This window comes from Brienomyrus brachyistius, chromosome 11 (genome assembly GCF_023856365.1).
Source record: "Brienomyrus brachyistius isolate T26 chromosome 11, BBRACH_0.4, whole genome shotgun sequence".
In the NCBI taxonomy this organism is placed as follows: Eukaryota; Metazoa; Chordata; class Actinopteri; order Osteoglossiformes; family Mormyridae; genus Brienomyrus; species Brienomyrus brachyistius.
Genome location: NC_064543.1, coordinates 22,998,779 through 23,142,957, shown reverse-complemented (window position 1 = coordinate 23,142,957; position 144,179 = coordinate 22,998,779). Strand labels below are relative to the sequence as shown.

Below are 144,179 nucleotides of genomic sequence, written 5' to 3'. Positions count from 1 at the left end.
AGCATCCAGCCGACAGGGCACATTGTGGCACATGCAGGCATGTGTGCAGGCTGGCACTGAATCAGCTACGGTAACCTTCTTATGGAAATCGAGCTAATTTCTTTAAATAAGTCACAGGGAAATGGTCCCACCAGAAAGCATCAAGCTGCCTAGAATGGACACATCTTATAATGTATAATTAATATAATAATATACGTGAAATTGCCTGAAGTGCTGCTAAAGTAACATTATGGCAGCTTGCCATTGTTTGGGGGTAGAGGGGTGCTCCAGGGTACTGACTGCTGAGGCTAGAAAGCAGGTGGAACATCTGCTGAAACAGAAAGCAATGTGGGGGTTTGTCAGCATGTGGCTCTGAGCGTGCTGCTGGGGGGGGGAAGGGGGGGGGGGGGTGCTCCCAGAAGCACACAGCACCATCCGGCTGGCTCTAATGCAGAAAGGGGGCAAAGCACACAGCTAGGTTAAGCATTACTGGAAGATGGGTGAGCTTCTGCTACACTGCTACCATATTGGCTCAGCATGATTATAAAAAGCTCTTCCTTTGCATGCCCCCCTCCAGGTGTTAAAAGATTTATTCCGTTTCCTGACAACTGCATAGAAAGCAACTCAATATCCTCACAAAAGCTATCTGTTCATACAGCCAGAAAAAGGGTATAGCCCTGGTACAATTTTGTTCCCCAAGGTACAAACATCAATAGCTTATATACCTCCAATGGTACAAAAACGTTCCTTGGAGTCCATTTCTGTACCGTAAAAGGTACATTTACCTTCAGCTATGACACAACTGGCAGACCCTTGAGGGTGCAGTGATGAGTAACTGAACCCTCAAAGGTACAAACAGTGTACAGCCTCCCAACTGAAACGCAACAGACAGCCTTCAATTCTGTGATGCGACCACGACTCAGAAACATTATGTACCTGCTGGCTGTTCACAGCTCACTCTGCCTCATCCCCCTGCCCCCATGATGAATGGCAGTGCTGCCAGCCAAAATACTGTCAGGCAGCATGGAGGGTAGCTGTGCTGAGTTCCCCGCTCTGCAGGGGACCTTTAGCCTCAGACATAGCAGAAGCACCGATTCTCAATACCTAACCATACACATCAATCCTTGCTCCCTCCTGGTACTCGGATGGATGGACGGAAAGATGCAACTAAATGCAACTATATGGTCTGTCAGGAGCCCTGTACATATATTGCAATTTGGTTGGTCCGTCAACAAACAAGTGTGATCAATATTGCGGTTCATGATTCTAATCAAATATATTGTAGTATCACATTTTGGCCATATCGCTCACCCAAACTCAAAAGCAAAAAGGCCTATGACATGGACAGCTGCCCATTTGGCCAGCTCTGACCATTCACTTGCCAACCAACAGTTTTCTCACAATAAGAGTAAGTGTTGCTGGGCATTCAGTGTTTTCAAAGCAAAATTAAGTTCTGTGCAACAGTGTAATTAAATTAGCAATTAAACAAGTAAAGGCCAGAAGACACTACATAGAAGAGGGGAGTTACATCCTCCTCCACGTTTTTTTTTTTTTGGGGGGGGGGGAGGGGAGGGTTTAGTTGCTGCTCAACTAAATAATCAAATTGTCATTGAAGGCCAAAATATCAACTCAAATTCAAAAATAAAATCTATGAAATCAACCCGAGAACATTTTTTATTGTTTAATCTGTATTTACAGAAAAGACCTGCCTGTTGGTTTTACTCGATTTCCCCTTCAAGGCTGGCCCACAGCAAACAGTTTGGTCTGGAGAAGGTGTTTCTCACTTGCATGCAGCCTCTAATGGGCCTTGTAACTGTGGCAGGGATGTGCAGTTCCGTCAGTGTTGGGCCGCCGCACAGACAAACCCGATCTCCGCCTGGACAATTCTATAGTCTGTGAAATTTACTGAAAGGACAGAGTTGAGTGACATAAAAGATAAAATTCTCCTCACATCAAATGTAAACAATAAGAATATGAGAAACGTCAATAAACTGTCAATAAGGAACATTGCTTGATAGCATACACCAGCCAATCATGGCACAGAAATGAACCAACAAATCATATGGCTGTCTTTTAAGAACTGACAAAGTACACCCAATAAAGATGCAGCGAGCTTGGCTAAGTTAGCTAGCACGATATCACGGACAGGATAAGCCCTTCTTACGGATAGGGAAACTTCTCTGTCAGTAAAGAAAGCAACAGGCTCAGTAGCCACATCTTTTAAAAAGGAGATACTGTGGATAAACAAGACAGAAAGATGGTGATGTGGCTTTATTTTTTTGCCTTTTAATGCCCGACACACGACAGACTGCTGCTCTGCACTGTAAACTTGTGCCAACTAAAATTCGGCGAATTTAATTCATCACTTGAAGCATTGCCATCCAATAGAAGTTACAGAACACAAGTGCTTACAGACACACACACACACCAGCAATTAGGGTTTACACTTTCAATCTATATTAATATAGGAGAACTTGCATCCCATATTGGTTAAAAACACAGCATTTTAATATTCATTACAGGAGAGCTGACTCTACCAGCAATGACAACTCATCCCTGGAATGAGCAGTGAGACAGTCAGAGAAAAGAAAACACCCAGCAACAAACCATACTGTCAGCACTTTCTAGAGTTACACCATACAAAAAAAATATATTTTTGAGTTATTATTAAAAGTAGACTTAATCTATTCAGTTTGTTGCCTTTTTCATGTTCTGAATTCTATGTGAATTGGAGTGAAATTGCAGCTTTGACGTAAAATAATGCCTTGTATTATGTGAAGATTATTGATAAGGACATATGAAAAAAAAAATTACTGTGACAAATGTGCCATATCACCCAGCCCTATAAAGGGACCCCCTGCTTGGTGAAATCTACCCCCCACCCTCCCGGGGCTACAGACATGATAAGTGACGAATAGTCAGCATGTGTGGATGGAAAGGTTGAGAAAGCCTGGCCTGGAGATTGCAGCAAGCAGAACACATCTGCAACAGCTAAAAATATGACGAGGGCAATGACGAGGGCAAATAAAAAAAGAAACATACACACACCCACCTACGGCCACCTTTATTTATTTACAGCTGTGACGCAACTGCAAATCCCTCCCTTTATATTTAGCACCGTTTGCCCAGTAAATGGCTGGGTAGTGGGAGAGAGGCGGTGCAGCAGCCACATTAAAAGGCAAGCACCACGCTGCAGGCAGACTTTCCAGTGCCCACATGCATGTGCTGCAGTCACTAACCATGTGTGCCTCGCACGATTTCCCCCAGGGCTTTGGGTGCAGCACAGACCCAAGCCGGTTCCCATCTCTCCCACATCCATAAAGCTGTCTAATGAAAATACATCCTCTCTCACATGGACAGGGGCAACGGCGACACAGGGGAAGGGTCCACGTGCGAGATGGACAACAGGCTGACAGAGCATGTCTAACAAAGGTCCGCACTGAAGCTAGGGCTGACCCCAAGAAAGGGGTCACAGCATGGCAGCAATAAAAAGGCTGAAAAAGGTCTCAGTGACAAAACAGTGAAATAAATGACGCCAGTCCATAGTGAAGCCTTATCCACCTTCATTCAACAGCTCTGTGGCCAACTAGGAGATAAACAGAAGGATGTACATAAGCGACGGTGCAGAATTTTGAAAACTCACAATTCATTGATGAATAAAATAGAACTTCACAACAATCCAGCCAAAAATGGAAATCGCACACTTTGGCATGTGATACAGCTTAAAAGCATTCAGAGGCCAAATGGCAGTTTGGACACACAAGATGCAGAGGGGCCATGCAAACAGCTCAGCTCACAGGCACGCATCCCTCATGCTGCGGGGCTGCCCTCCCTGGGGCCAGTGCTGCTTTCTGTATTGGGCTGGCACATTTCAAAGGCACTGCCAGTAAATCCTGATAAAAGCCAGCATAAACAGGCTTTTGGGCAGCTGCAGGAGGGTAACAGGGCAGAAGAAAGCAGAGCCACCCTCCCATACAGCACTGCCCTACCAGCACATGCAGCAGCAAAAAGGAAGTCAGCAGAAAATTAGTAAGCGCATGGGCAAGATTATGCACTGCTTCAAATGGATACACCCGCCATGTTCACACAGTATGAAGGAACACCAGGATGGGCATGGAGTACAATAACCAATTATAGGTCATACCAGTAAAAGTCTGGTAAAAAGGCTTGCACTTGATACCTAATGCTCAGATATTTTAAGAGGCTCTATAAAAACAAGGAGAATTTGCCCAGGATGCCTTTTTGGACAATGTTCCACAGGAAAGTTTAGCAGCAGCAAACTTAAAATACAAAATGTCGCACTGGAGCTTTAAATTAATTTTTGTTGAAATATCAACCCACAATGTACATAAACCTTTAAAACACAGAACAGTGCTTTTCTTGGCAATGCAAGTACCAAGAAGACAAAATATACACAACGCTTAGCTCTGGCATCGCAAGCCAATCAAAGCACATGCTGAGATTTTAGATCCTACAGGCTGAAATCTGGCAAGGCAAAAAACGACATGTAGACAGCTATGAGTAGTACAGTTTACAGTGCTCTCCATAGACAGAGTATAGAGAGAGCAGCGCAGTGCCGAGGGAGACCACAAGCAGTGCAGACAGAGGAGGCAGACCTGATACACACAGGCCACAAAATACTGCCCTTCCTAGGAGGCAGGAACCCAAAGAGATGAGAACTTGTTGAAAAAAACCTTGAGACTAAATATACAACCCATGCAAGATATAAGCAGTGTCCTACATGACCTTTTCTGTGTGATCTTTTCTCAGCTGTTTTGTTTGAGGTACGTTTGATTTTTAAGGGCAAACAAACAAGGGAATTGAAGCAATGGCCAGGATGGTGGCCCTTGGCACGGCCATGGGGATCCTCTACCCCCTTTGTGGAGCCAGTGCTCGTGTGCAGCAGAAAGGCTCCCAAGAGCCCCATAGAAAGCCTGAAAATTCCAGGTGTTAATATTCTTGGGGGGGGTGGTTCACTGCACACTGCAAGATGTGCTGCAGCTCTTTAGCAGCAGAGTGTAGCTGGTTTGTTCCACTGTTTAAAAAAAAAAAGTGTGCAAAATTTATCTGGACCTTTGCAGAGAATATTCCACCCAAAATTATGTTCAGCTAATTTTAGTCTCTAACTGCAGAGTAAAATTTAACTTCTCTATAAATTGCATAATTATTTGATTATTTAATATGAAATTGTATATATATATATATATATATGTTGTACTTGAAAAGATGCAATTAGAAGTATTTCGCACTCTTTAGTATCTTATAAGACAATGCAATTATAGCATAATTAGCAGTTAAGATGAAAGTAAAAAAACTGATACCTACCATAAGTGAATATGCAGAACAAAAGGAACCAAATTTCTATAAAATTTCTATTTAAAGACTGAAAGCTCAAGAAGGTACAAGTTACCAATCACTTTTGGAAATATTCTAGTTTTGACTGAAGCAAACAAACCCACCCTCCACTAAAATGCTGGAAACGTGGAACCACACATCTCAGAGCTAACACAGTTTCCTTAACATCGCAGTAACATAAAAGAAGTACTGTGTTCGCTACTGAATAACAACCTCTCCCTGAGTTTCCATTATGTAAAACTGAAATAAAACACTGCATCAGAGCCCAAAAGAAAATGGCAACCGTATGTATTTCAAGTACATTGGAGCACAGACTCCAACTAGCCTGTCAATAGACTGAAAAGGAAACACTCCTTTCCGCTGTTTTGGCACATTCAAAAAACATCAAGGAATCTGTTCCTTCGGATTTTTTCCCTTGTTTTGTGAAAGAATTTTTCACTGACCAAGTTGACCTGACCAGTAGACGCCTGAGTTCCCGTTTGTCGAGATGGAAGGGCTTTCACACTCGCTGTCAGCAGTCCGGCTCTCAAATGTTTGCTCATTCACCAACAAGCTGAACAAATTATTGGGTTTGTATCACAAAGCCAGATTTCTTGCTTAGCCGGATAATTTGTTGGATTTAAGGTAAACCAGTTTAAAGGAACTTTGCGTACATTTGTTCAATTACATTTAGCCCAGATTACCTTAAATCAGACAAGTTATCCAGTTAAGCAAGAAATCCTGTTTAATGATACAGACCCCAGGGCTAATACAGACTATGTCCGTATTTTAACATTCTGGTCATATAGCTTGGTGGGTATTCCAGAAAATGGGGTTAGGATTTAATTTGAACTCTGACTTCAATGAGCCTGAAATGAAGGAAGCATGACAATCAGGTTCCAGAAACTATGATTACAACTTTGGGGACTGAGTTCAGTCAAGTCTGACTATGTTAATAATAAATGAAGCATGGTCTTGCAGAACAACAAAAAGCCATCATCAGCTGATCAATGGAAAATAGGATTTTGCCATGAAAAGTATACAGCTCTGTGCTTTACCTAGTTGGAAAAGGAAATAGTAAATTCCGTATATGCCGGGTATGAACTTATTGTAAAGTTAACACAGCAGCTGCAGCAAAGGAGAGATAGCCTGCACAGCAAAATTGCACATTCTAGTTGTAGTGTAATATTACACATGGAATATGCATTAGATTGTGCCTGACAGTGCTGAAACAATTGCATGAATTAAAGCACTTATTAAAGGAAGAGGTTGAGGAGCCATATCTGTCTATTCAATTAGGGAACATATAGGGAGGACTGCAGTGATGTAAGTTCATGTATGAGTATCTTGCATTTCAATAGGCCTATAAGCACATGCTTACTGTCTTCTAACGGTGTTTGGCTGACCCTTCCAATACGAAAACACCGCTGAGCTCATCATAAACTGTTTCCTAATGTCCAATGTGTAGGTCAAAGTATGAGATTTAGCAACTCAGGATTGAAAAGTGTTCAAATAAGGTCTGGAAGCATATTTATCTTTTTTTTTAAAAAAAAAAAAACTTATTTAGAAATTCAACTGCTTTAATACCAGTTAAAAATGGATTTTGTGCTTGTCAAAAGATAGATGATTCTTAACTGCTGTGAAATAACAGGGAAGTTGTTATTTTTATGTGCATACAATAATGGGCACGTGAATGAATCTGTAGTAAATTTGTCTTTGTTTAATTTTTCATGGTCATTATGAGCGATTACTATGAGCAATGCTTATTTGCACTGATGTCCCTGAGAACTATACCATCTCTTTCAGGTCTGCAAGGTGGAAGGTTTGCTCTTCCTCTGGCACAGTGTGTTGTACAAAAGGATCGGAATCACAATTTAAGCTACAAATAAAGAATTTATGCACCCTGTACAATTTTGTTGCACAATGTACATTCCCTATAATTAACTGAGTCCTGGACAGAGCCTGACCATTTCACTTGAACACTGCATATCATTTGTATGATCTTGACAGTGGACATTGGTAGGTCCGAATAAGTTCCAAGACATAGGGAAATAAAGCTTTGAATTGGAATAAACTAATCTGACACTACCTGTGTGTTAATGCTGTGCAAAGAGCTTTCGTATAAGAGGGTGAAATGGGTGTTCAAATACTGTAAATACTGCAAACTAAATGAAACTTCATTGTTCAAGGGAACATTAGGCTATTCAATGAATCACAAACTGAACCATGAAATAGTACCATTCGTGAAGATATTCGCCAGGAAATGATACAATGTCCAACCAAAGAATAAGTTCCACTTCTGTATCAATAACGTCAAATCAAACTGCTGAACTCTGGTGATGCCTCCACAGTCCTGCCCTTTGAATCCTGAGTCCCATTCAGCTAAACCACTATCAAGAAGGGTTAGTTCTGAGATTTCATTGATACGGTAACTGGCTGAAGCTCAGTCTAATCTCGGTTTCTAGAGCCCTTGAAAAAGAATGGCAAGAGTTGCTATGAACTGAAAATGCTGAACAAACATCTTGTTACAGCACAGAACAGTTTTTTTGTAGATATTAAGATTTAGCATGCATAGCAGAGGGGCTTAAAATGCAAAACATACTGTGTGCAGCTCAGTCTGTGGACATCAAAGGTCTGACTTGCTTGTTGAAAGGTATTACGGTACAGCCAAAAGACTGAATGTCAAATATACAGCCAACATTACCATAGTCATAGGAGAGACTGGAGAGTTTGGGATAAACCTTTTGTCATGTCAGGTAATGTAGCCACTTCTGATAGTGATCCGTGAACCTGAAACATAACCTGCTCCGGAGCAGGTTTGGCATATAGCATTAGTTATCATGGTGATGTATCCCGCTAAGAAGAGAACCAGCATCATGATTCTGGAAACCCAGCGTTACTGCTACATAGCCTCAACCTTATCCAGCTATAAAGCAAGGTATCCAATGGGATAGTCTTTGTTATTTTTGGTGGTAATAGTCCAAAAAATGAATTTTTGGAGATGTTTTCTAAGATGATGCCTAAGTACCTTATTCAAAAAATCCATCTTGGAAACTCTAACTCCAAGTGGAAATAAATGTTTCATCTTGTGTGTATTTCTTTCTATGTTTTTTTCTTCTCTTTTCCATTTCTGGCTCTCTTTTCTTTCGCTATAATGCACTGTGTGTGCGCGCATGCGGTGTTAATGTGCTCTTTATGCCTGTTCCTTTAAGGACATTCCTTGGCAGAGGTGACGCATGTTGCACATGGGTTTATTCATTGTTCTATAGGCAATCCGATTCTTCCACTGCTCTCGGTCATTGACTGTCCGAGGGGTCAATCAGAATCAATCAGTCACTCATGTTAGACAATCAGTAGGCAAAAAGACTTGCCATTCATCAAAAACCTGATTTGTCTGCATGAGGGCTTGTTTTGTTCCTACAGGCTTATCAAACAGAGAAGTCCTTGAATTTGTATATGTTGTTCAGCACGTTGAAATCAACTAGTAAACAGAAATGAATGCCATGGACACAAAGTAAAAAATGTAGTTCGCTCTACTTAGTTTTTTATAGTTTATTTGTGGATAAAGAACTGCTTATATAGGTAACGGCAGTGACATCAGACTGTTTTGAGAGGTGGGTGCTTTGCTATACAGGTACATGTAAACAGAACATATTTATATCGCCTAGCGGTCATTATGAAACATTATTCTTTGTTTGATATTTGGATCATCAATAATAAAAGTTGAATGGTGTGAGTGTGCCCTGCGATGGGCTGGCCCCCCATCCTGGGTTGTTCCCTGCCTCGTGCCCATTGCTTCCGGGATAGGCTCCGGGCCCCCGCGACCCAGTAGGATAAGCGGTTTGGACAATGGATGGATGGATAATAAAAGTTTTTTTATTCCTTAGATTTAGCGATGTTTAAGTACGGCGAATGTAAAAAGATCTAGGCTGGAACATCAACCAATACCGACGCCAGTGTAGTGCATCTCCAGTTCTCTGGTGATTTTCTGTCATTGAAAGTACCATGCTAAGACGAATTCCTTGTGGGAACTTACATGGCCAATAAACCTCATTCTGATTTGCAAAATTATCAGGCCATGTAAAACAAAGGAACAGAACAAGAGTTACACCAAACTAACTAAATGGACCCAATCTACAAACATGGAAATGAGACACCAGCAGACAAGAAGTACAAAAAGCCCAAAAGAAATTATATGGAATGAATGAATGAATTAATGAATGAATGAATGAATGAATGAATGAATTAATTAATTAAATAAGCCCCAAGCAAGGCTCTCCAGGCCTATATATAGACAATCTGGAACACACTTCCAGGGCAGATTATGGCCTATGGGACCACCTCTGAAAAACAGCAAAAGTGTAACTTTGTTTACTTCTTCATGGAAACTAGGAATATTGAAATAAACATAAAATGGTTAGCTTTCTATAAGCAGAATTATTTTCCCCCCTAGTTGTAAATGGTCAAATTTGGTGATTTCTGTGGTTAGAAATTGTTTAAATTTGAAGTGTAAGATAAATTTATCCTTTTCCAACTCGGCACTCATTTAGGAATCCTAAAGCCCTCGTTTCTAAGCTGTGGGAAAGATACTTTAAACCATCAAAGGTTTTTTTAAAAAAAAAACTACAATTTCCTTCAGTCTGTTAAGACGTAGAGGCTGTACTGAGGCCAAGTGTTTGATTAAATGAAAACAAGTCAGTCAAATGTTTAAAGTTCTTTCGTTCATCACGCGACTGGAAACTGTGGTGACTTTGAAGCTATCTAATATCTCAGGCTTTCATATCCACTCAAGCATAGGCTCTGGGCCGCAGGTCCCATTAAGGCATTATAACAAAAAAGCAGGAAGTGTGTAGATCTCTATTACTTCAAGATGAACTGATCTGGCTATGCTGCAAAAAACACCCCAAGCATTCTAGATTCATTGGATACTCATTAGATAAACATGGCACAACTATTTAATTTGCTGCCACTTTACCCTTTAACAAAACTCAAGAATTGCTCAGATGCTCAAGAGGCAACAGCCTTTATGAAAATGGCAGTGGGGGTAGGTTCTAAGGGGCAAACAGTGACCACAAGGCAACACTCACCACATCCAAAATCAGAGCAAGTTCTATGGATGGCAGGGGTTAAGTTAATATGAGTGAACGTCCTAGATCAGTTTCAGATTCAAAGGTGGGAGGTCTCATGGGGGGCTCTGGCCCAAAAAGCACCAGTATTAAATGCTGTCTGCTGGACCACCCCCAAACCTCATCCCACACCAAAGCAGAACTGGAGTTGCTAATAAACACCCTCTGATATTTTGGGCAGGAAGCAGAGTCTGTAAAAACATTATTTAAAGTGGGCTGGAATATTGATTGTTTCAGCTCCATTAAACAGGGGAAATTGATTCATTCATCTTGGTTAGCACAGAATGTCGCAGCTGGGATAAATACAGCAACAAGCGCAGTAAGCTACCTTCCAGTCATCCCAGTCAAGATTTTACCGTAACTCAAAAAAGATACATCTGCAGCATACCAAAGAAGAATCTGCAGTACATGGAAACAGAGGTCATGCAATGAGGGCCTGTTCTGCATGCTTTGGGTCTGAATTCCCAGAGGCAGGCTATAGCAGCTACATATTCAAATTATGTAACAAAATTGATTTAAGAAGCCCTGAAACCACAATGTTGCATACTAAATGCAGTAGTACATCTTGGCTTTGAGTAGGCCTTGGACACCATGAAATGTATGGGATCTTATCACATGGCTTTAGGGATGCAAAGCCCAAGAGAACTAGGGTATCATACCCTCCATAGCTTTACAAGCACCATGAGTTTATGTTTACACTCACGGAATAAATGCTAGAATTCTCTCAGACAACACAATGTGACTCTGAGCCCATGGATTTAGCAACAGTGAAAGGGAAAGAAAAAGCAAACACCAATATAGTAACTCAGAGGGACAGAGAGCAGTGGCTCATTCACAAAAGCGAATGGCAAGGCATAACTCAAAGCCAAAGGAAAAGGGAAATCATAACGGACACAGAGGACCAGCGGTATGTCTCCCCCTACTGGCCAACAGATAAAGCCACATAAAAATTCACACATGCTACAGAACAAACCATAAAACATAAAATGTGAAAGTTCACAGAGATATAACAGTACATAACATTGTCTTTGGGAGAAGGATTGTATCATTGAGAAAGAAATATGTTGTTAATAAAATACTCAGCTGATTTCAGCTAGTGTTGCCTACTCGGTAAAAAAAAAAAACTTTGGGGGGGGGGGGGGAAGACATCTTGCTTAGCCTATGTGTTAAGGCAAGTATCTGATATACACATGCCTATAGGGTACCAACACTTATACTCGTACAAAGGTGCAAAGTACCATGGTAGAATACAATTACATCCTCACACAACCACCTTGATGATAAACAACTGCATTTGAACAACTCACCAATTCAAACAACTGGTAAATCCATGCATAATTGCTTCTGATAGCTAGCCAAACAAAATACTTAAGACACAATTTACCAAATGCAGGAGAAGTCGTCTCTTTTTCTGTTTAGCATAGGCTACGTCCATGCAGCTATGTTTTCGTTTAAAAAACGCAGCCATGAGTCTCCATTTTTGCCTTTTCTCTACACTGCCTGGGAGTTTCCAGTCCCCAAAAATGAAGACTTCTGACAGTGATCTCAGAGCCAGATCCAGTCAGCTGGCACCGCAAGAGGAAATAAAAACACATCAGTTCAATTCATGGATAACTGTGAATTCGGATAAGCAGCAATTTTGTAAAATACAAAATGTCACTTTTTTTCTAATTTTGATCCTCACTGTAAAAACTTGTCTCTATAAATATATGCAAACTTTTGGTAACTAGGCTGTTCTTGTAGTGTTTTTCACTATGTTTATGATCATTTCATGTAACTTTCTGTTTTGCCAATTACGTGTCGTAAAATAGCTTAAAAATGAATTGTATTTGCTGAAAATAAGATATCTGACATAAGATATCTGATTTTAATTTTTGCACTAAAAACACTTCACGTAAATGATGTGCAACTTACAAGTGTTCCAGTCATTCAAAAAAGGAAGGAGAGAAGTTGCAATGCAAAGTTAAAAAACTTTAAAGCAGAGCGGGGGTACGTTTCCCAAAAGTTATGTTATCAATTTTCCCTGCCTTCAGGTCATAAATACGAGATGAGAGCACATGAACACAGTCATGTGTTCATGTGCTACTACACCACTACACAGTCCTATTTACCAGTGGGAAACTTAACATTTTCTTTAAGCCCTCTGAATTGTTTTGAATGCTGAAGAAATCATTATTAAATGGTGCACTGTCAACAAAAATGTGACAGCTTTTTGTTGTTTGAGCAAGGGATTACGAAACATAATGTAATAATTTCTTTTGTTTTGTTTATATCAATCTGTTAACTTAAGTTGTAAACTGGACTAGCTACTAACTAGTTGTTCCATAAAGCAAGGTTTCTCATCTCGCGAAATTCTTGTTTTGTGGAATACTCAAGTCTTTACACTCAAATCGCTTCATAAATGTATCACTCATTGCTTTTTGCCAGTTGAGGTAAGCAGTTTTTTCACGTGAAGGGGAAATAAAATGTGCAATTAGCCAAAGTAGGGGAGACTAGAAGCAGTGCAAACAGTTTGGTGAGTGCAGTATGTAAGCCCTTGCAGATAAGGCCATGGCAGCATAAGTAGGAGGGAGAGGCAAGTGGGAATGCAGGCATGAGTGGGATCCCTGACACATTAGCACTCCAATTCCACAAGGGAGTGTGAAGATAGAGTGACAGCACTGACATTTCAGTTCATCCAAAGTCAATGGCACCAATCCCCACCCAGCTCTACATCGAACTGGTGTTATCTGGCTAGCTAACAGGTCTAACTGGGAGTGAGCAGTTAGCTAGAGCTAGAACTAGAGTCCCTATAAACTAGATTAACCAAGTGTGTGTTTTAGTCTAGACGTGAATATTGAGAGTGAGCCTTAATCTCACACATTCGCTGGAAGACTATTCCACAGCTGAGGAGCTCTGTAACAGAAAGCTCCTGCCTTAGTTCTTTCTACTCTAGGTACTAACAGTTATCCAACTCCCTGAGATCAAAGCAAGTGAGGAGGCTTGTAAGAGACCAGTAGATGTCTAAGGTATTCTGGTGCAAGGCCATTCATTGCTTTATAAGTTAAAAGCAGTATTTTGTAGTCAATGTTAAATGGATGTCAGTGAAGGGAGCATAGAACAAAGCTAATATGATTATTTTTTTTGTGTTTGTAAGAACTGCTGCATTTTGTATTAGCTGAAGTTTATGTAAGGATTCAGATAGGCAATCAGAAATGAGGGCATTACAGTCTGGATGTTATAAAGGCATGTATTAATTTTTCTCCATTATGAAAGGAAAGTATTTTCCAAAGCTTGGCTATGTTCCGTAGATGGTAGAACGCAGTTCTAGTAATGCTTCTTATGTGAGCATCAAAACATAAATCTGAATCAACCAGGACACCAAGATCTCTGACCACTGTGTTAAGGAGAGTAGGAAGATCCCCAAGATTGAGGCAGTCAAACTTATTTTGAGCAGCCTTGGGTCCAACTAGCAGTATACTTCTGTTTTTTCTGCATTCAACATAAGGACAATTTTTGCCATCCATCACCAGATGTCTAGTAGTCATCTAACCCAGAGAGCCGTGATGCATCTTCTGGTTTAATAGATATATATAACTGTGTATCATCAGCATAACAATGAAACCCAACACCATGATTTCTAATAATGTTACTAAGTGGCAGCATATATAAAGTGAACAGTAGCGAGCCCAGAAGTGATCCCTGTGGGACACCATATTTGAGTATAGTGGGTTTGAAAGATTCATTGTTCAGGTGGACAAACTGATAACGATGAGTTAAATAAGGGTTAAACCATGAGAACCCTCTCCCCTTCCTGTAGACAATAAGGCTGTTAGTCTAGCACTATTGAGCTAATTCTCAATAAATTATGTCATTCAGCCTGCAATTAATTGCCATTAAGAAAATGAATCATCTGACAACCCTTTTATTAGCACTGAATTGAAATAATGTAGTCTAACTAGTATAAACAATGCATGTCAAGATCTGGCAATTATTAGATTGTAAGCTACCATTCATAGTCGACAAGTTGAATGCCAAAATATTGGCAGGCATAAAGATCTGAGTGACTTCAACAAATTCCAAATTGTTATGGCCAGACGACAGAGCATCTCCAAAATGGCATGGTTTGCATGGTGGTCACAGTAGCCCTTCTGTTGGTTCATACATGATGGGATAACCTTTGCTCACATCTCATATTGACAAGTCTTACCTGGCCAACACATAAAAAACTGGGCAGAGATGAATAGATGCAGTTTTTGATGATCTTCTCAAAGCACTTCATCACCACAGAAGACATTGCAATAGAACAGTCATTTAGGCAGACTGGGATGTTCATCTTAGGTACAGGCACAGTTTTGGATCGCTTGAGGCATGTTGGGATGACAGACTATGCCAGGGACTGATTGAAGACAGAGGCGAACACCAGGGTTAATAGGTTGGCGTAGGACCTTAGGACATGCTCTGAGATGCCATCAGGGCCTGCTGCCTTCCTCAAATTAATTCGTTTCAAAGCTTTTCTCACACCTTGCTCTGAGACTGTTAGTGGGCGGTCCATCTCAGATAGACAGACAGAGATGTGTGTACTAATGGTAACTCTAATTTAATTAGCGGTGATAACATTAACACTGTTAGCTTCAAAGCATGCGTAAAAGTTTTTCAGATCAGCAATTCTTAACTCATGGGTTCCGACCCAAATTTGGGTCACAGTAAATTCTGAAAGGGTCACGAGGCAGAGCTGGAAATGTAAGCACTTTAAAACCAACAAGCTCCTATGCTGATCCACAATCTGATTTCCCAGCCCCAATCCTATATAAAGGGGTCTTGGGTCTGCAAATTCTTAGCACTGAACTAGTGAACACTCCAAGAACTCAAACCATAGTCACTTAATTTAAAATTCACTGGTACATCCAATCAGATTTTTGCAATAGGCATTGATTGGCATAAACTGCAGAGTGCATTGCGTGCTTGATCATAGTGTTAATTTAAACCTGTACTTGACATAGGGTCATGACTGAGCTGGCATGGTAAAAATCATGTGGCAGTGCGAAAAAGGTTGACAACCACTGGTTTAGATCATTTACCAGGGAGAGATCTACCTCAGACAAAGTGTGGGTTTGTCGTCTATAGTCTGTAATCATCCCTGACATACGTGTCTGATAACATGTACAGTGACAGATGAGTTTATACTCTGTCCTTGTACCTCTTAGTGGTTTTCACCACTTGCCAGTGAATTTCTAACAGTACAAATTTCTTTTGTACTAAGTGTTGTCTCCGGTCTTGATCCCTTCATTATAGAAATTTGCATTCAGCACCTAACACACGCCAGTGCCTAGTTTTACCTACCAAGGCTTTCTGATTTTGGAAGATCTTGACAGTAACTGTAGGGATGATCATCTATTAGTTTGGCAATGAAGCACGCTACCACTTCCATAAACAAATTGATGTTGTAAGAACTCGACCATAGCATGTCCCAGTCAACATCGCTCAGCACGTCATGTGGCATGCCTCTCTTGTAGCCAGGAATTGGATTTGTTGGTATTCTGATATAAGGACATTTGTGAGCTGGATCCTGGCCAATGGTGGATGGTGTGCTTTCTCTCGTAACTTGTTCCGAGCATGTTCCCCTAAATGTTTTTCCTGTGTTTTCTTGGATATTTGCTGCTATTGTTTTGGTCTGCATCTTAGAGGATCTTCTTTGGCCAAGTGGAAAAGTTGAGCAAAATGTCAGGAAAAAGGCAGGAAGACTATGATCTGGTGTTTGAAAGCATGCTATGGTCATATGTGATTAGACATACGGATAAGGAACCAAAGGAAGTAATGTACACTAAATAAATTAAGAAAAAGTACAGTTTGAGCAGAGTAACCGCAACAGTGTTTGGTCTCAGCCATCTTGGTGTCTACTATAGCTTCAGGTTAACAGACACATGTGGTCTCTAGTTAAATTATCAACTCAAAATTCTTGATCATTTAAACCAGGAACAAAAACAAAAACACCCAGATAGTCAGTCCTGTGTGCCTCCAAGTCAACAACATCGTAGGGGACTATTTTTTTGGAATTTTCTGGACTTTGCATTAACACTCCGGAATTAGACAAAGCACTTTCAAGATATAATGTGCTTATATTTTGATCCGTAATTTACGCTACTGCACAAGATACAAAATACATCAAGACATCTCAGTAAAATCAAACTTGACTAAACAGGATTAAAAAATTGAGGGGGTGGGAGGGACAGAGAACGGTTTTAATATTAAATTGAATACACCAGCTCTGAATTGATAAAACCTCTTAATTAAAACATTTAATTTTCCACTTGCTCCCCATGCATGCCTAATATGATTAAATTCCATCTAAGGACTTGCAGGCATAATGTAATTTCACATGAATTGTCTTCTCCACAAATGGATTAAGAGTCAAGGGTCTCCTTGCTATGAGGAGATCCACCAGGGAAATCCACCCTGAACAAGCAAGTGCAGCTAGAATTCCGACAGTCCAATAGCAATGTACTAGAAGCTCCTTATTGTCTTCTGTCCAGAAGCCTAGCAACAAGTCAGTTAGTCAAACGATGCCCCCTATTGCCAAACACAAGCATAACAATTTCACTGAACAGAGCTATTAAATCACTACTTAATTACAATCATCCACGAACCATTGCACTAAATCATCTAGCCATTTAGTGTCAGACACTTCTCCCAACCAGCTCCATGCGATGGTCCATTCCAGTCAACTACATGCAATGAACCATTCCATTTTGTGTCTGACACTACTCCTTCCAGTCGGTTCCATGCGATGGACTGTTCCATTTTGTGCCAGACAGTACTACTCCCTGCCAGTATCATTTTATGAACCATTCCATTTTGTGTCAGACAATACTCCTCCTAGTCAGTTTGATGCATTTTCCCATATGGGAGGCATTAGAAGTCCACCATCCCAGAGTTGCTTTCATGCTTTCATTGTCCCCAGGGTCACCATTGTACCAAACACAGAAAAGCCTTCAGGTTCACAATGCTGTAATTGCTTTTTTTATCAAGCATGTTAGCGTCAGTGAGTCTACTTATTTACACTGTGAAGAGACCAACTGCATTAACAGTAACAAAGGGTTGAACTATGATTCATGTTAAACTTGTGTGAAGCTGAAATAGAAGAAAACAATTTATAAAATAATATGTAGAAAATCAATTAAAAGATGTCTGTTAAGCCTGTTCTACTCAACTCCTATAAGGGTTCTTCATAATTAGCTGCCACAAGGTGGCAGCAAGGACAAACTGAGGGTACAAAATGTATCACTGGCATTGTGTCATTCATATGAAGATGGATCCTCAAATCACAAATAAATCATTAAGAAACTGTAACAGGCAGCATAATCATAGAGTACTAGCAGGTAATCAAGGCTCCATACTAGGCCTTACCTGAACCTCAGAAGACACCTGTCCATCCTGTACACAGAAACAGAGTACAAGGGAGCCAACCTTCAGCCCATCGGACCATTTTTAACATCTTGAATCTTGATATATATAGTGTACACAAATTCAGTCTACCTCCTACAGGTTTTCAAACTTTTTTAGCTATAGGGCAAAAGAGAGAGAGGAGGGGGTGCAAACTAATGAAATGACCTAGATATACAACTACGGTAGCATGTTTTAGTCACTGTAGCAAGCTGTGCAAATGGAGTAGCCTTGGAAACCTCACAAAAGGGGGAGCAGGAGAGGAGCTACAAACCATTATGTGCCTTTGCAGAGTGTCCCTTATTAAGGACCTGGCACAGAATTGGACACACTTAACCTGATGAACACTGATGAACAGCAGCCACTCCCCGACTGGCGGGACCCATGATAACTGGTGACGCAAGCAAAGGGCACAAGGCAAGTCTGCTCTCCAGGCAGACTGGTAGCTGGCTGACAGGTGTTTAAAATCAGCTAACTGATAGCTACAATAAGGGGTGGGGGCAGAGGACAGGCAAGGCCATGACACTTGAGGGAAGGCAGACCAGAGGTCTACCCCCCAAGGGGTCTGCGAAATAAGGTCATTAGCCATTGGTGTATTGCTGTGCTGGGCAAGGTAAGGTAAGCCTGATAAGTGTAAGGTGAAAATGCAGTGACACTGACAGGCAGCTGATACATATGTTTATATGATGGAGCAATGTGTTTAGACATAACAAGGCTATTATTGAATTGAAAAATACTGCTTTTAAACAGAGCTTGAGAGACCAGATTTCTGGCCAGAGAGAGGTATGTGAGTGGTGGGGGGAGTCATTTCTCTGGGAGCTCTAGAGGTGAGTCACACTTCACAGGGGTTCCTTTTCCCTGCTGATACAGAAATGAAAACAGGCAATTATACTGCGGCATCAGCTGATTATAACTGCCTCTTTCACCTGCTTATACCCCCATTTTTATATACATCCCAGCGTGCTGTTCTCTTTACGGTTAATTCACACCGTCTTTGGTCCCTTGTCACATAAATGCCTCCAGAAAATCGGCAAATGCACACACAAGCACACAGGTCTTACTTATTGGCCAACACACCTGCTTGCTGGATATTCAGCTGACTCGACAAGTATGATGCACTTGCTTTGAACAGCACAGAGGCACCACTGGTCTTCTCCCCAAGAGCATCTCCCATTACAAATTTCTGATATCATGCTGGCAATTACAGCCCACCTTGAAATCCAAGGCACCTGGTTCCTTCCACCCTCCCCCACAGAGCATGAACCCAACACGGTGGAAACTCACTGCAAACCCGACAAGTGATCCCAGTATTCCTGCCCCTGACATTGATGACCTGTTAGCTGGTGGCCTATTTGTGCTTGGATAATAAACAGGTAGTGGTCTATTAACAGGCTCACTGTGCCACTGTAGGGCGGCTCTGGCCAGGCCTGACCTCCACCCCATAATGCATCCTATGTAACTCCACATCTTTGTGTAGCCCTGCTCGTCAAGGTCACATATTCCTTAATTCCATTGTGCTCGCCGCTTTGGGGGCATCTTCCTGCCAGTTGGTGTAACCTCTAATGTGTGTAACACACACAGGCCAGCTATAATGACTGGGTATGCATGCATCCATCCTCTCACCCCATCGCAGTTTCAGGACACCATACACACCCAACTTTGCATGCACTTCCACACTTCATAAAGGGGTTCCTGCTCTGTCTTCCCATTTCTGCAGGGGCTTCATCTATTATTAACAACAGAAAAATCCTGGAAGAGGAAGGGCAGCTCAGTGCACACAAAGGCTTCTTATGGAGGGACAAGAAAGGGAGGGTGCTGAACCATCCTGTACTTCTGTTGTTTTTAAACAACCAAAAACATAAAACATCACCCTATTCCCCTTTCAAGGAGGCTGGAGCCTGTATCTTCACCCATCTCCAAGCACCTTTTACATCTACTGTAACTGAAGACACTGGCAACACTAGAAACAGATATGGCTGTCCCTCATGACTATGCCCCAAAGATGACTACACACAACTCCTGCTGCAATGTACTTCTCAGCTGCATTCACACAGATTTAGTGCATATGGTATTTCGTAAGGAGAACCATTTGTCTATCACTCCAATTGATGGGCAGATGATGGGAGGTCAGGGGGCACCTTCTCTTTCTGCTGCCTAGAAGTGCGCTGATGAATGTAATAAAACCAAAAATGACTGCTTCTGCTTTCCATTGACCTTTACAATAAGGAAATCGCACAAAACGTGGTTTCTTAAGCTAACTGATTTTTTTAGCTGTTTCTGCTATTTATCTCACAGAAGGGCCACAGTGGCCACCACCTCATGTCCATCTTTTTCCTGAAACAATGCACCCTGATGACAAGTGGGCGGCATTAATGTATACGACTTATCTGCTCCTGACCCTTAATGACATACGCTCCTAATAAATGGCGTCATCCATCTTTACTCTGTGTGACACTTGAATAACATCCTTGACTGCGAGCTGGCTTGAACAAAGCAAGCAGGCAACCCCTTTATAATGGCCAGTCCAGTTCTTAGTCCCAGATCCTAGAATATCATCTCGTCTGGTCTGGTCTCGTCACGTCATTGCTAACCCTTGTAGAAACTCCATGTTGTACATCACCAAGTATAAGATTAATAAGCAGGACAAATTAGCTTTTTCCATGGGGGAGGAGGACATCTGTGGTACAAACAGTGTTCTTTGTTAAACAGAGAGCACAAGGTAGCACCTGACTTGTTTTCCGAATGGAGGAAATACATTTAAAAGGGCACATTCAAATGGACAGAGGCAGACTGCCTCACCATACAAGCAAAATAACTATAATCAACCAATCCCACATGAAGCCAATCTGACCCGCTGTCAGGGTCGATGCCCGTTTGGCCCTGTCCCGTGTGCCTTATCCCCATTTGATCAGCAGTTCTTGCTGCCCATCCTGTTTCGTGTTGCCCTAGTGTGGTTCTTTCAGCTCCCTGGGCGACTACCTGGCTTAGTGGGCTAAGCATGCAGCTTAGAGGCAGACATCCCTTACAACTCTCCCAGCAGTGCACAAGAAAGATCATTCACAGTCATCTGAGAATCAAAAGATTCCTTTGAGGAGAGGGGAAAAAAGAAAGGGAGAAGAAGTCACCAAAAAGTTCAAGTTCCTGGTCTGGAGAAACTTTTCTACTGTCTTAGAGGGTATGACAGCTGCTCAAACCAGAGTATATGGAAGGCAACGGGACAGAGGTGAATTAAGGTGTTGGAGGCAGTGGCTTTACAACATTGTTTCTGGAAGATATGGACTCCTTAGTAACTTGAATTAGCTTGTGTTTTTTCTCCAAGGCTGTCATAAGCACAGAGGCCAGGGAAACTTGTTTTTACTTCCGAATGCTTCCAGTGTTTCACGGGGAGAATTCAGTTCACCAAAAACACTGAGGATAACCTGGGAAGAACCTTCTTTCTCAAGACTGTCCATCCTCTGCTTGCTTTAGAGTGAAACTAGGGACACTGCGTGCAGAAACATCTACTCCCTGCTCATTTGGAGAGAAGAAACATTTATTAAGACAAAGTGTTCCTAAAAGTCACACTGCGCAAGCGGTCAGAATGAATGTCAGCGATTGTATCAGCTTTTTATGCCTCAACCACATACTGATCATTTTCAGTAGCATCCCTTTGCTCTCCCCCATTTGTGCTTAGAAATCGGGCAAACCAGTTAATTGATTTAGAAAATGCTTTAGGAAAGTAAGCGAGTTAAAGAGCAGCACTTTATCTTTAGCCATACATTGTGTAGAACAGAAAGATTGCACTATCAGCAAGAGGTTTATGGTTCATGTACATAATGGTGACATAAAACCTAGTGTAAGGTGGCATTTTCCAAAGCAGTGACTGTTTGAGACACAATTGAGAAACAGATAAAGGTGCAGCTGTGATCTCTAATATCCCGAACAGTACAATAATGTGTTATTTCAGTTTGTGACTACTCAAGTCCCCTCCTTTGTTTTACTCTCGGTCACTGACTGTAGTGTCTCCAGGGAGTGCCTGGACAATATTTCATTAGAGAAGCAGGGTCTTCAGCATAGCCTCGATCACTCTGGAAAGCTCTAAAACCACCAAACATTTCACTGGGACCCACCATGTCTCTCTAGAGTTGCAAGAGAGTGCCGAGGACAAGGGGACTAAGGAGGGTGCAGAATTCTCTCTTGGCAAATTGCTTTCGATGGGACAAATTGTGCACTGTTTCTAATGTTCAACACAAGCTTTGTTTCCCAAGGGGGCAACATGAGCCAGTCAGAGGATCAGAGGCAACCAACCCATCACCAAAGACACAGAGGAAGTACAGAGGGGGCAGCACCCACATGGAGATAAATCACCAGGGTGTAATAAATCTTGTCTTCTTGACAGCCCCCATATTACAAGCCCACCTTGACAGACTCATGCACACAGCCTCCATATCATTCCACCAACATGCAAGATGTGGCTCCAATGCTCTCAGGTTAGCAACTCTCTACGATTCTCATCACTGATTTGAAACAGCATATGAAGGCACCACATTTAAGGCAAGACCTTAAGCAGTGGTGCTGGTTGGTTTGGCTCAGACCAGGGTAAAACCTCTTATGACCAAATGTATATAATTGGCTTGACTCACTCTGGCCAGTCATGCACATGGCAGGGAGTTATAAGGAACTGCCTTAGGTATCAGCACCATACCTGTGAGAGGTGAAGGATCAGATCTCATTTGTGTTAATTGTGTTAATTAAAACATGATTTATTAATAAAGTGCATCAGGTGCTAATTAATATATCTTGGAAGCTTATGGGGTGTCAGTGGGAACAGGCAGACCCCCCATAAACAAGGTGGTGAAAGAATATTATAGGGCAAGTGATTAATTCTGCAGAGGTAGGCGGCCAGTGGCTCCATTTCCGGTGCAAAGCACTGAGGCTGTACTCGACATCTTTCCTCATAAACACGCTTCCTCTGCATATATGCCCTAGCATCTGCCCTAGAATGGGAGAAGAGAGAATTCGAATAGCTAGCCAGGAACCAAATCAATAAGGGCAAAACCAATTTCTAGTGTAAATATACAAATGAGCTTCTCTGGGCGAACCTCTAGTCGCCATAACGATGCATAAGGGAGAAACAAGGAGGGCAACACCAGTGCATTACGCTGCATGAACCTCAAGCCATATTTTCCATATTTCATGACTGGATCAACCAACTAAACTAACCTACAGATGTTAAAATGCCAGGCGACTCATGTGATATCAAGAAAGCATGTTACCAAAGACAAGAAGAGAGGTGAGAGAGGGACATGGAAACATACACACTATCTCACAAAAGTGAGTACACCCCTCACATTCTTGTAAACATTTTATTATATCTGTTCATGGGACAACACTGAAGATATGACACTTTGATACAATATAAAGTAGTCAGTGTACAGCTTGTATAACAGTGTAAATTTGCTGTCCCCTCAAAATAACTAAATACACAGGCATTAATGTGTAAACTGATGGCAACAAAAGTGAGGACACCTCTAAGTGAAAATATCCAAATTGTGCCCAAAGTGTTAATATTTTTTGTGGCCACCATTATTTTCCAGCACTGCCTTAATTGTCTTAGGCATGGACTTCACTGGAGCTTCACAGGTTGCCACTGGAATCCTCTTCCACTCCTCCATGATGACATCACGGACCTGATGGATGTTAGAGACCTCGCACTCCGTCACCATCCATTTGAGGAAGCCCCACACATGCTCAATAGGGTGTAGGTCTGGAGACATGCTTTACCAGTCCAGCACCTTTACCCTCAGGTTCTTTAGCAAGGCAGTGGTCATCCTGGAGGTGTGTTTGGGGTCGTTATCATGTTGGAATACTGCCCTGCGGCCCAATTTCCAAAGGGAGGGGATCATGCTCTGCTTCAGTATGTCACAGTACGTGTTGGCATTCATGGTTCCCTCAATGAACTGCAGCTCCCCAGTGCCGGCAGCACTCATGCAGCCCCAAACCATGACACTCCCACCACCATGCTTGACTCCTCACCTGGTTACCACCACACACGCTTGACACCATCTGAACCAAATACGTTTATCTTGGTCTCATCAGACCACAGCACATGGTTCCAGTAATCCATGTCCTTAGTCTGCTTGTCTTCAGCAAACTGTTTGCGGGCTTCTTGTGCATCATCTTTAGCAGAGGCTTCCTTCTGGGACGACAGCCATGCAGACCAATTTGATGCACTGTGCGGCGTGTGGTCTGAGCACTGGCAGGCTGACCCCTCACCCCTTTAACTTCTGCAGGCAATGCTGGCAGCACTCGTATGTCTATTTTCAAACGACACCCTCTGGATGTGACGCTGAGCACGTGCACCGGCTTCTTTGGTCGACCACGGCGAGGCCTGTTCTGAGTGGAACCTGTCCTGTTAAACCGCTGTATGGTCTTGGCCACCGAGCTGCAGCTCAGTTTCAGGGTGTTGGCAGTCTTCTTACAGTCTAGGCCATCTTTATTCTTTTTTTCATATCCTCAGACAGTCATTTGCCATAAGGTGCCATGCTGAACTTCCAGTGACCAGTATGAGAGTGTGAGAGCGATAACACCAAGTTTAACACACCGGCTCCCCATTCACACCGGAGACCTTGTAACACTAATGAGTCACATGACACCGGGGAGGGAAAATGGTGTACTCACTTTTGTTGCCAGTGGTGTACACATTAATGGCTGTGTATTTAGTTATTTTGAGGGGACAGCAAATTTACACTGTTATACAAGCTGTACACTGACTACTTTACATTGTGTCAAAGTGTCATATCTTCAGTGTTGTCCCATGAAAGGGTATAATAAAATATTTACAAGAATGTGAGGGGTGTACTCACTTTTGTGAGATACTGCATTCCAGAACACACACTGTTCATTTTTATACCTGTCATCCTTACATCCTCTTCTCTTTGTCCCAGTAGGGAAAAAAAACTGAAGCAGATTTAAACGTACAATCTGATCAGTGCCTTTTCAGAAAATGACAATGATACATCATACAGAAAAAGGTATGGAGACAGATTTATGTCTAAAGTAATTGTATTTAAATGTCACAATGATATTGTCATTTTATGAAACGCAAATCCATATTTAGAGTTGAAAAATGTGTGCCTGTGCCTACTGCCTAGGTTTCTTCAATCATTTTACATTTATGAATTCTAATTTATGAATGATGTTCAGGTTGCGATTACAAATCAGTTTGTATATTTATAACTTCAGCACTACATTTATGAATCACTAGTTCCGTGGGGAAAGTTATGTTGCCAGTGGCCAGTGGGTTTTGACAGAAAAATCTGAACTGAATGTGTGAATTTGTTGTTATAAATGTCACAGTAGAAGTTTACCTCTGTGCCTTCAGGTCAAGTTACAGATATACAAATATGATTTCGGATTTGCAATTAATTTTTTTATGTACAATTAGACATGAATCTATCTCCATAAAAGTTAATCCACAACAAAAAGCATGAACAATGAGGGGAACAAAGAAATATCACCAGTTAATACAGAAAATAGCATGTAACACTGTCAGGAGGATGAAGAACAGGACTGGTAAGATGCAATCTGTAGGCCACTGTCAGTCAGCCTCTATCTCATGAAAGCTGCCCATACCAAGAGACCTCAACAACTGAACGAGACATTCACTCAAAGATGTGTGGAGACCTCAATGCAAGTTCAGTTTCAATAATTCATAGCAGTGTTGCGCTCTGGTGCAAGGAACCGAGACTGCGCTTGCCAGATATATTGAGGGAAGGGGAAATTGAAGGGGCATCCTTTACACCGTGGTCCACTTCAGAGCTTAAGTATTATATCCAAGCTGTCCCCACCAAAATGGCCCAATTATAATAGTGTTCCTTCAGCCTCCCACAGACAGGGCAGATGGGAACTCGTTCCAACCTTTCTAAGTAGGTGCTCTGTAAAGGCAACACACCTTTGAAACAGTATTTATCTCCAGTAGGGTTTTATCAATATTAAGACACCTCACTGGGGGGGGTCATAATGAGACAGACAGATAGCCCGAGTTACACACTGCAACCACTGATGTCCTGGAGTGTGTGAGAGCTAATTCAGGTTAAGTAATTGGCTGGTACACCAGCTTCTCTAGCTAATCGTGACATCCATCACACGCTGGTGTTTTACAGCTATGGCTTGTATGACTGTTCTATAAACAATCCCAGTGCAATCCGCACAACAAATTTTCATTTGGGATGGGGCTAACTTGAATAACAATGACTTTCATACTTCATGCATCCTGAGGTTGGTTCACAGTAGGACTGGATGATATAAAAGATACATACACCTTAGGACTGCAATAGCTAATAGATAACATCGATAATAATCAATAAAAAAATAGCTGTTTAAATAAAAAAATAGTAAAGATGTTACTATGCTTGGGTTTAGTGTTGACAAATACTAAAATCACAAAGATTTTTAATTGACAAAAACATTACGAAAAAATTAAAATTAAATTTATGATGCCAAAAATTCTGACAAAATATACAAAAACAAAAAAAGACAAATGTTAGGAAGAGATAAATTTAAAACAGATCCAATCAGAAGTAGTATCTTTAGTTAGTGTTGAATGTAGATGGATAATGAACATACTTCAGATGTCTAAACCATGAAGTTGTCTCTAACGATGCATAACATCCATCCATCCATCCATTTTCCAAACCGCTTATCCTACTGGGTCGGGAGCCTATCTCGGAAGCAATGGGCACGAAGCAGGGAACAACCCAGGATGGGGGGCCAGCCCACCGCAGACGATGCATAACATGTACATGCAAAATTTTAAATACAGTATATATATAGTGGTACCTCAGAACTTGAACTGAATCCGTTTGGAACTCGGGTTCAAATCCTAAAAAGTTTGAGTTCTGATCGAAATTTCCCCATCAGAAATAATGGAAAACCAATTAATTGGTTCCTGGCCCCAAGAAATTACACCTAAATATGTTTTTTTTTAGCATTTAAACACAAAATGAACAGGATAAAACAAGAAGAGCGTATACAAAACACATCTAAGCACATTTATCAAAACTTTTGTAAAGTAAGAAAGTAAATGTATCCCAACAATGTGTAAAGTAAAAAAAAAATGTGTACAACTATTGCGTAACTTTTTGGTGAGCAATGGCTACCAAAATTATATAAAGTACAGTGTATTACCTGATATTTTCAATAAAAAAAAGCACTATCACCAACAAACAATGCTATCACAGCGAATGCGAGGCTAAGACTGAAGCGTTACCCTTTGTTTCCGCTGAGAGACGTGCCGCGTGACTCATTTCCCCGCGCGTACAAGTTATCTCAGGTCGGCGTTCATGGTTAGACTTCTGAGATTCAGATCGAGTTCCAAGTCATTTTTTTTAACTGGTTGGTTCGACTTTTAAGAAATTCAAGTTGTAATGAGTACTGTCATGCCTGGCTCGTCTGCTCCTCGTGTGTGCCACTCCCCCTGATTACCCACGTGTGCTTCCCTGATCGTCTCCAGCTTTGTACACTTACTTTGATTAGTCCCGTCCTATTTAAGTCCTGGTCTTACCTGTTTCCCTTGTCTGTCATTGATGTTTCCTGATGTTAGTTGGCGTCGAATGTTCCTTGTCCCGAATCTCCCCATTAAATCCCCGTTTGCCCTGTATCCTGCCTGTTTTGCCTGCTTTCGCTCGCTCTCCGACCCGTGCGACCACCCGATCGCCCAGCGACCCATTCCGTTCGTGACAAGTACTGAGGTACCACTGCATTTTTAAAAATTCTGATAAGGTGACTTTTTGTATTACAATGTTTATTCGGAGCACATGTACTGTATGATGCTTTAGTGAAACAAAACCAAATCAGACAGTCGGAGTCTATAGGAACAATGGTGGTTACTATGGCGACTCCTCCAGACATGTAATGGCTCAATTAAAAAGCCTGGGCGTTGTTTCCCTGACCTCTAAGGATATGTTATCAGCACAATATGAACAGAGGGATGAGGAGTGTTTTATCACCACGGTGGCCTTCATTAGCTGCTGCATTAAAGGTCCCGTTATCAAACCAACATGCATTGCACAATCCATTAGATCTATAGGCTGGCAGTGGAACAGCCACATGCTAACAGGAAAGGAGAAGCAGCATTTAATTATGTGGCAGGCAAGTAGTGCTCATAGCTGTGCACACTAAAGATGAAGCCCACATGCATTTGGCTTCTCGGGACACCCCCCACACACTCTTCTGTATCTGTGAACCACACATCAGAGTCACACTGACATCTACACAATACTTGCATCAAGAAAACACACCAAGGGGCTTGGCATGTCAAAAGTGACAGGCAATGCAACATTTTCCAGGACCGTAAACTGTATACTATTTAATTTCAAGGATGGCTATGGTCGTACTGCAACTGGTAATACACATGACTTAATATGGACATAATACATACAATAAATTTTGACCTTTGTTTAAGATAACTGTAGGGGTAGTGTTTGATTAATACACACCACTACCCAGAGCAAGCCAACACATTATATCATGAAAACCCCAGTGTTTAAAACCAATAATTTGAAAATACTGAACCTTGAGAAGAAGGATACCGAACCTCATGTTTGGTTTTACAAAACAATGCAATTTGCAACCCAATGATAAAGTCAAAACTACTGTGAATCCTGCCTTGATTTCTTATTCGGGAAATTAAATATATTTCTAGAGTGCCTGAGAGCACTCTACATTGTTAATGCATTCTGGGAGATACTGAACGCCAAGCCTTTTCTTTGCTGCCATTTGGGGAAGAGCAGAACACTCCCTCTTCGATGTCAAGTTGTGCGACAGCACATTCTGCGTCCCCTGACAAAGCATGCTCTGATAGGGACAGACTCGCGGGCATTTAATGAGAACATTAATTTATCGGTCCACACTGAACTTTAAAAATCTTTGCAGGATGCATTTCAGCATTAAACTGGCAGTAAATCAAATGCACTTGGAAAATAACCTCTGTAACAGGGACACAGCTTAATGGGCATTGACATGCATTTCACCACACACGTATAGTAAAGAAAGCACAAATGTTAATACAATGTTTTAACTTTGAGATTAAAACAGGCAAAAAATTTCAGCTCCTCTGCTGAGAAGTCAAGCTGTGTGCACTGTATCCACTGGTATGTTCACAGTACTACACACTTCATACATTACTTTGATATTTGCACTTGACTACAGTGTAAAGTGCCAGTCTGTCAGCCCAGTAATTCCTGGGAGATCAGGGCACTTTTTGCATAGTGCCTCTGTGGGTAAAATGATCAAAAATAAAAGGATAACAAAGAAGGGGAAAACAAAAAAAGACTTCAACCTAAGCTACAGAGAGGAGACACCATTATCTGGTGTAGAATCTCGCCATTTCCAGAAAGTTGGAAACTCCATACACAAAGATATTGGCTGCTCTGTCTCATCTAAGGAATAAGGCGCCATAGCAGGGAGGGGACCCCGGCTAATAACAGAGCACAAAACCTTCAAAGCACTACTCACAAATGCCTTAAGAAATGCTCTGCTTCCTCCAGGAATTCACCTTTGAAGTCTGGTGCATAGCAAACTTTGTCAAAAGCAAGAAAGGAGGAGGTCCCAATTCCCAATTAACACTCCTTGGCTTGAGTCTATGGGGAGGTAAAAACTTCTCTTCTGTATGATCACATGGGCAGCCACAAACTGAAGCTTTAGCCCAAAAATAATGAGAGTGAAAGGGACCTGTCACATTAGGCACTTTCTCACTGAAGTTCTGGAACCTGGGTACGGTTTTGAAGTCTCTGGGCTGTCTTGCCCTGGAACTTCTGTAGGTCCTGACCACTCACAACAGGAACTGGGATCTTTATGCTAAATAAGCACGGAAGAGGCAAAAAGGTCATAGGTTAAACTTCACACATAATTTCATACAAAACTACACCTCCTCACCAAAAAGATGGAGGATAAATGAATGGTTTTGTTGGTTATTTGTTAGTTACTGGGGGGATTGACATTGATCAAAAAGGACACAGCCTTTTATTTATGTTTTATTTATAGGACTTGCGACATGATTCTTATTAAATCTGACCAGCAGATCCATTTTTGGTTTTCCACAGAATAAAAAACAATGTAACGTTATTCCACTAATAAGTGCTGGCCAGTTTCACCACAGGCAGCAGCAATGTTAGACAAAATATATTGGTTAACTATCTAATTTTCCACTGAAAAAATACAGAGACACAAGCAAAAACAGTATTAAGTGATGCATTAAATGTAATTGGGGTACAAAAATTATTCAATCTGCACAATTTTTGCTCTATTACATCTCTTTTTCTGCACCATGTAACTTCCAAGTTAGCACCTGTGCTTGTGGTCAACTAATCAGCAAGCTATCGCTGTAAGCACTTCCCCAGTAGTTCATGTTCAAACAAAAAGTACCTAGTCAGGAGTAGGTACTAAAAAAGTGTTCTGGGACTGCCTACAAGGAACTACAGGCTGAACCCCTGTGGTGAGAACACGACAAAAGACCCAGGTTCCAGGAAAAAGTTCCGGCATTGTGGAATTCCCCTTGACAACATTTGGCAGCAGTCAACAGTACACAGAATCGTCACGATCACCTCTGATAACGCCATCGCATGGCAGCAGAGAGGAACAGAAGGAGATACCAGGCACATTTTTTCAAGGTATTCCTTTAGAGTGAAATACAGAACACAGAGAACACTTCAAGACAGCTTATTTCACTAAACAGTCAACTTGCGTCCCCATTGGGACAAATTCAGTTTGGGAGTATCTCGATAGTTATGGGGAAGAGGCAAGACATTATGTACAGTACTGTAAAATACACAGCAAATAATAATGAAAGTATAAAATACCACTTTGTGGAAATACAATAGCCTATGGAAGCCCATTTCCGCCATCAGGAGGAGAAAACAAACACACATTTATTACAGAATTCTGATTTATTAAACAGAAATTCGGACTTTTTATTTAAGAATTCTTATTTGTCTTATTTAAGAATTCTTAATTGTCGAAATTCTGACTTCTCAAATTCTATCTTAATACCTGAGAAGTCAGACTTTTTAATTCTAACTTATAGAGCCGAAATTCTAAGATTAGTCAGTATTTTGACTTCTGAGATATAAAATCAGAATTTGAATCCAAGCTACTTACCAGCAGATTACATTATGTGAATGATGTGTTTGAGATATAATCCTAAATAGCATCCTCCAGAGAAGGTAACCCTGCCTAAACTCCACACACCAATCGCATCACTGCGCAGAAGGTATCTCTGGGGTGCTGATACTCATATCTTCTGAGCATTATATAATCGGTATGTGGAGATCAGTAGAAGAAAATTGTTCCTAGATTAAACCGCTTACTACAAATGGATTATCTTGAGTAAAGGGGTTATGGTTCCTGCAGATATTACAGTTGAATTTTTCAAATGTATTTCTCTGGCAATTTAATCACCACAGAAAGAATGCCATTCACTCCCATTATATCTGAGAAGAGTCACATTTCTATGGCCAATATCTTGAAAACTAGGCGACTCTCAGCAGAACAACCTAGACGGACAGATAGCACTAATGCCCCTCTAAAATACGAGTATATCTTTTTTTCAGTTTTAGGGCAAATTGCCCCTTTAACAAAATCAGGCTGTGTGCTACTAGGCAAACATATTAGCAGTACCAAATGTGAACAACATCATTTCAGTTACCCATGTTTAAACTAATGTTTAGAAGTCATTTTTTTAACTCTCACACTGATATTAAAATTGCCATCTTGAAGAACTATAATTTGTAAGATCCCCCCCACCCTGGTAATTTGACATGCAGAGTATACAGTACTGTGTGCTTAGAAATTGGTAGTGAACAGACTTTGTATGTTATCATTCACGTTGGCAGACTGCTGTGGGTTTAGGTTAGAGGTGCCTGTTATTGGCCAATTTTCTCATTTAAGAGGATCTTCTTCTGCTAACCCACACAAACGTTGTACATTCCATTGAAGGCATGAAGGAAGAAAAAAGACAAATTGCAGACTGCAATGTATGTAAGGCTAGTGCTGATATTTCTCTGAACACAGTAAAATGTATACAAACTAGATGTCTTCAATTCAACTTGGATTGAACAAAATTTATTATACTTGATATGGCAACAGATTGTGCAATTTGCACATTAAGAAATATTTCTACTCATTTTTTCTTAAAGTTGTTACTGAATAAAACATTATTTTGACTTTGGATTTCTTCCTGTAGCGTACCAAAGTAGCTTTTGTTTGAGTAACATGACCATTTTATTTTCCTGTTCTTAGCACATTCCAACAATGCCAGTAGTACACTAAATGCAGATGCTTTACCATGTTAACTGAAATGTATTGATATAAATATCTAATTTAATGCTTAATAGTTGATAAAGGGGAAATTACCTTATTGGTATCGGAACCAGCACAAATTTTTAATATCCATATCGGCCTGGAAAACTGATATCATTGCATCTCTGTTTCACACAAAACCATTAGAGCATGTATGTGTTTCATATGCCAACTGAGCTTCTGTACTAGTCATGTGTCCCATCTTAACTAAACCAGAGCAGTAAACAATGGTTAACGTTTCAGCTTTTTTGGTTAAATATAACTTGGTCAAAGGACCAGCAATGTGCAGCATATTGGGATGAAATCATGCCTGCATCTGCCCAGAAAGGAGCAACCTCAAAGGGACCAATACCCTTTTACTATAATTAATCCACCTCCGAAAACTCACCAGGAAATAGTAACAGCAAGATATCACTTCAGCTTAGGTAAAGGTCAGACACCCGCCATCCACCTCACGCTGTAGCCTTCCCGCTTGGAAAGGCTCATATTCCCATCATCATGGAGTTGACCACACTGACACTTTTCTAAGGCTGAGTTGCAACGGATAATTTGAGTTTTTTAGGGCTGTCAGTGAAAAAATTTTGTAATTATGATTAATTGTATAAACTGCATGATTAATTGCATATTAAAACACATTATACTTTGTTTAAAATACACTGCAACTATGTTGAACTCAAATACAAATACATTACTACATTCTCAAACAAATCTGGCAGCACTGTTAAAATTATTCTTCAAGTTCAACACCATAAAAGAGGATAAAAGGATTTTTCCAGGTAGAAATAACAAAAAATGCCAATAGTTAACATAAAATTACTATAAGTAAGTTAGTAGTTGATTTCTACCTGATTAAGGGAAAACAAAAGAAAAAGGGTGAGCAAGTTACAGTCCAAAGTAAAAAAGTGAAATAACAAGGTGAAACAACAGGGAGGACATAAACTATAGATTCAGATTATATTACAGTAACAGCTACAGAACGTCCCTCCTGCATATCTTCATCACTAAGTAGGCTGGGGTACTGGCACAGATGCTCTGATTCGATTTGATTCTGATTCACAGGCTAACGCTTTGATTTAACCTGACTCAATTTGAGTCGATTTTGACAGGAATGAGATATGAAATACTATATGGTGGGTTTCCTTCTGGAAATATATTTAAAAAGCTTTAAATGGATCACACCTGACAAATGCAGAATCATTGGAAACAAATTGCGAAAACCACTAAAGAAAAGACCAAAAACTTGTATACTAAAATCTTTTTGTTTGCGGAACGTAGCGGTGTAGGTCCTTAAAAACAAAACCAATCTGTCTCTTTCAAAGCACAAAAAAACACACAAAAAAAAAAAATTGAACATAAAAATGGGCAAGTCTAAAACTCACATGCCATGTTTTTAAAAAACTTAAAAATATGTGCTAAAAGATAAATTAGATTTTTCTGCATTCAGAGGAGATCCACATGCATGCTCTGGCAGAAGGGTTAGCACCAACATATCCAGGTGATGTAGGTTTGTTGTGTTAAGTATATAACCTAAGACCTTAAATATATAAATACACATAAATACAAAATACTTGACAAGTTTACTTAAATAGGGCTGTCACTATTCATTATCTCAATAAACAAGTAATCTTCTGATTAATCTGATGATTCATCAAGTAATTGTTTAAATAATCTAATACAACATAACATAACATAACACTATATATATATCCATCCATCCATCCATCATCTACCGCTTATCTGGGTTCAGGTCATGGGGCCAGCAGTCTGAGCAGAGATGCCCAGACCGCCTTTTCACCAGCCACCTCCTCTAGCTCCACCAGGGGAATACCAAGGTGTTCCCAGGCCAGCTGAGAGATATAATCTCTCCAATGTGTCCCAGGTCTGCCCTAGGGTCTGCCCCAGGGTCTCCCCCCCCTTTGGACATATCCGAAACACCTCCCCAGGGAGGTCTCCTGGAGGTGTCCTACATAGATGTCCAAAAAACCTCAACTGGCTCTTTCGATGTAGTGGAGCAGTGGCTCTACTTTGACCTTCTCCCGAATGACTGAGCTGCTCACCCTCTCTAAAGCTGAGCCCAGACACCCTGCAAAGGAAACTCAATTCCTCAACCCAAAGCTCATGACCATAGGTGAGGGTAGGAACGTAGACTGACTTTGTCTTCCGGGTCAGTTCTCTCATTACCATGACAGAATGGTACAGTGTCCACAATACTGCCAATGCTACACCAATCTGCCTGTCTTTTTCTATCACTCGCCTTACTCAAGTTTTCTTTTCTAATTGAAAGAAATCAGAAGATTTTTTTACAAAAAAAGGAGAAAAGCAAAAATAGTGTTTAGCATGTGTTTATCAGCAAGACAATTATCGACATAGTCATGCACCTTATGGCAACGTTTTGGTCTCATAAGATTATAATGGAGCTGAAAAATTCATATCGCTTAGCAACATCGTATTCCCCACAACGTTACAGCGAAATGCAGTCCTCATATGTTTGTGATGACACTGGTGTCAACAAACCTACTGTGCTGCCAGTTGTACAAAACTATAGCACATACAATTATCTGCATTACATAGTACTTGATAATGGTAGTAAATAATTATATTACTGGTTTATGTATTTACTATAGTGTACTGTTTATCATTATTTAGGCTATACCATATAGCCTAGGTGTGTATTAGGGTATTCCATCTGGATCTGTGTAAGTACACTCTATGATCACTACTGCAAAATCGCCTAACGATGCATTTCTCAGATTGTATACCTGTCATTAATCAACGCATGACTATTGATTCTGTTAAGTGAAACTGAACTGATACATTTATATAGGCTGTATATTTATCAAATCATTTCTGCTTTTACTATATGTCAGTGTTATTTTAGGTTTTGTGTGTTATTTCATATGGTTTTTAGGTTACATTTTTGGGTTTTGAAAGCTGAACATTTTTTGCCACATAAAAGAATGGTAATTGCTTCTTCGCTTTCCACCATTTAGACGTACAAAGAGTTTCACAGGAATGCTCTACTTTCATACAGAGGGGGACGCCTGTATTCTCTGAGGTGGTAAGCGGTGTACCAGTTTTGTGAACCACTGCTTTAGATGATTTTAGTCTGCCTCCGACATGTTTTAAACAATTTTACACAGACAAAAAAATGAGAATCAGCATTGCTAATCAGCACCCTACAACAACTGGCAAGGTTTAACGCCGACTGTTTAGCAGATTACACGTATATTTTTTTTCATGCTATAAAAATTAAATGCCTCACTTAGTGCCACGTAAATGTGTGCTTGTGTGGGGGGATATTAGTATAAGATACTAACTGGTACCAGTATGAGTGATTATCTGAAAGTGAGCATCAGTTCTCCTACTCAGTTTGGAAAAAAAAACGGAATCGTTGCGGCCCTCGCTATCACTCTGGGAACGCATTTAAAGCAGATTCAAATTTGCGTTTCAGCCACAAGACAAAATAAAAATTTGCGGGATTATTGTATTCTTACAAAGTTTCAGTGTGGTAAAGTTGGTTTTATAGTCGATATTTGTTTGATATTCGGATTTGCCTCCACTATATCTTTGAAACGACGCCGCCAAATACCACTAAAGTAACACTTTCTGTTTCAGGAGAAAATACGGATGATCTTCTAACACAAAAATCTGTGAAGCTGCAATAATTCACATTGATATTAAACCAATTTGTTGCACTTCGAAAGTTGTAGTAGCTGCCAGAGGTGCTCCCTGACTTACTACAGGTGGAATTTCACAGAAATATCCAACCATGAGCTTACAGTAATTCAGTACTTTTTTGGGAAAATTACTGTAAACCACACAACCGAATTTCTCCCACTTCAAAGGTTGTAGTGGTTGCGAGAGGAGATCACTGACTTACTACATGTTCCCCTAAAGCAGTGGTTCTCAAAGTCGGTCCTCGGGCCCCACTGCCCTGCTTGTTTTCCTGCTATCCCTGCCCCACACACAAGTCTCAGCTGTCTTTCAGCTTCTGATTGACTGAACACACCTGATCCAGGTAATCAGCAGTGTGTAGGGCAGGGATAGCTGGAAAACAAGCAGGGCAGCGGGGACTGAGGACCGAGTTTGAGAACCACTGCCCTAAAGGGACCGAAGGGACCAAACAGGGGACTCGACAGAACTTTGAGAACAACAGAGTCTGGGGGAAACAAAAGCCAAAACACATTAACAAGCAAATAGAAACTGTACAGGCACCAAGAACAAGCAGGACACCAACAAGTAGGACACCAACTGAAAAAACGTAGACACAAACAGGGACACCAAGGACGGGAACAGGAGACCCAAAGAAAGCAAGGAAGGGGGCAACAAAGGAACAGCACCAGAGGGCACACTGACCAAAGGGGGACAAGAACCAGACAGGAACAGGGGAAAACCAAGTGGACGAGGAAGGAACATGGGGAAACCATGTAGGGGACGTATACCCCGAATGAGTCACTCCAGGGGAGACCACAGGTGACCACCGAGCAGGAGCCGGGGGACCGCAGCGACAGCCAAGCAGGAGATTGGGGATCCATCAGCGATTGCTGGGCAGAAGCAATGGGGACTGAAGGCACACCTGCCGGCAGTCTGGGTGGGACTTGACTCGCATAAGTGGCCTTTCTCTCTGCGAGAGACAGAGAGATGGGTTCCTGGCCAGGAACTTTCAAAACGGAGTGGCGGTCGGGGCGTCACTTGGAGGGGTTCACAGGTACTGGAGTCAGGGTGATTCCCGAGGGGTCCCACTCAAGTTCCTCCTCCACCTCTAATGAGGGGGAAGGAGTGGTAGTCAGGTGATTGGGGAACTCCTCGGGAACAGGAACCACAGAGACTGCAGCGGACATGGGGTCTGGAGTTAGGATGGGAACTGGAGCCAGGACACAGGGTCTGGAGTTCTGGAATTACTGTAAACTCATGGTTGGATACTTCCATGAAATTCCACCTGTAGTAAATCAGTGATCACCTCTGGCAAGTACTACAACCTTTGAAGTGGGAGAAATCCATTTGTGTGGTTTACAGTCATTTTCCAAAAAAACGTATTGAATTACTGTAAACTCATGGTTGGATATTTCTGAGAAATTCCACTTGTAGTAAGTCAGTGATCACCTCTGGCAACCACTACAACCTTTGAAGTGAGAGAAATTAGTTTCTCTGGTTTACAGTAATTTTAAAAAAAAACGTATTGAATTACTGTAAACTCATGGTTGGATAATTCTGAATATCAAGCCAATATTGAATATAAAACCAACTTTACCACGCTCAAAATTTCACAACTAAGCAGAACAGAAGATGCTCACTTCAGAACAGAAGTGCAAACGGATCTGAAACCACTGTCTTACTGACTGATATGACAACTGCCGATGCTGATTCAGATCCCGATACAAGTAGCCCATTTTACTTAAATAATTTAATATAATATAAATATTTAGATATTGTATATCATTAATTAATTGGTAAAAATGAATAAAAATGCATACCAAAAAATCTTTAATTAAGCTATTTGAAACACATAACCTACTGTTCCATCTCGCTTGTGTATCTTGCGTTTCTGAGGCATTTGCTGTTCAGTTTGAATATCTTAGTAGCTAGCGTACGCCGACGAATGCTTAAAATGTCCCATGGGCAACAGTGTCACGATAGCAGGCCCCTGCGATAGCAGCGCGTGCGCAAAGCAGGCCAAGCTAGCGACTCCCAAATCATCTATTGCTTTTTCATATTACTCGCGTTGTTTCACACAATTGTGTGCGCTTTGTTTAGAGGGATTTTCCACTAAATGCTACTTCTACCTCTCAAAACGTTGTTTTTACAAGGACTGCAAATTGCTGTTCTCCTAGGTCATGGTAAAAGCGTAAAATATTTCCACATCGTCACCCTCTTATCCAAAGTTCTTATGTTCTTTGTACTGCAAAGGTATGCGCGTGACGTCACAGCAAGCAGAACAGGATCTTTTCACAAGTATCGGACGTGAATCGGTCACATATGGCCGACACCCAATCCGTCTAATAGGTCTGACGCGATACCGATCCGAATATCAGATCAGTGTATCTCTCATTTCAGTATAGTTGCAGCTAATATTACATATCCAACTGGGCATATCCAACTGGAAACAATGATCTCAAACCATATTTATATATAGTTGCGTATAGGAACTCATATACATGCAAACTGGGAAGCCAAAGAGGAACCACATCATCTCCCTCCCTTTCACTCATCAGCACCATCAGTGCTGCCCTTCTGTCCAGAGATTATCCATTTACGCGCAAACTCTGGAAAACCATCAGCAGCTCTATCGGAGATCTGTGTCTTCGCCAGCAAGCCTTTGAATAACAAGTGGGTTGCACTCATCAAAACGCTGCACATGACGCTGTTTCAACTGCTGGGGGAGAAGAATTCTCTCAAGGGTACTTGCTTTCTGCATTCAAATTAATGTGTACTTTGCTCTCCTTAATATCTCCACACGCATTTCCAAAAGAATGCAAATAATAATTAGTGCCTTGTCTACTCCTTCCCCTGACAACGACAATGAATCATTTTTGAATGTTATGTTTAATAGCAAACGCTTTTGCAGCCACTAAAGATGCCGCTATGTAAACCCCCCCCCCCCCCCTTTGAAATTCAGCAGCAGCTAATCTGATGATCGCTGCCATATTTTCAACTTCTGATATGGCTTCAAGCCACATGCCCCCAAAGAGGCATAATTAGAGTCTAAATTACTGCTTACTAATAATTTTATCAGGAACCTTTGTGTTCTATGTGGAATAGCAATTACACGACTATGAAGCAAGAGACTTCATCAAGAACTAATTAATTTCTCATGCAGCAACATGACACTGACAGTGTACAAGTATAAAAATGCGAGACACTTGCATCTGGTGACGTTCACAGATATGGATTAATTTCAGTTATTGTCAGTGTGGGGAAGATAGATATCCAAGTGTTACAGCAGAGCGGGCTGTTGTATTAAATTCAGCGTTTTCTCCTTTTTCTCATTTTTCCTCTCTTGTTCCTCATACAAAATTAACTGCTAATTCAATTACGGTCCACAGAACAGGGGAAAAGGTGCTATGCAGAAGCGTGGTTCAATATACCCTTCATCCTCAAACTGAGCATATTGAATATTACCATCTTCACAGTAGAAAAGACGAAAGCATGCTAGAGACGCAGAGATGGGGCATACTCACAACTGCTTTTAGTGCTCCATTTCATTTTTTATTGTGCACTGCAAAACGATGGATGCATGTGATTTACAAGTACTTTACAGGGGTCTGTGCTATTTCCAATTTATTACACCAAATAGGAATCATAAAATGAAGCCATACTTCATTTACAGTGGGAAGTGCAAATACAGACCTGGCCTTCATATGAAGAAGAATTATCCTTTCCCATAATTCTCTGTGAAATCATCAGTCACCTCATATTCAAGCTGCATGACAAAATTGGTTGATCTTCCAATGCACCATAGGCTGCACAGGCATACCCTTGTTTGGAGGACAGTTCAGAGGAAGCTACGCATTCACATTCAACATTAAACCACGGCAGAGCCAGTGCACCTAATTAGAGAGGACTGTAATGGGCTTCCAAGCCAGACATTCTTGTAACATTTCTGTTCCAGTACCAGTTTAATTATTCTATTCTATTCTATTCTATTCTATTCTATTCTATTCTATTCTATTCTATTCTAAACATATTACTCACAACATTGTACCCAACTCATTTTACAAAAATGTTTGAGGCGCTAAACATAAGAGACAATGCAGGATTCAACCATATTTTCCGCTGATGTTATCCTATTTATTACTCTGTGTGCATGGCACCAATTTCCTCCCTAGAGTGGAAGGGTCAGTGAAATGCAGAAGGTCAGCGCAGTCTAAGGCTTCAGGATGACTGAATAGTAGAATCCATTGCTCTATCTAAACAGCCTTATATTATGACTCCACAGATGGCTGGTTTAATACAATCGTTGCTAAGGCTGGGAAAAAAAGAGCCCAATCTCTGTTCTCAATGCGGCATCTCCAGACTTGAATGGACTGGGAATCTATAAAGAATTGCTGCAATCCAACACCAACACAGGGAACATGACCCAGGGTCAGGATCAACACAGGTTTTGTATAGCCAACAGCGTATATGAAACCGAAGCAGCACACAACGCCACATCAGCAACAGAATGGGTGGGGCTTTACAAAATCTGAATACAGTGACATCAGAATTGTAACAGAGCAGATGTCTACACCAATGAATTTAATCATAGAGCTGTCATGATTACTCAAATAAACTCAATTACTAAATTATTAAATACTATAGCATCAATTAAAATATTCATTCTCGATTACTTGGCAATGTCGCGGAAGGAAGAATGTGCATACAGAGCAAAAGCATCATTTGTGTGAACGCAAGTCACATTAAAAGTGGATGAAAATGCAGTTGTCTGTCAGTATTGCAAAGCACACCTTTGTACAGTGGTGCAGTGGTTAGCACTGTTACTTCACACCTCTCAGACCTGGGTTCAAGTGTCTGCCAGGGCTCTATATGTTTGGAGTTTGCATGTTCTCTCTGTGCTACTGTGAGAAGTTCTCTGGTTTCCCCTCATGGTGGAGGGTCAAACCCTGGTCCCTGAGGTGGGAGACAACAGAGCTAATGGCCCCATCTAATGGTATATTATATGTAAACGATTGCCTGAAGAATCATCACATTAATCAGTAGATTACTCAATTATTGATTTAATCAATGGTGACAGCTTCATTTAAATTGTATATCCATGTACCTAGGATGAGCACAAAATTTTTCATGGTTTTACAGTTAACAGGTTTTATTATAGGTATGACACCCCAAACTCTTGAATGCAGGGAAAAGAAACAGCTACAAAACACAACCAAATTATCTTACAGCATTGGTTAGCACTGTAGCCTCACACCAGTCTCCACCTGGGTTACATGTGTGTGGAGTTTGCATGTTCTCCCCATGTCATCGTGGGGTTTCCTCCGGGTACTCCGGTTTCCCCCACAGTCCAAAGACATGCTGAGGCTAATTAGAGTTACTAAATTGCCCATAGATGTGCATCTGTGAGTGAATCATAAAATGTTCTAAATGAACTGTTATAAAATGAATTGTTCCCCACCTTGTGCACATAGTTTCCAGGATAGGCTGCAGACCCCCTACAACCCAGAAGCATAAGCAATCTGGAAAAAGGATGGATGGAATATAGGTATATAGTTTATTGTCATGCAAGACATTTTTTCCTATTTGAAGGCTCAGTTTTTTCAGGGAGCTCACTTGGATTTAGACGTGGCCTGTATCTCCACACCATGAACAGAGTGCAGCCAACCCTAAGTCAAGGTCTGGATGTTATTTTGTTTCTTTTGATACCAGCTTCTTTTATCACTCAAGCATTTCATACATTTTTTCCCATTGAATGATCTTTGTTTTGGCACCATTCAACTTCCAGGGCACTAAATAAGATTATAAAATCACCTTCACAGCATCACTTTGTCCTTGTCAGAATCCCCCCCCCCCCTCCATCATCTCCTACATATACCACAAGAACACCACCATCATACACGGGAATATTTGTTGGTAATATGTCTTCAAGAGCAGGTTGTGTCACCTGAAAATATCTAGTAATATTCTTAAACATGCCCTTCCTATAATTTAGTACTTCAAATCAGTGAAGACAGTTTAATAATGATAACATATTAATAGTATGATATCCTGTCACTGGCCCTGCTTATTAAAATTTTGATTTAGATAAATAAAAGAAACCAATTTAATTCTCTTACTACAAGTTATTTTTTGAGAAATGTTCATTTGAAAAATTTAAAACCACAATAAAACTCAACACTGTCCTCCACTTGTTTTGCAGACTCAACATTATCAACTGATCTGCATTTGTAGTCCACAGAAAACCAGCTGCATTTTAAGCCAGAAATTAGTGGTTAGATTGTCTTTACTATGCCTCCTCTCACTGGCAAATGGACAGAATTCAGTTGCATGAATGTTGCAGTCTGACTGAACAGCAGAACATGAGCCAGTAATGCTAACGTCAACACAAGGGTCATAGCCTTCAGGGCCAATGAAGAGGGACTGGCTGTACACTTCATACCGTACAAAACCACCAGGGATCATGTCTGCACAGCTGTGGTCAAGATAATATGATTCTATAATATGATTTTGTAAACAGTACATTGAAGCTTCATCCAGCTAAAATTGTATACGTAGTATGAGTGACGTTCAATTTTACGTTTCCTCAGAAGGGGTGGTTACAAGCTCAGAGCCCTATTCATTTTTGCAGGGTTGTTAGCATAATACAATGATAACTCTAGCTGGTCCAGGTGCTCACCTGTCATCATAATCACCAGCTATGGCCAGTTCTTACACACAGCCCAGACAACACAGAATTAGGTAAAACATTTTCAAATCACTTTGTTGCATATAACCCTCAATAAACAATCAATTTGTATCATAAGATGGATGTACCTTTTTCTCAATATTTCATTAGTTTTGTTTTGATCATCTCTTGCCCTGGATGGGATGAAATACTTTCGTTTATTACAGAAATAAATGGAAATATAACAAAACTGAAAAACTACCTCAGAGGCCAAATTGCCATTTGAGACAACGAAGTTGTATGATTTGAGTCTGTCTTCAAACAAAAACAATGTGTCATGGCTACAATTATAAGTTCTAACGTTAGGTGCAATTAATTACAGATTAATCACAGAATACAATTATTATGCATTCGTAAAAATATATTGTTATTGATGTTGTTTGTTTATGGATCCATCCATCCACTGTAACATTTGTTTGAAGCTAAAACATGCAACAAGGGTGTGCAGCACCAAGCCCATCTGAAGCTTCCCCCCCACTTCCCACCACCGCCGTGTTGAGCTTTACCACAACAGGGCACCATCCGCACACTGATTATATCACACAGGGAGGGGGGGCCAACCCGACGGGAAAGGCTACACCAGCTCAGCAATTAGAAGTCCCACCTCCCACAGGCCACAAAATACCCAATACAGAAAAAGGAAAAAAGCTCCCGCATGCTTAATTAAAAGGTCTCGTTAGAGGAGAGCAACAGAGAGCAGCAGGAATCTCCTGTGCTCCATTCCTTTGTGCGGTAATCCAACAGGACATTTCAAGCAGGTTTTCATGAATGGGAGCGGCTCCCATGCAAGACGCTGTCTCACCAGCAGGTCAAAGACAATGTGGCATGTTAGAGAAATAATCCGGTGGTGTCTGACATACAGGGCTGATCCTTTAATCCAGGCACCACCTGTGTCATCGGCATCTTCTTCTGCCAGCCCCTATGGGCAAGGCCCACACTGTAGGATAAGGATGAGGTTTGATTTGATCCATTTATGTATTCAGTCAGTAAAAAGGTGTTTTTAATCACCTTGGTTATCGGGATACATGTCTTCACCCAATGTAAACTGAAAACTTTACAATATGTGATCTTATATAAAATATAATAATATAAATGTATTCACTATTGGGGTACACACCCTAAGAAAACCACTAAACCTGCAATACTGATAGATTATAAATTAAATGCATTTAAATTGTAATTATTACTGTTCTCATTTAGCAGAGAAAAAAATTACACAGGACTATGAAAAACATGCAATTACACACACACACACACACACACACACACACACACACACACACACACACACACACAATAATCTCTCTGTATGACAGTTTGAGCTGACAGGTCATATAATTACACATGGACAAATCATTTGGTCAGGAATGGGTCCAGATAGACACTTGGCAAAAATAGCAGAGGAAGGTGGCCAGAATTCTGGTGTGCTGGAGAAAATACCTGGTCAAGTAATCATCCCATCTGCTGGGTCAGCCTGCAGATGTATATTTTTGCAGAATTTTACAGTTTTTCTCTGGAACTAGATCCTGCCTAGATTACAGAACTGTATCTATAGAATGCTAAAACCACAGCACAAATAGCAAATGCTATAGTACAGTACACAAACAATGAATGCAGCTCTGCCACCAACCAGTGCTAGACAACAACTGAGTTAGGATACTGGCCAGTGGATATCTGAACAGACGGCGTGCTGACACACACAGCGCTCAATTCACGATTAAGGCCAATTGATACTTCACTTTTCCACATTCGGTTGTGAAAAAGGGGAAGTGATGTAAATTTTGTCATCAGGGGTAGGTTGCAGACAGCTGTGGACTGTTGCAGTTGGTGCACGTGTAGCCAGAATGAAAACCATGCACATTTGTGTGCATTGACCACACACGTGCAAGATAATTGATTAGGTATTTCCAGTAGATGGCAGCGCTGACTTTCATAGATCAGCGGTCAAAGATGAAAGTACAGAAGGAATAGCCGTTGTTGTTGTTGCAGTTATGGTGAGCATCTGTATGAGGAGGGTCAGAGTTACCCACACATCCAAATTTTCATGCTGTCCAGACATTATAGCAAGGTATACAGCCATCCATCCATTTTACAAACCGCTTATCCTTCTGGGTCGCAGGGGGTCTGGAGCCTATCCCGGAAGCTATGGACAGGAGGCAGGGAACAATCCAGGATGGGGGGCCAGCCCATCGCTGGGCCCAAGGTATACAGCATTTTAAAAAACAGCTACATTCTGGAATTTTTAAATATTAGCGATAAAATTTGCTGTCTGTTTCTATGTTGGGGGGGTGGGAGATCAAGGAGCCACTCCTGTTACTCGTGTAACCCTCTTGTCTTGCTTCTCGTTAACTAGCCCTCATGTGTAGATCACTCCCAACTGCCTCTCATTAGCCCCTTGTTAGTCTTTGAACTTAAGTACCTGTTTGTCTCATTGTCTCATCATCCCTAGTCCAGTCATTGACATTGAACCTTCCTGTTGCCTGTGCCCTTCCTGGTTGCCAGTCTTCCCATTTGTGATTCCTCGCAGCCCTGTTTGTTTCCATTCTCAGTTCAATAAACCCCCCTTTGTTTCACCACCACGCCTGTCATCGAGTCCTTCGTTACTCAAGTCTTATGCAACGTAGGGCTACAAGAATGATTCCTGGTCTTAGAGAAATGTCTTATGAGGAGAGGTTAGCTGAGCTAAATCTGTTTAGCCTCGAGCAAAGGAGACTAAGGGGGGACATGATCCAGGTATATGTGACCCGTGCTGGCAAAATGAGTCAGAATGCACACAGACTAATTATGAGCTAGAGTCAAAAGTTAATTGTTGTCGAAATTGAGATTTTCCCAAAAATTAGTCCATTAAGTCATCATCTATCGATCCCAATAATCAAAATAGCAAATAAATACCTTGAACCATCATAATTTGAATGTTTTGTACGGGCTTTGTCTATCTTTATCTTTATCTTAAATTTTGTTAGAAAATCCGTGTTTTTCTCCACTCACTCGCGGCATGACTGGGAATCCCCCCACCGATTGTTTGGTATAACCATGAAGCAAGGCTCGCCTACTTTCTAAAAATTTGCATAGAATTTCCAATGACATCACTCTGAACCAATAGAACTCAATTTTATAAAGCCCTGTTGATGTAAACAACTTCTAAAGGATGTAACTCGGTCATTTTTTGTCCGATTCCAACAAACCATACATCATTTTGAAGGTTTTAAAAAGGAAAATCCAAAAATAACAACTCCATTTTGAAAAATTCCTCATTCCGACTCATTCTGCCAGCACGGGTCACATATAAGATTCTAACTGGTCGGGACGCTGTTCAGCCAAATGGAATTTCAAATTTAGTTTAAATACTAGAATTAGCGGGAGAACATTTTAAAATGAATTTGTGGAAGCACTTCTTTACACAGCGTGTAGTTACAGTATGGAATAGTCTTCCTGCTAGTGTAGCGCAAGCTAAAATCCTGGGTTCCTTTAAATCAGAGCTAGATATGATTTGAACAACTCTGAGCTATTAGTTAAGCTCTCCCCAAACAAGCTTGATGGGCTGAATGACCTCCTCTCGTTTGTAAATTTCTTATGTTCTTAACATAATTTTACATTTATTCGTTTTAGACATTTACCCAAAAAAAGCTGTTTTCAAACCTTTTTTTTTGTATTTTTTTCAGTATTCTGCACTCAAAACAAAATTGAGATCATGCCTGTAATCCCCTCTTGCATTAACATTAATAAATGATTACCCGATAAGGTGCATTGTCACACCCCTACATGCTGACAAGATCCATCCATCCATTTTCCAAACCACTTATCCTTACTGGGTCGCGGGGGGTCCAGAGCCTATCCCGGAAGCAATGGGCATGAAGCAGGGAACAACCCTGGATGGGTTGTCACATACCATTCACTCACACATGCACACCTACGGGCAATTTAGTAACTCCAATTAGCCTCAGCATGTTTTTGGGCTGTGGGGGGAAACCGGAGTACCCGGAGAAAACCCCACGACGACATGGGAAGAACATGCAAACTCCACACACGTGACCCAGGCAGAGACTCGAAACCGGGTCCCAGAGGTGTGAGGCAACAGTGCTAACCACTGCACCACCAAGCCGCCCCGCTGACGAGATCAAGCGTCTGAATTCTTAACTATCACTATGCAGCGCCGCTTCAATTTTGGTGTGCTTTTTTTCAGAATTTGCTTAGACAATGCTTCAACCTGGAAAGGTTGAAAAATATCTGTCAAAAAATCTGAAACTACCCTGTATTTTTTATATTACAGTGTGGTGCTGCTTCAGTTTTGGGGTGACCTGTCTCAAAATTTCATCACTTCCAGGTTGTCACTCCTACAATGCAAAGTTTGAAAAAAACTACAGTAAAATATTTTTAGAGTTACTGAGTTCAAAAGCCCAAGGGCCAGATTTACGAAGCAGAGCAAATTAACGTGAGAGCACAATAAAAAGAGCACAGATGGGAGTGGCCAGTTCTGCAGGTGATCTACCAAAAATGCACCCTTAGGATGACTCCGTAAAGTTTAAAAAAAGATCCATAAAACTATTTTTGAGTTATTGTCTTAACAGCAAAGTAAAGCTGCAGTAGACAAGGGTCAGAATAATATGTAATGAGAGGAGTCCATGGAATACATTGAATTTGAGGTTACTAGAGGTGACCAAATGACTATATGGAAGTATTCTGAGAAAAATATAATCCAAAAATTGGCAAAAGGCCAAACCTAAGGCACAGTCAAGTGTTCTTTTCATGCGCCAATGGCTAATTACACTTTTTGAGTTGGCAGCCAGCTCCTCTAGATGAGTGAATGACAGCCAGTATAGCAGTAGTTGCCAACCGGTCCATTGCAAAGACATTTCTAGTCAATCGTAACACAATTTCCGATCTCCCCGATCAGCAAAGTATACCAAAGAGACTTCCCCCTGCCTCTGGTCAGTGACATGTACGATAGTTTCCCACAATAGTTCTTTGTAAAAGTAGTTCTCACTGTAAAAAAATCCATTGCTACAGCAGACAGCTCAAATAAGCCACTGGGGCAAGACTCTCATTTGACACCAGCTGCAGTGGGATAACACACTTCAAACATGTATTTTGATACTGTCAAGAATATCCAGACTCAAATGAGCCTAAGGACTTATCTGTCACCACCATTAAAAACAGGATATTGCGTTAAAGACATTGTTTTCAAAATGGTAATTAAATCCTGAGTTAAACTTTATTTTAAATATCGAAGTCGGATGCCTCCTTTTAAGGTGGTTGAATAGATTTGTCCGGAAGTGCAAACCATGGCCCAACAAAGTTTACAGATACCTTTGCCTTATGAAATATCTGACTGTGCATGTCTGATTTGGACCTCACACCTCTCCATATGCGCAACTTTGCACTTTATGGCATATTTTGCGATGGTGTCTCATTTCATTTCATGGTATTTTCATGACCCAAACTGATCCTTTTCACTACATCAGGTTCATTTTGTAGACTGCTTGTGAGTGATCTCCATCAACTCAGAATGGGATATTGAGCCAAATATTCTGATTTTGGATTCCTTGTGTTCCTATCTGTTTAATAAACTTCTGCATATTACCTATACTTGCGTCTGAGTGTATATCTGTGGGTCTTGTTAGGTGTATTCCCCTTCAGTTCAGAATGAACCAAAGCTAGAAGTATACCGAAATACCATGACACTGTAGGGCAGTAATTACAACTAATGGAAATAAAAACTAATATTACAGATGTGGGATATTTAGGTAATCAAAAAACTAGAAATGGATGACCATACACATAAAATGGCAAGCAAAGAAAACTGTTTTTTTTCAGTCAGTAGAAACATTATTTTACTAAACATAAAGGAGACCACTGCAGTTTGTTGAAAATATAGACATTATGGTTTGCCCGTTGCACACTTGCGCGATAGTAAATTCGAGGTACAATTCCAGCTGGTACAGATCTGCTAGTGACAGTGTGTGTTTACACTAAAAATGATATTTGGTCCAATGCATCCCAGACCATCCCCATAGGTAGTTTCATTGATCAGATCACAATGCGTCTTACACCTTGGACCCGTGCTATGTTCACAAATCAACAGAATGATTTCTAGCTAAATGGTTGTGATGACTGGCCAAATTATATCATGTGTCTCTATCACAGGGTCTCCTTCATGTGTGACGTATTTGTAAACATGAGCACATGTTATTACTGGCCATCATAGTTTTATGTGAAGCATGGATGTATTTTGTAGGAGGACACAAAACATCATGATCTCTATGAGTTGCATGAAAAGTATATTGTGGACATCTTCGAGATCGATCACAATATCAAATCGTCAGATCACCTACCCCTACTTACAGACCTAATTAAACCAAAGTTGAGGTCTTAATGTTAGCGGAACGACGACCGTGTCTCCAGTTTTTAAATCATGGAACCCATATCTCTTACTCCTGAGTACTTACTACTCAGTAGTAAGATTTCTTTGCTGGAGCATTACATAAATAGGCCATAAGGGTGATTTTTTTTTAATGCCAAACAGAAAATTAGGAATCATATATATAGGAGATGCCTGTTAATCCGAAAAGGCATTGAGGCCAACAAGGAAAGGGAAGACAGAATTCAGGGTAATTGCCATAAAAACAGGAAAATTAGGATAGTTCAAAATTCAGAAGACTTGTGCAAAAACCATAAACAAGACCTGAAACATTGTGTGTATGCTTATGTGAGAAAATGAACCAGAAAAGCTGACCTGAAATGACCCTGGTGCCTCATCTGCAGTAATAAACACACTCTGCAGTCACTAACAAGAAGAAGACACTGCCAAAGGAATCACGATGCATTATTCACAAGACTTCCTCTTAATGGATGCATTTCATCTCAATGAAATTCACCAAAAAAGAGATACTAACACTTTATTCTTCCAGTTTTAGAGAACTCAGTTTATGCCATCAAGTGCTGTCTTCCTCCTTGATAATGACTGTAACAGTGATACAGCAGATTAATGTCTCCCTTCAGGATCACAACGGTGCCATCCAGAGAACAGCTGATCCAACGCCCTCTGAAGCACAGCCAAGAGTGCTTGTCCCATTGTGTACTGTAGGTTAATCTGTTTGATATTCAGTGCAGGGCCACAATAAGGTGCTCAACGGTTCAGCGGCAGCCGGGTGACTGAAACTCAGATGAAGATACTGCTCCAGTGCAGTGGAACAGCTGCATAGACCAGCTGCAATCAGACAGCAATTATCATCACTTTCAAGGGAAAAAAAACCTGACACAAAAGAGGATGCGACAAATTTCTCATACGTGTCATCTTCCTGTTCAAATATATCAGGCCCTTTCCCACCTCAGAAACTTGATTCGCGTTCCCACTGCAGGAATTCAGCTCAGTTGTAGTTTCTGGGAAGTAGTTCCTGAACCCTACTCCTTAGTTCCTACTCTGGGATCTGTATTTTTCCTTCAGCCACTACAGGGCCGGTAGTGATAAACTTTGTAGATCGGTTAACCGCAATCATGGACTCCAACTTGAAAGATACACAGAAGTGTAGGGAAAATAAATAGAGGTAATGGAGGAAAAAAACATATGTATTTCAATTACATTACTATACATGCATTAATGCATAAATATTTTTGCTAGCGTCTTCGTGTTTCTGTTTCTGAAAATTCCATCTCCACAATTCAACGTAAATGTTCTCTGCCTTTCCTGACGGTTTTTATAGTGGAACGCGGAAATGTACATTTGTAAATCCTGTATGTTATGGGATCATCCCGAATCATAAAATAAAATGCAACAAGGGACATGATTTGTCCCATTTTTTGGATCATGTGACTGAGCCCCCAATTCCCCCTCAAAAAATAACAAAATTACTTTTTCATCCTCCATTATTTTGGGTTGCTGGTGTAGTTTCTTTGCTTATGAGATTAGATGTACAGTTTAACTTACAAGCTATTTGCATCTCTCGTGCTTTTTAGCATAAAGGTTACAGTTCTTATTGTGTGGTAGGAAAGCAACACATAAAAGTGGCCAGGAACTACAAAAGCTCCTGATTGAGACAGCCCAGGAACGCGGAAAAATAAACCAGTAGCTTCATTTATCAAAGTTGCGTACGTACAAAAAAAATGCCCAAAATGTGCACACACAACTTTTATGCAAAACTGTGGATTTATGAAACAAAACTTGATGGGGAAAAAATGTGTAAACTTGAGAAATGACCAAACCCATGAGTGGGATTTAATGATTTTCCATTTATTTGTGTAAACCATAGACTATGTATTTGCCTTGGAACTTTTAACTTACTAGTTGAAATACTACATCTCGTCACCTTTTCCCATGAATTGAAAATATCTGTAATTGTCAGTAGTTGCACTATATGTGAATTAGGCGTTAGAGATTCGCATATGTGGATCCACATATCAAAAAAGCCTATCATCGCGAGAATGTGCTACAGCATAATGGTGTTTTATGCAATGGCTGACAATGCAAACCGAAAGAGTAGAAGGGAATGAGTTTTAATGGACTAGCAACATTATTTTACTTGTTTATTGTTTTGTACTAAATTATGTTTCCCTGGTATTGCTGAAAAATAGGTTGCAGTAGTATTGAGAGAAACCATTTAAGAAAGACAGTTATAGTTTGATCACTAAACCACTGTTTAAAGAAATAAAGAAACCGAACCGTGACTTCAAAACCGAGATACGTACCAAACCGTGATTTTTGTGTACCATTACACCCTTAATACACATGTTGAGTAACTCTGGTACTAGTATCTTTTATTGTTGTGCATCTCTACTATTGCCTCAAAATATAAACACACACACACACACACACACACACACACACACACACACACACACATACATACATACACATATATCAATGTCTTCAGAGAAAAACAAGCCTGCCATAAACACAACATGCACACACTCAGAAATGCCTTCCATAAACCCCAAGCAGCTGGTCAGTGAGCTGCATTTCTCACCTCTAATCTGCAGAGGGGTTGCAGCAAGAAGAACAGACTCCACAATTTGCATAACAAGAGGAGTGTTGGGGGCAGGGGGTGATAATAGGCCAGTCCTGCACGCTGAGATAAAGCTAGGCATGTAGCAGGGGGGCAAGGGGGTTGGGGATTGTGGGGAAACACCCAAGAGGGACAGGACCCCAAACTTCACACGCCAGATTGTTCAAATCACAGATCTCATTAGAATCAAGGCAAGATGTCGACGTTCACATCTACTGACATATAGGGCCTTCTGTAACCCGCTAAAGGCTTAGCCTTTTTATTTTTTTATTAATATTAATGCCCAAAAGGGTAAGATTCTAAATTAAAGATATGAAAAGGGTTATCAAGTTGGGTCTGTCATTCAAAATGGACTTTCTATTGGTGAGTTAAATTCCTGAGATATTTCCTATTGCATCTTCATTGAAAACAACAGTTTTCATGCCAAAAGGAAATATTACAAACCAGAAAAAAAGAAATGATAGATTGCCCAGAATTTCAATTATTAAACACTGGACTAATGCAATGACATAATTTGTACAGAAAAAAAACTGGTCTGCAAATAACCAGACACTACAGTAACAATAAGATACTTGTCAGAGACTTTCATTTAAAAACAAGCCAGAAATAAATGTGTTCACAGTTCTGACAATTCATTGAGTCTTTGCATGTAGAGAAGCCAGAGAATGCCACTGCAACAAATAAAGCATGTTTCTTCCATTCGCTGAAGTCTCCACGTTTCCCTTTTTGGACAGCAATATGTGCCCAAAGTAAGCCCACATTGTGCCCTTATGTGAGGCTCCACAAGCATTGTGCGGGCCAAGGCAGACAGTCCTACTATTAACCAGCAACCTCCACAAAGAACGCCATTATTCCCTGCTTCCCGGGTGTGTGTCCCTGGGGAGTACGCCTCCTTCCATCGCTACACTATGAAACCGAGTCTGTAAATGAAAAGAGAACCTTGATAGCAGAACAATGGAAACGTGTTTCTGGTGGACTACGAAAAAGCAACTTAATGGGATTCTTCAGCATGGAACACTAGCTTCAGTATTAACAAACACATTATATTTTCCATTTAATAATGGGGAGACTCAATGCCAAATGCTTTATTGCCAGGAAACTCACAAGGACCTTGGTCCTGGTTGGAATTACAATTCAGACACTGAACTGCACTGGGCAGAATTTCCCCATAATAATGCACAAACCAAAGAGCCGCAAGCAGTCTTTAAGGAGGACAGCTACAGAGGGTGTGCTGTTTGCTTACTAGGTAACTTCCTACCGTACCTATCGTTGCAATATATGTGTGCTTGTAGCCCACTCATCTGAAAAGATGCGTGTCAATACATCATCATAAAGGCCAAGACAGACTATTTGCTGTGTCTTTAATATTTGATGAGCTAGCTGCCACTTTCTGGCTTTGGACAATCGATACAGTTAAGAGGGAGACAGACATGAAAACCACACTGTTTAGGATCGTGTGACCATTATATTGACAGTGTTCAGGATGGACTGACCTTGAAGAACCAAAGCAACCACTGCAAAGGGTTGGTTGTAAAGACACTGAATATTTAACAAGGGATTAAATACTTTCTCCAAGTATGGTCCTTTAAATAAAATGAGAAATATTGCTTTCCTCCAGTGTTAGAGATCATAAATTTAGACATGCTGACATCTCACACAGCAGAGTTGGCAAAATGTTCTGCTGAGATCAACACAAGTGAGGTGCTTTATCTGAGAAGGACCAACATGAGGATAACTAGAGATTGTGTCCTGAATGAACTTTGTAGAAATTGCCAAAAGGAAAGAGTGACTGTAATACTTTCCTTACTGAACCTTTCCATCTCCTAGTGCCTCTTTGTGCCACCTATCATGCCAACCCCATCATATGCCTGATGCCACAAAAGAGTCACTGTCTGACAAATTCCCAGCTGTGCTCAGATGGAGACAATTACTTATTAATGCCCCTTCCATGTGATTGTTCACCCAGCAGCAGATCACCAGTAATAAATAACACACACTGATACTCATCCCCCCATTAAAGGGCTGGGTGGAGCCCAATGGGACAGATGAGTCCTACTCTGGCACATCTCCCATTGCCAGACCATTAGCTGCTGATGGCTGACAGGTAGTGGAGAAGCATGTGAGTGTGGGGAAACGATAAACCCTCATCCAGGCCAGCATCAACAACATTAAAACCTTCCCAGAAAGCTCTCCATTTGCATCTTCAAGCTTCAGGAAAAACACAAATCTCATAACAACAGCATAGGCGAAAAGAAAAGCTACACATTGAAACTAGATGGTTTATGAACATGGGGTGTATATTAGGGGCAGGGCAAAATCATTTCAGCTACAAATTGTTATTATTTGAGGTGGTGAGTGTCATATCACCACGAGAGTTAAAAATTGATTCTGAAGTATTAATATTAAAAAGTAGGTTACTGTAATTATGTTAGTCACGTGTGTTACTTCTAATATATTTGCCCAGTTGCAGAACATTTATGTTGTTTTGATACTTCTTGAAGTGCCAAAAGTATGGTACCTGGTGTGGTGGAAAAGTTCCTTTTAGTTGAGCAGTGAATCGGACAGCTTTACAGCACCGTACATTTAGTATGTTGTACTTTTTTTTTAACAAATGAGACCCCCACTATTTCTGGTGGCTATGGTGTCATTCGAAGGCAGACAACACCGCCCTATAGTGCGCCAACAATGCAACCTCTGCTCCAAGCCTTTTCTTTGTACTGGCTTCTTCTGTTACTTCTGGGTCAAAGCCCGGGGAGTGGGGGGGCATGCAGGAGTAAATCGACTCCCAATCGCATTATATAGTATGAATTCAGTGATACATACATGTTTACATGTACTTTAAAATTTAGTCTGATTTAGTCTGATTAACACAATAATTCGATTTTCTTGTGTGCATGACTGTGTGTACTGACTGTTCAGTATTAGGCCCATTTAAAAAGGGAATTTTCAGGAACAATGTTTACTATGAAGATCACATTTGTAAATGTTATTTACATATAGATTTCAACCAAAAAAAATGCAAAATATGGGTCATACTGTTATTAATTAAATAAGAAAGCCTTAGTCGACCTGCACATTTGTTGGTGGTCTTTAATACGGCTCTTTCAGTAACTGAATTTGAAACCCCTGCATTAGTGCATTAAATTATCATATAAAATAGTTCATTTGCAGGCATAGATATCAGTCACTGTAAAGTTGTTTACTCTTGAACACAGATTAAAAACTTTGGCTTGCAGTTCAAACAAACCTTATGGGAGACTTCACATGAAGTCATATTTACTGAAAAAATCGCAACTCCCATATGCCTCCAGAATATCACGTCACATCTATTGCTAACACCTAGCACATCATTTTGCTCTCTCAGAAACCGCATCCTAATGTCATTATCTGTGCTCCAAGAAAGTGTTAATTGCCCACTTTACACTTATGGCACTTTTCCAGTGCCAGTACTGAGCCAAACCTGAGCCATCCCGCAAACTGATGGTCTTCCATTGTAAATTATCCAAGCTGTACCCGCAATGACATGACACTGCTTATTGGCGGCGCTGAAAGCATGATCAAACCATTTGATTTGTACTGAAATATCAGTGATTTGGTTGTAAGATTAATCAACAAGCAATTGTTTATAAAAACGGAACTAATCAATGTCAAAATAAATTATTCAAATATATACTCTATAATTCTAAAAATTATAAAAAATTTTAGTTGGACAAAACCGTGCAAATGACACATTGTGCTTGAGCTACAACAAACAAATGAAACCTTTTAAAATGATATTCTAAAAAGTTTTGTTTAATTGTGCAAATGAAAAATGTCGGAAATATAAACATTAACAACCACTCTTACAGCTACGTCATTTTCCTTTGTCACGGAGCAGTATTTGTGCGGACATAGTCTAAGATGGTGATTCTCACAGACTTGCTAGCTGAAATTAGCACATAGTAAATCATGATGTACACCATGTGAAAAAGCATCTCTTTGGTTTTACACCAAGCCCCACAATGCCTTTGCCAAGTCAACCCTTCTGCAGTGCTGTAACTAGTCTCTTTTCGCAGTAGAGCTCAGGTAAGCCTCGGTTCCTATGCCAGTGGAAGATTAGCCATTATAGTAATTCCATGGCTAATGTTTTTTGTAAGATTTCTCCAAAAGGTTAAACTTTGAAGAGTACAAATCATAAACAAATTCAAAGCAGAAGCCCAGTTCTTAAGAAATGTACAATAATAATCGATACTTTATTGATCCCCGTAGGGAAATTGTCTTTACGCCTCCCACAACTTGCTCTTTTTTCATAGAGTAAGCTGTCTGCGAAGGGCTTCCACCCGTAACAGCGCCCAGGGAGCTGGGGGTTAAGGGCCTTGCTCAAGGACCCGCAGTCTGAGGCTGGCTTTGAACCTGTGACCTTCTGATTACAGGCACACAGGCTTCGCCCACAGAGCCACACGCTGCTCCCCGAGCAATATTACATACACATTTATTCCCACCTTCCCAATGTCTTATTCCCCAACCCCCAATACCACAGATAGCCTGCAGGGACTACCTTCAGTGATAGGGAAGGCAGGAGAAGGAACACCTACATGAAGCTAGGGCTAGCTAGCAAATACTACCGGGCACAGCTGGAGTCATTAACAGGCACAGCACTTATTTATTGATCTTGATCAATTTTGTGGATGCATGCACCTGGGGAATGTAAGAAAAAGGCGGAGTTATGGAGACTTATTAGTATCTAGGTGTTCACCTTAAGACAGACTGGACTGGTTTGTGAACATCATCATCATCATCATCATCATCACCTTGTACCTGTTCATTGCTTAAAGAAGACACTCAGTTTCTTTCATCACGCTTCATGGGTTCCAAAACAAAGTTTCCGTTCCTTGACAGGTGCTTAAGGGGAGGCCTGAATTATAACTAAAACAGAACATCTAGCTTTACTGTTAGGAGATGTAACGAAGAGCAAATGCAGCCCAACGGAACAAAATACTCACATTAGACCAGGGGTGGGAAATCTTACACACAAAGGGCCGCTGTGTTTGCGGGTTTTCGCTGCAGCTCCCTAATTAGATTACTAATTAGAGTACTGATTGACTGAAGAGTCCTCACACCTGGGTTCGAACAGCCGACCTAAAGGATATCCCAGAAACCTGCATACACAGCGACCCTTTGTGGATATGATTGCTCACCCCAGTGTTAGACAGATACATGCTGGCATTCAATAAGGTGCAATGCCAAACCAAACACCATAATACTGGGTTTCCAATATTTTCCTCAGCAAAGCTAAAAAACATCCTTCTTGTCCAAAGCAGGTATGAAGCAGCCGTATAATTATTGCAAAAAATGTAAAACTTGCACAATGTAGTTGCCCATTAGAGAAAGCTACATCAAGTCTCCATTTCTCTTACAGGCTAACACACCCACACACCTTCAGAGTGCTTAGAGTAATTAGGGATCATGAATGCTAAATTCAGGAGAGAAAAAAAGCAAGGGGTAGTGCTAGAACCATAGAGGGTACGGGCTTCTGTCCAAAGAACACAATGGATGACCTTCAGTTGCACCTGAATGTAACACAATTCCTTCTGATCTGGCTCTTAACACACGCAGAGTTATATAATTTTTTCCATCCAAACACTCACAGCCATTTGAGCCCAACTACCCAACCCCTTTATAAGCTACACAGATAAGAGTGGTCAGATTTTCCTGGAAGAACGCAGCAAACGGTAACACTTTACTTGATGAGGAACAAATACTTGGTAATAACTCGGTTACTACAGAAGTACAAATTATGAACAAATCATGAACAAATATAGTTGAGATGCATCACAATTCATTAATGATGAGAAAACATGATCAGTATTTCACTTGTGTTATTCGTTACTTGTTCCTTCAGCGGTTCCTTAGTAGTTCATTAGCCGTTCCTTCTGTAGCTCATAAAGGTTTACAGAATTAACAGATATGGCAACAAATATAGTAACTGCTTGCAAAAAAAAGATGATGAATAAACATGACATCAGTTTGTAACTAACACTTAGTTTCTGGTTAATTAATACATAAGTAATAGTATAATACTATATTATGTGTTCCCTCACAGGCAGCATGGTGGATCAGTGGTTAATACTGTTGCCTCTGGGACCCGGGTTCGAGTCTCTGCCTGGGTCACATGTGTGTGGAGTTTGCATGTTCTCCCCATGTTGTCATGCGGTTTCCTCCAGGTACTCCGGTTTCCCCCCACAGTCCAAAGACATGCTGAGGCTAATTAGAGTTACTAAATTGCCCGCGTGAGTGTGCCCTATGATGGGCTGGCCCCCCATCCTGGGTTGTTCCCTGCCTTGTGCTCATAGCTTCCGGGATAGGCTCCAGACCCCCCGCGACCCAGAAGGATAAACGGTTTGGAAAATGGATGGATGTTCTCTCTCAAGTAAAGTGTTACCCCAGAAATTTATCCATGGCAAGGCAATCTCCACTTTCCATTTTACAGATTTCATATGGATTTACACCATGCTTCAGCTCAAGGTGAGCAGGTAATTTAATTTCATAGAAAGACTTCAAGCCTGCTCCACCGCTCCAATGTATATCCTTTTGTGTTTGCGAATGCTTTTGGTATAACAACATTCACACTTCTGATAAGTATCTCTGAAACCCATCTTAAAGCAGGGGTTAAAAAATACTGACAGATTTAAGTCCATATGAGAAATGATGCAACAGATGGCTGTAAACACGTCTGGTTACTGAAAACACACCATGCTTTACTTACCTTTGGGTTGGGAGAGCTGATGCAATAATTCCTAGAAATGTGACAATTCCCAGCCAGCTAACCAAAAATTCATTTCTCATGGCCTCTCCCATTACAATCACCTAGCTAGTTAGTTTTTTCTTGCCTCGGCTATATACTCTATATGTATATTGTATAATTCTGCTAAATAACACTGTCTAACCACCCCCCCCCCCCCCACACCACCCGCACCAACACCAAATAAGATCTCATTTATATGAGGCCTTGATGCAAAGGCAGGTTTACAACTTGTGGCCTGAAAGTGGACAGGGAACTGCGAAAAATGCAAATACAATATGGACTGAATTCACTGTTTATAGTTCTTCTACTTCCCCTGCCAAAGATGCAGAAACCTTAATTTGGACAGAGTCTGGTTACAGTGTCTGTGTGGAAGTGAGTAGGCGTTAGGAGTTAGGCATACCCAGATCTGTGGGTGTTAACCCTTCATTCTTTGTAAAAGATTAACAAGGAATTCTCCCCGGTCCCATCCTCTGTAGTTCCTCTTTGGCGACCCTCCACCCATCACCATGATGTGAAGAGTGACAGCCACAGGCAGGGCTGGATGATATAAACAACACGTCGATTTACTGTCATATAATTTAAACGATAAAAACAAAATAAGAAACTTTGATAAGTTGTCGACAAGGAACATTGCTTAGTAGCATACATCACAGAAACAAACTCAATTCCAACTAATCATATATTAGTCTTTTAAGAACGGATAACGTATGCCCAACAAACATACAGCAAGACTGACTGGCGTAGCAGAGCATGCTGCATGCTATTGTTTAGGCAATGTTATGGAAGATTGGATTAGTTGCTGCATTATTGAGGTGTCTGTGTTATACAAATGTATAAGAAGCTTGATTTTCATTGCTGTCAACCCAGTATACATATTTTTCGTTGCTCGATCATCTCTTGAGAATTAGGCTGAAACATCATGAGCACAATCATAATAGAGTAGTAAAGGGTCTTACCCATACTGCTGATACAAAGCTGTTTGAAATATTTCAGTAAGGTGGTGAATTAAAAAATAAGGGGCCTAAACCAAATGATGAAAACCCCAACCATCATGCCCACTGAATCAAACTTTACATTTGGCGTTACAGAGTCAGGAAGTCAGGATCTCCTGGGGCCTGTATCACAAAGTAGAATGTCTTGCTCAGCCGGATAACTTGTCAGATTTAACGGGGCAGTTCACCCCAAAAATAGAAAAAGCCATGTTTTAGAGGGCTTTTATTGCCATCTATCCATCTAGGTTGTTCTGCTGGAAGTTGCCTAGTTTTTGAGATATCAGTTGTACAAATGTCCGGCCTCTCTCAAATATAATGGGAGTGAATGGTTAAACATAGTTAATTGCTCTCATTTTTCACATATATGCAGATACACACACACAAAGATGAGTAAAGCTTGGGGTTTGAGTGTCCAAGTCACTCTGGAGCACTTTCTGTGATAAATTTCACTAAATGAAAATACCACAGTCTAAAGAATATAATATTATTATAAGCTTCCCTCATTCTCCCTGCATCTCCAAAAAAGTTAAATGACACAATTGAATTCTCCCACAACATATTTTGCTGAGTGCCCCACGACAGATTTTGCTGATAGGGATAAAATTTGCCAAACGGGAAGGTTAGCGACTGAAATTCAATTTAACTTATTATACAACATTCAGAAAATCATCTTGGCACCCTACAGTTTTAGAATCACTGACCTACACAATATTTCTGGGAAGTTTGTGAAGATCCACAGAGTAAATTTAGATGGCAGCTGTGTTCATAAGATGGCGACTGCAGGATCCATTTTTCACTGTTGGCTGCACTTTGTCTTGCAGTTACAGTTTTGGACCTGATCACGTGTACATTTTTAGGTATAGATTTTCATACATATAATGACGTGATAATAAGATCCACCAAAGATCAAATACGGTAAATAGAGTAAATATTAACAAATAGATTGATCCTGCTTCCCAAGATAAGTCTCTAATCATCTCTTCCTTGTCTTTGCTGTCGCTAAGCACCATTGCTTCAATTTTTCTGTGATTTGTCTCAAAATATGAAAAGGTCCAGAGCTGCAACTATAGACTGTACTAGCAAAGTTAGGGGAAAACTGGCTAAATAATTTTATCATGCTGAAAATATCAATTGTTTGAGCTGTTCTTCTCTTTGTTATCACTCTCTAGTGCTAGGGTTGGGTACCAAACTTCTGATATTTGTTTGACACCAAACTAATATCGCACACAGGCTTCAAGAAGAGCAGTAATTAGCAGTTATGTTCAGGAATGGGTATGCGTGGGGTGAATATGGCACTAATGTAAAAATAATAATTAAAAAAAATCATTGGGTTTACAAATAAAAACAGCAAAATAAGAAATCTCTAGACTGATATGTTTGAGCAGAACAGGGAACTGAATAAGTGAAGATTAAGAGACTTGGGATTGGTGTCAACACTGACGCTCAGGTTACTGGAGCGAAAAAAAACACAAAAAACAGAACACACCAATATCTACAAATCATAGAAATTGAGGGGCAAGCCGTATAAATCATCCAGATAAACCCAGTCATCTGATTCTTTTGCCTAAGACAACCTCCAGCCATGTTCCCTCCCAACCTCTGACATAAAGTCAGAGTTAGTTTCTCAACTGACAGGTAAACAATGCGAAAACATGCCACCGAAGCTGATATATGCTCAAACCTGTCAAAAAAAGTCTAATAAAAAGCTACTCTGTGTCTAGCTAATTTGTCAGTTACAGCAGATAGCTTTCCATTCTCTCATATAATGTTATTTTTCAATATTAAAGCCAATGGTTTTGAAGCTGGGGAGAGCACAATCACCCAGCAAAAGCACAGGGCCCGACAGTGAAGATTCATGTTTCACCCTGTGGAGAAATGCCATTTCTATTACACGATACTGTGCAATATTCGTAGGCAATCAAAGAAAATGCTTAAAGGTATTAATCTGGGTGGTAAGTGGATATTTGCTCAAAAAACCCCACAATTTACAACATATGAAAATTAAAAGCAACAAAAGAAAAAACTAACAAGAATTTCTTCTTTGTTCATTGATATATTGTGGGCTGGCCATTCCTAAGAGGTACCCCAGCTATCCCTTGCATTCATTAAAGTTTCACCAGCCCAATTAATTAATTAATTAATTAATTAATTAATTAATTAACTAACTAACTAACTCACTGAGATACTGATTGCTCACTTTCTGGCATTTACCAATACCGATTCGGGCTGTGCAATGTCTGAAAACTAACGTTAATTTAAAAAAATTGGGTCAAACAATAACATTGACATTCGCAGCACAAAGTGGGGCATGTAATTTGTTAGCAAAAAAAAATATCAAAGCCTGAAAAATACAATATACAGACAATCCACACAATAGCTGGCTTTAAGACTTGGCACCTTGGGGGTGGGAGGAGAGGGCTGATCATAGCAGTGCAGATCATCCTTTTTTGGACTCTGTGAAAATCGATGGATCGGCACGTTAATTATGATTTTAAAACATGTCACTCTGAAATCTCTGAAGCAGTGCTTCACAAACATTTTATATAGCATACCTCAGACTATTACACTTGCAATGTGCCACCATTCCGACATTGTGCCTCATCAATACTGGGAAGAGCTTCTGTTTTCAATGTACAAGGTTTATTGATTGACATTTTCTCTTTCTGTGTTAGTGTTTGATGCACAAATTGCTGCTGGTGGCAATTTCATCGTATTCTTTCTTATTTTTAGATTTTAGATGTTTAAGAAGATTACTTGTGTTAGTAGAGTAGTTTGTAGTCCACTGTGCCTTGGATTTTATTGTTAACTTTGACATACAGTAACACCTTGGATTGTGAGTAACTTGGTTTGCGAGTGTTTTGCAAGACGAGCAAAATTTTTAAATAAATTTGAACTTGATAAACGAGCGAGGTCTTGCAATAAGAGTATTACGTACACACTTTGTCTTCCGAGAGTCACATGATCATAATTGAGCCAATGGTTCTACTCTCTCTCGCTGTGGGATTGTGGTTAATCCACTCCCATGTACAGTCTCAGTCGGTGTGCCTCACTCGTATAGTCAAAATTTAGTAGATAAGCACCACCCGAATAACGGCATAGCAGTGCGAGCGATGAATCTGTTTAATGACAATGCAATGTCCACATTTCCACAAAATCGAAAAGGAAGCAAAAGCAGCTGTCATTGGATAGGTTCCTTGTTAAAGTCACACGAAAAGAAAAAGATTCCAGTGAGCCAACAGATAGCACTGATTCCGTTAGTTATAGTGAAAGTCGTCCAACAAAATAACCCTCCTCTTCTCCTCTCTCCCGTCTCCCTCACATCATCCACAATTGTTTTCAAAGGTAAAGTGCAGGTTAATTTGTTTTATGTATGTTTACTTTTTATTTTGTATTAATCATTTTTAAATGAATATTTTTGGGTTGTGAAACGAATCATCTGAGTTTCCATTATTTCTAATGGAAAAATTCACTTTGATATACGAGTGGTTTGGATTACGAGCATGGTTCCGGAACGAATTATGCTCGCAATCTGAGGTTTTACTGTATTTCCACATGGCAGATATCTCATTTAATTTGGTCTTTAATGATATCACTGATACATCATTACGTGGAATTGGTTATAGGCATTAGCACATTGTCACAAGGATGAGTATGAGGAGATGAACATGTTAGTGGACTAGTATCGAGAACAGTACATCCCTAATCACGTGCTCTCTTGTTCACGTGCTGCAGGTAAACGAAGAACACAATGCAGGCATGCATATTTCCTAAACATAGGAAGGCCGGGGAAGATTCATTATTATTCATAACGGAAGTACCATAGTGATTATCTGTTGCACTACGATACTAGCCATCTTTTGCAGAGCGTAATGCTCTCTATAATGGTTAAGAAAATATCTGTGCTATGATGTTTATTGAAAAAACTTCTCATTTGTAGCATAAAAAAGTCTTTCTTTTTTGCTAGACTTGGTAGCAGTGGTTAAGACACTGAGTAAGTAAAAAAAAATGTTATCCTTAGAGATGCACATATAGGTTAACATATGGGTATAGCCCGTTATTTGTTAAAAATCAAAATATTGGCTTTGGTCCTATGTGTCTTGGCTACTATTTCCATTTTATCAATATTCAAATTTAGTAGCACCAGAACTAAAGACAAAATAATGGAGATTACTGCATTTGACAATTAGCCACGTTCCAGAGTGGAGGACATGACATTTCATCAGCTTATTCGCCACTTAAATGAGGTCTCAATTAGGGCTGTGTGATATGCGAATATATATATCAGACGATGGAATAAAAAATGTCTGCCTTTTCATATTATGCTCTACCATTTGTTTTGTGGTTTTTCAGTCCTGGGTATGACGTTACATCGCATCTGGCCCTGTAAGCGGTCCTCTAACTTGCAGGGAAAAAAAAATCTGGGGTTTATTGTCAGGATTGGCACTCCAGTCACTGTAAAACAACTCACAACAGCTTGCAGTACTTTCATTTTTGTTTAATAGTGTGTCTAATGGAAGCCTGTCACTTTAAGAACATGATATAGTCACTACGTTATGGGGTGTATAGGACGGGAGTTTGGGACATTGGCTTGGAATGAACAGTGGAAGCTCAAGGTTTTTCGGACTGTATTTAGGTAAAGGAAATTTAGTAATATAGTAAAATTATGGACATTTTAAACTATGTTCATGGTTTAATAAACATTTAAAAACTTAAAATGTATTTATTTATTTATTTTTTGAGTGGAACATAAGCCGAGTATGTGTCAGCTACAACTCTCCCTTTTGGATTTAGTCGATCAGGAAGCCCTCACAGCAAGGTTAAACGGACACAGTACAGTTATTATTATTATTATTATTATTATTATTATTATTATTATTATTATTATTACTATTATTCTTGCAAAACACTTGTGAAAGAACTCAAAACTATTTCAAAATATATTTTCCCACCCAGACCTCTTAGAACATAACAGCATAAGAAACTTACAAACTAGAGACCATTCGGCCCATCAAACTTGTTTGGGGAGAACTTAGTTAATAGCTCAGAGTTGTTGAAATCTTATCTAGTTCTGATTTAAAGGAACCCAGGGTTTTAGCTTGCACTACACTAACAGGAAGACTATTCCATACTCTAACTACACAATGTGTAAAGAAGTGTTTTCTGAAATCCAGTTTAAAATGTTCTTCCGCTAATTTCCACCTATGGCCACAAGTTCTTGTATTTGAACAAATTTTGAAGTAACTATTTGGTTGAACAGCATCCAGATCTGTTAGGATCTTATATACCTGGATCACGTCCCCCCTTAGTCTCCTTTGCTCAAGGCTGAATAGATTCAGCTCAGCTAACCTCTCCTCATAAGACATTCCTCTAAGACCAGCAATCATTCTTGCAGCCCTACATTGAACCCTTTCTAAGGCAGCAATGTCCTTTATAAGGTAAGGTGACCAAACCTGCACACAATACAGTATTCTAGGGTGGGGGGGATTTGTATAATCTTAGCATCACCTCCCTTGACTTAAACTTCATACACCTGGAGATGTAACCTAACATCCTATTGGCCTTTTCAAAAGATTCCCCACACTGGCCAGAGTGGGATATGGAAGCTTCAACATACACACCAAAGTCTGTCTCATAATCAGCCACCTTTATTTCAGTGGAACCCATAAAATATCTGTATTTTATATTTCTGCTCCCTGCATGGATTACCTTACATTTGTCAAAATTACATTTCATCTGCCAGTTTTCAGCTGTCACTAACTAAATCAAGATCCTGCTGTAGCCTCTGTGCCACTTGATCAGTATCTGAAACACCGCCCATCATAGTGTCATCAAATTTAACCAGTTTACTGTACATATTGGTGTCAATTTCATTAATGTAAATTAGGAATAACAATGGTCCTAAAATTTAGTGGTCCACTATGAACACAGGCCCACTGTAACATTGTTCCTCTAATACCTACCTGCTGTTCCCTATCTGTTAACCAGTTTTCAATCCAAGCAGCTATAGTTCCTAAAATCCCTGCTGCTTTGAGCTTATGTAGGAGCCATTTGTGAGGGACAACATCAAAGGCCTTCTGGAAATCTAAGTAGATCACATCGTAGGCCTTTTAGATCAATTTCTCTAGTAGCTTCCTCAAAGAACTCAAGTAGATTAGCTAAACAAGATTTACCTCTCCTAAATTCATGTTGGCTATCCATCAGAATGTTATTTGAATCCAGGTAATCTACAATTTTCGCTTCCAATATATCTTCCATTACTTTTCCATTTATGCAAGTTAAACTAATTGTCCTATAGTTTGATTGATTACTTCTATCCAATTTTTTGAATATAGGTGTTATATTAGAACGCTTCCAATCAGAAGGTACCACGCCAGCAGATAAGGATTCAAGTTTGGCTAATAATATCCCTCATCTCTTTTAAAATGATAAGTAAGATGCCAAGGAGCGATTTTTACACATGAAAATGGTTTTGCATATTTGTGGATCACTTCCCGTTAGGGCTGCATGATATTGGGAAAAAAATCACATTGCAATATTAATTCTTTTTTGCGATATATATTGCGATATTAGGATAAAAAAATCGAATTAGTTCAAGTCGTCTAATTAGTCAAAGTCATCATTAATAAAGTGGACAATCAGGCTTACGTAGGGCTCTATTGTCTGGCTGGACCACAAATTCATTGTAGCTGCATAATATTGTACCACTCAAAGTTCTTTCAATTTCTGCCTTGCATTTCTTGTACAGCTCCAGAATGGCAATTTCTGAAAAATAGGTCCTTGACGGTATTATACACCGCTTGTCAAGCAACCGGATCATGTTCTTAAAACCCTCTTTGATGACTGTGTTAACTGGTACCATGTCTTTTGCAAGAAGGTTATCATATCGATTATTTATTTCTGTCGCTTGGAATCTTTCCCTTATTGCGCAACACTGGCAAAGGCTTCTGAAATAGTTTTTTGCTTTGGACAGCAATCGGATTTTGCTTTGCATACAGGGCTTTGTAGTGCCGATTTAAATGGTTAAACAAATTAGCAGTGTTTCCCCGTTTTGTGGCAACAACTGCAAGGCACTGTCGACAAATGACCTGTTTTTGGTTACGTCATACTTTCTGTAGCCGAAATAATTCCGCACAGCTGACGCTGCATTTCTTTTTTCAACAAAATCTTGTTTTTTCGCAGTGTTTTTACCCTGTTCCTCACTCATTTTTATGCTGTAGTGAAATAAGGACTAGAGGGAGCAAGTTGATCAAGAATTTTTGTGATTGGTGGTACGTTCTGTGATCGACATGTTTGTTAGCTAGCTACAAGTGCAAAGCTGCATGACGGCTCCATATCCATAAATTGACCTGAGTTATATTAGACAGACTTTTGTGACATTTGTTAGTTTAGCAAAAACACCAAAAGCGCTGTCCGCGCCGCTTAATTTAATTTGCGTTACTTGACATCGCACGTCCTGCCACGTGACTATAGCACGTGCGTACATCACGACGACGATGCTGAAACGATATAACATGCAGCCCTACTTCCTGTCTATTTGTGAATCACGTTACCTATGTGACCCTGCTCTTTTTCATTTGCAGATTTTTATCCAATTTCTATCACAACTGATCTGTAGAAAAAAATCCATAAATACAAGGTGCAGCTGTGAAATATATCATTATCAGGATCTGAGAATACTTATATATAGGATATTACATTTCAGTCATATCACACAGCCCTAGTCTCAATGTACCAGCATAGAACATGTTTTTGATTCATTATTAAATCTGGCCTGCAGATCAATCTTTCATTTTCCACAGAATTAAAAATGATGTAACATCATTCCACTAATTTGTAGCAGCAAGCTCCACCACCAGCAACTCCCAGTCAGGTTGCATTTCATTTAATGTGTTTGTGTTTTTTCTGTACAGGTCAGTAGTTGGCCATTTGACAGTGTTACACTGGCTGGTTCATCCTGTTTGATAACAATAAAGATAATGTTCTGAGATTCTACTTTACCTGTATTCCATTAATACAGATAAAGGTGGGGGTGGTGAGTGACTCAGTGGGCTATGTCTCTGTGCCTGTGATCAGAAGATTGCCAGTTAAAGCCTTAGCAGAACAGTCACATGTCCATGGGTCCTTGAGCAAGGCCCTTAACCTCCCCTCCCCCAACTCCAGGGTGCTGCATATTATCTGACCCTGCACTTTGATCCACCAAGCTACGGAGAGCAAGATGGGATCAGCAAGGTGAAGCATTACAACGTTTGTACTTGTGCAAATGTCAAATAAATCATGTTTCTTTGTTAATAGTGTATAAAGTGCCCATGGCAATATGTGTGTATTTATTTTCAGTGAAGTAAAAAATAAATAATTTAGGTCATCAAAATAATTGATTAATTGATTAAGATTGCGATATAAATTCAAGATTTCCATCCAACCATCCATCCATCCATTTCGTTGCCCTATTCAGGGTCACAGGTGTTCTGGAGCCTATCCCAGAGGCTACAGGCACAAGGCATGTAACAACCCAGGATGGGGTGCAACCCATCGCAGTCAAGATTTCCAGTGCATCGAATTCAAATTGTTCCCTCAATAATCGCAATCGAATCAAATCACACTGGGGCCAATGATTTACACCCCAGTGGGCATTTTGTCATTAATATGATTTCTGGGACCTGTTAATGGAAGTATTTCAGCTGTCATGCTTGGGTTTCACAAAGCCAAAATGCGAAGGCAAAATGTACATGACACTTAAGTTCTGCTTCATTTTTGTTTTTGGTTTTTTCACTGTTCACTATGCTTTCTATGCAGTTAATTATCATTTATTGCCTTAAATGGTAAGCAAGCCATTGGTACCATTTTAAATTCTGAATCAATGTAGTGACCAGTGACCATTAGGCCCCCATGTAATTTCAGCAGGAGAACCACAGTCTCAGCAGCTGCAATCAATAGAACACAGGATACTGAGCTACTAACACCATGCTCTTTTTCTTCTCCATGGTAACAGTTTCACAATCATGGAGGGCTGACTTGGCCTTCCCAATCCCACCCTATGAGCAGATGATGTTTTAAGTCTGAGATCTCTTAAACCTGGCGCTACTACAAGTACATGGGCTACCACCATATCTGTGCACCAGTGGATTTGAATGCTTGCAGTGACAAAGTAACTGCAACACAGCCAGACAGCGCTTATTTGAGCACTGATTTCAAGCCATTGGTACAACAGCTCACATCTGTGCCTCTAGCCAGCCGTATCGCATTACAGAGCACTGTCAAAACCCTGCTTTCCTTGCCCTGCTACTCAACAAACTGGAGAGCTTTTAGGGGCTAAGATTACATGGCTGTCTTTCAATGTCAGTCAAAACAACCTTCCGGTTTTGTGCTTACACAAGCACTCTCCTAACAATGGGCAGGGTTTAAACAAAAGACCGTCTTCTAATGATGATGAACTGATGTTTTTTTTTTTTTATCAGCCCACAACAAAGAAATGCAGTGTAGTGTAGGGTTGGATGATATGATGATAGCATCAGTAATCAGTGATATTACATAAGTATCCTGGTGTTACAGTGACAAATTGGCGATTATCGCTTTGGTCAGGGAAGTAGGCTTAGAACGCATTTTTACTCAAGGCTCACAACATGTTTGTGCAGCTATGCAAGGAATTAATGCTTCGCATACGTGAGATGCAGTACCACCAAAAATCTTGGGGGCAGTATCGCCGACTTTTGTAACAGGACTGTGTGTTTATATATGGTACAGTTGATATTCCAGTGGTATCTGATTATTTTTAGAATGAGTGGCTAGAAGATATTCAAAATGGAATATTTTCAGAGGCAAGAGAAAAAATATTCCAAACATTATTGTGTGCCTCTGTGTGCAGCATCTTCAAAATTTAATGCAGTTTAAGATTCTCCTGCTTCTCAATTCAATTTGAACTAAGAATATAGTGTCATATATACAAAGTACAATAAAATTCTTACCCAAATGCCTTCTGCATAGATTACAGAGAATAAACAAGACAGTGCACTGTAACAATACAAAACATACTAAGTAAGGTTAGCCGATGTGCGATATTGTGAGACATGCAATTCTCACACCTCAAGGACCTTAACTGTGAGCTGGGTTGAGATCAGGCTTTTGCATACCTTCATAGTCTATGCCCATTATATCATGGTATAAGGTATTTTCAGCAAAAGGTTTATTTTTCAATACAGTTCTGGTATTTTGAAATCTTGGTGATGAAATTCACCGAGTGTAGTGGAGAGTTAAATTTCGCTAAAACATTTGATTATGTCATAGGAAACAAACCTTGTTTTTTTTTGTTTTTTTTTTTTAAAAAAAAAAACAATTTAAATGATTGTTTCTTTTCAATATTACTTATGTCAAAACAATACAATATCACCTTTTTTTCATGAGCTCTGCATAACAATGTGCTTAAGATCTGTTGTATATAGACCATCCTGTACTGAAAAATGAAATGCTGTGTCCCGTACTGATCCACGAAAATACATGATATATCCTATATTTTCATATATTTCTTACCCTTTATCTTATCATTTATCATGGGGAACTCCCCAGCCCCCGCTTGGCAGGCTTAGTTGTTAGGCAACAAGCACTATAAGTTCGAGTTCGGAGTTTGAATGACTTGATTTTATTATCATTTAGCAATATTTTTTAAATATTCCATACTTTAGATATCTCCCAGCTCTAATGTAATTTCATAAAAGTGCCATTTAACATTTCATTGGATGACCAATTGCTTGCAGTACAGAAATGTCCATCAAAATGGCAATCAACAGTCCAGATTGCCCTCCAAAGTGTTTTGTTTATGAATCATAGAGGTAGTAGGTTGTTAGAACCAGGGAACTTGGGATTATTATCCAAATATAAGATCAATAGGTTTCACATGAGAAGAACACAGCACAAACCATTGCGCTGAAGTAGTACTATAAATGAGTGGGGGAACTGGCTGTTGCTTAGATGTTAAGATGAACTCCAGTGTAGGAGGAAAAGCACAGGTGTGGGGAGATGCTGGGGAACATGCCTCAAAGCAACAGTGGAACAGTGGAACAGTGGCTGTGGACCCTGCTGGGATCAATGAGGAGTGAAAGGCTGTATTGATTATTTGTGCAATGGATATGAGGGAGCTGTTATAAGAGAGATGATGAAACCAGGCTAATGGAAATAATTAAAACCATGCACTGACAGGTCCACAGAAAGCACCTTACCCTGAGCTCCATCACTATTGCATAGGTGAACTGGAAAAGGACAAGCTAGAATCTGGAAGCGTGGAACGTTACGCACTCAGTTCATAAACTGAATGGAACCAAATCCAAGTCGTAATCTAACCTAAAATAAGAAGAGACATTTGTACTTCCAATAGTTCCATTTGGACTGCATTTCAGCCCTGTGCAAATGTATTCAACATGCAGGTTGTTCATTGTGACAGATGACCTGCTGAATCCAGTGCACATGTCTGTAGATACAATTTACAGATGGTGTGTGTTTATAGCAATATCCCATATTGCCTGCATGAAATTGTACTGAGAAGTTACTAATCTAGTTCCTTAAAACTTCTTAATTAAATTCAATACAAGTATTTTTACAAAACATCAGCTGCACAGTATTTATTTCCCTATCCTGCAGCATGCTTGTGATTTTCCAGCTGTTTAAAGCATTTCTGCCCATTTCACTCACTGAATGGGTACACATGTCCAAGTCAAAGTCAAAGTAAACTTTATTGTCATCTCTGCTATATACTGTACAGGTACATAGAGAGACGAGATGACGCGGCTCCAGTCATATCACGTCCTCTTCACAAATGGCAGCCTACCTGCTCATTTGGTGAAGGGGCCACCCATTCACCCTTTTCCCACATTCAAAAGGCTACACAACTTCAAAATCCACAACACATGGACGCATCTTTTATCTCAAGTAGCAAATATATTTGTTCATGATTGGTACTTCAGGGGTCACTGAGTAATCACTAAGTGTTTGGGCCCAGTCAAGTAAAGTGATACCAATTTATTTATTAAAATTAGATGTCAGTTTACAGTCCATCCAATTTGTCATCTTTTTCATGTTCCTAATCTGTTTAAAGGGAATCCTTAGGGAATTTAAAGCAAAACTGGAGCCCTGAAGTAAAGAAAACAAGTCAAGTTCCATGTTATTTCAACCCTACTGATCTCATTAAAATGGTTATGATAGCTTATAAAAAAGGGTGGGTGTCAGATATAATACAAAAAAAACTGCACAAAACAAACACTGCACAATTATCACAAACTAATATGGTAGTAGATCTTGCAACTTTATATTGGAAAGTAACACTACAAAGTGTTTCCATGCAGCCAGAAGGCTCCGGTTTCATAAATGAAGTATGAAAGGAACAAGAAGGCTAGCAGGAGTGGGACTCCTTGCCACAGAGAAAGGGCTATCACACCCTGGGACTATGCGATACCACCAAAATCTCATATCCTAATATAGGTCATTTCATGTCCAGATAACGATATATATATCATGATATAGCACATGTTCTGTAAATTCAATAAATAAATAGCTTATATAAAATGACTACATGAAAAGGCCTATATCTTATTACATTTTGAATTATATACTCACCAAATAAAAAGGTACTTACTCATATTTTATTATTTTCTCAATCGAGTATGGAATAAAATATAATATATTAATGCATAAATCACAAAAAGGTAAACAGAAAACATTTATGTTAGTATTGTTTGAGTCTTGTGGGGATCAACTTGCATGTATGGTTCATACCACCTGCCCAATTTGTGTCCCACATGTCTGAGAATGCACAGCATTACACTGTATGCCATATTTTACAATGGTGCCCAATTTGCAACACTTTATTTCACTATATTGTCACAACCTAACCAGATCCTTTACTATTTCTTTTCATGACATCAGGTTTGTTTCCGGACTGCTTGTGAGTGATCTCCACCAGCCCGGAATGGGATATTCAGCCAGATATTCTGATTTTAGATTCTTTGTGTTCTCTGTGGGGTGGCATGGTGGTGCAGTAGTTAGCACTGTTGCCTCACACCTCTGGGACCTGGGTTCGAGTCTCCGCCTGGGTCACATGTATGTGGAGTTTGCATGTTCTCCCCATGTCGTCGTGGGGTTGCCTCCGGGTATTCCGGTTTCCCCCCACAGTCCAAAGACATGCTGAGGCTAATTGGACTCCATAAATTGCCCGTAGGAGTGCATGTGTGAGTGTGCCCTGAGATGGGCTGCCCCCCCATCCTGGGTTGTTCCCTGCCTTGTGCCCTTTGCTTCAAGGATAGGCTCTGGACCCCCTGCGACCCAGTAGGATAAGCGGTTTGATGGATGGATGTGTTCTCTGTCTGTTTAATAAAATTTCAGCATAGCACCTGAACTGGTGTCTGAGTGTATGTTTATGGGTCTCATTAGGTACCCCAGTCACGATGGGGAGATCGACAGTATGTACCTGGCAGCTGCTACTATTACTCTGCATTAGATTATGCCAGCTGGACAGACAACTATGGAAATGTATGTATTTATTGTGTCAATTCTTTTGTGACCACACTGATATGAATTATATAAATATGGCTACAAAAAAATGCTAAATTTCATACTTCAGTTGAGTGAACCAAAGCTATAAATATATCAAATTTCCATGCCGCTGGATAGCAGCAATTTCAACTGATGGAAACATGAACTAATATTTCAGATAATGATTATTATTGATCCAACAACTAAAAATAGATGACCGTAGTAAACACTTAAAATGACAAGCAAAGAAAATTGATTTTTTTTTCAGTCAGCAGAATCATTAACACCAATTCTCACTAAATAATAAAATGACCACTGTAATTTGCCATAAATGAACAATATGGTTTGCCGTAAAATAGCAGGATGAACAGATTGGGTAGTGCCAGAAAATGTGGGGCTTGCATGCTTGAAAATGCTAGCATGCGCAGATGTGCGACATATAGCTCAGGCAGGAGGTACGGATTGGGTAGTTACACCTTGGGTCCATGCTGATTGGATTTGGGTTCACAAACATACAGAATGACTTGTACTAGATGGTGGTGCTAATTGGCCAAATTATAAAATACATCTATATCACAGGGTCTCTTATGTATTATTTTTGAAAAACAATTCAATTTGAGCCATCGGCATGGCAGGCATAATGGGTCAGGATGTATGGTACAGATCTGGTAGTGATACGTTACTACTGGCCATCGGAGATCATCAGATTGCCCACCTCTAACTGGAACTCATGCCATCTACATCAGTTATGGATGCTTTGCAATATTTGCATTCCACATTGTGCTTCTTTTTACTGGATGTCTTGCACAGAAACTCCTTATGGTATATGTACTCAAACCGTCTAATCCCTGACTTGGCAGACATGATGAGGGACATGAGTGTGTGCATGCAGAAAGTTCAAAAAACATTGAAACTAATGTAAGAAGTTAGAGGGGATAAAGCTGCATACACATTGTTGACGTACGCTATTTTTCAAGTCATGAGCGTTTGAGTCAAGTCAAAAATAAGTGAAAATGAACCCGAGTACATGACAAGACCAAGTCCATTCATATGTGAACTAATGCCCGCACTCTATTCCCAGACCACAACTGCACATTATATTACACTGCTTACAATCACATTCACGCATGAATTATATTCAGCCAGAAGTTCTGTAGAGTTCTGTAGTTAGGCAACTGTTGTCAATCGATATAGATAAATAAAGAGATACTACAGATTTCCTCCAACAAACAGTGACTCTGTTTAGAGTACCATAACAGGCATATGGGACGTTGAGGTGACTCTAGGGGATAGAAGAGGCCCATGTGTCCTCTTCAATGGCCTGCCTATGGCCTCCCAGCCTAGCATCTCCACCGCCTCTGAACCTTCCCTCCCACCTCAGGGAAAGGGGACTGACAGATGGTGCTGGGGCCAACTAGAATCCCAGCCTAGGTCCTGCTAACCTCCATGTCCAAAGCCAACCTGCCACGTTCTCAATACAGGTTGGTCTTTCAAAAACAGACACCTGCAGTGTGAGACATAAGCATTTTGCTGTTTCATTACAATGAGGGATGGGCATCTCGGGCCGAATTACTTATCAGATTTTGCCAGTTAATATTTGAATAATATTCGATTAACCCCACTCCCATCACACACAGAAAAGTGCATAAAGTGTGGGCAAAAAATTTCTTTCTTTCTGTACAAAATGAGATATTACAGCACAAATATAACATTATACCTTAAAAAGTAGCTTGAATAAACGAAACTGAAACAAATTAAACTGAAGAGATAGATCAAGTGCAGTAGCACACAATACCATTCAATAGCCTGTGCCTTGGGCCAAAGCCCTGGCACAGCATGAGGATTTCCAGTGTTTTGCCTCTTGGACAGTGCAGAGTCTCTGTGCTCTCCCAGCCAATCAGAGCCATTTCAGTCCTTGCTGTCAGACGTACAGACAGTGTAGTGCATTTGTGAGAAATTTAACAAAAATGAATGAGGAAGGGAAAAGAGAACAAGATGAGGTCACCAAAAGACATTCATCTCCCTCTTTAAGGAAATATTTTGGATCCCAGTGAGAGGACACTGGGCAAAAACAAGAGATTTGTCTGCACTGCTTAATGTCTGCTGGAGCAACTTGCAGTAACACCACCAACTTAAGTGACAGACTCTGATGGTACATAATGAAAACTTCTATATAGCTATATTTTATATTGGGTGAATTCTCAACTCGTAATAAACATACACATAGAAAGTCTCACATTGTTTTAAGGAGCCATAAGCACTCGTAGCATAGAACTCACCAGTCTAGGAGAGGGTTAGCAGCTGGGATTTTTGTTACATTAATTAACATCCATGCTATGAAACTCCCAGATGATCAACCTAGTGCACCTAATTATATCAATAATTAATGAAGACAGACCTCTTAACATAAAAAATTGCAGAACATTAAAATGATCTCATGTCTGATTCCAAGACAGGCCTCAAACTTCTTTGTGACTTATAAAAGCCTCAGACACATGAAACATGCTTACAGAGCCATTATCCGGTGAATATCATTGGCCCGCTTTGAGGTTTTGCATCACACTTACGAAAGTAGACAGGCATGGATCACTTAAGCTACCTGAATATGGTCATCATTTTTCCGTTTAATCGATATTTACCTAAAATAAAGAGGGAATAAAATGTCGTCGGGAGGCAAGGTATCAATCCAATGTATGCAACACAGGAATATAGCTTGAGAAAATGTGATCAGTTAAACATTAAGATTTAGTTTACGCACATAAAAGTGACATCTGGTCACCTTGTGCCTGAGGAGTCATTAAAATCCACTATACATATATTAGACAATAATTCAAAATCTCTGTGACGGCTGCAGCGCTCAACTTAGAGACAGCTCCATCAAAGCGTGACCGATTGACGCTGTCCCAGCTGCCAGCTGCCTGTCGCTGTGGTGCCTTCCACCATATCGGTGCACTCTCTGGTCATAAGCCAGAACAGATGGGTGATGGGTGCCCCACAACAGCCATTCATTTTCCCCGCAACCCTAACACCCCCAAATCCACACACATATACACACAGCCAGCCCCCTTCCCTGACCCAATGCATATTAATGTCATTGTTACCAACACAATGCCCGTTCTCTCTTAATGCATGCATGCCTTATCCCTGTTCAAGGTGACCGTTTAAAAAACACTTTAGCCAGAAAACAATCCTCTGGACAAGAAAAGTCACTTTCGTGTTAATTTGATTATCTTCAAATGTGGATTTTGCGCATACAAATTCTGACACCTAAGGTCAGTCACAAGTATTTGAATTTATTTATTAACAGAATTTTCTTAAATATTCCCTTAATGCACCAGACAAACTGCTCAACCAAATCCTAACTCGCATCAACAGACAAAGACTATGATAATTCACTCAGCACAACATGTATGCAGCTTCTGTACACGACTTAACAACCACAAATCTGAAAATCTTACAGTTTGTGGGGAAAAAACTTGAACAAGTTATGGAAATCTCAAATCACCATCTTCCTCATCTCAGTCAGTCTGGGGCTTCAAGCTTTTGTTCCAATGCCACAGCAATAATAATATTTCCTAAGAATCAATTTATCTGAGGAAAAAGAAGCAATATAAAACAGAGATAATGTACCACTTACCCTCTTCTGGTCCTCTAATCCATGTGTTATTTGTTTTCTCCTTTGGTGCTGATGTGAGGTTGTCTCTCCTCCTGATTCCATCTCCCTTAAAATCTGATTATTTCCCTCCATTGGCAGTCTTTATTCCACAGTATTTGACCGAGTACCCCCACCCCCCCACCCCCAAAAAAAAAAAGAAATCCCAAGTCTTTCACACTAGCAGCTCTTCCATTCAACTCCTTGCCATTGCAGCGAAAAAAATAATCAATGACTTTAAAGATCTATAAACTCGGCTGAATCAGTCATCCACCATGGCTTTTCACTTCAGTTTCCATCCAAAGATGCTGTCAAAAAAGACAGAAGAGTAGAACTGGCATCCCAGAAACCGGAGGCCTCTGTGCCTCCATTGCAGGGGAAGGCATCTAATCCAATAAGGTAATATTATCAACATTGCTTGGCCTAGAGGTCAACCTCTTCTGCTTGTGTGCCAGCTAATGACTCCAGTGGCGTTTGGCACAATCCCAGGAGAAATGTTCCAAACTCTGCAAATTCAAGTCTTGCAATTACCCACACAGATGTTTGGAGGAAGAAACAGACTAAAATACATAGAGAAAGCTGTGGAGTGAAATATTACTTTATAGGATTGCATTACCCAGTACTAAAACAAACAATATCTTTGTTAGAAAAACGTTTAACCATTTGATTGCGTGGTGAAATAACAGTTTTATTAACTGCGAGGTCTCCTATGATTGTAAATTAGCTTCAGTTTATTGTATCGACGCTAACATATTATTTCTGATACCCTGCAAATCCGCACACTTTCGATATCCATGACCGTTTCAATAGTCTTACACAGTACAATGATGTACGTATGTATATTCTTACAGTATTTGATTTTAAAAAGACCAAGGTATGACATGCTTGGATTAAAATAAACATTAGTGTTTTAAGTGTTGAATGCTCGTATGACTGAAACTTTTAAAACTAAAAACAGTATATTACATTACTTGAGTGATATTACACATAAACTCTCATCACTTTATGAAATAATTCCTTTCCAACAGATGGAGAGGAAATTCTCCAGACTGGGTTTGGAAACAATAAGGGACTTCCATAATCATATACACTACTGAAGAATATAGGACGCCGATAATTGAATAAGCATAATGCACATCATATTAAGTCCGTGGATAGCTTAAAACGTTGTCTACAATCTCATTAACAACGGCAATTTTCATCAACAAGCGAAAAACACGAGTTGCAACCTAAATATTACTAGTAGTCTATCGCATTAATATAACAGGTGCATAAATAAAGCAGGTGCAAACTGCGCATTTTATCTACCTTAACCATGCAAACAAACATTTCTTTTTGCATTCTGGAGCATATATATTCAGTCGTCATTGCACTAGATTTTGAAAATAATAAAACTAAAAAAACTCGTCGAATTCGGTAATATATGGTTCTCCTCTAGAGTCGAGTCCTGAATTTCACAACCTCAATACTAAAGTCCGGCACATTAAGTACACCGTAAAACAACAGAGCCAGCGCTTTCCATAGCCAGATTCAAGGCTCCACGGCAGAAAATATCATAACGTCGCATCTCTACAGCGACTTCTTTACATAAACTGCATCCTTTTACGAGAGTACGGAGTAACAATTTTCTTTCTGTATACGTCTGCACAAGCAATATCAAAGTTGATATTTTTTATCGGAAGGAAATGCGAAAACTACTCACCCCAAACACAACCAGGGCTTCCCTTTGAGACAAGGCTGTTTCCCCGGCACACACTCCCTCCACTCTCTGCCCCCCTCCATCCCCCCGGCGTGCAGTCAGTCCATAAATGCCCCGCACAAACCCCCTCTTCCAATTGATCACATTACGTCATGGCATCGCGCTCCAGTCTCTTCGCTAGATTTTGGTGCTGTCCGTTTCCATGGAAACTTTTCGGCGAAATGAGTTGGCTGCCATCTAGAGTCAACAAAAAAAACTACATGGTATAATCCCGTACTAAAACACACGTATTACGGCAAAACTTAAGGGGTGCCACGGATTGGTCGAACAGTTGCTTGACACGTACCCGTCCATATGATGGGGATTCATCGGAGGGTCCAGTTCTGACATTTACATGCCCATTGTAGGCGCTTTCGACGTGGGCACGGGTCAGCATAGCGGCTAAGTAGTCGGATATGTACTGAGCTCGATGGCCGCTTTGCTTTAGGGTCATAATGTTTGAACTCATTAATGTATACGTAATGATTGTAAATAAGTTGCTCTGACTAAAGTTCCTTACAAGTGTGTGTGTGTGTGTGTACAGTTATTTTGAACAACAATTTTGAACAACTGTACAGTACAGACTTAACAGCAGGCCCAGTATGACAACAAAATCAACATCCATCCATTTTCCAAACCGCTTATCCTACTGGGTCGCGGGGGGTCCGGAGCTTATCCCGGAGGCAATGGGCACGAGGCAGGGAACAACCCAGGATGGGGGGGGGGCAGCCCATCGCAGGGCACATTACAAAATCAATCTTAAATACAAGGTTCAACTCAGTGATTACTTCATTTAAATGTTAAATGTTAAAGTGTTACTTGTATTATTGAAGGTCTTCACGCAAAGTGACATAGGTACATTTTTGTAATTATACAAACAGATGCATAAAGCTCATGCGTCCGTCCGTCTAAATGCACGTCCAGGACTGAGTACTCGGGAGCTTGTCTCTGAAAAGCAGATAATATGGAATCTGGTGCTGTAATTCCAATAATGATATTAAAGTCTTTCTGAGCAAAATACTTCACATAAATATACAATGATCCGTCTATCTTAACCGCTTGTCCATGGATTTTAGGTACCCTGGACACTATCCATGAGTCAAAGATCCCAAAGCAAGACACACCCTGGGTAAATGCCAGTCTCCATCTAAAAAGTTTCAACAAATACCCACCAGGAAATATAAGTATAACTATAAAAGTACCTTGAACTAAATTAAATATTAATTATTTTTAATTTAATTTGTTAATAATTATTATATTACCGTAGTCGTCAGACTTTTATTAAGCATCTTATCCTACACAGAGATACAAGGATGAAAAATAATAAGATATATACTGCACAGGTATTACAGGGAAACCCCGTCCCCATTTACCTGGCCCTGACCTCTTTGAGGTTTATTTGACTCCGCCCCCATTCGTGTTCATCACGGAGTGTGATTGGCTGGAGGAAAGGCGAAGCCGGCGCGGGATGAATCGCGCAGTATGCTTTTTTTCTAAGAAACTACGTCAGGCGGGATAAATCGTCCCGAAATTGTTTCACTCTTTTAAACTAGGATGATTAACTCTTGGATTATAAATGGGGCTCTACCGCTAAATCTTTAATTATTTCTCGTACAAATGTCGAACTAGTTAATTCTATGTAGGCAAAACTAGTTAAAATACAATGGGGATTGTAGTGTTTGTAATTACTAGAAGTAAAATTAGCTGTTAGAGTTATTTTAACTTATTTCTTGTCCTAGTTTAAGTTAAAACTTTGCCCGATAGTATTTTTATGAGGTGCGATTGATTTCTTTTAAGGGTTTAACTCATTTTCCATGGACAGCAAATATCCAATCTGCCACAGAGACTGGAATAGATTCCCAATTTACTTATCTGTTTGAAATTGGTGCATGGTAAGTTTTTTTTTATATATATTTATTTTCATTTTTCGTCCTGGCTTGAGAATTGTCCACATTGTGATTGCATACATTCTGATGTTGGAGCTCACTTAATATTTTAGAGTTGCTATGCATTGGCAAATATAGAGTTAAACTCTGCCTACTGTAATTTCGTAAGGCAACACTGCGTAGCCACGTTATGAGTAGATACTTGCATTTCTAAGTAATCTTTGAATTGAGGCACCGTAGCAGCATTATTATTACAGAATGTGCGTTCTGGTTCAACACGAGTGAAGTACAGTGCAGTGAATGTATACAACTGGAGATACTTTAATGGCGGGCGTTGTGGTAAAAATGATATACTCGCTGGGTTGTCTTCTTTGCATGTGTTTGTTTTAGATAGCTATGGAGTTGTAACGTGTTTTATTTTCACCGAAAGGCAATAAAACCTAACTAAACTTATAGACATATTATAGTTTGGTTATTAAATAAAGTAACGTGGCTGTCTGTTACTGTCTAAATGAAAGTTGTAGAAAATTACCGAAATACATTACAAACGATTGAAATAAATGCATGCCATTGACGGAGACAATAGTTTAATTCCCCTTTCTTCTACATTGTATTAAAGTTCATACTATAAGTTGTTTTCTATGCGTTTCATATTTCCGGGTTATGTCATTGGACTAGTCTAGGAAATTCCGCGCCAAGATTTAAAAAAATATCTACCTGCGCGGGACAGTCCGACTTGCCCTGGAACTAACTCCCGCTTCATTTCTATTGGTCGACTATCAATGTAGGGCGTGTCCTTCGCTTTGTGCGGCTCTCTAATTCGACAACGTAAACGCCAGTCAAGTTTATGTAGTCGTGGGGTCGACATATATTCATAGATGCCTTCTGGCTATACATGATATTATTAGCAAGGTTGAGTTTTTAGATATTTGATCTACAAAAGTCTTTTCTTGGATCAAAGCGGTTTCAGATCGAATGTTTAGCACAGTATGCGGAATTATGTTCAACTGCAAGTAAGGTGTTATTTTATCAGCGTTCTTTTAATTTTTGTTAATTAGTTGTGAGTGATGAATGTGTTGCTGGATTTACAAAATTAAAAAAAATCCAAAATCAACTCTTCTTGCGGTCTGAGTTCCGTGGATGAAAAGGTTATATTGTCTGTACTTCGTTAGGACTCAAATACAAAATATAATGTAATTGGGAGTGTAATTGAAATTTTAAGTGTACAGTAACCATAACCATCCAACTTATTCCTAGATTGTACTTGCTTCCTAAAGAGATCGCAATAGGTACTATATCAGTTATGGATTTTTAATTTTTTTCTCAAACAGGATAATGCTTTCTTGGAACCAGCCATTTTAATGAAAATACCAGGGAACATATCAGTAGATTTTCAGGAGACCATGGGATCTCTGACAACACCTACAAAGGGAAAGAACAATCCTGTTACTGAACCCTGGACCCCGACATCCAACCTCAAAATGCTCATCAGTGCTGCCAGTCCAGAGATCAGGAACAGAGAGAAGGAGCTAAGTCTGGATAACAGTGTAATCACAGAGCACATTGATGCTTCTCAGGTAATTTAACGTGAATGTATCAGAAAATACTGTTTTTACTGTGATTCAGCCAATGCACTTCCTATAAGCTATAACTATTGTGCTTTTTCCCAGTTAAACTAAATTTAATTGCTTCTATATTTTTTGTTTCTGTGGTTTCAAGCAAGTCTGAATTGTTAGGACTTGCACACTTAGTCATTGCAATGAATGTTCCTAGACAAATTATTTTTTTTGAGTACTCACTATTGGAAATGTAATTATAATTATTTGTTTGTTTTTCTATTCTTTTGCTGATAGGAGCCCCCATTTGATGAATCAGACAAACTTCAAATAAGTCGGAAAGAAAAGAGCCTGGGTTTACTTTGCCATAAATTCCTTGCACGTTACCCAGACTACCCTAACCCTGCTTTGAACAATGACATCTGTCTTGATGATGTAGCGTTAGAACTCAGTGAGTTTATTTTTCCTTTAAAATGCTTGCTTGTTTGTGAACATCTAGACATTCTGACATCAGTCCTGAACTTTAGAAGCCCATATCACAAAGATATTCAATATCTGTAAATTTATTTTGTTAAACAAATGGCACAAAATCTATTTTTAAAGGTAGAATTTCAATTACATTAAATCTCAAATACCTGCAAGCTCTCAAATTCTGTACATATCAGGTAATTTTTATTTTTAAGTATTTTCCTCCTGTAATGAGTTGGACATGTTTCTCCTCACGGTGAATATTTGTGTTTGTTCTATAGATGTGGAAAGACGGCGCATCTATGATATCATGAACGTCCTGGAGAGCTTGCACATGGTCGGCAGGCTCGCTAAGAACCGCTATTTGTGGCATGGCAGAGTCAACCTTCCACAGACCCTGGCCACACTCAGGAAAGTAGGAGAAGAGTACAAATATGGCGAGCAGATGGAGCAGATTAAGCAGAGAAGCTATGAAAGAGAGTTTGACTTTGACGGTGACGAGAAAGAGAATGAGGACATGAGCAAACCTGGGGACGCAGAGAGTGAACTTGGGCAAAAGGAAATGTACTTTGTGGAGCTTCCAGGTGTGGAATTCCGAGCAGGTGAGCTCTCAAGGTTGTACTCTGAATTTTTAATACCTGATGGGTTAAATGTATATAGATATTGTGATGATACATGATTGAAACCCTTAATCATACAGAGCTACTGTGGTGTGTGTGTTTTTTTTTTTTTTTGTTTGTTTGTTTTGTCCCAGCTTCAGTTAATAGCCGGAAGGACAAGTCTTTGAGGGTGATGAGCCAGAAGTTTGTTATGCTGTTTCTTGTCTCCACACCACGGATAGTGAGCCTTGAGATTGCGGCAAAAATTCTCATTGGAGAAGACCAAGTCATTGACCTAGACAAGAGCAAATTTAAGAGTGAGTAACAAACAGAGAAGGATGTTTCCCACTGACATGTAACCTAAAACCTTTTTGAACATGCATGTTGATCACCGGCCTCCCTGATACTTAGTTGCATTATTTTACAGCAAAGATCCGTAGATTGTATGATATTGCAAACGTGCTGAGCAGCCTGGAGCTCATTAAGAAAGTTCATGTTACAGAGGATAGAGGAAGGAAACCGGCTTTCAAGTGGACAGGCCCAGAGGACTTTGCAAGCAGTACTGGTGGGTTCACATCTTAGTGACTCAGCAAAAGATCTTGAGTTTACCTCCTGCCATTATCTGTCTCTCTATTTGTTTGTTTGTTTAATTTCCTCAAAAGATGCTGATGCTTCATTGACTACACCATCCACTGCAACAGGGACTTTGGAGTCAAGGTGTTCTGCACAGAACTGTGCTAAAAATCTCTTCCCCTCCAACACAGTAAAGCACAGTTTTACTCGTCACCCTTCTTTGATTAAGTTGGCAAAAAGTATACAAGATGACCGCAGGAAGATCAACTCTGCACCTTCCAGCCCTGCTAAAATAACTGAATTTGTCCCAAGTAAAATGGCTCAACTGGCAGCCATCTGTAAAATACAACTGGATGAACAGTCAAAGTAAGTCTAGGATTGCTTTGCGCTGAAAACGGTACTTGTTCTGTAGCGTCAAAACCATTTGATTTATTTAAAAGAAGAAAAACAACTGGTTAATTTCATATTTGCTATTTTTCTTTCAGAAAAAGCAAAATAAACGCCAAAGTGACTCCCGCAGTAAATAATCTAGAGCAAGCAGAAATTGGTAGGAAAATCAATGAACCAGCATTAAATATTGAACAAAATACCAACCGTAATCCTGAAATACAGCTGCCCACTACAACAGCAGGAACAATTCCATTTCCCCCCTCGCAGCAGCCTGCTCTTATCCATGTCCTTCTACCCCAGCACCAAATAAGCAGGCCCTATACCCTATACGTTCATCCTTCAGTCAGGCCACACCCATCTAGCCTAGCTGTGCGTTCAATGACATTTGAGGACAAGACTGGAGGGAGTTCAGGAACAGCCAGAGAGGAAAGCACATCACCAGGGAAGTCTGCTACAAAAGACATAAGTCTCTCTCAGATGCAGGAACACAGTCTGCTGCAGCATAATTCTGCCTCCTCCCCCTCAAGTCCTGCCTCAATGAAAAGAGTCTCCTGTGAGCAGATCTGTGAGAAGAGCCCATCTAAAGTCATGAAGATGCCAAACAGTTCTAGGGTATATTCTTATTCATTATTATTTTGGAAGTATTACTATAGCAATATCAGGCCACCAACGTTAAAATAAGTGAATTAATGTAAAAACTTGTCCTTTTCACTTGAAAGTTCTGAGTGATGTATTCCCAACCATAGCACACTGATCATCCTTTATGTTCTGCCTTTCTAGTCGCCCTCACCCTATGGGCCAGAGCTGGGTGACATTATACAGGCACGCCTGAAGGCACGCAGGAGCCTGGTGTCAAACAGACCCTCTCCCCGGGCTCTTCACCTCGATCCAGAATTCATAAATACGCCTGAGAACACAGCAGCAGAGAAGCTGGACCAGAGTGTGGAGAGATTCCTGGAAAAGGAAGAGAAGCTCTCCCCCTCCATGAGTGAGGGAGGTCTCACCCCTCTCCGAGCTGTACCCTTGCAAGAAGTCCTTCTCTCCTCTGGACATTTACCTGCTGAGGTGAGGTACTTTTCATGGGCATGGTTTGCTACTTTTGCTGTGATGCAGGGCAGCTGATTATGCATCCCTTCTGTCCCACAGGCTCTTATCCCAACTGGGTATCTCATCCCCATCTCCCAGCAGTCACTCACTAACCTCCAAGACTCTCGGATGCCTGGTGCTGAGAGTGTAAATGCTGCAGCCTCCAATCACACTGTGTTCCACACACCTACAGCAGGTATGACCTGTGCTGGAGCCAGAATGGTTGCATAGACATTGTCTAAATATCAGTCACATGGTAAAATGAGTTTAAAATAAACATTTAAAAATGATTTAAAAAAAAAACCTTTGTTTAGCTGGTAAATTAGCCTGATTAGAATTAAGTGTAATTGCACATTGTCAGATCTAATTAAATGTACTGTACTTATTCATAATGCCTTTTGCCTCATATTCTCCATAGGGTCCTTGCCAGCTGGTGCCCAGGAGTTTACCCCCAACAACTTCTCCCTCAAACTGGCTTCATCTGCTGTGCCAGTCTCTCCCTTCCCAGTGCTCAGTCAGTCGGGCCCTTCTCCAGTGCCTAGCCAGAGACTTCACAGCCCCAGCCCTGCCATCCTTAATTTCACTCTGCAAAACATGGGCCTCATCCCCAGTGGCGTCCCAGGCACGGCTTCTGCCTCCATGCCGTCTGAGCAAGTGAATGCCAGCCCTTCTCAGCTTGGTTTCCAGCAGAGAGGCATGATCTTTGTGAAGCCCATGTCACCTGTGCCCCTCCAGCAGCAGACCGGACAGCCCCTCACCCTGTTCAATTTACAGCAGGTGACACACAGAGAGTGCAATTTCAATTAAAACAGTGCAATTAACACTTTAGCCAAACATTCCTAGAGATGATGCTCCAGAACACATTATAAATAATGTGTTTTGGAGAAATATTCTAATATTTTCATGGACAGTATTTGAAGACCGTGAAAGTAAAACACATCTATATAAAAGGTGGTATTGTAGAAGGGACTTAGGACTGTGATTATATAGGAACCAAACTGTACTGAGAAAAGTGTCTAGTTGCAGTGTGGTCCCAGCTCGCTTCAGTTTATCACTAGAAGGATCAGCTTGGTAAAGGTGTTGACAGGTTTGGAGAGTGACAGTGATGTAACAACGAAGGGAAACTTATGAACTTCATAATTTATTATGTGTTAATTCCTGCTAGCAAGTCAGTGAGAATCACAGTGTATTACTATCAAACGCTAGTGAAATTACTATTAGCTTAATTTGCATTTCGAATCAATTCCATTGAGCTGCTCTGTAGTATTTTTTTTTTTAAGTAGTGGTTGAAAGTTATTGGGAATGCAGCAATATATGCCGATGTGCAATATATATATATATATATATATATATATATATTATATAGAATACGGCCTTTTTTACTTCAGATAATCCATGCATATTGAAAGAGAACGCTTGTGTCTCCGTGCATTTTGACAAATCAGATAGTGGTGATGCAAACAGCTTGGTTTGATCACACCTTCATCCCTGCTACTAAGTAGGGCCATGTTAGCACAGGTACAGCTCGAATAATTTGCATTTGAAAACCAACACTTTGCTCAACTATGGCTCAATTCTTGGTGGCCATAAGAGGTTCTCAGCCTGCATGATAGAATTGTTTTGTTGCCTAGAAAACCAAATGACCTAGCGCCCTCTAATGGACATCTGGTTATCACTACATTTTGGTAGTAATACAACAATGAATTTCTTATCACGGATGTATACCTGTGCATTCAGGGGAATCAATCACCCATGCAGCGTATTCATGCATGGGTGTGTTGTGGTATATTTTATAAATGTGTCTAACAGTTTTTGTGAAGGTTATGGAAAGTTTTATGGGGTGTGGTTGTGTATGATAGTTGCAGCTTATTTAATAACATATGGGTAATGTCTTTGTGCCGTGTGTGTGTGCATTCTCTCTTTGGTGACAGGTCCTTTTTTCTTTTTCCTTTATAGCCTCTGATAGCAACTCCCAAGGGACCCCAGCCCATCCACCACAGCTTTTTCCATACCCCAGTATCTACCCTCTCCCCTCTTGCCACAGTGGTGACCTCCTCGAGCAACACAAGCTCCAGGAATGTTTACATCCCACAGCGGAAACTTGACATAGCCACTGAGGACAACTGTAGAAGTGGCCCAGAGAACCTTATGCTGCTAAATGACTTTTGCTGATGAGTCACTGTGCGTTAAGAGCTGTGTCCCTGTACAGTTTGACCAGTATATTGTCTGTGCTGTAATTTTTCCATTGAAAGGTCCCAGACATCTACCATTTGGACATCAACACATTGCAGGACAGCTTAAACGAGATTAGAGTTTCATATAATGACCCTTGGTTCCAAATATATATCAATCAGTTATGAGTAAGGTGCCAAAAATAAAAGGCTTTGTGAAATGACAGCTGGGATCCTCATGCAATTTACTGAGGTGCTGTGTGTATCTAAGAGCACCACTAAATCCATGAACAGACTAGTTTGTAAGTTGGTACATGATAAACTAAGGAACACAAATAACACTTGAAATCTTTTAAAGTGTAATTGGGTTTGGTGGGTAAACTGTAATTTGTAGACAAAGTGAAAATGTTTTATTTTTGAAAATGACAAGAGTTAAGTGTTCTAGATAAGAGGAAAGCTAAATTCCTCTATTTAATGTTTAAGTGCCATAAAAAGGTGTCTGGAGTGCAGGACCTGTATGTTGTATGTGTGAATGAGCTGATGGATGAATCATTTTGGAATCTGCATGTTTTACAGAAGAACTGAATTGAAAGAAAGCTGAATTGTATAATAAAAATGGATGTATGTTTTGAGTTCCTGTTTTAAACCATGCAGTTTTAGAGTAAATTATAGTAATACGTAACAGATAAATTATTAAATACTAAATTAGTGTCTGCCAGAACTGAAATGGAATCAAAGTCCAGTTTATGGTGGGGTGTCTGGATTACATACCAGCTTGGGTCTTTATCACAAGTTATTTTGGGAAAGTGGTCTAATTTGGACATCGCTGCTGCTTTGGTACCCTTAGCTGTGAATGAAAGATGGCCAGTATTTAAGGTCTCGGTTTGAAATCATTCGAAGCAGAGAGAGCAGACCAGCAAATACTTCTACTAGCTTGCTGGTAGGTATATCCCTTATCTTGATTAAAACATGATTTGGTTATATGATAAACATAATATTTCTCAGAAGTATGAATGTAATCCCAAGTAAATATGTACCCTAGTTGTTTTGTTAAAGAGAAAGGGGTGGGGAGGTTGTGACTTTGAAAATCAGAAAATTGTGATTTACTGAGTTTGAAAGTAAATGTCTTATTGTATCATAAGGGTAACCTGTGGTGAAATTCTTGTTATAGTGAATTTTGTTAGGTGTTTTGAAAAATATGTGTTCAGATGACCTAATTAGTCTGTGCTTTCAGATTTATGTTTCTTTCTTTGAGGTTCTTCTCATCTTTCTCATTCTTTAGAAAGTGCATGCTCAGTGGTCTTGTCCAGGCAGTTTGAGAGTTCAGCTGGTGTGCATTCACCAGCAGATTTGGTAAAGGCACTATTCCTGGACTCTTATCTTCACATTCCAGGGCTGTGAGATTGCTTAATGGGAGAAGACTGAAATGTCACCTGATAGATTATCTGTCCTTCAGGGTCCTATTTTGCTCACATCACACGTTCTGTGAAGGGTTTTCACAACAGTGTAATTAATTCTAATTTGTTCAGTAGCACAGCAAAAAAACTGAAATTCACATAGACCACAGTGTACAAATGAAAGATAACAATTATGTATTAGAATCTGAATTTTGGTACATTAAATAGAAGAATTTTATAATGTGAAAGCAAATTACTAGTAAAACAACCAGCAATTCAAAGCAAATTAAGCAGCCATAGAAATGATCAATCCATGTTTTTCCCAAATTTATAAAAGATTGTTATACTATTCATGCAAACCTACAGCTCTTTAATCTCCTTGGGGCAGTCTCTCAATTGTTGGTGACGATGCCAAACTGGGGTGGAGGGGCCAAATGTGCAGCGTGTGAGAAAACCGTGTACCATGCTGAGGAGATTCAGTGCAATGCCAGAAGCTTCCATAAGACCTGCTTCATCTGCAGTGAGTGAGCAACACGCTGCTATGAGTGTGACAACGAGTATCTCATGGAGGGAACTTATACTTCTCAAATTATATTTACCCATTTATACATACATATTGTCTGAAGGTCACAAATTAAGCCATTACCAAAAACCATGTACTTTTATACCCATAACCTCATCAGTAATTGGCATTGTTACGGTGCAGCTTGATGGCACCGTTTTCAAGACAATTGACATGATATAAGCAGTATTTTTTCAAGGTGACGTAATACCAACAATTCAAAGGCTTACGCACACCATGTTATAAAAATGTGATGTGTCTAAAAATTCCTACTGAAGAGATATCCTGTTTTAAATAGTATCTCATTCTAAGGAAGCTGGAGAGGAATTCAGCAGTGTTGATGGGTAGATGATGCCATCGGGAGCCTAACACTTGCTATGGCATGACTCAGATGCTCCATTTTCCCTCCTACCACAAGTGTACAGGGTTATGCACCTTTTGGCATTTGGAGATGTGTTAGCTGATGTATTGAGTGGTATGGAAAGTGTAATAATTCTGCTCTAAGCCCAGACTCCCAGGGACACCTGATTGACATTGGATTAGACTTTCTCTTTTTGTAGGATTGCTGAGCACTAGTGACCACTTATAACTTACCTATGTCAGACTTTTTAAAAAGTTGAGGGTGGTTTCTGCTGTTTCTTAGACAAACCAGCAGATTTCATAATACTAAAATATAGTAAGTTTTAGCAAAAAAAAAACTTAACATGAAGTCAAACCTAATCTAAGAGACAAATAATCTAATCCTGGAATTTTGGATTTAGCAAAACCTTAAAACAGCCAATACTACCAGTGAAATTTTCCCTTCTTATTATGCATTTCAGTGGCTTGCAGGAAAGGTCTTGACAGCACAACAGTGGCTGCCCATGAGTCAGAAATCTACTGCAAAACATGTTATGGAAAGAAGTACGGACCCAAAGGCTATGGATATGGCCAGGGAGCTGGGGCATTAAGCTCTGATCCACCTTCAGAGAGCCTGGGGATCCAGCCACAACAGTATGTGTCATCTATTTTTTATCATTCAGTATTCAATCACAAATACCACTGCTAACCTGACCAAATTGTCAGCCATTCATCAGGGTAATAGTTATGTAAAAAGATGTATGTAAGCGTTATAGTTTTCATTGATTATATTGTCTGTTTATTTGAAATATAACACATTAATAGTGCATACTATAATTAGGGTCCCATGGTGCCTACACACGCTATTAAAGCCGGAGGGGGTCCTGTCAACAAAATTTGCAGAGTAGGGAGATCTATCATGTGATCGGATATACCGGACGGGTAGCAACTCTCTTCAGAAAAGACCTTTTCCCCGTTCAATTTCATGAGCTCAGTGAAGTTTTAAACAAGTCAGGGTGAAAAACAAAGGAAGAGAAATAATTTGTGGCACGTCCGAGTATGCCTGCTTTTTTTAGCCAAACCTGATACATAAGAAGCTGATGATGTAATGATAACAACCCATCAACAACATAACAACTGCCATTTACATTATACTTGTGTACCTTGCATGAGCTTCTATGAAGAACTAACCACAGGAGACCTACATGATGACCACACGAATTCTGGTTCTAACTAGAGATGCATCGACCCACCGGCTACGGACCGGAATCGGTCTATTATCAGCGTGCTCGACCTGAACCGAAAACTGGCTAGTAGACTCATGTATTTCCGATACAAAACCGATCTGTTTAACGCATGCACCACACGTCATACGTACAGCAGCGCAGGCAATAGCCTCACAGCTGTATGTACACTCAGAGCCACATGCCTACACGTCGTTGTCATGGAAGTTCATTATGGAAGGCCATTAGCATCAAAAAAACTTTCCGCCTAGTGGCTGCATTATTTCACGACTACAGATGTTACATTTTTACCTCTATACACTTTCAAAATAAAAGGACATCTAACTTCTAACCACAAACACCGTAACAAAATCGAATTCTCCTCCGTTTGCTTATTATTCTGTGTGGCTTTTCTTATGTGCTATGAAATAGACCAGGGTGACAAAATAAGTATTATATGATCGTTGATAGGAAGCATCTACGCTACATTATTGTCGTGAAAATTAATCAATACTTATGTTTAATCAATTAGCCTATGATTACAGTTCAAAAGGAAACTGCTATCCGTTTCAATGTCATCATGAACACCTCCGTTAAGTATGGGTGTGTGTTGGTCACGAACAAGTTGGTTCTATAAGTCAGCTCCTTTTTTGTAGACGATGGAAGCCAGTGTTCTCCTTAGAACCGATTTCTTTCCCCTTTTCTTTCTTTTTGCTTATTAATACAAGGCTGAATAATAGGATATTTTCATCACATTACTCGATCACAATCATTTCATGCACTGATGCCGTTATTTCGCACATTGTATTTTTCTTTTTTTTTGGTGGCACACCGTGTTCCGTTTTGAGTGTGATTTGTTTGGAATGGTTTGTTTGTGGATAGTATATTTATAAGGACCAGGTGAAATGTTTATAGCGAACGCCAATTTACAGCGCTCAATACACGTTTAGTAGTGTTTGCAGGGTTACGAACTCTTACACATCTGGGGTGACACTCACGCTCCCAGACTGAAACGCTCACGCAAGAGATCTTACGGAAAATATCCAGTCCTAAACAAGACCGGGGAAACATAAGAAGAATTCGCATTTCGTGCTGGTGGTTCATAACCAGGTTGTAAGCAGAGCTTCAAAATCATGTTCATCAGCTGATCAAAAGTTTAAGACCATAGCCAAAAGAAAAAAAAACAGAACTAAAAGAGTAAAAAAAAAAAGGACTCAGTAATAAGTAGCTCCACCGTTCTTGTTGATCACTTCAAAAATTAGTTTATTGTGCGAATGCCTGTAATTTTTCCCACGGTCTTAAGATTTTGTTTAGGATTGTATATTATTCCATTGTAAACTTAAAATTAGCTACATCAAAAGTTTAGGGTAGTTTGCAAACCTTACATACATATGGAATACATATGGTTTTGGGACCTGTATTTTCTTTTTCAGATTCAAGCCTTATCAACCTCCAGCAAGTTCAAATCAAAACAAGTTTGCACAGAAGTTTGGTGGATCAGACCACTGCCCCCGATGTTCAAAGGCTGTCTATGCAGCAGAGAAGATCATGAGTGCTGGAAAGGTAAATAGAGTGGCCATTTTTCTTAGTAACCTTTGCCTTGAATTTCGTCTAGACCTTTGATAACTTTTCCATCAAGAAAATATCCCCTGTATCAATAAATAGGGTCATTTGGAGCTTATCCCTGATAGCAGAAGGTAAGGGTCACACCCTGATTTTGATGCCAGTTGATCACAGGGCACATGCACACACTAGGGGTGATTTAATTACATCAGTTAGCCTAAGTTCATGCCTGTGAATTGTGGGAGGCAACCCCCATAAGATGGGGACAACATGCAAACTTGCAGAAACAAGATTCAAACCTGTATCCCTCAAAAAGCACTGCCTACTCATGCCACCCTCTCAAGGAAATACCATGTGATTCCATTCATTATGCACGTTAAATATGGGCTTCACTGCTATACAACAATAAGGCAGGAATTTTGGAAAAAAAAAATCTACATTTATGGTTTGGTGTTCGAAATTTGTTACTAGTCCATGTGGTGTGTATTTGCAGCCCTGGCACAAAACCTGCTTCCGCTGTGCAATCTGTGGGAAGAGTCTAGAGTCCACAAACGTAACAGACAAGGATGGCGAGCTCTACTGCAAAGGTACAGAAAAGACATACACACAGTCAAATCAATGCACATTTGGATAAGAAGTACTTAACTATGGGTTGTAATTAGACTTAGATGGTGTCTAATTATATTCACCAAACATGGAATACAGTTTTGGGACCAGTCTGCCACGTCAGACACTTTCTCATTAGCAAGATAATTCAACAAATATTTGATGGAGCTTTTTCTAACTTTACAGTCACAAACTGTAAGTGTTCAAAATTTGAGAAAAATTGCACCAAAATTGAAGCAGTGCTGCACAGTAAGAGCAAATGAAGTTAGACACTTCATACTATTACTGCAACAACTCAAAAAGTATTTGGCACATATTTATCAACCTTTGTAGAAACCTAGAAAGGGTGAAGAGCTGGACCAGCTCAAATTTTGAGACAGATTGCACCAAAATTGAAGCAATGCCACACAGTGATAAAGAAAATGGCAGTTTTGACAACTCAAAAATTATTTGAAGTAGAACTGGGCATTATCGTGATAAAATTGTCATATTAGTCAATATCGATAATTATCACAATATATGTCACATCATTATTTCTTTCCAATTTATAGGCTGATTTTTGTTCGTGAGTGAAAGTTGAAGGAACCAGATGATTCATTGTGGTTTTAAACTATTCATCATCATCAGAATGTCACAAACACTTAGCAAACAGCATTTCATATTTGACAAATCTGAAGTAGAAGTTGAAACAGTTATTTTAGTCAGTGCCAAGGAAACGCTGCCGCTTGAATTCTCTGTGGATTATTAGTGTTGATTTCTTTTTCCATTTTGGATTTTGCTGAATTACCCTTGTTGGACAAGTCGCTGTGTACTTACTTGCTCTCCTAAAGAGTTGCCCTGTTGTTTTGACTGTTTTTCATCTGCCTGCCTACAATATTGCATTCTTATTTCATAAATAAATCCCCCATTTGTGTGTCTGTACTTTGTGCGCTCCATTGCCAGTCCTGACAGTCAGAGAACATGACGTGTTTTTCTTGTGATGCAAAGTGTGTTGCCAGCAACACGCTGGGTATTACATTATATCGAACTTTCATTGAGTATGTTATATTGATAATATAAGGGGAATTATATTATGTTAATTAACGTTGTCATTTTATTGCCCAGCCCTAATTTGAAGAATCTTTTCCAAAGATGAAGATCTACACCTTCACACAAACTGCCCCAAAAATAAAGCATCAGTGCTGTGTGATCGCAAAGTAAGAAAAGTGAGGCTGTAGAAGACACTTGGTCTTGTGAACACAGCAACTATAAAAGCATTTGACAGACCTTTTTTTAAACTTTACAGACACATTGAAAGGATGAAGATCTGGACCAGATCTATTTTTGAGACAAACTGCACCAAAATTGAAGCAGTGCCATAAAGTGATAGCAAAGAGAAGGGCAGCCTCAGATATTAAATCTTGTCAGCATCATAACTCAGAAATTATTTTCTTGGATCTTTTCTAAACAGACACATTTTATAGGTTATGATCGGAACCTATTCAAACTTTGATACAAACTGCACCAAAACTGAAACAAATGCAGCTTTGTTCCTTTTCTTTTACAGTTTGTTACGCCAAAAACTTTGGCCCAAAGGGAATGGGATTGGGGAATCTTGGAATGGTGGAGGATCAAGAATGAAGGCTCTGAAGTGTTCTGGACTCCAAGATAATTTTCACATGGCACAGTACACAGTTCAGTATTACACAGTGGAGGTAGTCGTACAGCCTATTAAGACTGGCTGAGTTACAGAAAATAAGTGTCCCACACATACATGATATGTATGCCTACATACATCCTGTAAGGTCAGCCATAGTGACAGATGCTTAGCAAAATATTTTTAATATGTATGGAAATGTTTATACTAATATTCACCATATATACAAAATGGGTAGAATTAGTTCTTAACAAGACAACTTCATATTTTGAAAAGATGTTATTGTCTGAATGCATTAACCCTTATTACCTGAAATTATTACTATTCATAATTAATCAGACAATACCACAGTAAATAAGCCTGTATAGTTAAAATAAGCATGGCAGTACAAAACACATTTGTACTCAGTCATGTAATTCAATGGAAAGGATGTTTACACAGAGCGGTGCAACTTATAACTAGTTTGAATTCATTTCAAGACAACTTTTGTGTAACACTAAGAAATAACTTAAAGAAATGTATGGTACAGGCAGTAAAATGAATGCCTTTAGTTGAAATCTCTTCTGTTATTACTGTTTGCCCTGTTAGCTTTGATAACTGATACTGAACACTGATCATAATGTTTAGTTTGATAGAATCTTAGATGGTCACACTTAAATCACAGAGCCATGTGCAGAGCTTCACTTCAAATCATGGCAACGAGTATTTCAAACCAACAAATATTACTATAGCTGTACACATGCTTTTGTGCCTAACTGTAATGAACGGATCCATTATTAACGACTAGAGAAACATTATGTAATGAGTAAATATAAACAAGTTTACAATGGCTACCAGCTGATTACAGGAAATAGACGTAACTGCAATATAATTTTGATTACTAAAATCTGCCTTTTGTGAATATCATGTTCTTCGTCGGAACCAAATTCTTGTGTGATATTGTACAATAAATTATCTGGAAACTTTTGGCTTTCTGAATTATATGTACACACGGCCCATACGCATTATACAATAGTGTAATTTTAAAAAAACATCCTGTAAACATTTTCCAAAACATTTTGCACTGCTTTGTTTCATAGCAGATTACACAGTGAAGGTGCAAAGCAATGCAAGTGTATGGCATTTTGGTGTATATCACAAAGGAAATTATTATCCTACATGCAGTAAGTTGCAATTACAATGAAACAATATAGCTTTAGAGCAGGAAAATGCAAGCAATACCAAGCAGAGTATGTCTGCAAAATCAATAATGCACGCTCATAAGTGGTATAACAAGTGAAATTAACAATAAATCAATCCAGTAACAAAAATGTATATTAAAAGTGTTTTTCCAGCTGATCACTTATTTCATATACAATACATTCAGTATAAAAAGAGTGAGCTATTCATAAAAATATTTAAGGTATTGTTTCACAAATGTTGGGGGGGGGAAAATACGGATCAAAATAATCTCTATATAAAATGTTCATGAAATTTCAAGCATAATTTACTTATAAAGTACACAGGATAGTCCATAACATCAGATTTATAAAGTCTTATTTGTAGATTAATATATTACAATATAAGGCAGTTGTTACAAAAGTAAATCACTCAGTTTCTTTAAATCACTTCTTTCTTATGGTTTGAACACACATACAGAAACAAAACCAACCTAAATCCTAAAACTGAGAGCCAAAAAACGGCTAGCTCTTCTTGTTTGTTACTGTGTTGTACAGCAGCCAACAAGGTCAGACTGTATTAAAGCCACTGAGCGTAGGGCAGTCTGAGCCTAAGGAGAATTGTTGGGTCCAGTCCACCACAACAGGCTTGCAGAGTCCACAGCAGCGCAGCTGGAAGAAGTTTACTAGGTTTCGGACAAAACCCAAACTGAAACAAGTAGAGGAGAATTTTTTATGCAAGACTGCATTGGACCTCAGTCTTACTATGCACTTCACAAACCTATTCCGTTTTCAAATAAATCTGCATCATGTAGGCCTGGAGTGCTGTTATCCAGCAGGTTTACTATCTTACCTGGTCTCTGATGAACCACACAATGAATCCATAAACAAATTAATTTCAATGAATTAAAAAAAGAGCTTACTTGTATGGATTTTGTCTCAATGAAACAGATTGTGAGGGCTTTCTCCTTCGTTGCATGAGGTAAATTCTCTCTGAGGTAGTAAGACCATAGACGGCAATCTGTCCACAGAACGGTAAGAGTAAATGAATTACAGTACTCTGTACTACACATTATCATATTCAGCACCTGAAAGCTAGAATCCACTATGTGTGTGGGTTATATATATTATATCTTTGTGGGGACCAAAACCTGTTATTTTGACGTTGTGGAGACCATTTTTTTCCATCCCCAGGAGGAGAAACCCAGTTCTATGGAAATCTGTGACTAATCAAAAAAAAAAAAAAGTAAAAATGCCAAAAGTGTTGTATTTTGTTTGTTTACTTATGCTTAAGGTTAGGGCACAGTAGGGGTTAAACTTGTCATTGTTGGAATTAGTGATTTTTCAATAGAAATCAATGGATTGTCCCTACAAAGATATGAATACAAACCCGTGTCTGTATTAATGTATATTATACAATATTATATATTACTATAACATATTATAAGAAATCATGTTCCAGTCAGTGATGCAGAAATTCCAATTTACCTTTACATATTTAGCTTATGTGCAAAGTGGCATACAGGTCAGCTTGAAATCAAAGAGCAGGATCATCTAGTAACCTGGAGCACTTAGGTTTAACAACCAAGTTATACTACAAACTGACAGTTTTCCATTGTAAATCATGCAAGCTGTACCAGATTTCTACCTGCGCTGACATGGTCCTGCTTATTAGCAAGGCCTAAAGTGTTAAGAAACCAAGCTGGTTCCATCACCATCATCTAATTGGCCAAAATGTACAGAGATACCAGTGATTTATGTTGATATGCATGGAATATCTAAAGGAAAAAAGGACATATTCTATATATTCATTATTAGAAGCATCACACATCACGATGTATTGATACTTTCCTGATAACTTGCATCTTGAAAATTTCCAGCCTCCTACTGAACAGTAAATTAGCGTCTCTGGTTTTACGTTACTATTGTTCTCCAAACCCAGCAACGCTTTTACTCAGCTGACCCTTCTGCAGTGGTAAACTGAAGGCGAGCTCGAACTGCGCTCTAACTACTTTCTCGTTGCGATACACCTCGGTTCTTGTACGCCAGTGGAAAAGTACCATATGATAACTCTGTGGCACGGCAACTTTCACCCTCATCAACTGCAGTAGCCTCCACCTGTGACCCAGCTAGCTACAAACAGCCTATTTTCTCAGTAAAGGAAACTATCCACTTTTGTTACTTGAGTAACATTTTCATGTGGTATCTGTACTTTTATACAAGCATGAGAACTGGGAACTTTTTCCACCAGTGAAAACTGGCATCATTAGACTTGTGAGAGGATTAAGACCAGACAGTCCCAGAAGCACAAACTACCAGCTGTTAGCACCTGAGAGATGTACCACCCCTTCCTAGCTAGTGCTCTTTGTCCTGATTGGTGGGCTGCTGAATCAGTTCAACCAAAAGTATATTTTATACTGCATGCAAACATAGGGGGGAAAAAAGTCAAAAAGGACACAAGGCACAATATGCCCAGACAGACAGACCTTTCTGGCATGTGTCTTTCTTATATATTACATTCCCATATATTAAAACAATGCTGGGTGAATTGGAACCAATAAACTGATAAGATTACAACCCGCAGGAGAACTTTTTCTACATTAGCATACCTGATAGAGTTGCATCATAAGAATGGCGGAGGACCAGGAGGTATGGAAGAAAGTGAGGGCAAACATGTAGAGCACCCAAGGAGAGCAGCTAGCCAACTCTGTCAGCACTCCCCATGCCCCTTCTTCAATATAATTCAGCTGGCAACTCTTGGACCAGTCTGAAGCAGAGAAGAACAAGGATTATCCTAGGATAACTTTAGTCAAACAATGATGGATATTTACCGTTTATTACCGTTACACAGCTATAAGAAAAATATGGTTTTGGAAATTAAGAGATAGATGGAAAGTTTTGATTTTATACTTACAGGTGAGGCTCCCATACAATATCCAGTAGAAGAAGAGACAAAGGAAAAAGAGGAACAGAACAAAATAGGAATGATTCCTGGCCCCTGCACAAAGAACATTGTTATTAACAACACTGTCAGCAAAGGAACTGTCTGCTCAAAGCCCACTTATGGTTTTACTCACAATACAGCTTCTTCTCAATTATTATATTCCTCCTCAAAACATCAGCTTAATGTTTATCTGACCGATACTGGCTAGCAGGCAGAATTACAATACTTACCTATGCAGCCATTGATCCACACAGAGTGGTGGTCCTGCTTGGCAATGCAGGAATCACAAGAGAAGCAGTGATTGGCTCGAATCGGCTTCTGCATCTGTACCACAGAGTAAACAATCATTCTGGGTCTTCTAGAAAAAGTTACATTTTTTAAAAGAACTTTACTGAAAAGAAAGAGGCCCTGTTTAACATTTTCCTTCAATTACTCACCATACAGGAGGTGCAGAAAACTCTAGGATCCAGACAGCCTGCCTCTGCCAGCATGATCACATTCTAGGGAAGGAGATAACCGTCAACTTCACTGCCAAACAGCTAGTACACAGTCCACCAAGCATTCCTGTGCAAATTCAGTCTATTCTTACATATTAAGAGTTTTCCTTTTTTTATGAAAATATACTAATCCTGTGCTAAAAGATAAAAAACACAATAACTTACAGACCAGATTAATACACAGATTTCACCCACAAACATTTCAGCATTTTATAGGTATTTTTCACTTGTGTAGTTCCAAATACCTGAAATACCTCCTGTATTTCATACCTAAGCACCATCAGAAATAACTGGTGCATGACATCCCTTAAACCACTTCATAGCTGGTTAGCAACAAGTCTGACCCAATCCAAAAAAGGGTATCTTTAAATTCTGTATCAAAGACATTTAAGTATACTGTTCAGTGCCCTTCTACTACTAAAATAAACTATTCAGTATTATTTTTATGACACTGCGAGGCAAAAATGGATGAGGCAGCCTCTCTTTTCTGTGGCAGTACCTTCTTTCTCTCCTCCTCAGGGGTTTTGATATACCCAGGGTCTGTCCTCCAGCTTCTGTAGTAATAGTAGAGCAAGCCAGTAGCATTCAGGCTGAAAAGTATCTTCACTGTGGCAGTTGGCTGCCATGGTATCTGGAGTTAAGGACCTATCACAGGAATACCATTAAACATCATCAGCCTTTGCAGAAGAACAATGAGGAGGATTCTTTCTCTCTTTGCAGTACTGTATCTTACTTTTGGTTTGGATACGGAGTTGTGGGTCAACCTATTCTCAAATGTTGAATTTCTGTGTGAGTTTTGCACAGGTTTTAACTGGCCACTTGCAAGATGTACGTCCTTCGCTCACAAATGCATGTGAAATATTATTAATTGGTGACCGTAAATTTTATTGCGCGCGCAACTTCAAACATAAATGCGATGCCGTAGCACTGCTTCAATTTTGAGTGCAGCTTGCAAACTCAATGTATACCTGAACACTTCCTGTTTGTTTGACCTTTTTGGTGAGATGATTATTAGACATAGGAAAAAAACATGTAAATAATAAACAAACAAACAAACAAACAAACAAACAAACAATCTAGATTTGTGAACTCCAGAATCAACAAACAAAATAAAAAATGTGTTAGACTGAACATAAAAGTGCCACACTGAGGGCTGACAGAGCCATAAAACATCATGAAGGATATCAGGCATGAGCCAGAAGCACCATGTGAAGAGCATCAAGAAGACAGAGGCCATCAGGAAGGTGGCTGGAAGAAGCCTATTGACATCTGGGCCCACTATAAATCTGCATGTGAACACATACAAACACAAGGCAAAGAGAAGCAGAATAAGCAACACTAGATAGATTTAAATATTCCTCCTTTCACAGTCACGAGAGCCACTTGATGGGATTCACAACATTGCATTTTAATGTGGGATTAGTTTAATTTCTTTTAAAAACATGTTTTATTTTCGGGACATAAAAGGTTTCATAAAACATTAGGCTGATAAACAACCACTGTAAGGACATTTGATTTTGATCTTTGAAGTAACATATCCAGTTAATAATAAGAGGTACTATCTTTGTACCCCTTGTACCAAAGTCGAATGGCATGTGTCACAATTCAGCCAGAAGCTCAAATCTCAAATCATTTGGTTATTGAGCAATCAATTCAAAGTAAATGACAGACAAATTATTCTATGCATTTTTTTTTTTTAAATATGCAACCCCCCTTTTCAGAGGACAATTTTATTTTTAATTATCTGAACAACAGAGTAATACATTAAGTGAAGCTACTCCAAATCAGCCGATCCCTGCCCATTCTATGCAAAATATTAATGCATTATGTGTATATTTCACAGCTGTGTAATGTGATGAGGCCGTTTGGGAGAGAAGAACTAAAGAAAATTACCGTAAGTAAAATGCAAGTTATTTTCATTTAACCAATCATTCACTTCCATTGCTTTGCATTGAGAGACCAGAAGGCAGCTGATCTCCTTGACTTTTAGGGTTTTACAACATCACTCAATGGACCTTCCTTCACCATGTCCAAAAGAACAGGATGAAAAGACTGGGCATACACTGAATTCAAATATACCCACCAAAGTAAGAACCGCCTAAGTATTTTCAGTATATGGTGTGTGTTTTAAGAGTTTTCCTGTTCCATATGACATTCATTCATTCATTGCCCAAATGTACCACCGTAAGTCCGGAGAACATCTCACGAAGCAGCAGATATTACGCTGGGTACAATGTAGATGTTACAAACGACTCGAACAAAAACTGCTTTTTGACATACATATAATTGCATTACACTTATCACTGCAGCCAGGCAGGTGCAGACAACCCAGCTTTACAAACAGAAATCAGCTGCAAGCTTGCAAGCTTAGGAAAAAGTACACCTTCTTACCGGGTGATGAGGTTGACCATTCCCAGCACGCTGGCCAGCAGAACCCCCTTCAGCAGCCACGACTCAGAGTTTAGATCAGTGATAGCACCCACAGCCCACAGCACCGCTGTACAGAACACCAACAGCAGGTGGAACTGGGAAATAAGGCAGCAAGTACTATGAGAATACTGTGTATGGCAGGCAGCCTAAGCAAACAACAGCAGTGACATGGGTAAATCGACATTCACACACAAAGGTATAATTCACAGCAACAAACTGTATGAGGAACAGCATAACACAGGTCTGGTGTTACAATTAGTTAAAGCACAGATGTTTTGGCTGAAAAGAAGACTTACCCTGTATCTGTTGACTATCTGGAAGAAGATGGAATTGGCCTTCATCCTCTCCTGCTTGACCTGATTCAACATGTGCACCAACAGGGGGCTGTGCACCTGATTTGCAAGATCGATGGGAGTCTGTCCCTAAAACAAGAAAAGACCAGCATGCATGAGAGAAGCTAACTCAAGTAAGCCACAAAGGAGTGCCTGAAGATCTCATGCTCCCTATGTGGGCATCCTCTGGATACTGTTCAAAAACATGCAATTACGATAACCACCAGCGATGTAACGATAAACACAATATCGCGATAAAAATACCTCGAAACCGTTGTCGGACTGTTCCGATATCAACCTAGATATCATGTGGTTATTTCGGTCCTATAAGCGCCGTCTCAAAGAATACATACTACATTAACGAATGCTTTGTGCTCTATTGGTTGTGTGCAACCCATATTAAATCCATTACAAAACAACTATTACAATAATTTATAAATTGGTCAAATAGAAACAAAAACACATTTACAGTATATTAACAAAACGATAATTTATCTCTTTAAAAAAAAAAAGAGGATTGTATGCAGATTGTGAGGTGATGTCAGGAAGTAACGCGGAGAGTGCAGGTTGTTTTTTTGCAGAAACGGTTGAGGCTGCTGGCTGCAGTGAGTGCTGCCAAAGGATTTAGGTAAAAATACGGTAAAAAGAAAAGCTGTAAAACCAAGTTTGGCAAGTTATGTGGTGTAAAAAGATTTTTTTTAAATTAGCTAAACTAAAAGAAAGATGGAAGAAATGACTCTTCCATGGTTGGAAGATGGAAGCTACAAAACTTGAATACATGACCCAACTATTAAGATGATCAGTATGCTGTTCTATTCGTTAAACAATCACAGCTACTAAAATATGAACCATCAGTACTAACATGGCACATATGGTTACTGAGAAGAGAATTCACGGTCACCTTGGCGTTCAGCAGATCCACGCTGGCTCCAGCCTCCAGCAGGATGTGGACTGCATCTACATTCCCAGCCAAGATAGCACAGTGCAGTGGAGAGTTTCTGTTCACCTTGTCCACCGCACTTACTGATGCATTACATTTCATGAGAAAGTTTGTGGGCTCTGGCCTACATGCAAATCACAAAACAGATTTCAGAGAGTAAGAGTTCATGCCCAGGTAAAAAAAAAAAAACATTACAAGTACACTCTGATTTAACTGAATTTGATATAGTGCCTTTCATAACACAGTTAACCTGAGGCACTTAACGAGAGTGTGTAACATATTACTTCCTGGATACTAAATTGTTCATGATAGAAGAAAAAAAGCAAAAACAAAAAAAGATAAGGAAAGGATTTAATTTGGGTTTAGATTTAGATTTAATTTAATACCACAATACTTACCCAATAATTTTCTGGGCCGCTAACATCAATGGAGTTTGACCATTAAGATCTGGACAATCAACTTCCTACAATTGTAAATGATTTAACACTTCAGTCTACAGACATCATTCCAAAAATGTTTTCACACTAGAACCAGGCACATGCACCATATTTTACATGGGTTCTGTGATCTTTGAGGTTTTTATATTTTCATGGCACATCAAATCAAGCTAAAATAAAGTGACAGTATTACATTGCTGAAAATAAACAAGCAACTAGTGGTAGAATTCTCACTCTAATCCACATCCTTAAACATTCTCACTGTTTATACAAGGTCAAATGAACAAGTCCTACAGAATTCACTATGGCTAGAACACCAGCAAAACAATTAATTTAATCTAAACTGCTAATTCATTCATATTTTAATAAGAGGGAGAATGAAATAACAAAATGCAGGACATACTGGTATTATAACCTGTGAGTAAAGAACAAACTATCTGCCACTGCACACACACCTGTCCCTTGGCCATCAGGTAGGCAGCAATAGGCATGTGCTGGAAAAGTACAGCTAGATGGAGGCTACAAAAGCCCTCTCCATCAGACAGTGAAGGGTCAGCCCCATGCCGTAGTAAGAGGATCACCATGGGGAGGTGGCCCTGCCTGCAAGTGGGTCCGTGCATCCCAGTCGCATGCAGAAATACATAAGGCAAAAGACATGGAAGAGGCAAAAGTCAAAATCTCCATTTAAACACACCTTCCCTCACCCACAATTCTATGTGCTTTGATACAATTCTGTTATCAACAATCAAATAAAACAGACAATTTCTCAAAGTACACTTGGGCAATAAAACACAGTTACCTTATGGCCCAATGCAGGGGTGTTGAATTAAGATCACCTCCTAACTGGTCAACAATGGCACCTTTAGAAATGTAATACCTTGAGAAAAAGCACAAAGTGAATAACAATAAAAATAACCTTAAAAGTCCTTACAATGCACCAAGCCATCTCTCTGTCTTCTAACTGATTATTTTGATCTGGGGCACAGGGACCTGAAATCTGTAGGCCTTAATACATTCTACATGTCAATGTCCATTAAGGTGTCTCATGTTGTATCACTGAAAGATCAACACAGCATTTCACTGAAAGCATCACATCTCAGGTAGGGCTGTTCCAAAAAATAATTGAAAGTGAAGAAAATATTTAGGTGGGTAAAAAAGCTCGAATGAAATGAAAAACAAAACAAAAGCATGCATTTAGAAAACTTTGTAGCATAACTGAGCCTTACTTGACAATCTCAGCCCTGTTGTTGATGGCAGCCCAATGCAACAGAGTGACATTCTCCTTGTCTGGCTGCCGTACATCGTACCCTGCATCAACTAGTTCCTTACATCGGTCCAGGATGCCAAACCTACAGATACAGATGACCGATTAGTTACTGCAGATGAGGTACAGGGAGGCTTGTTTTTACATTACTACAGCTGAATTACTGACTACCATCAAGGGCCTCTGAAACATAACACAATCAAAAAAAGTTCAGTATGCAAGAAAGGGATTAAACACAAAGTAAATTTAAAACAAACACGGACTTAATACTTTTAAAAGCAAATAAATCACTACAAAAATCAATGAAGAGATTTATTTTTATTTGAACAGGTACTCACACCAAGTAATGTGATGCTACCTTTTTTACTCTAGTGAAAACTATGCATATCTAGTCCTTAGTCAATTTTTCATTGCAATGAAAGGAAAATTAAAAATTAATTAATTAGGTCTGTATAGTAAAATATACCAAAACTATACAAAAATGAATGGATCTTACTGAGTGGCCTTTACAATGTCCCAGCTACTGCTGTCATCCATATGCGGTCGCCTTTTTGGTTGTTTTGTGGGGTCCATTGTGATGTCAGGGCCTGGCCCAAACTGTGTGCTCATTCCAGACATGAAGCCATGTACCATTGCACCGTGTCCATGCCAATGTCCATGCCCATGCCCGTGCGCCCCATGCCCATGCGCACCATGCCCTTGACAGTGGGCACCATGTTCTTGGAAATCACTGCCCAATTGACTCTGAGTGGAACACTGCAAAATTCAAAGCATATGTAAATATACATGTTTATTAAATTATTTATTCATATAAATAACAACATTATGCAGATGCCTATGATATACAACGTTACAACGTCTTTCTTCTTAAACAATATTATCCATTTTAGGGCAAAATAAAATCTTACTCGTCTATATGGTTCATTGCGCTGTGAATACGTGATACATATCAGGCTTTTCACTTTGTCTACACTACAATAATCACAATAAAATACAATTTATTGGATTAAACATAAGAATAACTTTTAGAGACTGACGCCATGGAAAGCTCCCCGTTGACAAAAATACGTTGAAAACCCTGGTGTGGGTGCTACTCATTTAGCCACATGATTTCTGATATCTGATTTCTTGGTTTATACCAAACATTAATGGAAAAAATAGTCCACGAAGTAACAGAAGTAACCTTATCCCCGTGTAGGAACGAGTAATTTAACAACAAGAAACGGTAAAGATATCTTTAAAAATCGGATAATTAACCACTTTACTAAAACACACTGACACGTACATGCAACTTACGTACTAAACTTACTGCCAGTTACTCTGCTGCTAGCCTGCAGCTAGCTAAACAGACAAAGAGCTGGTCAGGCAGCTTCAAAAGCAGAAGAAAATAACACAGAACGAGCTACATTTTTTATAAGATTAAGCTGATGGAAAAATATGTGCTCCAGCTTACTTCATTTTGCCCATTCCAGTCCATAATGTTGTATATACAGAAGAAAAACTAAAGCCTTTCACCACCGAAGCGTCTGCTTCCGTACTTCTCAACTTCCTAGAGACGAGCCACACAAGATGGGAGCCAATTGGTCAGTTATGTCTTATCCCCGCCCAGGACACGTCACAGATCTTCGGCAGCTTTCGCTTCGCATCCAAACAGCGGCAGTCTGGAAGTTTTGCTGAAAGTTTCGTAATACTGAGTACTTAATCTCGTTCGTAAATTAACGAATTATCCGACCCACTCGGTATTTATTCTGTTAAACACGCCTAGTTCATCCGAAATAGATCACAAAAAAACATACTGATGCTCTTTTTTGAACAACGTAACACCAACAACAACAACAACAATAATAATAATAATAATAATAATAAGAAGAAGAAGAAGAATACATACCATGCAGTTTCATAACAGGGTTGTGCACCAATCAGAAATACACTGAGAATGGCCCTAAATTAGTTCATGAATCAGTTCCTCACAGGCAGATGACAGGTGGTGAGAGTAGGTGGCTGTGTCTCCAACACCATCACACTTAACACAGGGGCTCCTCAAGGATGCGTGCTCAGCCCTCTCCTCTACACACGCTACACTAAAGACTGTGTGGCCACACACAGCTCCAACTCCATCATCAGTTCGCTGATGACACAGTAGTGCCGGGTCTCATCTCCCACGACGATGAGGCAGCCGACAAGGAGGAGGTGGATACCCTGACATTGTGGTGCCAGGAGAACTGCCTCCAACTTAACGTCAGCAAGACCAAGGAGCTGCTGGTGGACTTCTGGAGGAGTAAGGAGCGCTCCTACTCCCCCCTCTATATCAACGGGTCTGCAGTGGAGAGAATGAGCAGCTTCAAATATCCAGGCGTACGCATCACTGAGGACCTGACAACATGGACAAAACACATCCAAACCCAGTCCAGCAAGGCGAGGCAGCGTCTTTACCACCCAAGACAGCTGAAGAAGTTTTGAGTTTCTTCAGCGATTCTTAGGACTTTTTACTCCAGCGCTGTGGAAAATGCCCTGAGCCAGAACATCACATCCTGGTACAGAAACAGCTGTATACAGGACATTAAGGGACTACTGAGAGTGATTCAGGCAGCAGAGCACTGCACCAGATCTTCTCTAACGTCTCTGTGGGACATTTATACCAGGAGATGCCGGCGCAGACTCTTGTATCTTGAATTTGAAATGTTGTAACAATACAGTTTAAAATTTAAATATTCATACTCATAGACTCTTGAATCCCATCTATACCTGTAAAAATGGGTTCTTGGGACTAGGCCTGAATGTCCAATACATAATCAAGGACTTTTACAGACAATGTGGCAGTATTGCCTACACTGTAAAAAAAAAAGCCTGTTGCTTTTACAGTAAAAAACTGGCAGCTGTGGTTGCCAGAACTTTTTCTACTATTATGGTAAGAGGATATTAGTGCTGTTGATATTACAGTAAATTTGGAGTTTGATTCCAGATTTTACTGTATACATATTAGCCTTTTTACCATACAAAGAAATGCATTGTGCCATATAATTAACATAAATATTACATGAATTCCAAATAAATAGTTTTTGCCATGAAATAATGCGGCGTTTTACTGTGTAGTTAAGTTGGCAATATAAAATAGAAAATGGGTTGTAACATAAAATACTAATTTATTCCAGATAAGTTCCCTTAAAATGACATATAAAGGTTGTGCCATGAAATGAGTACTTTACTGTACAATTTCAGTAAGTATGTAATATAAAACATTTATTCTAAAATTCCTTTGAAATGTTGTCTAAATAAAAGTTTAGCCATGATATTACTATATTATTGTGAAATTAACAGTCTAATGTAATGATTTCACTTCTAATTCGTATGAAAAAAGGATTTGCCATTAAGCAAAGTGGCTCATTTTGAACTGGGTTATACTACCAATAAAATCTGCAATCTAAAATCTTAATACATTAAACAAATAGCACAACAATTAGTCAATGCCATTTAACAGAGAAATTCTATCAGCTATGCTTGTCATACACAGTATGTTACTCAAAACATACTTTAGTACTAGGTTTGTTAAGACCTCAGTGACTTTTGGATATATAAAACTACCTTACTAAAAAAATATCTACAGAAAAAACACATATATTGATAGTTAAAATGATGGGAAAATAGGCCACAGGTTTAAAAATTCCTGAAATAAGTAGGAGGAAACTGAACAGAATCGATAGTTCAGCTACATACAAAGGTGGCAGTGTGGGTTAAATAATGTGCTTGAAGAAAATGATCAGGGTTGATCTGCTTCCTCCCACGGTCCATAAGCAGACTGGAGTCCAAAGTTCTGAATAATCCATAGACATAAAAGTGGCCTTAAGTAAGTGAGCAAGCAGTCATGTTTCTAATGTGTTGTCTTCCTGTAGCTGTTGAGGCAACGGCAGAAGTATGTGAACATCGAGGGTTCTGCCAAGTCGGGTGGAATGACTTACTGCAATGGATCCCTGGACCTAATCATTTCATTTACACTAAAATCAAGGAGGAACAGGGCCAATGAGCTACGACGACCGGCATATCTATGACTATGAAAAGCTCTGAATTACTTTTCACAAACACCATTACAAATAAAAATTTGGAGCAACTTTTAGTATTTTAAGTTTCACTTAAATTTTTACAATGGAAAGCTCTGTAGGGTGGATTGCAAAGTTACTGGTTCATTGATGTAAGCATTGCTAAATAACTGTTGCCCAACCAACTGTTCCGTGCACAGAAGAACAAACACAAATCCTGTGAGTGAGTGAATGACCTGAACTTGCCGCTTTCTGCCTCTGGCCACATGGTGCACATGGTGAAAAATTATCTTCCAATTGATATATGATTATATGATGTGTTGATTTAGACTCTTCTAGTAGTTGGAGTATTGTTGTATCGCCTACGGTAACATTCCAAAAAAAATATTAGTTATAGTTGTGAATATTAAAACTGATTAGCCCAATTCTATTTAATTTTAATACTCAGCTGTGGTACAAACAGTATTACTAAATCTCTACTGGCAGATACTGATTACTAACTTTTGGGTGTCATAAAATGCCTCATTAATATTTTAGGCGCACCACTAATCTGCCTACCAAATTGTGTGCATAAATAAACTTCGGTACCGAAAATTTGGTGTTCGGCCAAATGTTTCACCTGCCATCTGAAGCTCTCCTGATTATTGCACATGTGCAATATAATATCGATATGATGGCGCCCAGCCCTACAACAGAAGGAACTAAACTTCTGTCAGACTAAAATAGTGTAGCGCAGAGGTACCGGCAGGCAGCATGGCATGTTGGACTGATGCCAGTTGTAAATAGTTTGCAGTAATTGCTTGTGTTGTTGTAAATGTGTTGTGTGTTATGTCATGTATATTGGTTATTGTTTATTGTTGTACGTAGTGTGTGTGTATGTGTGCATGCGCTCACCGTGTACATGAGTAGTAAACGGAATGATGAGCACGGTGGGCAGTGCGAGTGTGTGTTAGCAGTGGTATAGGTGTAATAAACGCCATCTGGTGATTAAACCCTGAACTCTCTCTGCTGTGGAAATATTGAGAGCATGACTCAGTGACCCACTATTACAATGGTGTCAGAAGTGGGATTGGAGATATGATGATCTCCAATACATCAAGCAAGGTTTCCAGCAGCCATGGTGAGAAACACCCAAAAACCACAAGGCGTCGCTGGGAGGCGAGCAGCCTGCCTTCCCAAGAAGACCGGATGGTGCCAGCGCTGTTTGCCCGCTTCACCTGCCGGCAGAGCAAGCAGAAGCAAGCGCACAGGCACAAAAGAGAGCAAGGCCGGTGGTAAAACTCCTGCACTATAGAGGGAAGATGCCCTTGGATACTTTGTTGCTCCAAGTGCTCCTAGTTGTCCAGCACAACGGCTGGAGCGAGGAAGAGACGGCGGTGCACCTGACCTTGGTGCAAGAGGAGGATGCGCTCCAGGCTCTCCTTAGCTTGGCCCCCAGAGAGCAGCAAAATCTTTATTCAGGCACTAACACTGGGGCAGCTGCACCAGCACATCCAATTGCGAGCACCGGCTGAGGCTCTAGCAGAGGCAGAGAGGGCCGCGGAAATCCTGTCCCCATCAGTAACATCAACCCTAACCCTAACCCTAACCCTAACCCCGCCATACGGAAGCTGCATCTGTGCGCCCCTGGGCCGATAGAGTGAGGAGGAACAGCACGTGCGTGCGACTGGCTCAGAGTCAAGGCGGAGGCGCCGCCCACCAGCAGCTGCCTCCTGCTACCGCTGCGGAGAGCTTGGGCACTTTGCTCATGACTGCCCCGCTCCAGCACCATGCTCCTGTCCCGAAGAGCAACAGGGAAACGCCGGGTGGGTGGCGCTGTAAAGGGGGCACCACCCACAATGCACACCAATCAAACCTCAACAACTGCACTTAGAGTGGGCCGGCTTGGCGAGGCTGCGGGGCTGTACATCGACTGCCTGGTAGCAGAAACACCCTGCCAAGCCCTGGTGGACACGGGATCCACCATCACCCTGATACGCTCAGGCGTGCTACCAGGCACCAGCGAGGCTGTGCCAATCGCCTGGTGAACAACTGATGTACAGTTAACATCAGTTATTGGCGTGCTCACAGCCATGAGGGGGAAGAGGCGGTTGTGCATCCAAGTGGCCAGACGCACCGTAGTGCAGGAAGTCTGGCTTGCCGACATCGCCGACCCCTGCATCATTGGGCTGGACCTGCTGACTCGACTAGGGGACTCCACCGATGTTCTAGGTGCAGCCCTCCACCTCGGCGCAGATGTGGTGCCCCTTCAGCACGACAGTGGCTGCCAGCAGCGGAGAGTGAGGAAGACCGCTCACCGTGGGGAGGGGGCAGCCCGCAGCACCTGGAAAAGTACTGCAATACTGACACTGCCCCAAGCGCTGTCCCGATCACGGAACACAGCAACATCGCTGCAGGGACATCTCCCAGGACAGTGCAAGCTGTACAAGAAGTGAGGCAGCGTAGTTGCCGGGATCTGACACGCTACCTGGGCCACGTCGTCAATGCGGAAGGCATGGCCACTGATCCCGAAAAGACGGTAGTGGCCGGGAACCATTACGTACTCATGGCTACGGACTACTTTGTGAAGTGGACCAAGGCATATGCGGTTCCCGACCAGAGCACCACCCCACCGCCACTAAACTCCTTAAGGAGTTCTTTTGCAGGTTCGGGGTCTCCGAGAAGTTGCACTGTGACCAGGGGAGGAACTTTGAGGCGCAGGTGTTCTGTGATGTTTGCTGGCGGCTGGGGATTGTGAAAACTCACAGCACCCCCTATCACCCACAGAGCGATGGGCTGCTGGAGCAGTTTCACCATACCCTAACCGCACAGCTAGCGATCCTCATAGGCGAGCACCAGTGTGACTGGGACACCCACCTTCCCCTGGTTCGGTGGGCATATCGCGCAGCAGTGCAGGAGAGCACTGGCTGCACCCCCGTCGCCCTCATGTTTGGCCGTGAGCTGCGGATCCCGGTGGAGCTGGTGTTCGGCTCACCCACTGAGCCGGAGCTGCTGGCGACAACGGGATTGGACTACCTGTGGCAGCTTCAGGATCATGTTCGCGTTTAATTCAGTTCATAAAATGATACTGCTATTAACTTATATGGTGAATGTTTTGATTTTAAAATGAGGGTTTCGCTAACATTGCCAAGACTGGCTGCTGTGACGTTTCATGTTTCATGTTTCATGTGGCTATTACTGAAAGCCAACAGGGACTTTAATAAACCAAATGCTTAAAATAATGTCTAGGAATTAGAGGATGCTTTTCACTCCAGATATTTTTGTCATATTTTATTTCATTTATTTTACGTTTGCCTGGAATACCATTTCTTTTATTCTATTCATCTATTGGTTCTGTGCTGCCTGACTTGAACAGCGTTATGGGGGAGGAACAAAAACAAATATGTACAAATTCGTTAGGCCTACTTAGCATTGGACAAATGTTAGGTGAAGAAGAAACCTTCTGCAAGCAGGAGAGAAAATTTTAGGAATCACACATAAGAATGGTAATCCTTCCCTCTACTATAAGTAGCTTTAGATGAAAGCATCAGATAAGTGAATAAAATTTAAATATTGAATTATTTTCGGCATCGTTACTACTACGCATTCGAAGGAAGCATCCGCTCACAATTTCAGTATGAACAGAACTGGACGCGCCACTCTTGTCTGCTGTAGCGTCAGCAGCTGTGCGCGTCCCTTCAGTTTCGAAGGATCGGCTCCGATCCGCCGCCTTCACCGCTACAACCACGCCCCATTTACCTTTCTTACGCCCTAAATGCAACTTATGTTTATGATTCATCTTTTCTGTATAAACAGGTATAACCACTGAACCCATTGCGATGAACTGTGTCCGTGAGCATTTGCAGAGTGTACAGTAGTACCATTATCTCCCAGTTTTTCCCCGAATCTCCTTCAGAGTTGATCCGTGTGCGAGCGATTCCCGATCACCTGCCCGGTAAGCGTGAATCCCACTCCCGCTGTAAGTGTGATTCTCCGCTTTTCAGTGTCTGCACGTATGCCTGCCTTCGACCCCCCTAGTAGAGACCAATCGGCTTTTTTCGACTCAGTCTCATTACTGGGTTCAACGTGGATTTATTGCCACAAGTAACAAATTACTCTTGTGTTCTGAGTCAACAGGATTATAAAATATTAACAAGGGCTTGTAAACTTCGAAGCCTCTATATCAGCTTGCTGGTTCTCACTAAAAGGACTTGACAATTTCCCCTGTGGTTATTTGAGAAAAAAAACCAATTTCAGAGCCATTATTTTAAAACCTTCAGGATCTGAATTTCAACAAAACGTGGTAAGTATTTTTTATTAAATGCATGCTCTTCTAAACAGGTAATATTACACAGTATCAATACGTTTACCGTAAGACAAACTAATATAATATAATACTAGAATAATTCATAATCACGATATTTAGCGGTTTATCACTGGGTTATAATTAATATTTAACAAGTAGTATCGTAATATAATGTAATGCCAAATCTGTTATGAAAGTTACTGGTATCTTGTTGGATGGCTAGAAGAACACTGTTTCACTTCTCAAACCTGCCTTCAGGGGCACCGCAGCCATTCCATGTATTCATTAAATTTCACTACCAATTCACTTAACTAGTTAAATACTTGATTAGGTATTGATTAACTAAACGTGGTATGCTACTGTCCGAGTCAACAAATACGTGAGCATTGTTACTGCAAATACTGGGGTGTCTTTAGGAGAGGTTTTGAAATGGCTAAGCTGAGACAGTTTAACATACATATCACAGTTTTACACCAGCATGGAGCTCATTTGAACCTATTTTTCCTTGACTGTCTAAAATGTTTGCATTGTACTCTGCTTACTTTGTTCATATACAGAGGAGACAATGGCTACTGTGAAAGAGAAACTCTTGCTGGAGATAAACCCGGGCCGGGAGCCAGGAATAACCAGCAAGGTGACCGTAGTGGGGGTGGGTAAGGTGGGCATGGCATGTGCTTTCAGCATCCTCCAGGCGGTGAGTAGAGAGAACTTTTTATGAATCTACAAAGCATCTTTATTGCATGTTTCTGCTATTACTTTGTTTAGCCATAGGTCATGTAATGCTTTAAGTAATGCATGAAAACATGCCTTTTTTAAATGCATTTACTACTATGGATGACATATTATTAGTGAATGATTCCAGTTACCAGCATACAATTGCTATAGATATACTATGATATTCTTTTATGTCAGTGTATGCGATATAGCGATAACGCTATGCTTATTTAGAACATTGCTGATTGTGTCACCCTGATTGACATGATGGGGGACAAAGTACAAGGGGAGGTGATGGATCTGCAGCATGGCAGCCTCTTCCTGAAAACTCCAAAGATCACAGCAGCAAAGGGTAAGAGAGATAGGTGACATTCACATTCGTAATCACAGGCTGACACTTCACCCACTACCCTTGGTCCCATGTGCTTTGTCCATAGGAACTCAGGGGTGAAATCCTGTAGAAACAAGGGTTTTGTGAAAGCATTTCATATATGAGAAAACTAAGTTTTTTTTAACAAGTTAGTTCTTATTTTTAAATATCATTTTAGCTGTCTCCTTCATATGTCTAAATGTTAAAACAGATCAAATTATGATACAAAACTGGACAAGCCAAGCAATGGGATATTATACTCAAATGCCAGTCGTTTTTTCAGGTGTTATTCATCTTGGCAGATATTTTATGTCAGTGATACATATTTGTGTGTGAGACTAATATCGTATTACAATATGTTACTCAATGGAACACGTAAAAGCAAGTCAGTGTCACATGCAAACATGTGTCCTTGAGAAATGTTATATTTGTAAGTAGCAGGGAGAGAGATATGCTCAGATTTTCTACTAGAACTAAAGACTTTTCATATGGACTTGTCCTCCCTGACTTCGCAAGATCTGAAATTGTCTGCTTCGTGTGTTGCTCCCTTTCACAGACTACTCGGAGACTGCCAACTCCAAGCTCTGTGTCATCACAGCAGGGGTGCGTCAGAGGGTAGGAGAGAGTCGCCTGGACCTAGTTCACAGGAATGTGGAGGTATTCAAACAGATCATCCCTCAGCTGGTTCAGCACAGTCCTGAGGCCATCCTCCTCGTCGTTTCCAATCCAGGTGACCTCCTATGACTGTTTTTCAAATGTGTGTTTGTATATACTATATGGCAAAATATGTGGACACTCCTATTAATTAGAAGAATTGTCAAACCCATTACTGACGTGTGTTTAATTAAGCACACAGTCATGCAATCTTCTATAACAAACATTAGCAGCAGGGTGGTTATACAGAACAGGTTAGTGACTTTCCATCTGGCACCATCATGAGAGGCCATCCTTCCAAAAATTCAGTCCGTCACATTTCTGCCCTGCTAGAGTTGCCCATATCAACCAAAAGTGAAGTGATCATGAAGGTCACAACATCTAGGAGCGCGTTCAGTTGTGATGTGGCAGCCGCCCAAGCTCTCAGAAAAATACTTGCTCACCCAACATTAGTACCCAACCTGAAATGTAGCACATCTCATCAGCAACGTTCCAACAACAGAGCTCTCAAAATTTCTAAATCCCTTGTAGCCCTTTGGACAGGCATTCCTCAGATTTTGGTAGTCTGCAATTCATTTTGACAAGAACAAATAAAAAAAATGTAAATGTATTTGACAAACCAATAAAAACATTTAAGAAGCACAAATTAAGATCATGCATAAATCAACCAATCAAGTCATAATCAAGCATAAATTTTTGTTCTGTCAATGCACTGAAACTTCAATATAATATATAGGTTTGTCCACTATTTGTGCAAAGCAGTTTTGATCTCAGTTTTTCTGTTGCACTACTGTGTGTGGTGTGCTGTTGTGGCAGAGAACTCGACTCGTACCTTTTCTGATTAAAGTTATGGTTTGCAATATTTTGGGCAATTGCCCTGAGCCAACATCTCCGTGCACTGTCAGTTATGGTGATAGAGACCTCTGAGCACATTACTGCAACAAGTTAAATCATATAGGGACTAGCAGTCATATTCAATATACAACATATGGTTATGTGACAATGTTATACTGAAACAAAATAAAGAACGATTAAAGCAAATTAAATGAGAAAATGGATATTACTAGATGTAACATATGTACACTGAAAAGCAAAATGGTTGTGAGTCTCCCGCTGTCAATTATGAGGATATCATCTGGTTTTTAAAAAAGTGACTAAAAATATGGAGGTATACTTTTTTCTGGTTGGGTACAAATCCCCGATGAATTTAAAATGATGAAATATTTTGGTTTATTCAAGTATAAATTTCATGCTTATTACTAATCATTTATTAAATTTTGGTTATCATATTATTTCCACTGCGATGGGCTGGCCCCCCATCCTGGGTTGTTCCCTGCCTCATGCCCATTGCTTCCGGGATAGGCTCCGGACCCCCCGCGACCCAATAGGATAAGCGGTTTGGAAACTGGATGGATGGATGGATGGATGGATATTATTTCCATCATATAATTGCAATGTTAAGTAATAACTTGTGCTTGTTATAATTATTACAATAAATCTGTCCTGGTCGCACATATGTCAAGTCAAGGGTGGTGATGCTAAGATTATACAATTCCTTGGACACTATTGTGTGCAGGTTTGGTCACCATACCTTAAGAAGGACATTGCTGCCTTGGAAAAGGTGCAACGTAAGGCTACGAGAATGAATCCTGGTCTTAGAGAAATGTCTTATGAGGAGAGGTTAGCTGAGATGAATCTGTTTAACCTCCAGCAAAGGAGACTAAGGGGGGACATGATCCAGGTATATAAGATTGAAACAGGTCTGGATGCAAATATTAGTTTAAATACTAGAACTTTTGGCCATAGGTGGAAATTAGTGGGAGAACATTTTAAAATGAATTTGAGGAAGCACTTCTTTACACAGCGTGTAGTTAGAGTATAGAATAGTCTTCCTACTAGTGTAACATAAGCTAAAACCCTGGGTTCCTTTAAATCAGAGCTGGATAAGATTTGAACAACTCTGAGCTATTAGTTAAGTTCTCACCAAACAAGCTTTATGGGCCGAATGGCCTCCTCTCGTTTGTAAATGTGAATATGTTTTAAAGGTAACTTATTGATTGATTTATTTTATCCTTGGATGTGCAGCTTTCATTTGGCTGCAGGGGCTGTCTGATGAGTTATTTCTTATTGCTTTCCTCTCTTAATGTTGCTGATGCTGACAGACTCCTGTGTCCTGTATTTACTATTAGTGCCTGGTCAATGTTACCTGTTATATATAGTAGCTGGCTTGCCTAACGGGAACAGATAAGAATGGCCTTTAGGATGTTGTGATCTCGTATTTTTAACAACAAACAATAATTTTATGTAATCAGCTTACAAAATTACTTGTATTTGCATTAGGTTACATCAGTCGCCACAACCATAATCCGAATGGAGATTACGAAATAGAGCAGTGTTAGCATGCTAACAAAAACTAAATCAATGTTCACCAACTAATGAAGATCAGTACTGTTATCCACAGAACCAAACACATAGAAACACTAGTAATTTAATTGTTATTCTCACCAGTTACAAAGTGATCTCTGCAAACTCTGCTGCTGTTCAGGTTCTTCTACGTATGATCTGCTTTTGAGATGCTGTGTAACTATATTGTTGGCGACACTAACTGTATCTCTTCTCTTTGGATTGCTGTTTTTTCGAGAATCCAAAAGGATCCTTTACTTTTACCTCAAACAGTGTTGTAGTTGCAGCTCACAATAGCACACCTGGCCAGGACCAAACTGGCAAACGAGCACAGACACTACACATTACTATGGCACCAGACGGGAAACTACGCATCGATATGGCGCGTGACAGCCTTTGCTTCGTGTGGATGGTACAGTGTGATGTGTAGCTGTTTCTGGGGAGATGCACGTCAGGCCACGGTGTATCGTACAGCGTAAGCTATGCAGATACGCATTGATTCTACGTACAAGTATAAATCGTGTTATCAGTGTACACTTCCTGTCAGACAAACCATCACCATGATCAATAACTCATTTGTTCTCTGGTCAAAATTTTTCCTCCAAGTACCAAGTCAAAAAAGCAGAAAAGACGAATAAAGGAGGGAATTTTATTTCACTTAGGGGATCATTTCTGTGCATGTTCTCCCCATGTCGTCGTGGGGTTTCCTCCAGGTACTCCGGTTTCCCCCCACAGTCCAAAAACATGCTGAGGCTAATTGGAGTTACTAAATTGCCCCTAGGTGTGCATGTGTGAGTGAATGGTGTGTGAGTGTGCCCTGTGATGGGCTGGCCCCCCATCCTGGGTCGTTCCCTGCCTCGTGCCCATAGCTTCCGGGATAGGCTCCGGACCCCCCGCGACCCAGTAGGATAAGTGGTTTGGAAAATGGATGGATGGAACATTTCTGATCGCCTGTCTGGCAGGGTGTTGTTACATTTTGGTAGCCCAGTGCACAAACTTCATTGTTATAACAGATACCTTCATAACATATTAGGTTTTCAACAAACAAACAAAATGTATATCTTCTCATGGTAAAATAAACCTACCATTGAAATTTTTGACTTTTAATTTTTTATAAGTGGGTAAACTTAGGAAATTCGACAGGGGGTCAAATAATTATTTCTCTCACTGTACATTGTACACCAGTTTGGTTACTCTGCTGATCTGCAAGGCAAGGGAGACCTGGCAGTCGTTTAGCTAGACCTCAGTAACGCCTATGAATCCATTTCACATAAACCTGTGGCAGCAGCATTGTCAGTAAACTATGTTCCAGAAAGGATCAAAGACTTCATAATGGATTATTAGAATAGTTTCAGTTTGAGGATCACCTCTGGGACAACAACTGCATGACATCACCTATAGAATGGTATGATCACTGGATGTACCATATCAGTGTCCTTGTTTTTGGGACCGTAAAATTTGGGCCCATCTAGGCAGAAGTCCAGGACCAATTTTTAATCCCAGTCCAGCCCTGGACTGATTACATTGGCAAGAATGAGTTTCAAACCAATCAATACCAGGTCCTTGGTCCTGAAGAAGGGAAGAGTGCCCTGTGTTTGTGGTACTGATTTCTGGCTTATTGTATGTATGCCTCCATTTGGCAAAATAAACCAGGTAACATTAGTATGTATATGTGTACACACACACACACACACACACACACACACACACACACACACACACACACACACACACACACACACACACATACATAAGGATAGGTATACCCTACATGTGCGTGTGTGTATGTGTATATGTGTGTGTGTTTGAGTGTGCATGCATGTGTATGTGTGTGTGTATATGTGGATTAGATTTATATTACATTGTGGGGAACAAATGTTCCACAATGTAATAATAAGCAGTTTTTCAGGTACCATTTTTCAGGTCCCCACAAAGATCTGTGAATGCGATCAAAAAAGTAAAAATGCCAAAAGTCTAATATTTTGTTTGGTTACATAGGGTTAAGGTTAGGTGCTGGATAGTGGTTAAGGTTTTCACATTGTGATTAGAGTTTTCCACATAGAAATTAATGGAGAATGGAGAATGCCCACAATATTATATTATTACAGACATATGTACGAGTGTGTTTGTGTTTGTTTGTGTGTGCATGCACACTGAAACACACACACACACACACACACACACACACACACACACAAAGTACTCTGCAAAAGTCTTAGGCAGTCAATGGAAATATTTAGAGATATTTGTGTGGGTCTCTGGAAGTGTATATGTGCTCAGAAAAGAAACATAATGAAAATGAAGAGTGACACAAGAAGAACTAACAGGGATTTCTTCTTTTTTCCAAAAAGTGACTGATATCTTGATGCATAGCTAGATCAACAGCGATCCATTTCCCAAACATCATCTCAAGGGCACTTTACCCATTCCATTTCACATCCAAATGAATTTAATTAATTAAAATATATTAATTAAAAAAGTAACTGATGTATTAATTAGTAATATAAGATGTACCAGTGGCTCAGTCAAACATACCTGGGTGTATTGGACAAATCCTGGGGTGTCTTTAGGTGAGATTTTGAAATGGTTAACCTGATATACTTTGACAGACTGTCAAGACTGGTCTTGCCATTTTCAGTGAGTCATATCCCTGTTTGGCCAGCAGATGTCACTGGCCATCCTACCTCCTGTTGTTTCCCAGGTCTGTTCTGTCCCTAGGGTGCTTCCCTGCCACCGCATGGCTGAATGGGCTAAGCAGCTGGCTGAGATCCTAGTTCCCCTACTGTCATGGGTTTGTTAGGATGTTTACAATTTTTGGTTTTTCCCCTTGTTAGTTTTTGTTTTCATGCTATTTTGTAGTGGACTATTTTTTTGTATGTTTCTGGTTATCCTTGTGTGTACATACTTTTGTAATTATTTCACCTGTGTCTCCAGTGTAGTGCTAGTCCCTAGTATTTGGTTACGCTTACCTGTTCCCTAATTTCTTGATTTGTGGTTGATTAGTAATAGCCCTTGTTATCACGTGTATTTTAGTGTCCGGTCTAACCCTGTTCCCCAATGGGTCATTGTGTTTGCTCCCTGTTTTGCTGTGTTTCTTTTATTCTGTGTTTCAGCAGTTGTTTATTCACGTTTCTTGCATGTGGTACCCATAGCTGTTTGATTTTTAGTATTTCTCCATGATTAGTTTAGCCTGCTTAGTTGTTACCTTCCAACCTGTGCAATAAAGGCAGTACCTTTAGTTTCTTGTATTTTTAGTTCAGTTGTGTTGTTTTTGTAAGCTGCAATGTGGATTGTCACTTCTCTTATGCCCCGCCATAACACAGACAGAATATCATAGATGCTGGTATAAAACAACTGTATATTATGTCTGTCGAAGTGTGTTGGCTTAGCCATTTCAAAACCTCTCCTAAAGTCATCCCAGTTTTTGCAGCTTTTTTGCTTTTTCCACCTCATATGGTAAATCAAAACGTCACTGAGTTTTCCAAACCCCAATTAATTAATGAATCGACTGATCAATTAATTAAATTAATTGACTGATTGAGCTATCTCTGAAATGTAAGAAATTCATGGAATGGCTGAGTGATATATGATGCCACCCTGAGGAGAGGTTTGGGAACTGAAGCTGTGTTTAGCCATCCAGCAAGACATTAGTATTTTTTTGGAGAAAGGAGGAAGTTCTTGCCAGTTCTTGTTGTGTTACTTCTAATTTTCATATGTTCTAATAATTTATTTATTTTTTTTGCAAACTCTAACCTGGTTCTTCTCTGTTTTTCATTAATGAAGAGCTTCATCCTTGCTTTATGGGTTTTTAGTCCTGCTTGTAGGAGCCTGATACGATCTGTCCTAGCGGTGCACTTAATGTTTCCCATTCCTTCTGAAGGTCACTTGTCATCCTCTGATTCATGAGAAACTGTCAGATAAGTTGATGGTCATCTCTGGCATTAGATGGTCTTTGGTCATTGTCAGTGTCAGTGCCTCCTGCTTCACCTTTTTCTTGTGAATTTTGAACCTACTAGTATATAAAAGCAGATTTTTTTGGCAGTTTGCTGGTCTGGAGCTGTCAGATGTGTGTTAACATAATGCCAAGGAGGAAAGACATGAGCAATGATCTTAGAGAAGCAATTGTTGCTGTTCATTAATCTGGGAAGGGTTATAAGGTCATTTACAAACATTCTGAACTCTGTCATTCAACAGTGAGAAAGATTATTCACAAGTTTATTATATTCAAGACAGTAGCCAGTCTTCCTAGGAGTGGACATCCCAGCAAGGTCAGACTGGGTATTGCTCAGAGAAATTGCAAACCCCCCAAGAGTTACATCTCAGTCTTTACAGGCCTCAATTAGCATGTTAAATGTTCTTGACAGTTCAATTAGAAAAAGACCAAACAGGTATGGCTTGTTTGAAAGGTTTGCCAGGAGAAAGCCTCTTCTCTCTAAAAAAAAAAAAAACATAGTAGCACAGCTTGGGTTTGTAAAGTTGCATCTAAACAAACCACAAGAATTCTGGAACCATGTCCTTTGGACAGACAAAATCAAAGTGGAGATGCTTGGCCAAGATGTACAGCGCCACATTTGGTGGAATGCTGTGTTTGGTTAACGACACAAACATCGCATGCCAACTGTTGTGCATGGTGGGGGAGGGGTGATGATTTGGGCTTGTTTTGCAGCCACAATACTTGGGCGTCTTGCAGTCATTGAGTCGACCATTGGACTCCTTTGTATACTAAAGTATTGTAGAGTCAACTGTGAGGCCATTTGTCCAACAGCTAAAACTTAGCTGAAACTGGGTAATGCAACAGTACAATGATCTCAAGCACACCAGCAAATCTGCAACAGAATGGCTGAAAAAGAATAGAATCAAGGTGTTTGGCTCAGACAAAGTCCAGAGCTCAACCCGATTGAAATGCTGTGCATAAATGAGTACCTACAAACCTCAAAGAACTGAAAGCAATGTTGTAAGGAAGAGTGGGCCAAAATTCCTCCACAACGATGTGAGAGACTAATAGTCATACAGAAAATGATTACTTCAAGTTGTTGCTGCTACACTTGTGGTTTTACAAGCTATTGAGTCTTGGGGTGTACTTAGTTTTTCACACATGACTTCAGCATTTTGGCATCGTTGATGAATATTGACATGGTACAATCTGTTGTGTTATTTTACACCTGAGGTTGGATTTAAATAATTTTAGAACCTAGTAAAGACCAGATGATTTTTTTATGACCTAACACGGAAAACCATAGAATAGAGAGAGGGTGTACTTTCTTTTTCACATAACTGTATATAATTACCTGTGGCATGGCTATTCAGTCATACAATTTGTAAAAAGCTTGTGTTTTTTATGAACTCAGAAAACCAAGGGTTATATCCTTTGCCTTTTTGTTAAAATAGCATTGAAAGAACATGGGTCACTTTTTAAATCATGGAATAACCTTCTTGCATGTTTGACTCTCTGACATTGGTCTAGTGGACATCCTGACGTACGTGGCCTGGAAGCTGAGCGGCTTCCCCCAACACCGAGTCATTGGAAGTGGCACCAACCTGGACTCTGCCCGATTCCGCTTCCTAATGGCTGAGAAACTGCAGATGAGCCCCAGCAGTGTGCACGGTTACATCATTGGGGAGCATGGCGACTCCAGTGGTTAGTCTCACCTGTGCGCAAAGGGGAGGCAAAGGTGTTCTTCCTATTTTGTTTTGGTATTTTGTATGTTATCCTCTTTGCTATACTTCTAGTTTTCAGATGAAGTGGTTGATCGCTTTAGGTGTCACTTATAGCTAGACAGTTTTAAGGTTTTATCATCTTTACTTACCATTATGAAGAGGTTTGGGTTAGAACCCACAGGAAATGCCTTTTCTTTCCTAGATAAACAACCCTTCCACTTTTTCTCTATAAAGAATATAAACCATCACAGGCAATTTATTACTGCAGCTTATTTGTTTTTAAATAGCTGAACGTTTTAATGGATTTATTCAGATTGTGTAAATCTCTTTTTGAGTACTGTGATATAACATCTCAGGGGGTCTACTACTGGTTACTGCTAGGTTATAAATCAGTTTTCTTGAGTACTACCCTAGAGCCCCACCTACTAGTACATACAACATACAGTAGTACCTGGCTCTCTAAGTTATGTCACTTTGGATAATTTTGTCTTGTACATTTCTACAACTCTGTATTGGATTAGTGGCATGTAAATGGATTATTCATAAATATTCAATATACAGTCACATATTCAAATATTCATTGCTTCCAAACAGTGGCAGTGTGGAGTGGGGCCAATGTGGCAGGGATTGGGCTACAGTCATTAAATCCTGATCTTAAAAGAGGCCAAGACTCTGAGGGCTGGGTAGAAATACACCAAAAAGTTGTCGAGAGGTATAGTACATTTATGTTTCTTATTGATGCAATTAGGTTTGCAACAAAATATACAGCTTTGGAAAATCACTATGTGACCTTTATGCACATTTTTATGCGTCATAAATAGTGTATAAACTAAGTCATTTTTGCCACTGGGCAACTGGAATGACTTGTTTTACTCGAATTGTCATGTGCAGTATGACTATGACTGACTATAGAATTATATATATACTTATTATTCTTACATAATATGTCTCAGACTTTCTTAAAAGATGCACAAATTAAGATCCAAGGCAACCAACGCCCTGTCTATAGATTTTTTGTTGTTTTATTTATTTTATTTTATTTTTTATTATGCTTATATGCAGTGCCTATGAGGTCATCAGACTGAAGGGCTATACCTCCTGGGCAATTGGGTTGAGCGTGTCTCATCTTGCACAGTCCATTCTGAAGAACCTTAAGAATGTACAGCCTATCTCCACATTGGTAAAGGTAGGCTTTCCAGCAAAGTTATGTTTTCAGTCGGTGATTGATTTAGCCATTTTTAAAAAAAACATTGCAATGACTTGCTCAGCAATACAATGAAAACAGAAGACATGATTGGAATGGAAAACTGTGTAAACATTTAGAAAACATAAGCCTATAAGATGTCAGTTCTTGTTCACCGTTATAGTTGTATAAATGATTGTATTTTTCCGGTTTTCTGTAGCTATTGATCCTGCCCTTCACTAAGTAAAACGTGTTTCATATGTCCCTTAGACAACATTAAAATGTACTTAAAAAAGTTTACGCTAAGTTCAGTTACACATTGTCAGTCAATCATCAGTTTCATATAATGAAAACTCAAGATTCATTTAGTTGCAAACCTGTTATATGTCTGCCACTGGTCAAAAACAATGCCAAACAAAAAAATTCAGAATCAAACACTTAAATCTAACTGTAAACAGAAAGCGAAAAAATATGGATCGCATGGGATTAGACAGGATGAGTTCTTGATTGTAAATTTTCCCAGGGCCTGCATGGAATCAAGGAGGAGGTGTTCCTTAGTCTGCCCTGTGTGTTGGGCTCAGCTGGAGTGTGTGGGGTGATCAACCAGCCATTGAAGGAACTGGAGGTCCAGCAGCTGAAACACAGTGCCCAGACCTTGTGGGACCTTCAGAAGAATCTTATCCTTTGACTTGTGACTCATGGAAACCATAATTTGATGAGCAAGAGCATGCAAATCACACAATGACAATCATGCAGGTTTACTTATTCACTTTCAATACCTACTGCTGTGTCAGATGTGTGAATATGACATTATAAAATAGTGATCCTAATTCGTTTTTTCTTTAGGTGTTAAGGTATTCTTTTATTCATAGGTAAGATGGGTTACAATCATTTAATACACAAAATGATGAATCATTTAATTACAAGAGGGACCGTTTAACATAATCTGCATTTAGAATGAACTGTTAACTAATGTGTTTTATAATCACTGGCAGATATAGCTGCGTTGGAGCAATGATTACAATGTGTTTAGTACAATGATTCATACATTCTACTGTTTTTCCATGACTGAAAAATTGCATTGTTATTTTAGGCTGCATTTTAGGTAGTAGAATCAGCACAGCTAACAAAATGTTGCTGTGTGCACTTGTTTTCTGATCTATCAGAATTGTTCCTAATACTGGCCAACAAATTTGGCCAAGTGGCAGGTACCTTAGAAAGGAGCCTTGGCAAGCATCACTACTGATGAGTTTCAGTGAAACCCAAAGGGCAAAAACTATGTGCAAGTAACCAGGTTATGGCATTTGTAAGGAATCAGACACCTGAAATAGCACAAGAAGGGATGCACACAGCTGTACACAAGTATGCATTCACTGCATAAAGTGATACGCATGGCATTTCTTGTCATAATAGCTCATAAGCATACTTATTTTATGTGCAGTTGCTGTGCTATGACAGAAATTACTGTGCGTTTTAACCATTATACCGTAAATGAGGTAAGAATTAGCTGTATAAAGGTTAAAACGTACTGTAATTTACTACATATTCACATGCATATGCATACGATATGTTCAGATACATAAAATATATTTAATTTAAAATATTTCCTTATGGAAAAAAAATGTTTTGTTTTTTTTTAGAATGTTTTTTAATAATGGTTACTAACTCACTAATAATGGTTACTTCACCTTAGTATCAAAGTGGCTCATTGGCAGACCATGGATAACTAAATGACCACAGGTTAAATGCTGAATGGGTTACTGTAGAACAGGTTTACTGTGTTACATGTTCCTCCACATGTCCTCACTGAAAAGAACAGAATTTCCACATCTTTCATGAATTCCTGCCAAAATTGTTGTTTTCTCCTCCTACACAATAAATAAAAACAATGACCCATAGACATAATGTCTATTTTGCTTCACTACCTATGCCTTTGTTTAAAGTAGTATATTACTATATTATATAATTACTTATATATGATATAATCAGATATCACCTCCTTCCTAAATACCACAGATTTACCCCAACTTAAAAATATGGTGGCACTGAAGAGGAAAACACAAAAAAACGAAAACGCTCGCTCTTGAGGTGCAAAACACAAACGCAAAAATGAAAACACGAAAAAACGAAAACGCGCGCTCCTGAGGTGCAAATCAAGCCAGTAAATTGCGGAAATACATCATCGGCTACTTTATGTCTTTGGTATCTCTGTAGTTTCCGGAAGACGTGACAAATGACAGGTGTCATGTGAAATCTCATCTCTGAATATGTTTCATTAGATAAACTGTAGCGATATGTTTTATCCATTATACCCATATATTTAACTCATAGTTTCATTGATTATTATCGTACATAAAATACCTTTTAAAAAGGTGTGCGTTCTATTGATTATTTTAAAAAAGTAGTTCACATTTAGCTGGATATTAAAACTGACGTTTTATTCTGGATATGTTTAATTGCATTATTAATGTATATTTAGCTCAATAGCGATATATTTTGTCGATTATAATTATATATTTTCCTCAATAAGTTGTTTAATGATTATGATCACATATTTAGCGCCATGGCGACATGTTTTATTGACTATTAATCTGCCTACATTAAATATGTTTACGAAGGTTTTAAAAAGGTGTGTTTTATTAATTATATGTTGAAAAGAAATTCATATTTAGTATAACTGGCGTGTTCTGTTATGGTTTAACCAACATTTAAGCAGTTAATGTATATTTTACTTGATAGCGATATGTTTTGTCGATTATAACCGTATATTTAGCTCCATATATAGCAACAAATGCTTGCTTAACCGGCCTGATTTTATTAATTGTTATCTTGAGAAATAGATATTAGAGATTTTGTTTTACTGGTGTACATTTAATTGCAGACTTGTATTACACGTAATCCAGATTTTCATAAACAAACTGAAGCAGTATCTATAAATGTTATATTGCTAAAAGTTTTTATAAAGTCGTGTTTATGGTTATACATCTGTATTGTATTGTCACTCAAGTGTAGGACATCATGATATCACAATAATAAATATTCTTAAATCAGTGTTCAATGCTGTTTATTAATGTGAAGGTTGTTGATTTCAAAACATTTGTAAACCTGTTTTATATATGCTATCCAGCTATATTATGATCAACAAAACATGCCGCTATAGGGCCAAATATACATTATTAATCTAATAAAACATGTCCATGAGACAATTCTTAGCGAGCGAAATATACGGTTATAATCAATAACAAATATAGCTGTCAAGCTAAAAATGCACTAATAATGTATGTCGGATAAACCATAACCATTTTTAATAAATAAAACACACACTCTTTTAAAACTGACGTCGAGCAACGTACGGACCGGAGAAAGAGGAGCAGAAGTCAAGGAGTCGGGGAAACACGGGCTTTAATTCGGAGTAACGACCAGCAGAAGCACGGAACATGCAGAAAAGACGTTTTGACGTTTTTGTTACATCATGTTTTTTGTGTGTGTTTGTGTTTTGCACCTCAGGACCGCTATTTTGTTTTTTCGCATGTCTATATTTCAGAGATGAAGTTTTTGTGTTTTTGTTTGTGTTTTGCATGTTGGTGCCACCGTATAATAACCAAATAGATGGATTAGACAAACCACGAACAGCTAAGGAACTCCATATTGCACTCAATAAAATGCCAAACAATAAAGCTCCAGGACTTGATGGCTTTCCTGTCGAGTTCTACAAACACTACAGGAATACAATCTCACCACTGTTTCTCATGCTGCAGAATGGTACTTGACATCAAACACAATTCCAAAATTATTCAGCACATGAATACAGCCGTCATCACAGTACAAATAAAACCCAACAAAGACCCTTTGCTCCAGTTACTGCCCTGTATCACTGATCAACACAGATATCAAAATTATTAGTAAAGCACTGGCCGCCTGACTTGAAACGGTAAACCCATCATTAATACATCCAGAATAAATCGGATTCATCAAAGGTAGACATTCATAAAATAACATGGAAAGATTTTTTAATGCATGTTTCAAAATAGAACAAATTTGAAACAATAACTGTCTCCCTAGATGCGGAAAAACCTTTTGGTAGAGTAAATTGGACATTCCTGCACGAGACACTTCTTAAATGTGTTTTTGGAGAGTCATTTATTCATTGGATAAGAATATTATACAGTTCACCAATTGCCACTACTAATGTACTAACATCACAGGTTCACACTGCACAGGAGAATTAGGCAAGGATGTCCACTCTCCATATCGCTTTCTGCCCTGTCCATCAAACTCCTTGCACCTGCAAAATGCCAAAATGAAACTATCACAGGAATCCAACTGCTCAACACCAGATCAACCTCTACACAGATGATATACTTCTCCATCTGCAAGAACCATCAAACTCTCTTCAAGAACTCATCAAGCTTATTAACTCATTCACCGAAGTCACAGACTACTCAATGAATTGGACAAAATCAGCAATACTGTGCACAATAAAATTAAATTGTTTTAATAGTAGAGTAATTTCAAAAACCTTAACAGCGTAGTGGAAAAATCAACAAAACCTTCAAATTTACAATAAAACCTTGTAAATACACCCCAATTTGGCACAACCCTGACCTTTCTGCTAAACAAAACACTTTTTTCAGTACACGGAAACAAAAGGATATCACACACCTCCACTACCTTTTCAAGAATAACACATTTATTAATTTCCAACAATTAGTCCACAGGTATGACATCGTGAAAGAACAATACCTTCAGTACCCCTAATTGAAGTCTGTTCTTAAATCTAAAATCAATATATTGAACAACAATCGCTACCATCTCCACTTATAGAAGAAATAAAAAAATTAACTGACACAAAGAAAGTTCTCTCAAAATTATACAAACTAACATCCACTGTAGATACAAAAATTTCCATCCCAATCAACACCAGGGAAAAAGGACTTATCTACAACAAACACTGAATTCTGAACCCAAATATGCAAGAACACCTTCACTATGACTAAAAACACTAAGCTGCAACTTCTATTCAGTATAAGATAATTCACAGAATACACATCAACCAGCACAAGATGCATAAAATGGTCTTTCTAGAAATGGACACATATTCACAGTGTGCATTACACACCCAAGATAGTAATTTCCACTCCCTTTTGCTCTACCCACCAATTTAAAGTTTCTGGAATTAAATCAGTAACAGAATCTCCACCATACTAAGCTGCAGCATTGCACAAACTTCTTCCATTTGTCTACTTGGAGATCTCACAGACATAACCCCACCAATCGAAGATGCAGAACCCATACTGGTGGCCTTAGCTATCTCCAAGAAAGTTGTTATGTTACACTGGAAAACCAGTTAATATCACACGATGGTCAAACCTACTCAAAGAATATATATCAATGGAATTTATTACCCTACAGCATCAAACCACGTCATTTACCATCGCGCTGGACTTGCCTGTACACTAAATCCACTGAGTGACACACATAAATACACTCTCACACACAGAGACATACACACTGACACTACAGCTCCTCAATGTAATCATATACCAAACGCTGCATCTCATAATTCTGACTTCACAGAAAGTCTTAGTCTTGTCTATGTCAATTTGCACAGTCTTACAATATAATGTCTTGTCTGTCATACCTGCCATGTGTAATTTGTTTATTTGTGTACCGTTGTATCATAATGGGGGGTGGGCAGAGGTGGGCTGATTTGGAGTAGCTTCACTTAATGTATTTATCTATTGTTTAGCTAATTAAAAATAAAGGTGGTAGTTGGATATTAGAAAAGCAACATATTACTCTTACTAGGGTAAAGGGCATGTCCTTAAACAGCTGGGTTAAATATTACTTTCTTCATGAGCTGTTTCTGAATTTTTACGCTGAATGTTTTATTCAATAAAATTATTTGTAGACTTCATAGTGTAAATTGCTGTTTTCACCAGCAAATCCGGGTCAATATGGATCAAGGACTAATTAGCATTGCTGTACAGACACTGAACTGGGCATAGCTGTCTTCTTCTGTGATGACATGCTGCAGAGTCTGTGACATAGGTTGATTCCAGCATTTCTAGTTACAAGTATTTAGCTATTTTTGTGGTGATGTTAAAGGAAATGAAGAAAAAGTGGAAGAACGATGCATTGACATCTCTCACTTTTATACAGTTGTAATGGCTTTTAATAACCTAAAGATGTCAGTATGGCTAAACGTAAGTTTATTTTTGTAAGTTAATAGCATGGCAGAAAGGGGGCAGTGTTGCATGGTTATCCTCAGGCTAAGTTAATAGAAGATTGCAATAGAAAAATAGAAATTAAATAGAAATACAGAATATGAATATTACAAATTGTATTATGGAAAAATCTGCCAGAACAATGGTCCTCAACCTTTTGTTACCCAAGGACTCCGTGTCCAGGTAAACGCGTTTGGGCTCCCCTACACAGCTTTCTTTTCTATGCAACCTGCAGTGATGACAAAAATTGCCAGTGCTTATTAAAATAAGCATTTTATTTTGGTTACACTGCAAAGCAATGCAGTGTATGGGATATGACGCAAATAAGGTTTCACTGCACTATGTCCAGCAACACTTGGTTCATGACGTTGCTCTCAAAACAGAAGATGAATGTTTATGAACAAAAATAACTATGCAAATCTAAAACCTCTCTGACAAATGGCTTTAAAATCATAAACCTGATAATGATTAAAAGTGAGGTTGATGGCCGATAAAACCTTTAACAAAATTAAAGAAATATTGCAATTTTTGATATTTTTAGAAATATTTTAAAATTAAATGAACTGAGTAACAATTACCTTCCATCAGCTTCCCCATGAAATGGCTGCTAACCGAGTGGCTTGATTTTAGCTGTGAATTCAAGGATTCTCTATGACATCATGACCGAAGCTCTCACACTGTTCACCACCAGGAAGGAATACTGTTGGTTTCTATTAAAAATCTTTAATAAAATCCTCATTTTAACACATAACAAAAGTATATAAATTATAATTTATATAAAAGATATAAATGATTTTGTGTCATTCTGTATCTTATTTTGAAAATATATCAATATACATTAAAAATTCGATACAGGCTGTCACCTTTCCCTAGGTTTAACAGTGATGTATTTTTTTTTCTGTGCTTTAATACATTGTATGTTCACCCCCTAGTGCACCACAGCCCCCCAGGTGAAAAGCACTGTGCTACAAAGACACTCCAGTAAAGACTATTATGTAACCATTTAAAACCTGTGGATGAAGGGTTCTGCGCCTGACATCTGGATATATTGAGATGAATGGGAGTTTTAGAGTTACCCTGTGATCCTGAGACTAGAATTGCATACAGCATCACTGTGGCATTGACAGACTGACTAATTGTGGCCCCTCATCTGCCTGCTTTCCACACAGCACACCTTGATGGGTGTGGACTTTACAGTGTGTCCTCTGAGTTGCATATACTCTTGGCCCCATTAGCTCAGCTTTTAATAAAATGAGATTGGCACCTGGCCCAGCTCTGTTCCAGCCCCATCTGGCTACTGCACAACTATCTGAGATGGATTTACTGCATGAAACCAAGTTTAATGTAAAATTACATCTGCTTGCCATTAGGTGGTGGGCAACTTGTGGCTAGGTGAATCCGCCTCTCCATTCACAAAAACCCGCATGGAAACTTATGTAAGGTGCTTTCTTTATGCACACATAGGCCTACCAATGTGAAATGACTGGTGTGAAATGGACAGGGTGCACATTTATATGAATCCCCTGAACTTGTTTTATGATATTAAAAATGTTTATAACCTGAGGTTCAAACAGCTTTCATAATTTTGGTGAAACATCTATCCATCCATTGTCTGTAACCACCTATCCTATTCAGGGTTGCTGGGTGGGTAAAACATAATTTTTACTGAAAATATAGAAACTTATGCCTGAAATTATTAGCATTCTGAAAATTATAGACAAGTATGACAAATTGTTTAACATGGTTTTTCAGGCACTTTAGTAACATCTGCACAAGTCTGTATCAGGTGTTATATTTTTTATTACATAAATGTACATTTTAACAAAGATCACTTGAAATGATTTCTTTCTTTCTTTCTTTCTTTCTTTCTTTCTTTCTTTCTTTCTTTCTTTTTCTCTTTAATGCCTACTGACCCCCACTTCCAATTATTCACTCCCAAATTCCTTCCGTTTCATTCTTTCGCCAATGTGCTGTTTCTCTCTTTCACCATGTCTTCCTCTCGCCGCCCCTCCCCTCTCTCACCCTCCCTCGTCACCATCGGTTGGCAGGAGGCCTGCGCTATGTGTGTGTTTAACGGAGCCAGTGAACCACGTCCGGCAGGGTGGCAGGGTCATGGGCCTCTCTTGTTGACAGCCAGGACTTGATGCCAGGGTCTAGCGTGAGAGAACTGAAATGCAAACAAAACAGCATGAATGAGAATCCCCCTTTTTATGGTCTTTGTCTCTTATGATGGGAGGTTGTTTTGTATTGTAGAAGGGTGGTAGTCACACCTCTCTAGGGATACTCCTGTCATTCACTGCCCAATGGCCTACTCTGCCCTGTTCCACACTGAGCCTAACGCTGTGCACCTTCGGTCCCCACTTCTGAATGTTTCAGTTTTAGTCAAATAGACATGATTTTAGGTTATTAAAATAGGTTGCTTTTAAATATTAAAGCAAAGGGTTTAGGCCAGTCTGCCTCAACACTGGTCCGTCCAACTGCTAGTGGGTTGCAAAACTGTGGCAGTTTGGTCTGTAATGGTCTGCCACACAGACACGAACCCCGTCATTATCCTAGAAAAATTTTCATAGAAGAAATTTACCTAGGGCTGGCTGATAGAAATGAAACAGTTACTTATCATCATATAAAGTGTAAAACTGAGAAAATTTAAGAAACTGTTTATAAGGATCATTGTTTGACAGCACACATTATCACATCATGCAAACAAACTCAATTCCAACCAACCATGTGGCAATCTTTTAAGAACTGACCACCTATGTCCAGGAAATGCACAGCAAGGTTGAATCATGGAATATCATGGAAGAAATAAGTGTCTCTCAGAGGAAGTTTCAAGAGTCGATGAAGAAATTGACAGGTCAGCAAACAACATTTCTTTAAAAAGTAGATATTGTGGATCAGCAAAGTACAAAGACGCTGATGGTGTGGCAGAACGTTTTGCAGTTTGAATGTGACACGCATCAGACTGGTGGTGTACTCTGTATACTGGAAACTCTGTGGAAAACTAAAACTGGCGATACTATGGATTTATTTCAAAATTTGAAGCATTATCATCCAATAGAATATGCAGAATCCAAATGTTTACTGTCACAGACACCGAACAATTATGGTTTCCATTTTCAACTGGTGGCCTTATTGGTTATAAATTGGACACGGCATTTTATTTTTCATTACAGGACGGGTAATAACTCTACCAGCAATGTCAACCTCGTTCCCTGGAACAAACAGCGAGAATCACAAGTTCAAGGTTAGACTATGAATTCAAAAACCATAAACTAAGGACTAGACAAATACCTGAAAAACTTACATTTATTTGAAATAATTTTAATAATAAAGAAATAATAATTTTCAACTAAGAAACAAATGATACGTCAGACACAATGGTAAGAGAAACACATCTCCACTGCAGCTTCGATTAATTACTAATGTCATTGTAGCATGACTGTACCTCACTGAGCACATTCATAATTGGTTCTAGAACCAAAAAATTGCATAAAGATAGAAATAAATATTCTTTAAAAGGTTTTTCTTATTTAACAAACTTTTTTATTGAATATTCATGCGATATGATTAGGGCTGTATGTAAAGGCACTCACGTTAATTCTGTGCCATTTGGTAGGCTATATCATTATCAGTTGGATATGCACAATGAAATGAATGAATACATTTATAGACACGGATGAAACCTAAGTTCACAAATAGATGTTGAACATGGGAAACATTATGCTAATTGTGGCTGTGAGTTGGTTGTTCCTACTGCTGGTTACAGTTAGTCATAACTACTGTAGTTTCCCAATATATTACTCTAGCACTCAAGAGTGAGACAGTCCTTGATAAAACCAAGGTTGTCTCTTGGCTCTGTTATACCGAACTCGGATATGTTGCTTGAAACGTTGCTGGAAAGATATCCAGCGTGCTAACTCATTTCAGAGGAGTGTGGGCAAGACTGAAGCAAGACAAACAGCCTCTGGAAGTTAGTCTCTCAGTGGCGTCTACGGCTCTTCTGCCAAGAAACTCAGACTGAACTAAAAAAACAACTACAGCTATAAGAGTGTTTTTTGCTACAAATATGTTTCTGTACTTGGTAGTACCGATTAGTGTTGCAGTAGGGCTGGGTAATATATCGAGTTTTTAAGATATATCAATATGTTTTCATACAAGATAAGACAATATTGTTTATATCGATATAGTTTATGTTGCTTTAAAACTATACTCATAGAGCCCCCAGTTTGCCTATTTCTCCTCTCCCTGTCTGTCTCTCACACAACTGCGCCCTGGCCCGTCCCCCTCCCTCTCTGAACACAACCCGCCCCTCCCCCTCACTCACAAGTCCTGCAGGCAGAGACAGAATGGAGACACAGACACGAGGCATGCTAGCAAAGAGGAGCTGGTTGGTAAACTACTGTAATATATGCCGGTGGTTTACTTTTTAGTCATGTACAGCTGTCTCTTAATAAAAGTACCTGTGTGACACTGGGAACGTTTGGCTCTGACATGGAATTGTCTATTTTAATTTTTGGTATTACTCCACTGCACCTTTCACTGAAATTATTTCAGAATGTCCTTTTGTGGCAGGGCTGAAATGCAATGGAAATGGGTCTTTTGGGATTAAGTTCATTTCATGGCAAAGAGGGACTTCGCAATTAATTGCAATTCATCTGATCACTCTTCATATAACATTCTGGAATAAATGCAAATTGACATCATAAAAACTGAGGCAGCAGACTTTGTGAAAAATCAATATTTGTGTCATTCTCAAAACTGTTGACCATGACTGTATATTGCCCTTCAGCTAGAAAATATCAAGATTTGATATTTGGTCCATATGGCCCAGCCCTTTGTTGTAGTACTCTAGACTGGTCTCGGTCTCGAGACCACTTGTTTGCTATCTTGCTCTTGTCTTGGAATCAACTTAATTTTGACTCAGTCTTGTCTCGGGCTCGGATATAGAGGCCTTGAGGTTTTATTTCAAGATCAGTCAAGACCACTCATGAAAACGCCTCATAACATATCATATCCATAACATAACATATCCATATGTTTGTTAACCCTGAGAACTCAACAGACGCAAAACGTGTTGATTGTCACACCCATTAACCTCAGGCTCATAACTTTGGATTAGTATCACACACAGGCATGAATCGCATGTCATTGCAATCGAGAACTTACTCGATTTGGTCATCTAATTTGCGGCATTGTGTGCTAAAATATTCCAGAGTAATCCTCTGCGTAATGAGGCATATATTCTAAACATATTCCAAAAGCACCCCTAATTATTCGTAAAACATGGATATTATTCACATACCAACAAAGTGGATATTTGCTTTTGCAATGATTCACGTACTACCCTTCTGGGTATATTGGTAACACTTCACTTAAAGCAATCATTATATTGCATTATACCTACCTTCATAATGTATTGCAGTACATTCATAAAGTATTATAAACAGAGCTATAACTATTCATAAAAACACATAACACATTATACTCATGTGTATTGTTCATTATGAATGCTCTGAAGGTCTCATCTATATTGCACTATAGATACCTTCATAATGCAGTACAAATCATCCTTAATTGTTATACTGACCATTATTTTGCATTATGAAGGTATTCATAGTGCATTATAGATGAGAGCTTATTAAAGTATTCATAATGCATGAGAAACATGGCTATACTGTGTTATGCCTTTTTAGAAATATTTAAGGCATGTTTCATAGAAATAAAAATATTTATTTTATCATTTATTATAAGCCTATAAAGAAAGGGATAGAAAAGCACTCAAAATTGGCTGGAGTTGTACTAGAAATAACAACAAAATGCAGCGTTCTGTTTATTAGGAAGACAATTGCTTGATATTTTCCACAATATTTATTCACAAAAGTTAATACATTTATGTGTGATATCGAGCTCCGTCAAAACAGTTGAAATGAAACATGCCCATCATGTAACTGGAACACCTCCCACATGTAAACACAATGATGTGGTACAGCCTTGGTTTGTTGTTTGAGGCTAAAATGCCAATTCAAAGTTTCATTCTCAAATTTCACTTGACCATTCACAGCGTATATAGCCGAAAAACAATATTGATAAACATTCAGCATTAGACTGTCTAAAACTGTCTGTTATGTCCGTCTTTATTCAGTGGATCACAAACTGAACAATGCTTTTCTATTTCAATTTGTTTCAGATGTTATAAAGTAATACATAAAAAATATACATAACAATATAAAGCCATGCATTGCTGTCTATCAGATAACTTCAACAAGTTACCAAATGGATGCCAAATCAAAGATCTTCATTTCCGCCTTGTACTAACCGTGTATTCTTTCATAATACTAAGCCACAGAAAGCCACAGAAGAAATATAAGATTATATTTGTAGTGTCACGCCCAGCTCGTCCGCTCCTCCTGTGTGCCACGCCCCCTGCTTACCCACGTGTGTTTCCCGAATCGTACCCAGCTGTTTCCGTTTATTTTCAATCAGTCCTGTGTATTTCAGTCCGTGTCTTACCAGAGTCCAGTGTCCGTCATTGATGTTGGTCAATGTTCGTGCTCCGTCTATCCCAATAAACCCCGTTCGTCCCGTATCCTGCCTGCCTGCTTCCTGCTTGCCGCACGATCGCCTGCGTACTGCACAGCGATCGTGACATGTAGTGCCTGCAAATTTTTATATTAGGTGAGCCTAAAAATTGAGATATAGCAATAGGTGCATCTACTGTAGTTTTTTTTATTTAAAAGGAAGATTTCGAGACTGTGTCAGCATTTACACATGAAATTACGACATATCTAAGTTGCACAGAATGTCTTGAAAACAAAACCATAAAGCACATGTGGCTAACATGTACATGCAGTGTAAAAAGCCTAAAATCAAACGGAGAGAAAGATCTCAGAAATGGATAGGATTCAAAGGCTTAACACAGTACTGTGACTGGGTGTAAAACGTCCTGCTTCAAAGTCCAAATGCATCTTATTTGAAAAAAATGTACATTTGTACAGGAGCATTAATATTGAAATTTTAAGAAAACATGTCCACGGTTCAAATTATACTGACACACAATTTTTAAGCCATACTGTCTAGCCCCAAGATGGTGCCTATACGCCATACTTATAGTGTGCTGTATGTAGTAATAATAATAATAATAAGTTTTATTTTTATAGCGCCTTTCTCACACTCAAGGATGCTTTACAATGCAAACAATGATACAGAAAACAATGCAGTCTGTGTCTGATCTTGACTTTGGCATTGGTCTTGTCTTGCTTTCGATACACTCTGGTCTTGGAAAAATTACACTCTAGTCTCTGTAAATTACCCAATTTCTATTTCTTGTTTTCCAAGAAAATATTGCACTGTTAAATATGACTAAGGTATTATTTTTATATCATTTTTGTGAATTTATATTGCCTTAGGTTTCACTTTGTTTTGAGGGACTTATATTTTGAAATTACGTGCCCAGCTTTAGAAAGTTCTTACTGCAAGATATAACAAAAGGAATTGAACGAATGTAAAGAAAGAAAGATAGGGAATAAACTGAAATAGAATGATTTGCGCCCTCCAAAGCAGCACAAGGTTAGTGTTCATTAAAAAGTATGGTTAATGTGTGTTAATGTTTTGTTTGAGGTGATTTTGACTGAATTGAGAACTTTTACTCTCTTGGTATGTTGGTAATATGCTAAGTTACATGGCACTGTCTAGAAAGGTAATGTATTTTTCTTGTGCATTGCCCTGAGGCTCTTACATTGGTTGATTGGATTATTAGTTGATTAACACGAGAATTTCTATAAACAATAAAACCATCAGTCAAGTCTTGACCATCTTTTGGAAGGGATGTTACAGTCTCCGTTTAGGTGGTCTTGACTACATCACTAGCACAGAACATGAGATTTTGATGGGATTTACTTCATTGTGATTGTCATGCCCCTGCCTCATGCCCGTTGCTTCCGGGATAGGCTCCGGACCCCCCGCGACCCAGTAAGATAAGCGGTTTGGAAAATGGATGGATGGATGGATGATTGTCATGCTGTTAAATTTTTGATTTTTGAATTTGTTATATATATATTTTTTTACAAGTAATCCTCTCTTAAGATTTGTTATACGGACTCAGTGACAGACGCAGTGCCTTTGGTGTACAACTGTCCCTAATTGTGCATGTTCAGAGGTTTGTATTGGATTGTGAACTCCGTGTACTGTGACACCCTTACTATGTAATACAATGAATGATACCTAACAGAGGTTGATAGTTCAGGTCAAAATAGTAAAAATTCAGACCAAAATTTTGCTTCAGCCAACCAGTTGAGACTGTGATTCGTTTTATTCAACTGGTGTGGACCTGAACTATCCACCTCTGTTGACTGAGACTCTACTCACTACAACTATGGAAGATGAAACTGTCATGAGTGAAGGCAAGGGATGGCCCGAATTGCATGATCAAGCAAAACCCACAAAGGAGTGTTTATTAACAGGACCAGAGAGGAGTACAACATGTGGACGAACTGCGAGTACAGGACTAGGAGACATTTTTACACACGATTAAAAGAGTAGTGAACATGAGGTAGCTGTGGCTGGTGAACAAGAGGGCAGGAACAAGAGGTAAGACTAATGATCTTCAGGAGCATCTGATTAATAACCACAGCCAAGGGAAATGCTGGGTACAGACAAGCAGGGAGGGGCTGGACTTAACAGGAACCTGACTGAAAAACAAAAAATCAGTCAATTAATAAATAAATCTTACAAATAAAGAAATAAATTGTTGGCAGAAATAAAAAATTCATGACATAAATAAAAAAATAGATAGTCTGTAGAATAAAGAATGAATATTTATTTATACACATCAAAGATTTTTCTTTCTTTCTTTTCTTTCTTTCCTTCCAGATTTATGGATTTCCAGATTTACGTATTTATGGATTTCTTCATCTGCATGTTTATAAGGTGGGCAGCCATTTTTTCTAAAACACTATTGTCCAGGTGGGCAAACCAGGCAGAAGCATCAGTAATGTATTGTCTAGTTATCTTAACTTGCCTCTAGTTACTCAATGGCTTCCACAAGGAAGCCGCCATCTGCGGTGCTGAAGGAAGTGGCTGAGCAGCTTGAACACTAGGTGGCCACGTTCTTCAAATGAAATCAACATAATTTTAGCAATACAACGTTGTATGAGGGGTGACCACCTGTGGAGGGTCCATGAAGTGATTTTATTTTGTTTGTTCTGATCTCATCCACTTCCCAAGACTGCCACGCCAAGGCATTGTGCAGCAGAAGTAGCTATGCAGTTACCAGTATGCTTTGCTGCATCACATATCTGCAAATACTGTATAATAAAATAAAAGTATTTGTGCATTTATTTTGTAAATAGTCAATGTCGAAATATGTAATGTTTGCCATGGGATGCGTAAGTTACATTTGTGTTGTGTAAAGTGTTGGCTTGCCAGTGATAGTATTGACCAGTAGTAGCTGTTAATTAATACAGCAACTTACATTTGACACATTATGTGTATTTATTTGCGCTCTTTATATGGGCCTGATATGGATCATAAAAGACAAATTGATCTCGCTGACATGTTTAATTTAATTTTGTCTGGACATCATTTGAAGTATGCAGCCACCATTTACTCCTTGCATACTTATTAGTTTTGGTATAATGAGAGTCAAAATAATATAATTATTTGTCCGCTTAAATTGCACAAATTGCACTAAACTATCCAACAATGTTTGTCTACTAGCAGAGATGTCGGTGTCTTTGATGGAGTCCATAAATTGTTTCGGTTTTTCTGTTAGCTGTCGTTAGCCAACACGAAAGCCAGCTAGTATCATCCAAGGAAGGCCAAGGTAATGGAGCACACACTGACACAGTCTACGAGACCAATAGTGCTTAGAGAAAGGGTAGGGCTGCCCGCCTCATTAACGTACCGATGAATAATTTCATAAATAAATAAATAAACAAACTAACAAATAAATTCGGAAATATAATTTATTAAATATATAAATATTATATTTTAAAAATAATATTGAATATATAATTTACTATATTATAATATGTGACATATGATATAATTAATAATGTAATCCTAACACAAGGATTATAATAAATATAATATATATATATATAAAAATGATTAAATTTATAAATATGATTTATTTATTCATTGATTCATTTTACAAATGTATTTATTTATTCATTTATTCATGACAATGATTTATTTATTTATACCAAGCTGTTTCATCCTCCAAATACAATAACGACATGGCTTTTCAGTAATACAAGTGTTGTGAGCATTTTATGCCTTAGACGTGTCACATTTAAAGGTGCAATTTTCTTGTTATTTAGGTGTGTTGAAAGTCTATTCGACCTACAATTGGGTGGACCACCCTGGTCGGTAAATTTTATTTCCAACATTTAATCTGCAGTATACTGTGGATGGTATAACTATGAAAATTTTTAAACTACCCAAGCCTAAACTGACCTTGTTCATCAATTGTCCCCACAATTAAACGTAAGTGAAATGAACAATTACTGACTGTGTCTTTCTGGTGAAGGACTGTGAAAAGTAAGAATGAGAATTTCAGTCATGGGGATTCATAAAGTACAACAATAATTATGAAGATAAGACGTTGGCTAGCTATCATTAGATTGTGATGTAAAAAATATTTTGACCGGACACTTTACCAGTCATTGCCTGTTGATAAACTGAGTTTGCTAGCATTAGTCTATGTAACTTGTTTTATGTCTTCTTTCCAAATGTTTATTGAAATGTTTATTGAAATTGGAGTTCATTCCAACTACCTCAGTTATCGATATTTGCATTTTGCGGCGTGTTTATTTTCACCAGATACCTTACACAGAGACTCCTTATAGTGTATGTGTGCAAACACAGTGATTGTTGACTTGGCAGACATGATGAGGGGAATAAGTTTGTGGATATTTGAAAAACATTGAAGTTAAGAGAAGAAATCTTGGGGGGGGGGGGGGGGGGGTGCTAAAGCTGTATACAGGCTACAAACATAAGCCATGGATTTGGATTGACTTGGGAAGATTTTACAAGTTGAGACCAATCATGATGTATTTAATTCTGGCACCATATTAGTTAACAGTGAACTAATTAGTTAATAATGGCAAGATTTATACTAATACTGGTTTCCTCATAAAATACATGAACATGAAGTGTCATGATTTATTAATTATGAATGAACATGGGATCAGTATTTAAGAAACACTTAATTGCTAGTTAATTAATGCATTAAGTAAGCGTGTACTACTACATTATTCATGTCCCCTCAGTAAAATGTTAATTTCGGTTTGCAGTCTACTCAATTTGTTGCCCTTTTCATGTTCTGCATCTGTTTAATGGCAATTATAAGGAATTTTAAGCAAAAATGGAACCATGAAGTATAGAAATAATAACTTAAATTATATCATGATAATTATTAATATCAACTGACAGTGGTATAGCCAGGGATTTTTGGCAGGGGGTGTGTACTATGCAGATCCAACCTTTCACCTCCTAGTTCCCAATGCTCCCAACTCCGGCACAACCCAACCTATTTTCGTGACACAATAAACTGTCAACTGATATGAAAAAAAAACATATCGCCCAGCCCTACAGAAACTAAAACAAAAAAAGAAAAAATATCTTTAAAATGATTGGTATAACGGCAGACATTTTTAACTAATTTATTGTGATTACAGTAATTTTATTTTAAATGCTGGAAACTTCACTTCAGAATGATGTTGAAATTGAAAATACAATAAACTGATGATCTATTTGCTGTGCAATTTTTAATTCCTTACAGTACATGGGAAAAATTAGTTGTCACACGTGTGTGCAGAACAGCAAGGAATCAGTATAATGAGTAAATGGACGTCTAATCATGAGCACAGGATGCGTTTTAACGACTCATGGGATTTAAAAATGATGGGGAACACAGGTCTTAAAGGTAAATATTTCTGAAATTCACGTACAAAAAAAATGTCACATTTTCGCGACAGGAGGTGCAAAGTGGCACCTCACGCACCGTGTATGGCCACGCCATGGACAACTGATATGAAAAAAAGATCATATCGTCCAGCTCTACGGAATCGAAACAAAAAGAAAAAAAAAAACAAAAAAAATGTTTTTTTTCAAGACACATTTTGTTCCAAAGGACACAATGTAGCAATAACCAACAAAAGAAAACCATAATAATGAGCAGAACAAAAGTTTAACGTTAAAATTATTTGATAACCTTTGACATCCCTACAGAAAAACATGGAGAAAGGCACAGGTTCAGAAGGTCTTCTTCCGAAGAGACAGACAGGGATCAGACTCACAGCGTCTCCTTCTAATCCGCCTTCTGTGGAAAAGATTATGAGATAGACAGAGTGATATATACTGACAGTCTTACTGATGCCCCAGGATCATCCATTAGTCTATGCTGGGAATCAAAAAGTCACAGTCAGTCAGCAGTGTTAGCTTAAGGACCAGGCTCACTCAGTATATGAAAGCAAGCTAGACCACTCAAGAGAGTACAAAACACACTTTTGTAAGGGGTGGGGCTTATAGCCCACTTTCATTAATCGAATCAACAGTTGCTATTTAAAAGACAACAAGAAACAGCAAGTATTGTGAGCTGGAAAGGGCCCTATCCAGCCATTTGTAGGAATGGGACAAGTTATTCTGCAAGAACTTTACCCAAAAAATAGATTGAAATTATTAATAGTCTCCTTTGCCAAGCTTCACATAAAAGAGGGAAGTTCACCGGACAGATTTATTTATCAGTGAACTGCTGCTACTGTTGAGCACGTTCTCCTGTCCTTTCTGACTCCCACCAGACAGTTTTACTCAAAAACTGAGAGAGAGAGAGAGAGAGAGAGACAGAGAGAGAGAGATACAGAGAGAGAGAGAGTCGACTCAGACAGCGATTTGGCGTTCAAAAGGGCAAAATCTGTTTTTAATTCACACATCTGGAATAATGATGCTGTTGCAAAGAAATATTATTCACACTGAACAGACATGCACTTGCATTGCAAAATCTGGCAGCTTATTATAATGACCAATTTTATCACTAACAGTTGTAACTTTGGCACTAGTCACAGAATAAACTAATAAGTAAATAAGAGCACAAGGCAAGATGTTTAGATGTATACATAAGTATTATACAACACTCTTAATTTGCTTAATAAAATTAAACTTATGATTCAGTATTCAGACGTTTATGTCGCTTCAAATTTAACCATCTTATGAATTTATGTTGAGCTGGTCTATCAGTTGACATTGCATGATAGTTACATTTATAATACAGCTATATTCAAATTTAAATCACATAACTGTAGTTATTTTAAGAACAACACTATATCAGAAGATTTCCAAAGAAAACCCATGATGACAGTTTAATTGCTGTATGACAGCGTTATGCACATGAGACAGCCACTCCTCTTACAAGTACCAAGTACCAAGCGAGGGACGTGTAGTGTTAGGGGTCACGTCTCTCTGCAGTGTCGCTCATCTCTGCACAAAGATTTCATAAACCTGTGCACTAAGGATATGCGTTGCTTTTGAAAAGAGGCCAGCATTAATGAATGCAGTTGGTGTGGGGAAGATGAGAGTCTACTTAGAAATATAAATAAGGATGTGGTACAAATAGTCTAATAATTGATAGTGATGATTCATATTCATATTGTTAGGTGACCCACCTACCCAAAACATTTGTTTCTGTTTATGAGAGAAGGTGGAGAAGGTGGAGTTTGACCTAATATCATGTGACCAAAAAAAAAAAACAAATGATGTGTCACATACTACAGACTAAGCGGACAGGAGACCCAAGGGCTGCAGACCAGGCTGTTTGTTCAAAGATCGGGGCAAACGAAATTGAAGGTGGCGGGTGGAGGATGTAGTCGGGGTCAAAGAGCCAGCGAGGTTGGTTGAACAGATGGGCGGGCAGAACAGGATCAGGCATGGTGAGTGTGGGATTAGGCAGGGCAGGATTAGACAGGGCGGGATCAGGCACGGCAGGATTAGACAGGGCGGGATCAGGCAGGGCAGGATTAGACAGGGCGGGATCAGGCAGGGCAGGATTAGACAGGGCAGGATCAGGCAGGGCAGGATTAGACAGGGCGGGATCAGGCACGGCAGGATTAGACAGGGCGGGATCAGGCAGGGCAGGATTAGACAGGGCGGGATCAGGTAGGGCAGGATTAGACAGGGTGGGATCAGGCACGGCAGGATTAGACAGGGCGGGATCAGGCAGGGCAGGATTAGACAGGGTGGGATCAGGCACAGCAGGATTAGACAGGGCGGGATCAGGCAGGGCAGGATTAGACAGGGTGGGATCAGGCACGGCAGGATTAGACAGGGCGGGATCAGGCACGGCA

At 39.6% G+C, this 144,179-nt stretch overlaps 4 protein-coding genes across 11 annotated transcripts; 3 read left to right on the top strand and 1 right to left on the bottom strand.

Moving 5' to 3' along the window:
• The first annotated feature begins 79,785 nt into the window (after positions 1–79,785).
• On the top strand, positions 79,786–87,211 carry e2f8 (E2F transcription factor 8). Of its 2 annotated transcripts, none has more exons than XM_048969664.1 (12): positions 79,786–80,148; positions 81,474–81,719; positions 81,996–82,149; positions 82,448–82,768; positions 82,921–83,082; positions 83,193–83,330; positions 83,428–83,704; positions 83,824–84,340; positions 84,509–84,793; positions 84,875–85,010; positions 85,233–85,591; positions 86,771–87,211. In XM_048969664.1, the coding sequence occupies exons 1-12, from the start codon at positions 80,146–80,148 to the stop codon at positions 86,984–86,986; spliced, it is 2,814 nt and encodes a 937-aa protein (XP_048825621.1). In that variant the 5' UTR covers positions 79,786–80,145; the 3' UTR covers positions 86,987–87,211. The 2 variants fall into 2 exon arrangements, with proteins under 2 accessions (XP_048825621.1, XP_048825620.1); XM_048969663.1 differs by lacking the exon at positions 79,786–80,148 and adding an exon at positions 81,029–81,155.
• A 581-nt stretch (positions 87,212–87,792) lies between these two features.
• On the top strand, positions 87,793–95,276 carry csrp3 (cysteine and glycine-rich protein 3 (cardiac LIM protein)). Of its 4 annotated transcripts, XR_007381065.1 has the most exons (7): positions 87,793–87,925; positions 88,749–88,902; positions 89,766–89,937; positions 91,940–92,069; positions 92,563–92,656; positions 93,780–93,871; positions 93,961–94,213. XR_007381065.1 is itself a non-coding variant. In XM_048969696.1 (6 exons), the coding sequence occupies exons 1-6, from the start codon at positions 87,839–87,841 to the stop codon at positions 94,293–94,295; spliced, it is 711 nt and encodes a 236-aa protein (XP_048825653.1). In that variant the 5' UTR covers positions 87,793–87,838; the 3' UTR covers positions 94,296–95,276. The 4 variants fall into 4 exon arrangements, 3 of the variants coding, with proteins under 3 accessions (XP_048825653.1, XP_048825654.1, XP_048825655.1); XM_048969696.1 differs by lacking the exons at positions 93,780–93,871; positions 93,961–94,213 and adding an exon at positions 94,222–95,276; XM_048969697.1 differs by having other exon boundaries at positions 93,780–94,214.
• A 331-nt stretch (positions 95,277–95,607) lies between these two features.
• On the bottom strand, positions 95,608–105,872 carry zdhhc13 (zinc finger DHHC-type palmitoyltransferase 13). 2 transcript variants are annotated; one of them, XM_048969675.1, is made up of 17 exons: positions 105,766–105,872; positions 104,809–105,068; positions 104,275–104,397; positions 103,848–103,925; positions 103,504–103,648; positions 103,010–103,074; positions 102,573–102,735; positions 101,636–101,761; positions 101,301–101,434; positions 100,095–100,195; positions 99,409–99,536; positions 98,850–98,912; positions 98,643–98,736; positions 98,383–98,466; positions 98,078–98,235; positions 96,392–96,489; positions 95,608–96,177 (listed from the first exon to the last, which is right to left on the bottom strand). In XM_048969675.1, the coding sequence occupies exons 1-17, from the start codon at positions 105,787–105,789 to the stop codon at positions 96,039–96,041; spliced, it is 1,983 nt and encodes a 660-aa protein (XP_048825632.1). In that variant the 5' UTR covers positions 105,790–105,872; the 3' UTR covers positions 95,608–96,038. The 2 variants fall into 2 exon arrangements, with proteins under 2 accessions (XP_048825632.1, XP_048825633.1); XM_048969676.1 differs by having other exon boundaries at positions 99,409–99,533.
• A 6,269-nt stretch (positions 105,873–112,141) lies between these two features.
• Positions 112,142–126,664, top strand: LOC125704260 (L-lactate dehydrogenase B chain-like). Of its 3 annotated transcripts, XM_048969690.1 has the most exons (9): positions 112,142–112,280; positions 112,463–112,628; positions 113,189–113,325; positions 113,580–113,697; positions 114,272–114,445; positions 122,237–122,410; positions 123,025–123,142; positions 123,493–123,616; positions 124,137–126,664. In XM_048969690.1, the coding sequence occupies exons 3-9, from the start codon at positions 113,197–113,199 to the stop codon at positions 124,299–124,301; spliced, it is 1,002 nt and encodes a 333-aa protein (XP_048825647.1). In that variant the 5' UTR covers positions 112,142–112,280; positions 112,463–112,628; positions 113,189–113,196; the 3' UTR covers positions 124,302–126,664. The 3 variants fall into 3 exon arrangements, with proteins under 3 accessions (XP_048825647.1, XP_048825646.1, XP_048825645.1); XM_048969689.1 differs by lacking the exon at positions 112,463–112,628; XM_048969688.1 differs by having other exon boundaries at positions 112,142–112,628.
• The last annotated feature ends 17,515 nt before the right edge of the window (positions 126,665–144,179 follow it).

Coding starts and splice junctions, on each gene's coding strand:
- e2f8 (XM_048969663.1), top strand. CDS start 81,132: ATGCGGAATTATGTTCAACTGCAA. Junction 83,705..83,823: donor CAACTGGATGAACAGTCAAA/GTAAGTCTAGGA, acceptor TTTTTCTTTCAG/AAAAAGCAAAATAAACGCCA. Junction 85,011..85,232: donor GTTCCACACACCTACAGCAG/GTATGACCTGTG, acceptor TATTCTCCATAG/GGTCCTTGCCAGCTGGTGCC.
- csrp3 (XM_048969696.1), top strand. CDS start 87,839: ATGAAAGATGGCCAGTATTTAAGGTCTCGGTTTGAAATCATTCGAAGC. Junction 87,926..88,748: donor ATACTTCTACTAGCTTGCTG/GTAGGTATATCC, acceptor GCAAACCTACAG/CTCTTTAATCTCCTTGGGGC. Junction 89,938..91,939: donor CTGGGGATCCAGCCACAACA/GTATGTGTCATC, acceptor TTTCTTTTTCAG/ATTCAAGCCTTATCAACCTC.
- zdhhc13 (XM_048969675.1), bottom strand. CDS start 105,789: ATGGACTGGAATGGGCAAAATGAA. Junction 104,398..104,808: donor GACATTGTAAAGGCCACTCA/GTAAGATCCATT, acceptor CTGTATCTGTAG/GTTTGGCATCCTGGACCGAT. Junction 98,236..98,382: donor ATTGTATGGGAGCCTCACCT/GTAAGTATAAAA, acceptor TCTCTGCTTCAG/ACTGGTCCAAGAGTTGCCAG.
- LOC125704260 (XM_048969689.1), top strand. CDS start 113,197: ATGGCTACTGTGAAAGAGAAACTCTTGCTGGAGATAAACCCGGGCCGG. Junction 113,698..114,271: donor AAAGATCACAGCAGCAAAGG/GTAAGAGAGATA, acceptor TCCCTTTCACAG/ACTACTCGGAGACTGCCAAC. Junction 123,143..123,492: donor CACCAAAAAGTTGTCGAGAG/GTATAGTACATT, acceptor GCTTATATGCAG/TGCCTATGAGGTCATCAGAC.